This window comes from Salmo salar, chromosome ssa09 (assembly GCF_905237065.1).
Source record: "Salmo salar chromosome ssa09, Ssal_v3.1, whole genome shotgun sequence".
Lineage (NCBI taxonomy): Eukaryota > Metazoa > Chordata > Actinopteri > Salmoniformes > Salmonidae > Salmo > Salmo salar.
Window position 1 is genome coordinate 71094656 of NC_059450.1, and position 144179 is coordinate 71238834.

The window sequence follows — 144179 nt, forward strand, 5'->3', positions numbered from 1 at the left end:
AATGGATGGGAGGGGACATTACCTACCTTAAAATGGATGGGAGGGGACATTACCTATCTTAAAATGGATGGGAGGGGACATTACCTACCTTAACATGGGTGGGAGGGGACATTACCTACCTTAACATGGGTGGGAGGGGACATTACCTACCTTAAAATGGGTGGGAGGGGACATTACCTATCTTAAAATGGATGGGAGGGGACATTACCTACCTTAACATGGGTGGGAGGGGACATTACCTATCTTAAAATGGATGGGAGGGGACATTACCTATCTTAAAATGGATGGGAGGGGACATTACCTATCTTAAAATGGATGGGAGGGGACATTACCTACCTTAACATGGGTGGGAGGGGACATTACCTACCTTAAAATGGGTGGGAGGGGACATTACCTACCTTAAAATGGGTGGGAGGGGACATTACCTACCTTAAAATGGATGGGAGGGGACATTACCTATCTTAAAATGGATGGGAGGGGACATTGCCTATCTTAAAATGGATGGGAGGGGACATTGCCTATCTTAAAATGGATGGGAGGGGACATTACCTACCTTAAAATGGGTGGGAGGGGACATTACCTACCTTAAAATGGGTGGGAGGGGACATTACCTACCTTAAAATGGGTGGGAGGGGACATTACCTATCTTAAAATGGATGGGAGGGGACATTACCTATCTTAAAATGGATGGGAGGGGACTTTCCCTATCTTAAAATGGATGGGAGGGGACTTTCCCTATCTTAAAATGGATGGGAGGGGACTTTCCCTATCTTAAAATGGATGGGAGGGGACTTTCCCTATCTTATAATGGGTGGGAGGGGACTTTCCCTATCTTAAAATGGATGGGAGGGGACATTACCTACCTTAAAATGGATGGGAGGGGACATTACCTACCTTAACATGGGTGGGAGGGGACATTACCTATCTTAAAATGGATGGGAGGGGACATTACCTACCTTAAAATGAATCCTAATGAATTGTCAATGTAAGATTTTACTTTGCATATATGTTATATGCATGTACATCAAAGATCTCTCTAAGCTATATGTATACTAGATATCCTTCTTAATATGCCTAATACATTTATGATGAGGCAGCACAGCGGTAGATTTCACCCAATTGTTGAATACGGTCATGTAGTTTGATGTATTAAACATGTGGATTGGCAACATGAAGGGAATACTAATCATGATGATTTGGATATCAATGGTTTAGAAACAGAATGATGTGTGGGCTGAGGTGTTGTATAACATTGTCACACACTTCACTATTATTAAATCGTTTAGTGCTAAGTAAATATTCATGGTTACATGAAATCTTTGGATTTTGGTAATTATTTGCATTAATCCACTGAATTAAGATGAATGTAGTGATGTATGGTGAAACAATTACTATAACGTTGAATCAGTGAGGCCCCTCCAAGCCCCCCTAATGTGAGGTATTGATGTGTTGAAGGTTAAAACAGTTGGCACACAGTTTGGACACTCATCGGTACAACACAAGACATGCAACCAGAGGTCTCTTCACAGTCCCCAGGTCCAGAACAGAGGCTGGAAAATACACCGTATTAATTAGATCCATGACTAAATGGTAACTCAAGCTAGCAATAAAACCAGATTTAAAAAAACAGATAAAAGAAGACCTTACTGCACAAAGGGGACTGTGAAGAGACACAGCCATTTTACATATCTTGTATTGGAATTTGCAGTGTATTATGTATTATAAACTGGGTGGTTCGAGCCCTGAATGCTGATTGGCTGACAGCCGTATACCACTGGTATGACAAAACATGTATTTTTACTGCTCTAATTAAGTTGGTAACCTCTGGGGTTTGTGGTATATTGCCACGGCTAAGGGCTGTGTCCAGGCACTCCGCGTTGCATCGTGCATATCAATAGTCCTTAGCCGTGGTATATTGGCCATATACCATAGCCACTCGGGCCTTATTGCTTAATTAGACCAAGATATGTATGTATGTACTGATATGTAGGCTGTGTGACGTTTTAAATGTATGTAGTTCAGTCCTTGACTAATAATGTTCTGTCCTAGGTGTTATGTCATGTTTCATGTGGACCCCAGGAAGAGTAGCTGATGCTTTTGCAGCGGCTAATTGGGATCCTAATAAATACCAAAAATACCCAAATCTGATGAAATGTATCAATCTCAGCACTAGATGGCGCTATAAACCCACTCTTATGACAGTTCAAAACCAGTAGTATCACTAAATGAATGGTGCCTTCAAAACCTGTTCCTTCTTTCCAACTGTAGTAAGAGATTTCCTCACATACTACCCACTCACATGGTTGTAATGTTTGACAAGTCATTACTACACAGAACCTTTGATGACTCAGTCTTCACCTGACAGGGGGGGGGCTCTGTGACCAAACAGAGACCTTGTTCCACTCCACAGTACAGGAGAGGTGGATACATGTTTTATTCACTCACCTATTTGTTATTTACACCACCAAGTGCAGTAGCAGCTGAGCCTGGTCTGAAGTATCATGAGTGCCCAACCCACAATGCAGTCCCTCTCCCCAATACAGCTCTACCTCATCAGACCAGTTCACATGACATCTTGTTTTGATGGCTGATCAATGGGAACATTAGTTCTTCAGATCAACAGTATGCATGTTGGGGACTAAATATATGATTAATCTCCTCTCGCTCTTCTCGCTGTGGTTCCCTCTTCAAGGTTATTTTGCAACACTGTGACTTTCTCCTTTTAACTGCTTACTCACTGCCAAAGGTTATAATGAGCAGTAGTTAACAGCCTGTGTGTGAGAGAGAAATAATCTTTTGGGCCCCACAACTCAGTAGTATTGGCTGGGGGGGCTCCAGGGAGAAGGGGGCCCTTCCTACCCAGTGTGTCTCTGGCTCCTGAGGGTGTCCCTGACAGCCACAGGGTGTAATCCCACAGGCCACTGCAGGCTGCATTGGAACCAGGGGCCATGAGGAAGAAGAGAAACTTCTTCCTATTTGATTTGACTGCATTTAATATGCAGTCAAATCTAACAGGGAGTACTTACTCAGCACTTCAAAGGACCTTTTGACAACTTAGATTCTGAAGACTGGTAACAAGAGCGCTCGTTCGTTACAGATGTGGAGTATGATGTTGCTGAGGCTACAGTTTAATTGGATTGGGCAGAGGATTTTAGCAGCTTTTGTTTCTCCACGCTTTCAACTGCAAAGAATTTCAGATGATAATGTAATTAACACATTCAATCTAGGATTGTTTCAAGTCAACACAAACCTATTTCTGTTTCTGCAAGTCGATTGGTCTATTTACGAATTATTCCATAATATATTCCATACAGTACCAGTCAAAAGTTTGGACACCTGCTCATTCAAGGGTTTTTCTTTATTTTACTATTTTCTACATTGTAGAATAATAGTGAAGATGTCAAAATTATGAAATAACACATATGGAATCATGTAGTAACCAAAAAAGTGTTAAAGAAATCAAGATATATTTTATATTTGAGATTCTTAAAAGTAGCCACCCTTTGCCTTGATGACAGCTTTGCACACTCATATGTGTGAGACTGTTGGAAAAGCATTCCAGGTGAAGCTGGTTGAGAGAATGCCAAGAGTGTGCAAAGCTGTCATCAAGGCAAAGGGTGGCTACTTTGAAGAATCTAAAATCTAGTTTCATTTCTTTAACACTTTTTTGGTTACTACATGATTCCATATGTGTCATTTCATAGTTTTGATGTATTCACTATTATTCTAAAATGTAGAAAATAATCAAAAATAAAGAAAAGGAAAACCTCTTGGCATTATACAACATAGATGAAGAGAGGTCACTAGGTTGTGTCCTGCCCCCTCCTAGCCTGTTGTTATGCCATCTCCTGACATGCTATGTTGTTTACATCCCAGACCTTAAGATCCCCACTTAATTAAACCATCTGATTGGATTATTCAAACACTCAGACCATTGAGATTGGAGATTCAATACAACAAACTGGGATAGTACACATGCAACTCCACATACTGTTGTGTAGCTATAGTGCATTCGGAAAGTATTCAGACCCCTTGACTTGACTACAGCCTTATTCTAAAATGGATTAAATTGTCCCCCCCATCATTAATCTATACACAATACCCCATAATGACAAAGCAAAATCAGATTTTTAGAAATTTCTGCTAATTTATCAAAAATAAAAAACTGAAATATCACATATACATAAGTACTCAATACTTTGTTGAAGCACCTTTGGCAGCGATTACAGCCTTGAGTCTTCTTGGGTATCAGGCTACAAGCTTGGCACACCTGCATTTGGGAGTTCCTCCCATTCTTTTCTGCAGATCCTGTCAAGCTCTGTCAGGTTGGATGTGGAGCGTCACTGCATAGCTATTTTCAGGTCTCTCCAGGACAAAGGCCCTAAGCACACAGCCAAAAATACGTGTGTTGGGTCATTGTCCTGTTGAAAAACAAATGATAGTCCCACTAAGCGCATACCAGATGGGATGGCATATCGAACCCGATGTTCGATCGGGTTCAAGTCCAGGTTCTGGCTGGGACACTCAAGGACATTCAGAGACTCTTCCCGAAGCCACTCCTGCTTTTTCTTGGCTGTGTGCTTAAGGTCGTTGTACTGTTGGAAGGTGAACCTTCACCCCAGTCTGAAGCCCTGAGCACTCTGGAGCAGGTTTTCATTAAGGATCTCTCTGTACTTTGCTCCATTCATTTTTCCTTCGATCCTGACTAGTCTCCCGGCCCCTGCCAGTGAAAAACATCCCCACAGCATGATGCTGCCATCACCATGCTTCACTGTAGGGATGGTGCCAGGTTTCCTCCAGATGTTAAGCTTGGCATTCAGGCCAAAGAGTTCAATCTTGGTTTCATCAGACCAAGGAATCTTGTTTCTCATGGTCTGAGAGACCTTTAGGTGCTCCAAGCGGGCTGTCGTGCTTTTTACTGAGGAGTGGCTTCTGTCTGGCCTAATTGGTGGAGTGCTGCAGAGATGGTTGTGGAGAAGGAACTCTGAAACTCTGTCAGAGTGACCATCGGGTTCTTCGTCACCTCCAAAATATTTCTAAAAACCTGTTTTCGCTTTGTCATTATGAGGTATTGTGTGTAGATTGATGAGGAATTCATTTAATTTAGTTCATTTTAGAAGAAGGCTGTAACATAACAAAATGTGGAAAAAGGGAAGGGGTCTGAATACTTTACCGAATGCATTGTATACAGCTTTAGGATTTTACGATCAAATCATTTGACAATGATTCAACATAGATGCAAGGTTTATGAACTGATATACAAAACAATTGACACATCAATCCGTTCTTTTCTATTAAAACTATTATATAAAATTCTTGCCACAAAAAGAATGCTGAATACATGGGGCATTGAACAGTCAGCCCTGTGCAGACTCTGCCACGAGGAAACGGAATCGATAGATCTCTTTTGGCGATGTCCTTCCGTGGCACGTTTATGGAGTCAGGTCCAGGAGTGGTTGTTAAGTTATAATGTCTGTGTTCTGTTGGACCTACAAAGAGTACTGTTAGAAGATCTGAAAAACCACCATCAATCAATGGGAAATGTGATTATACTCTTAGGTAAAGTATTTATTTGAAGGGCAATCTCTGTAGAAATGGTACAAATAGAGAGGATCACGACCCTCATAAGACATCACAGTAAAATAGAAGGATGTATTACAAAAGGAAATAGTTAAATGGTAATGTACCGGGAAAGATGGACATCTGAGGGTACTTAGCAGCCGAAGAAGTGTTGTTTCCTGTTAGGTTGCTCCAATCAGGGGAGGGGTGATAGGGTTGGGAAATTTAAAAAAAAGAAATAAAAAAGTGGGAGATTAGAAATCATGCAAACAATTAGTTTGATAGAATTTGCGTTCTATCTGCAATATTGAAGCTGATCTATGCAAGATGCACCTGTGGATATTCCAGAGGGGTGAAGGTTTAGTAGCCCTTTATTCCAGAAAATTATTTTCGGTTAATTAAATTACTTTCGTAATTAAATTACTTTCGTAATCGTGGTCACAGGAAATTTACATTTCGAGTATAACGCTCAATGAAACACTGAACTACAACACCAGAGAAAAGCCTGTTCGATACGATGATCTAAATCAGGATTGCATTATAAATGTTGGTGCTCTTCCAAAATAGGCCACAGTGTAACCAAAAGACTTTGCATTTTGAACAAAGAGAAAAATTGGCATATAAATGTTGCTGATTACAGATGAGCAGCTCTCACAGCGCAGGTGTCGTTCGTTTTATGACAAAACAGTATTTCATAGTCCGTTACATAAGGAATGCTTGATTTGTCATGAAAATAAAACGGTAAAGGGCAGTGGAGCTTATTCTTGTCCAAATAATCTGCCCCGCTGAGTGATGACAAGAAGCGTATGCCGCTTGAGCCGTGGGGGGGGGGGGGCTGCTGCCATTGAAGATACAGCCTTGCCTAAAATGGGAGCGCGGCGAAGCGATGACAATCGAACGGTATCAATGTGGGAACCAGCGCTCTGGTGCTGAGGAGAACGGAGCATCATCACCGATCAAAACACCGCAGCCTTCAGCATCTCAACCGAACCCGCCCCCAAACAAAGGAAAGATGGCCATTTCAAGGTAAAACGTTTATTCTCACTGATACATTTGTTTCTGTTTTGGCAACAGTGAAGAGTAGATTGTACAAAATTCATTGATTGGGAGCATCAGTGAGCAAGGATGAACTATGGCATTTTGGAAGGGGTTGTTTGAATCCCTTTCCTTCTCAATTTCCTATGTAAAATACTATATATATATATATGTTTATTTGCAATGGCAGTGGGGTATCAAGGAATAATACTGTCGTTCATTTTGTGAGAATGTGTTTGGCGATTGGGGTTCAAATTTGCACAGGTTTCTGTTGATAGATAATGAAATGCACAGACACTCGTACTCTCTTTACTGGTCTAACGCAGCTGTTACAGAGACATTGCCATAGGTATACCATGTATGCAATGGTTTTGCAGCTACAGTGGGGTCTGAAATGATTGAAACACTTGATAAAGATGAGTAATAAGGAATGTATAAAATAAATTATTCAAATACTTAGCTATATTGTATGCACCAAAAAATTGGGAAATTATATTATACTATGTTGTTTAAAATAAGTCATAGTAAAAATAATATTTAAAAAAAATGTAAATGAATGAATTCATAGTGAAATTAAATCAGCCTCAACAATGAAGTCCTCTAGAATTAGAGTACATGCTGTTTGAAAGCAGACAAACCTCAGTTCGAGCTTGTGCTTTTGTCTCCTCTCATCCTCTCCTTCAAGAAGAAAACCGACTGACAGAAAAAAGGAGCTGTGAGACATCGGGTGGAAACGGTGAAGGGAAAACAGAGGAAAACATCGGGTGGAAACAGAGCTACAGTCACGCATGCTGTCTCCCCCACCCTGCCAGCTTCAGCATGTCCACCTCTGAGGCGCCTGGTGTGAGCAGTAACTCCAGCACCGTGCCCTGGGACCCTGGTTCCTCTGGTCCTCCTGGCCCCACAGACTGGCCGTCGGTGGCCAACAGCGTGGTGAAGATGATGCTGATCTCAGCCATTGTGTGTATGTCTCTGTTTGGTAACGTGGTGGTGTTGTTGGTGTTCCAGAGGAAGCCTCAGCTCCTCCACGTGGCCAACCGCTTCGTGCTCAACCTCCTCCTGGCAGACCTGCTCCAGACCGTGCTGGTCATGCCCTTCGCCATCGCTGCCACCGTGCCTGGTGTGTGGCCCCTGGATGCCCGCTTCTGCCAGGCCCTGGTAGTGCTCATGCACCTGTTTGCCTTCGCCGGGGTGAACACCATCATCGTGGTGTCGGTGGACCGTTATCTGGCCATCATCCACCCGCTGTCCTACCCCACCCGCATGACCCCTCATCTGGGCACCAACCTCATTGCCTGCACCTGGGTGTTGAGTCTGCTCCAGAGCACGCCGCCCCTCTACGGCTGGGGGGCCATAGACTTTGACCGCAGGCATAACGTGTGTTCTGTGGTGTGGTCCTCCAGCCTGTCCTACTCAGTCCTAGTTGCCACCTGCTCCTTCTGGCTGCCGGTGCTCATCATGCTGGGCTGTTACTGGATGGTATTCAGGGCAGCTAGGAGGCAGAATGCCCTGGTGCACCCCATCCAGACACACTCTAAGTCCCAGCCCAACCTGCCTCTGGATCCCCAGGCCCCCTGCCCAGGCAGCGCCCAGCGCCCACCCCAACAGGCACCCCCACCCCTGGACTCCTTCTCAGCCGGGGGGTACCCCATCCGGGGCAGGCACAGACGCTTCCACTACCACTGCAAGGCAGCCCGGGTGGTGTTCGTCATCATGGCCTCGTACATCCTGAGCATGGGACCTTACAGTGTTCTCAACACGGTCTCCATTCACTCCAGTGCTGCTGTGCCTCCATGGCTGGCCTCCCTAGCCCTGGTGCTCTTCTTCTTGCAGTGCTGCCTCCACCCCTACATCTACGGCTACATGCACCGCAGCGTGAGGAAGGAGTTCCTGGCCCTGCTGTGTGGTCCGCTCTGCAGGCAGGGCCGTCCCTGCCACAACTCCGCCCAGGACAGCTGCTTCACCGTGACCGACGGACGCTCCATGCACCCCAACCTGCCCAGTCTGGCCACACGTGTCTGCCCCCTCCGCACCTGGGAGGAGGGCACCACCACAGAGGCTACCTCCTCCTCCCCCACCATGGATAGGAGGTCCAGGGACACCCGCAAAGAGACCGCCAGCCTGAGCTCTGAGAGAGAGCTGACTGTCCACACCACTACCAAGTAGAACAGTCTACAGCGAAACAGCCTAGGAGATGGGTTGACTCGTCTTTCATGTGGCTGTCTTCACCTCCAATGAAGACATCATGGTTAAACTTGAGCAGATCTGCCTTCTAGTCTACAGGGTTATCCATTCTGACAGACTGTTTGTTGTGATTCGGGGTTGTTGTATTTTTGATGGCTAGATTGACCAAGTAATGCTTATTTGCCATAGACATGGTTCCAGGAAAATAATTGCAACCTGAGTTGCAGTATTTTCCTTGAAAAGCCATTGTTGGCTCTCCTATTGTTAGGTCATGGTTGACGCGGCATTGAAAAACGCGTATCTACTGTTATGTCTACGAGAGTACTAGACAGGGTCACCAAAGTGTATTTATTGATCATTTTGTGCATTCAAAAGTATGTTTCTATATGGCATTAGCCATTGAGAAATATAAAGGGAAGGGGGAGTGTTTCTAGAGGGAATCTCTGTCAAATTGCCACAAAATAGATCACATATCATATCAACTTGAAATAACATGCCACAAATGTACTTGATTTGAGTGTTGTAAATGTCGCTAAAGAACAATTTCCCCTTGGTGACAGCTTCTGTTTATCTTCTGTGGGGAGCATGATTAGAATGTGTTAACCGTTACCTCTCACCCTGCCCATAGTGGATAACACGTGATGTCAAGGAAGAGATGGCCGAGAGCGAGATCAACATGACCAGTGATTCATTAGTCTAGATCACTACTTTAGCACCAGAATCATGCTGCCTTCCCCAAACAGCATCTCATCCGGCTAATATCGCCCATTTATCTGTGCCCCATGATTCAGTCAGTCTAAGCAGCCTGCCAGTGCAGCCAATTAATTCAGGGTGTTATGGGGACTGTCCATGCCTGTCCTCAAAGCCTATTGAGCGGCTGAACCGTCTGGTTCCCTTTCAAAGCAGCTCATCAGTGAGCTGTGCAGTGTCTCATTGACTGTTCCCCTCCACTACCAAGTGGATGGCTCGACCAAGCCTTCTGAAAGCTACACTGTTCATGTTTGCCTTAGCCAATTTGTCCCTCTCATCTCAGAGTTTCAAAGGAGGCTGAGAGCTCTCAAACTCCCATTACCTGTACACTGCAATACATCTTGGTAGGGCTCCACTGACTATATCCGCTCACTTAGCCACTTCTGTAAAGCGTAGTTAGTATTAGTATACCATATAAGTATTGGTGTTACTTTATCTTTGCACTTTATCAGAGCTTAGGGCATGGAGGTCAGACTAGTAGTCGATATGAAACAGGTTAGAGTACTGTAAACCCAGTACTATAGCTAGATTCATGTTGAGACCTCTGAAAATACTGATGGTCTCAAACGTTCAATATAGTAAATGTACATACAGTGCATTGGGAAAGTATTCAGACCCCTTGACTTTTTTCACATTTTGTTTCCTTACAGCCTTATTCTAAAATTGATTAAATATTTTTTTCCCTCATCAATCTACACACAATGCCCCAAAATGACAACACAAAAACAGGTTATTATTTACATAACTATTCCGACCCTTTGCTATGAGACTCCAAATTGAGCTAAGGTGCATCCTGTTTCCATTGATCATCCTTGAGATGTTTCTACAACTTGTTTGGAGTCCACCTGTGGTAAATTCAATTGATTGGACATGATTTGGAAAGGCATAGAACTGTCTATATAAGGTCCCACAGTTGACAGTGCATGTCAGAGAAAAAAAACTGAGCCATGAGGTTGAAGGAATTGTCCGTAGAGCGCCGAGACAGAATTGTGTCGAGGCACAGATCTGGGGAAGGGTACCAAAAAATGTCTGCAGCATTGAAGGTCCCCAAGAACACAGTGGCCTCCATGAACCACCAAGACTCTTCCTAGAGCTGGCCGCCCAGACAAACTGAGCAATCAGGGGAGAAGGGCCTTCGCCAGGGAGGTGACCAAGAACCCGATGGTCACTCAAAGAACTCCAGAGTTCCTCTGTGGAGATGGGAGAAACTTCCAGACGGACATCTATCTCTGCGGCACTCCACCAATCAGGTCTTTATGGTAGAGTGGCCAGACGGAAACCACTCCTCAGTAAAAGGCAAGACAGCCCACTTGGAGTTTGCCAAAAGGCACCTAAAGACTCTCAGACCAAGAAACATGATTCTCTGGCCTGATGAAACCAAAATTGAACTATTTTGCCTGAATGCCAAGAGCCCCATCCGGAGGAAACCTGCCACCATCCCTACGGTGAAGCATGGTGGCAGCATCATGCTGTTTGGCCGTTTTTCAGCGGCATGGACCGGGAGACTAGCCAGGATCGTCGAAAGATGAACAGAGCAAAGAAGATGAACAGAGCAAAGTAGAGAGATCCTTGATGAAAACCTGCTCCGGAGTGCTCAGGACCTCAGACTGAGGCGAAGGTTCACCTTCCAACAGGACAACGACCCTAAGCACACAGCCAAGAAAACGCAGGAGTAGCTTCGGGACAAGTCTATGAATGTCCTTGAGTGGCCCAGCCAGAGCCCGGACTTGAACCCGATCAAACATCTATGGAAAGACCTGAAAATGTCTGTGCAGCGACGTTCCCCATCCAACCTGACAGAGCTCGATAGGATCTGCAGAGAAAAATGGGAGAAACTCCCCAAATACAGGTGTGCTAAGCTTGTAGCGTCATACCCAAGAAGACTCAAGGCTGTAATCGCTGCCAAAGCTGCTTCAACAAAGTACTGAGTAAAGGGTCTGATTACTTGTGTAAATGTGATATCAGTTTATGTTGTATACATTTGCAAAAAAAATCTAAAAACCTGTTTTTATTTTCTCATTATAGGGTATTGTGTGTAGATTGATGAGAAAAAAAACCATTTAAATAAATTTTAGAATAAGTCTGTAAAGTAACAAAATGTGGAAAAGGTCAAGGGGTCTGAATCCTTTCCGAATGCTCTGTAAATACAAATGTGCACATACCAATTTGGTAATGTATTCCTCAAAGCCATGGGATGAATGTACAGTCAGACCCAATAATAATTATTGGCACCCTTGATAAAGGGCTGCCTGGAGTTTAATAAACGGCGTTGGCACTTGGATTGGAACCGGTGTTATGGCCAGAGGACATGAAAATAGAGCTCTGGTTACACACACCAGTGTGACATTGAAAAACAGATGTATATGCAGAAACGTAGCTCATACCTTGGGTAAAATATGGTGGTGGATCTTTGATGTTATGGCGCTATTTTGCTTCCACTGGTCCTGGGGCCCTTAAGGTTAACGGCATCTTGAACTTGACCAAGTACCAGGACACTTGACTGCAAGTGGATCTTCCAGCAAGACAATAACCCCAATCAGTTATCAAAATCTACAAATAAATGGTTAACTGACCAAATCAACATTTTGCAATGGCCATCTGTCTTCAGACTCGAACCCCATTGAAAACCTGTGGTTTGAATTGAAGAGGGCAGTCCATAAGAGCAGATCTAAGGATATCAAGGATCTGGAAAGATTCTCTATGGAGGAATGGTCTAAGATCCCTCCCAACGTGTCCTTCCATCTCATAGAACATTTTAGAGAAAAGTATGTTGTTATCCTCGCAAGGGGAGGGTGCTAGCTTATTGAAAACAGGGGTTACAATCATTTTGATAATTGTATTAGTATAAAATATTTCCCCAATTGTTTTAGCATACAATATAGCTCAGTATTGTATTACTTATTTCATAGTCTTCCCCCCCTCCCCCTTTATCAAGGGTGCAAGTAATTATGGACATGACTGTACATGTAGAAAGAGCAGTCTCTGCCCCTGGTCTTAAGGAACCAATACCTTTTAAAAAAAGGTGTAATTGTTTAATCTAAAGCAAGTTCATCACAGAATTGTTGGCTAACAAACTGAAACATGGTGCCGATATAGTAGTTACAGCAGTGTTATTTTCAGCAGCGGTTCATCTCTGCTCTGAGTGGAAGACCTTCAGTAAGTGTGATCTGTATGCATGCTGTTGAGAGCCTGAAGTGTGGTAAGTATGAGTGAAGTAGACTTGAGTGCTGAGAATCTCAATTTTCAGCCATTTTGTTTAAAGGTAATTGACCTGGAGTGCTAGTAGACAATCAAACATCAAAAGGAAGGCAATCACCGACACCATTGTAAAGTATTGTGTGATATGCTTCCTGTTGAACATGTAAAATAGTGACACTAAAGTAAGTAACAGAATGTTTTATATGCAGTACTTCTTTAAAAACTCAAAATTTGTTAAGATTTCTATATATTTTTCCCCCCTCAACATGTTCTGAGGATGCTTGTGTACAGTTAATTTATAAAAATGAATAAAGCGTGAGTTTCAACAACGCTGATCAGAACTCCTTCCATGGAGCTGCAGTGAGATTGAAGCTTTGCCTTTAAAAAAGGGGCAATCCAAGATTTGAAAAACAAAAGCGGTCACACTGCCACTTATTTTGGTAAACAGCTGGGCATGTTATATTCTTCAATAAATCAACAGTATATGATAACAAAATCATTCAACAAAATGTAAAAAAAATAAAATAAATTGATGTACCAATCCCGGTTTGCCCCTTTAAAAAGGTGGGAAAAATTTCCATCTGAGAGAATAGAGATTTTAAGCATCTAGTTACAGTAAGTTACCGAAAAAGAAATAAACATCTAAATGTGGTAGTTGTATTCTCCTGAGCGAGACATTACAATCCAAACAACAACAAAAAAACAATGAGTCATAAGCTTTGGCTTACATTTCCACTGTTATAGCAAATTAATTGACGATAAAGATGTGTTTCTAACTACACATTCTTATTTTCATATCAACCAAAATATAGCCATAAAAATAAAACAGATTTCTTCATGGCAGTCAGTTGTAGATATTTATACAATATCCACTACTGTAAAACGATAGTACAGGTCATTAAATGGTTAGGATTCTACAGCCCGTCTTCACCTCACCAAAACATAAAACAAACAAAAGAAAATTTGTTGTAAAGGACAGATCCATATAGGTGACATTATTTAAGTATCAACACAGATCTTCTGAATACAGCAGAGTTGGTGAAAAACAAAAATATAAGTTCAGGTTTCTGAGAATATAAAAGCAAAATAAAGTACTTTTTTTCCCCTTCTTTTTTTTTTTACATTAGAAATGGGGAAAAAAACATTTTGGAGCATCCTTCACCCTCCCCTAACCAGTCACCCGCTAATTTAGATCTTTGGAACTCACCTCGTAGATCAAGGTGCAAGTCAAATCAAAATGTCAATTAATCTTAGACGTTAAAAGCCAAAATAATTACGACTGCAACATATCAAGTTGGAGGGCTTCACCTCTCTAGATCTTCTGAGACATGTGATGTTTTCAAGTCATTCAAAGGGCTTCCTTTCCTCAAAGCGGTCACTGTAATAGCGCTGCACTGGGAGAGCAGGGAGTCCGGCCCTCATTCCGTTAGTCCACCTTCACCACACTGTAGATTTTATTTACAAACCAGAAGCAGGAAAAGAATCCAATGGTGCCTGAGGAGGAAGATGGGGGGGGGGGATTATTAGACACAGTACTGCTGTATACAAAATAAACACTGTACATTACACACTCAGTATAATACAGTGCCTTCAGAAAGTATTCATACCATTTGACGTATTTCACATTTTGTTGTGTTACAGCCTGAATTCAACATGGATTAAATAACACACAGTCAAAAGTTTGGACACATACTCAATCAAGGGGTTTTATTTTTACTATTTTCAACATTGTAGAATAATAGTGAAGACACCAATACTATGAAATAAGACATGGAATCATGTAGTAACCAAAAGTGTTAAACAAATCAGAATAGATTTTAGATTCTTCAAAGTAGCCTCCCTTTGCCTTGAGAACAGCTTTGCACACTCTTGGCATTCTCTCAACCAGCTTCATGAGGTAGTCACCTGGAATGCATTTCAATTAACAGGTGTGCCTTGTTAAAAGTTAATTTGTGGAATTTCTTTCCTTCTTAATGCGCTTGAGCCAGTTGTGTTGTGACAAGGTAGGGGTGGTATACAGAAGATGGGGCTATTTGGTGAAAGACCAAGTCCATATTATGGCACGAACAGCTTAAATAAACAAAGAAAAATGACAGCCCATCATTACTTTAAGACATGAAGGTCAGTCAATATTGACAATTTCAAGAGCTTTGAAACATCCTTCAAGTGCAGTCGCAAAAACCATCAAGTGCTATGATGAAACTGGCTCTCATGAAGACCACCACAGGAAAGGAAGACCCAGAGTTACCTCTGCTGCAGAGGATAAGTTCATTAGAGGTACCAGCCTCAGAAATTGCAGCCCAAATAAATGCTTCACAGAGTTCAAGTAACAGACATCTCAAAATCAACTGTTGAGGAGACTGCGTGAATCAGGCATTCATGGTCGAATTACTGCAAAGAAACCACTACTAAATGACAACAATAGGAAGAAGACTTGCTTGGGCCAAGAACCATGAGCAATGTTAGAGCGGTGGAAATCTATCTTTTGGTCTGATGAGTCCAAATTTGAGATTTTTGGTTCCAACCGCTATGTCTAAATGAGACGCAGAATAGGTGAACGGATGATCTCCGCATGTGTGGTTCCCACCGTGAAACATGAAGAAGGTGTGATGGTGCTTTGCTGGTGACACGGTCAGTTATTTATTTAGAATTCAAGGCACATTTAACCAGCATTACTACCACAGCATTCTGCAATGATACGCCATCCCATCTGGTTTGCGCTTAGTGGGATTATCAATTGGTTTTCAACAGGACAATGACCCAACACACCTCCAGGTCTATTTGACCAAGAAGGAGAGTGATGCATCAGATGACCTGGCCTCCAAAATCACCCAACCTTAACTCAATTGAGATGGTTTGGGATGAGTTGGACTGCAGAGTGAAGGAAAAGCAGCCAACAAGTGCTCAGCATATGTGGGAACTCCTTCAAGACTGTTGGAAAAGCATTCCAGGTGAAGCTGGTTGAGAGAACGCCAAGTGTGTGAAAAGCTGTCACCAAGGCAAAGGGTGGCTACTTTGAAGAATCTAAAATACATTTTGATTTGTTTAATACTTTTTTGGTTACTACATGATTCCATATGTGGTATTTCATAGAATAATGGTGAATGCATTAAAACTATGTAGAAAACAGTAAAAAAAAAAAAAAAAAAAAAAATATTGAATGACTAGGTGTCTAAACTTGACTGGTACTGTATACAGTCATGGCCAAAAGTTGAGAATGACTGAAATATAAATCACCACAAAGTCTGCTGCCTCAGTTTGTATGATGGCAATTTGCATATACTCCAGAATGTTATGAAGAGTGATCAGATGAATTGTAATTAATTGCAAAGTCCCTCTTTGCCATGCAACTGAATCCCCCAAAAACATTTCCACTGCATTTCAGCCCTGCCACAAAGAACCAACTGACATCATGTCAGTGATTCTCTCATTAAACACAGGTGAGTGTTGACGAGGACAAGGCTGGAGATCACTCGGTCATGCTGATTGAGTTCGAATAACATACTTCAAAAAGAGGGTGGTGCTTGGAATCATTGTTCTTCCTCTGTCTACCATGGTTACCTGCAAGGAAACACGTGCCATCATCATTGCTTTGCACAAAAAGGGCTTCACAGGCAAGGATATTGCCGCCAGTAACATTGCACCTAAATCATCCATTTATCGGATCATCAAGAACTTCAAGGAGAGCAGTTCAATTGTTGTGAAGAAGGCTTCAGGGCGCCCAAGGAAGTCCAGCAAGTGCCAGGACTGTCTCCTAAAGTTGATTTAGCTGCAGGATCGGGGCACCACCAGTAGAGAGCTTGCTCAGGAATGGCAGCAGGCAGGTGTGAGTGCATCTGCACGCACAGTAAGGCGAAGACTTTTGGAGGATGGCCTGGTGTCAAGAAGGGCAGCAAAGAAGCCCCTTCTCTCCAGGAAAAACATCAGGGACAGACTGATATTCTGCAAAAGGTACAGGGATTGGACTGGTGTAAAGTTGTTTTCTCTGATGAATCCCCATTCCGATTGTTTGGGGCATCCGGAAAAAAGCTTGTCCGGAGAAGACAAGGTGAGCGCTACCATCAATCCTGTGTCATGCCAACAGTAAAGCATCCTGAGACCATTCATGTATGGGGTTGCTTCTCAGCCAAGGGAGTGGGCTGACTCACAATTTTGCCTAAGAACACAGCCATGAATAAAGAATGGTAAGAACACATCCTCCGAGAGCAACTTCTCCCAATCATCCAGGAACAGTTTGGTGACGAACAATGCCTTTTCCAGCATGATGGAGCAACTTGCCATAAGGCAAAAGTGATGAAGTGGCTCAGTGAACAAAACATCGATATTTTGGGTCCATGGCCAGGAAACTCCCCAGACCTTAATCCCATTGAGAACTTGTGGTCAATCCTCAAAAGGCAGGTGGACAAACAAAAACCCACATATTCTGACAAACTCCAAGCATTGATTATGTAAGAATGGGCTGCCATCAGTCAGGATGTGGCCCAGAAGTTAATTGACAGAATGCCAGGGCAGATTGCAGAGGTCTTGAAAAAGAAGGGTCAACACTGCAAATATTGACTCTTTGCATCAACTTCATGTAATTGTCAATAAAAGCCTTTGACACTTATGAGATGTTTGTAATTATACTTCAGTATTCCATAGTAACATCTGACAAAAATATCTAGACACTGAAGCAGCAAACTTTGTGGAAATTAATGTGTCATTCACAAAACTTTTCGCCACGACTGTATATAATTATTTTATCTTACCCATCTACACACAATGCCCCATAATGACACCTTTATTGAAAATTAAATACAGAAATCTCATTTCCATAAGTATTCATACCCCTGAGTCAATACTTTGTAGAAGCACCTTTGCCAGCGATTACAGCTGTGAGTCTTTCTGGGTAAGTTGGCTCAGCGGCCTAAGGCACTGCATCTCAGCGCTAGAGTCGTCACTGGCGCGGCAGGGTAGCCTAGTGGTAAGAGCGTTGGACTAGTAACCGAGCTGACAAGGTACAAATCTGTCGTTCTGCCCCTGAACAGGCAGTTAAACCCACTGTTCTGTTCCTAGGCCATCATTGAAAGTAAGAATTTGTTCTTAACCGACTTGCCTAGTTAAATAAAGGTAAAATAAAAATACACTACCCTGGTTCGAATCCAGGCTGAATCACAACCGGCCGTGATTGAGAGTCCCTTAGGGTGGTGCACAATTGGCCCAGCGTCGTCCGGTTTTGGCCGGTGTAGGCCGTCATTGTAAATAAGAATTTGTTATTAACAGACTTGCCTAGTTAAAAAAAAATAATAATAATTAAAGTCTCTAAAAAGCTTTCCACACCAGGATTGTGCAACATTTCTCCATTATCCTTTTCAAGTCACCTTGGCCTAGAGAGAGATTTACACAGTTATCAAAACGTCACGCCAGGGTAAGTCTACAAGAAACCCAGCCCTTATTTGAAGTGTTTCTAAAATACTCTGTGGGAAAAATGAAATGGTGAAAAACAATTGGAACCATTTCCTTGTTTGACCGCTAGATTTTATGGGTATTATGACTCATACTGTGGTACTCTAGATGGCCTTCTTTGCGAGGCATTGGAAAACCTCCCTTACAGATAATTGTATGTGTGGGTTACAGAGATGAGGTAGTCATTCAAAAAGTATATTAAACACTATTATTGCACACAGAGTGCAACTTATTAGGTGACTAGTTAAGCAAATGTTTAACTTTTTATTTAGGCTTGCCATAGCAAAGGGGTTGAATACTTATTTACTCAAGACATTTCAGCTTTTTATTTATTTGTAAAAACTGCAAATTTAAAAAAAAAAAAAAATAAAAAAAAAACTGACATTATGGGGTACATAGGCCAGTAACCAAAAACAATTCAGGCTTTAAGAGCAAGATGTGGAAAAAGTCGAAGTGTGTGAATACTTTCTGAAGGACTGTACATACACTGTATGACATGGGTGTAATGTACAAACTGTACATGTCTTTTACAGCCACATGAGAAATTACAGATACAGCAGATATAAAGCAGGTGCTTCCACACAGGTGTGGTTCCTTAATTAAGCAATTAGCATCCCATCATGCTTAGGGTCATGTCTAAAAATGCTGGGCAGGACATTATTTTGGCTACCATGGCTATGCCCCTCCATAGAATGACAATGAACCCGTCCACAGGGCACGAGTGGTCACTGAATGGTTTGATGAGCATGAAAACGATGTAAGCCATATGCCCTAGGCCGTCACCAGATCTCAACCCAATTGAACAGTTATGGGAGATTCTGGAGTGGCGCATGAGACAGCGATGTACATCAACAACAAAACACCAAATTACGCAATTTTCCAAGGAAAAATGGTGTCACATCCCACCAATAGAATTCCAGACACTTGTAGAATCTACACTACATGACCAAAGGTATGTGGACACCTGCTCGTCGAAGCTGGTTGAACATCTCATTCCAAAATCATGGCATTAATATGGAGTTGGTCCCCGTTTCGCTGCTATAACAGCCTCCACTCTTCTGGGAAGGAACATTGCTGCGGGGACTTGCATCCATTCAGCCACAAGAGCATTAGTGAGGTCAGGCACTGGTGTTGAGCGATTAGGTCTGGTTCGCAGTCTGCGTTCCAATTCATTCCAAAGGTGTTTGAGGGGGTTGAGGTCAGGGCTCTGTGCAGGCCAGTCAAGTTCTTCCACATTGATCTCGAAAAACAATTTCTGTATGGACCTCGCTTTGTGCATGGGGGCATTGTCATGCTGAAACAGGAAAGGGCTTTCCCCAAACTGTTGCCACAAAGTTGGAACCACAGAATCGTCTAGAATGTCATTGTATGCTGTAGTGTTAAGATTTTCCTTGACTGGAACTAAGGGGCCTAGCCCGAACCATGAAAAACAGCCCCAGACCATTAGTCCTCCTCCATCAAACTTTACAGTTGGCACTATGCATTGGGGCAGGTAGTGTTCTCCTGGCATCCACCAAACCCAGATTCGTCCGTCAGACTGCCAGATGGTGAAGTGTAATTCATCACCCCAGAGAACGTGTTTCCACCGCTCCAGAGTCCAATGGCGGCGAGCTTTACACAAATCCAGATGACACTTGGCATTGCGCATGGTGATCATAGGCTTGTGTGCGGCTGCTCGGCCATGGAAAACCCTTTCATGAAGCTCCCAAAGAACAATTATTGTGCTGACGTTGCTTCCAGAGGCAGATTGCAACACTCACTACCAAGTTCCAAACGAGGACAGACGATTTTTACGCGCTTCAGCACGCGGCCGGTCCCGTTCTGTGAGCTTGTGTGGCCTTCCACTTTGCGGCTGAGCCTATATTGCTCCTAGATGTTTCCACTTCCCAATAACAGCACTTACAGTTGTCCGGGACAGCTCTAGCAGGGCAGAAATCTAACAAACTGACTTGTTGGAAAGGTGGCATCCTATGACAGTGCCACGTTGAAACACACTGAGCTCTTCAGTAAGGCCATTCTACCGCCAATCTTTGTCTATGGAGAGTGCTAGCCGATACACTAATTTTAAGGGGTGTCCACATACTTTTGTATATATTGTGTATGCCAAGGTGTATTGAAGCTGTTCTGTCTCAACGCCCCATCAAGACACTTTATATTAGTGCTTAATTTATTTTGGCTGTTACCTGTACATACATACCATTCAGTTTGTCAGAGTGGAAATGAAGTGGCACTGATGTTTGAGCTCCTCTCTGGAGAGAACAATTTAATTGGGCAAAATCCTGGGAGAAAATTAATTTAAAAAGAACTTTGAACATCCGTATCTGACGGCTCAATGAGAGCCATACAAGAGACTCCTGGATTAAGTTTTGATCAAAGTTGAGACGAGGTGAAATGGGAAGGCGAAGATTGGGTAATGTCTTGTTAAAAAGAAAAGAAAATCAGAAATGGGGCAGATTAGGATTATTCCGATGAAGCCCCTTTTTCTTAGATTGATCGATCTTCTTCCAGCCCATCCCAATATCGCTTATCGCAGTCATATAGGTTACATCTGGCCCTTAAGACAGTAAATGCCTATGATTTTAACTTGATTTATTAGGATCCAGCTGATAGGTCACCATAAGATCATAGGTCTATATTATATTTCAGGAGAGAGAAACTCATTGCTTCAGGGGTAGTTTTGTATTGACTTTCCTTAAATTGTGTCCTAGGTCACGTGTGTGTGTGTGTGTGAGCAAAGGCCAGACAGGGTCGAAGAGTGTCATTACCATGTCAACGCTGTGTCCATTTCTACCCGTTCCACATCACAGTAAGGACAGAGGGCGGAAGTTAGATCTGTTCATAGCAGTATTGTTGTTGTGAGTGTGGATACCCAGTAATCGCCCACATTGCTCTCCTCTCGCCTATATATTTTGAGTGCCGGCGAAGGGAAGTTGCCATAACAGCCGTAGTCAGGGATGCTGGTGCATCTATTAGAATCCATGGCAACCGGTAAATTGGGCACTGCCTCACGTTTATTTTCTAGGAGATGAAAGCTACCCTCTCTCTAAAACCAACACATATAGGACTACTACAAGCAGCAATTCCCAAAAACGTCCGGTATTCGTTTAAAACGCATGCTCGGTTTTAATAGTGCTAATAATAGCTCAAGTACAGTCAAATGTCCCACTGAGGAGACCAGGGGAGGGTCTGTTGATCTTGAGCTTGGCTAAAATGTATTAAAAACCAGGTTTGATAAACACTATAGATGAACTTCTATAATTTAAGAGTAGGAACATGGAGAGGTGGTCAGAGAGCTTGGCTGAGTGCTGTTCCGCCACAGCTCCTATGACCAGCTCTTTTCCATGAAGTAGAGTGGGAGGAGTTCACTGTGTGGAACACAGTCTGTCTGGCCTTTCTCCCTCCTCTCAGCATAAGAATGAGCTGCTCAGTGCCAAACTTGGCACAGGAACCAGGAAGAGGGAAAGCCACTAAAAACGACCCATTTAGAAGACTGGTTTGTATTCCTCTGCAGTATAAATTACCACATTAAGACTACAAGCTGCACACCGTTCATTTACCATTATGATCAAGAAATAAATGAAAAAAATAATGTACATTTAAAAAATAATGAGTCTTTATTTGGTCTCAGTTTAAAGGATGCACTCCAGCATCTCCAAGGAGACTTATTTAAAATGTTGCCGTAAGAAGGAAATGTCTGCGGTAAAAGTCTGTAAGTGCATTTAGCAAAGTACAGCAGTACTGCCAGAAAGACTAGAGGAACCAGAGGTGTGACGCCTGTCGGGGGGGGGTGAGCAAACAATACTTGCGCAATACTAGTGCATTCCATGTCGTCACCGGAACAGGATAGGGTTCCTGCATCCTAGCAAATGTGTACAGGGCCGGGCTGAGCAGTCCCTTTGATGTTTATCAACCCGGCTTCTTCAAACACTTAGCAATTTCCATTCCAATCCCCACCTTCTCCCTCATAGTCTTTACAACACAATGCCTCTGGGACAGATCGCTACTCAAGAGGATTTGTCACCGCCATTCATAAAACTGCAAGCTGCATGTGTTGAAGGACGGGCGGGTTAACGCCTCTACACCATAGTCCATGAACAAACAATAGGACACGTCTTTGCAAATACTACAAGCTAATGGTTCATTGAGACGCACACCGGCCTGTTTCACCATCCCGTTCATAAACCTGGCTCACGCTGTGCTCCCCGTCCACTCACCTGTGAAGAGGAAGAAGATGAGCACCATGATGGAGGTGTAACCGAAGTAGAGGATGGTGCTGGCGGCTCCTACGATCTGCAGCTTGGAGAAGAAGTAGTGGACGGCGTAGACAAACAGGTAGACGGCCGTGAAGCCACTGGTCAGGAAGGAACGCCACCACCAGTGGTAGTCCTACAGGAAACACAAGGTTAGGCTACAGACATTCTGGATTTTAAAGGGTTATTACGTTTGCTATTATGGTTGAAGCAGTTACCCTGGTAAATGTTTAATGGTGTTTCCTAGTACACCATCGTCCACATTACATTAATGTATACCTACACGTTTCAGTAGACTTTTATCTTGAAAGAAGGCACTGAATAGTATGGTTTCCTCTCACCTCTGCACACAAGTGGAAGTAGCATAGCAGTATGGTAGCCTCAGAGCAGGTGATGAGGAGGATGATGAAGACCAGGAAGAGGAAACCAAACATGTAGTACATCTGGTGAGACCTGGAACAGAAGATAAAAACATTTAACTAACTATTACATCAATCAATGAAGTCAGTCAAACAAGTCTCCCAGCAGGCGAGTCGCTTCTACCAGAAAGATCACAAACAGACAGACGGTCAGACAGGTGACAGGACACACAACTGCATTACAGTTGTTTTATATAATAGAAATGGCTTCCTACCAGATGCTATTGAGGATGAAGAAGAGCTGGATGAAGATGCAGCCGAAGGGCAGGATGCCCCCCATGACGATGCCGGGGACAGGCTTGGTGAAGAACGACTGTTCTGGGATCTGTCTGGGGATCTGGTTGGTTCTAACCGGCTGCTCAATGGCCTGTAGAATGGAGCAAGAGAGAGGGGTGGCAACTCATCAAGAAATGGAAAGTTGTACACCATATTAGAAAGGGCTGGCTTTTAACGTGGACAAAATATTAGGGCCCGTATTCATAATCCATCTCAAAGTAGTTGTGCTGATCTAGGATCAGTTTTGCCATTTAAATCATAATGAATAAGATTCCATGGACAAGGGGTAGGGGATCAGATTTGACTCACAGGTTTCTTGAATCCGAAGTAGGCACCGATGAAGGTGAGGGGCACGGAGATACCAAACCACAGAGCTAAGATGGCCACCAGCGTGCCGAAGGGGATGGCAGCCGACGAGCCTTCCACCCACAGGATCAAGTTCATCAGGAAGAAGTCTGCAAACACAATCCTGGGGAAGGGAGAGACAGATGTGAAGCCTATGTACATATCTCCCTGTTAAGAAGGAGAATATCAAATGAATGCAGCTTTGGATGTTACAGTATATATAGCGAACAGCTGACCTACCCTGGACACAACAGTGCTGTCAACAGGACATTGGTCTTCCATTTCTCACCACCGAAAGCTGAGGACACATGGGGAAATAAGGGTTAAAATCATAAGCTATAAGCAGGGCATACAGAATACAGACTATTCAGGCAGAAATACATATCTAACAATGGTTGGAGGGAATATCATACGGTCCCGATCACGGTAGCCCTGAAATGACGATCTGATTTGCATTCATATCATTCTCTTCTCAAACTCAATCTTATTAAATGAATTCACGTGTGGTTCGTTGATGAGCATGTAAAAATGGGGCTTACTCTTGTAGAGGCGGGCGGACACGTATCCTGCAGGGGTGCCCAGCAGAACCCACAGCACCACAGAACAGGTCATCAGAGCCCCTCGGTTAGCTGGAGACAGGAACCCCAGGCAGGCCAGGACTAGAGGAGTCAAACCGATGTCACCATCACTACAGAGAATACTACCGCTACAGTAATTCTACCACTATTACTCTAGTAAAATGACAATAAGAAACAATAATGATTATTACTCCATTAAAAACTCTTCCCTATAGGTCATGTAGACTTGAGTTCATGTTGAATAATAATGTCCCCACCACGAGATGGTTGAGCCAACATAGGCTAATGTGATTAGCATGAGGCTGTAAGTAACAAAAAAAAATACCAGGACAGACATATCTGATATGGGCAGAAAGCTTAAATTCCTGTTAATCTAACTGCACTGTCCAATTTACAGTAGCTATTACAGTGAAAGAATACCATGCTATTGCTTGAGGAGAGTTCACAATTATGAACTTGAAAATGTATTAATAAACCAATTAGGCACATTTGGACAGTCTTGATACAACATTTTTAACAGATATGCAATGGTTCATTGGATCAGTCTAAAACTTTCCACATACACTGCTGCCATCTAGTGGCCACATTCTAAATTGAGCCTGGGCTGGAATAATACATAATGGCCCCTCTTAAATTTTCACAAACTTCAACGTGTTTCCTTTCAAATGGTATCAAGAATATGCATATCCTTGCTTCAGGTCCTGAGCTACAGGCAGTTAGATTTGGGTGTGTCATTTTAGGCGAAAATTGAAAAGAAAGGGTCAGATCCTTAAGAGGTTTTAAAGCATCTGAGGAAGAGCTACTTACATAGGGTGATGAAGGTCATGATGAAGATTTGGGTTCCCTGGCCGAGGAACACAGAAAGCAGCATGCCCTTCCTGGGAGGCCTAAACACATCCCCGTGCACCTGCTTCCATCCAGACTCCTCCTGGGCATCCTCCTGTTGGGTTAGAGTGCACCACAACCAATCAGAACCAATGGAAAGGTCAAGGTTATGCATATTCAAATTACTTCGTTACGAATCAGCCAATCACCAAGAGTGACTCATTAGCCCATCTTCCAGCTCGTCTAGCACCTGCTAGTGTAGCAAAAACCACATAACCACGTTAGCCAATGGCTGTAAAATATGGTGTAGACAAGAACTCTCAGTTTAGCCCAAAAGCAGAGGTGGTTAAGATGTTTTGTTTTATTCAAAGGACTGTTCAGCTGTAAATGGCCTGCACTACACCACATTTTAAAAAGGTTTACAAGTTATATGACACTTCAAGAGGTAGCTCCCAGAAATCATACCAACAATCCCCAGTTTGTGCTCAAATGGCTTTTGATAAGCTTACATAGAACATGGATTTTCCTTGTGGTGGTGGAGCCTTTATCCAGTCTTCCTGTGAATATGAAATGTTACAACAAAAGTTTCATGCTTGTGGTTCGGCAACATACAGAACACATGACTTTTGGCAGATGAATCCTCTGCCACGTCCATCTGCCCCATTCCCTCATGAAGGATTTCTTTGCGTACAATGGAACACAACTGAATAATTCAGTTCTGTTTGGCTGCATGTTAACTTGGTTTCATACGATCCTATAGTTTGACGGTCAGAGAAGTGAGATGGTGAGGGTCTCAAAGAGCTGCTGTGTGTGTTTCTTTACCTGGTCCACCTGGTTGTACCTGGCGATGTCCTTGTGCAGGGTCCTCAGCATTATCATAGCCACCATGCCAGACAGGAAGAGCACGATGACCAGAGAGTTCATGATGCTGGAAAGAACACAAGCCATGCACCATTAACATGACAGCAGAGGAGCACCATATTCTAATCTACTGTATAACAGCACTGGAATATTTAACATGACTAAAGTTCCTATTACATTTAGAGTGAGCAACATAATGTTTAGCATATTTGTAGTTTGTTAGACATGATTTCCAGTGTTCCATTTGTGACATTTAAGGTGCAGGTTGATGGTCACTAGACTAGATGCTGTATGTTGTGGATTAAACTCATATCTGTTGATAGTGATTGACTGGAAACAACGTCACTGCCTTTTGGTTTTGACTTCATACAAGTCTCTCAGGCTGGTGTTTACAGAACAGTTGTCTGCTGATTAGGATATAAGGAAGGGCCTTCTCAGAGGCCTGTTAGACATTCTCTACTTCTGTGCTGTAAGTCCCTTATCAGGGCTGAGTGTTGCGAGACCTAACGTACCTGAGACCTAACGTACCTGAACCACTGGATGTTGGTGTGAGGCATGGAGACCAAAATGTAGTCCCATCTAGAGGCCCACTTGATGTCATTGTTGACCTGTGAATTAAGAAATTATTATTTGTTAAAGAGAATACTTGAATGCTTCTATGAACTATGCTGTTGACCAAACACATGGTGTACTTATATGTGTAAAACAAATACTTTTTTTGTGGTTAACTGTTCTAATGTACCTTGAAGCTGACATTGTAGGTGTAGGTGATTTTCACGTCACTGTTAAACTCTACAGGAACCTCCATGGGAGGGCCTTCACATGTCGGTTTGTCAGCATCAGCATTGTTGATACTGTCAATCACAAACACACATAAGACCACTAGCTACAACACAAAACCATTTCAAAAAGTATTATGAAGTTGGGGGCTTTCCAGTGCTTCATATGAAACTCTGCTTGTCTTTACCAGATGGGCGCTGCAGTGCAAAAAAAAGTAGGAGTTTGGGCCTCCTCTGGTGAAATGTGGAAATGACACTGATCAACAATAAAATGAACCAACCGTACGTGGCAAACAGTTGTTCATTGAGTATAGAACAGTGCATATTCATGACCACCTATGGAAGCACCAGCGACAGTATGTTCAAGTGCGGCTAATGAAAATGGAATAGATCTGCTCATACATCACCTGATTTACACGGCATCTGGCCGTCTGAAATTCTTACCTCTTGGGCTCCAGTGTGGCACCCACCAGGCGAGCTCCTCTCCACCCCTCCCCCTCCCCATTGTGGTAGGTCAATTTGATGTCCACATGGTTGAAGACGTAAAATGTGTTCTTCTTGTTGAACTCGGACTGAAAAGAGATAAAAGATTCCAGTCAATTACCCCATATTACATAGTGCATACTAAACACAATCATATTCAAAGCAGGTTATCATTAGAGCTATTATAAAGCAGCATGACTCCTCACCCTGCTACGACTCACTGACTCACCCTAATACGACTCACCTCACCCCACTCATGGTCCAATCTAATGATGTTACTAGTGAATATTACCATTTCACAACACAGCCTGCCCTGGACTAAAATTGGCATAGCTACAATCTCTGGTGTTATCAGATAGATATTGGGCAACCATCCTGTGTGTGAGATAGTGTATAAGTATGGCTCACATTGATGACACAGGCATCTTTAGCGCGCCCGTCGATGGTGACGAGGCAGCCAATGGGGAATCCAGGATTGCAGTATTTCTGACTGTCTTCCACATCATAGCACCAGGTGACTGGCATGTTGTCAACAATCCTGAAAACAAACACACATTTTGTTAAACCCAATTTTTTTTTAAAAACACTCAAACTGGAAAAGCCCTGCAAGTGATTTGGTTGACACAAATGTGTCTCCCGTTCATCCACCTCTGTCCAATCAAATGCTGTGCGAAAACAGTGTTAACCTGTCGTATAGGATTAGTGTCATGCTAAGGGGCCCTACTATGCTTGGGGGTAAGCAGACCCATTTTCTGTAGAATTACCTACAAGTATCTTAACCTATTCATGAGAAGGAGAAGGATTAGCTCACCAATGGTGCTGGTAGTTCAACTGCATTCCTCTCTTGAGGAAGTCCAGCATGTTCTTATCCTCGGTTTTACCCTTCACATAGGTTTTGGTGCACAATTTCTTGCATTTCTCATCTTTTTTGAATGAGAACTGAGGGAAAGTGAAGAATAAACACTTTATGGCAGTGTCAAGAGTTTAACACATAAATGGGTATAACAGGAAGAACAGGGCAGCTTGAATAGCCGGTCTTGCATGGAGTGATGGAGCAACACAAAACAATGGAATCCAATACCTGAAAAGCTGGGCCCAGAGGACCTTTAGGGTAATTAAAGCCTGGTGGTACATGCCAGATTATCAATTAAACCTGTGATGACAGAGGTGCACTACCTTGTATGGGGACGTCTCAATTCTCTCACCAAATAGCACCTGGCCCAGGTTCTCAGACGGTCTCCTCTCGTTGTCATCTTTGCAGAAGTCAAAGCTGTGAAAAAAATTGGTTGACAATGAATGTGCAATGATCTAACAAAAGTAAGATATGGTAGAGGTATGTACCAGTCAGAGCTGCTGCCAAATTTAAAGTAAATAAAAACTGAAATTAAAATTAATCATGAAGAGACAATTTTGTAAAATGAAGTTAAATAATGAACAAATATATACTCAAACTATTATCTATGACTCCAAAACAAACTAAAATAAATACAGTCATGAATTATGTTCAGTTTTAGTTTTTCCCCCCTTCTAAACTGTGGGGGTTGTTCCACCATTTCAGGGCCTTTTAATAAGTGTAATTTGGTTCAAAAAATTTAAAAAACACATTTGATTTCAATTACATTTAACATTCTGTCAAAGAGCACATGCTCAACTCCATAAAAAAAAAATCCCATCAAGAGGTTAAACATTATAAAAATGTCATAAAAAAGGCTAGTAGCCTAAGTGACTATTAAGAACCAAATAAAGTAACAGGGTTGAAAATGTCATCTTCAAAATCAGCCATAAATCCCCTTGGAAGCTTATTGTGTGGAACAGTGAGTGGCAGTGGAATGTTAAGCTTCATAAAAATTGTTAAAACATTCTATGGGTAACAGGGGAAACTTATGCTCGACCCGCTTAGTTTTCCAACACAAAATGGCAAAAAAAAGAGTAGCACCTGTTTTCACACATTGTACTATTATCTATTATCTGTTCAATTTATTTAAAAACATTTTTTAAACCAAATTAAATTGAAAGTTCAGTTCACGTAACAGGGTTGACCTTAAAATGAGGGACAAACGTAAATGAATCAGTAATCAAATGAAATAATAATCTTTAGAAATGACTGTCAAAGCAACAAAATAACTAGGGCTTTACAATTATGGTGTAAACTTGGAGAAATGTTCGGTTTATATGGGTTACATTTTTCCGAACAATTCACAGAGTGAAGTAAAAATGCTAAATTATGGCACTTTAGCAAGTCTTTATCCATATTAAAAATGAAATGTATTACATTCTCCATGTGGTCTATATTAAAATGACACTTCATTTAATATAAACAGGCTTTTAAAAATCAATATTGGTTAACAATTTCTACTTAAAATATCAAAAAGGGACGCGCTCTTCTCGTGGAACAGCACATTTAGGGGTTAAGCTACTGAATCTAGCCGGTAAATGCTGCCAGGAGATGGTGACGTTTCAAATAGAACAAATAGTTTGTGAATCACCATCACTGGCAAACGGGAAAATGTGTCTAGGTAGCTAACTTGATTCTTTATTTCTTTAAGGGGTAGACCAGCTTTAATATTACAGATTGGAAGCTACAATCTATCTAATTGTCTGCTTCATTTCCAATCCCCCATACACTATTTTTACAAAACAATATAAAAACAGTACCAATTCAAAAGTTTGGACACACCTACTCATTCCAGGGTTTCTTTATTTTTACTATATTGTAGAATAATAGTGAAGACATCAAAACTATGAAATAACACATATGGAATCATGTAGAAACCAAATTAGTGTTAAATCAAAATGTATTTTATATTTGAGATTCTTCAAAGTAGCCACCCTTTGCCTTGACAGATTCGCACACTTTTGGATTCTATCAACCAGCTTCATGAGGTCGTCAGCTGGAATAAATTTCAATTAACAGGTGTGCCTTGTTAGAAGTTAATTTGGGGAATTTCTTTCCTCCTTCATGCGTTTGAGCCTATCAGTTGTGTTGTGACAAGATAGGGCTATCTTCTGTATACCACCCCTATTTGGTAAAAGATCAAGTCCATATTATGGCACGAACAGCTCATATAAGCAAAGAGAAACGATAGTCCACCACTCAAGGATTGTCCCGAAGCCACTCCTGTTGGAAGGTGAACCTTTGCCCCAGTCTGAGGAGCTGAGCACTCTGGAGCAGGTTTTCATCAAGGATTTCTGTACTTTGTGCCGTTCATCTTTCCCTCGATCCCTACTAGTCTCCCAGTCCCTGCCGCCAAAAAATATCCTCACAGCATGATGCTGCCACCACCGTGCTTCACCGTAGGGATGATGCCAGGTTTCCTCCAGACGTGACATTTGGCATTCAGGCCAAAGAGTTCAATCTTGGTTTCATCAGACCAGAGAATCCTGTTTCTCATTGTCAGACTCCTTTCTGCATTTTAGCAAAGTCCAAGCGGGTTGTCATGTGCCTTTTACTGAGGAGTGGCTTCCGTCTGGCCACTCTACCATAAAGGCCTGATTGGTGGAGTGCTGCAGAGATGTGAGTACCTTCAAGAAGGACAACCATCTCCACAGAGGAACTCTGGAGCTCTGTCTGAGTGACCATCAGGCCACATCTCTGTCCAAGGCCCTTCTTGCTCAGTTTGGCCGGACGGCCAGCTCTAGGAAGAGTCTTGGTGGTTCCAAACTTCTTCCATTTAAGAATGATGGAGGCCACTGTGTTTTTGGGGACCTTCAATGCTGCATTCATTTTTTGGTACTCTTCCCAAGATCTGTGCCTCGACACAACCCTGCCTCAGAGCTCTATGGACAATTCCTTCGACCTCATGGCTTGGTTTTTGCTCTGACATGCACTGTCAACTGTGGGACCTTATATAGATAGGCAAGTGCCTTTCCAAATAATGTCCAATTTAATTTACCACAGGTGGACTCCAATCAAGCTGTAGATATATCTCAAAGATGATCAATGAGAAACAGGATGCACCTGAGCTCAATTTTGAGTCTCAAAGCAAAGGGTCTGAATACTTCTGTAAATAACACATTTCTGTTTTTAAAAACCTGTTTTCATTTTTGTCATTATGGTGTATTGTGTGTAGATTGATGAGGGAAAATTTGTATTTTATCCATTTTAGAATACACCTGTAACGTAACAATATTTAGAAAACGTCAAGGGGTCTGACTACTTTCCAAATGCACTGTATGCATTAATTCCTAAAAAATGTAGACTCTTCACTTTCAATTGACACCAAATTTGACATGCTCTTATGAACTGGAAATGACCTCCCATGCATGCCTTCGGTACCTAACACTAACACAAACTAAATAATACACTGCTCAAAAAAATAAACTGAACACATCCTAGATCTGAATGAATGAAATAATCTTATTAAATACTTTTTTCTTTACATAGTTGAATGTGCTGACAACAAAATCACACAAAAATAATCAATGGAAATCCAATTTATCAACCAATGGAGGTCTGGATTTGGAGTCACACTCAAAATTAAAGTGGAAAACCACACTACAGGCTGATCCAACTTTGATGTAATGTTCTTAAAACAAGTCAAAATGAGGCTCAGTAGTGTGTGTGGCCTCCACGTGCCTGTATGACCTCCCTACAACGCCTGGGCATGCTCCTGATGAGGTGGCGGATGGTCTCCTGAGGGATCTCCTCACAGACCTGGACTAAAGCATCCGCCAACTCCTGGACAGTCTGTGGTGCAACGTGGCATTGGTGGATGGAGCGAGACATGATGTCCCAGATGTGCTCAATTGGATTCAGGTCTGGGGAACGGGGCGGGCCAGTCCATAGCATCAATGCCTTCCTCTTGCAGGAACTGCTGACACACTCCAGCCACACGAGGTCTAGCATTGTCTTGCATTAGGAGGAACCCAGGGCCAACCGCACCAGCATATGTTCTCACAAGGGGTGTAAGGATCTCATCTCGGTACCTAATGGCAGTCAGGCTACCTCTGGCGAGCACATGGAGGGCTGTGCGGCCCCCCAAAGAAATGCCACCCCACACCATGACTGACCCACCGCCAAACCGGTCATGCTGGAGGATGTTGCAGGCAGCAGAACGTTCTCCACGGCGTCTCCAGACTCTGTCACGTGCTCAGTGTGAACCTGCTTTCATCTGTGAAGAGCACAGTGCGCCAGTGGCGAATTTGCCAATCTTGGTGTTCTCTGGCAAAGGCCAAACGTCCTGCACGGTGTTGGGCTGTAAGCACAACCCCCACCTGTGGACGTCGGGCCCTCATACCACCCTCATTGAGTCTGCTCAAACGGTCAGAAACAGACACATGCACATTTGTGGCCTGCTGGAGGTCATTTTGCAGGGCTCTGGTAGTGCTTCTCCTGCTCCTCCTTGCACAAAGGCGGAGGTAGCGGTCCTGCTGCTGGGTTGTTGCCCTCCTACGGCCTCCTCCACGTCTCCTGATGTACTGGCCTGTCTCCTGGTAGCGCCTCCATGCTCTGGACACTACGCTGACAGACACAGCAAACCTTCTTGCCACAGCTCGCATTGATGTGCCATCCTGGATGAGCTGCACTACCTGAGCCACTTGTGTGGGTTGTAGACTCCGTCTCATGCTACCACTAGAGTGAAAGCACCGCCAGCATTCAAAGTGACCAAATCATCAGCCAGGAAGCATAGGAACTGAGAAGTGGTCTGTGGTCCCCACCTGCAGAACCACTCCTTTATTGGGGGTGTCTTGCTAATTGCCTATAGTTTCCACCTGTTGTCTATTCCATTTGCACAACAGCATGTGAAATTTATTGTCAATCAGTGTTGATTCCTAAGTGCACAGTTTGATTTCACAGAAGTGTGATTGACTTGGAGTTACATTGTGTTGTTTAAGTGTTCCCTTTATTTTTTTGAGCAGTGTATAAAAATGAAATATTCGTATACAACTGAACTAAATAACAACTAGCCAATCAAGTCTGAAAACTGAAACTAAACAGAATTTCAAATAAAAATCAATGATCTAATAGAAATAAAACAAATTCAAAAACACAAAACTATAATAACCTTGGCTACTACTTACACGTCATATTCATAGGGCAGAACTGATTCCACTGAGTCCAAGCGATTCACAAACAGCTGGATGAGAGTCTAAGGAAGGAGAGAGATGGTCATACAGGCATGTTGCCTAATAAATATGTGCTATACCACTTATTGGTATACAGTCAAAGCACTGCCCAAACCTGGAAGATTAAATTACAAACAAAAGTGTTGAATAAAATAATAATTTGAATTTACTCCAACGATTGTCCATAGGGTTGATCCTTAAAATGATAAAATGACCGAAATTTGACAAAACATTATTTACCCAACTGTTTTGAGCGCTGATGCAGAAATTGAGATTAGATCACCTGGCACATGCACTAAACTTTGCAAACACCTGCACGACTACGGTTAGTATGCATGCCTCGGTCATGTTGATAAACTATTATTTAATCACATTATAAGCGCAGCAATACGCACAAGGCAGCAGGTTACGCGCGAATGTTCCGTCCATAATGCAATTAGCGGGAAAACACCTTTGACAAAGGGGCTCCGCACATGCAAGCGGATGTGACATAAAATATCCGTTAGGAATGTAGAAAGAGGGGAGATCTAATATGCAACTACTAACATGGGTTGCTATTATGACAGATGCTACGAATACTGCACACACGCATGTCATGAACCCACAGAGGCCTGTGTTTTGAAGTCAGTTTAATAAAACAACCAGCACTGAATAGTGTTAGGAATCATTTTACCATCTAAATTGCTGTGAACTATATTTTCAGTAACAACAAATATAATTTTTTACAGCTGTTTGAAGTCGGTGGACGAAAACGAAAGTTACTTTTGGTTTTGGTCCACCAACTTCGAACAGTGGTTTTGGCGAATATCATGGCCAATCACAACACCGGCGGTTAAATAATACTGTGAAACACTAACGTACAACTAACAGCGCCAGATATAACATTTTCAGAAATAGCAATGCAAAAAATAAAGCAAAAATGCGTAGCACCTTTAAGTACATTAGTGTGATTGTTTTTAAACAAAATGGTCAAAAATAGCTTCTTAGAGCAATTTCTCAAGCAAGAATTTTGCTAGGACTATCTGGGAGTGGTCTGAGTGGTGGGGCGAAAAGTGATAATTAGCTGTTATTGCCAGAGGTTTAGGAACAGCTCTTACTCACACTAAAAGGGCATTATCATTTTCACAATATTAGTCCAACCTCAGTGTGGAGATAAACACAGGGAAATCACGTTTCTGACTGCACTGGGCCTTTAAAACGCATATTTTGCTCTCCGGTTTTGGAAATAAAATGAACTTACCTTTCATATCGGCCAGAAATAATTTTATGAAAACTGAAGGTTAAATTACTACACACCCTTTATAGGGATTAGGGTTCCCACATGGTCATACCTCCATGTTACAGTTCTTGTTTAAGGAAGACAGAGGCTACCGCCTGTGTTAATTAGCCATCTAGCATGTCCACCTGTTCCCTTAGAATAACTGGGGAGGAAGTGTAGTTCGTCGGCTGGACGTACAGAGCCGTATTGATCTGTTCAAACCTGCTACAGTAAGTGTATTTTTATTTATTTTTTAATTTTATTCTCAGAAAATATAAGTTCCATGTGTTTCGAAAACGGTATCGCAAGTGGTGATTGGCGTTTCTAAACGTTAAAGTATCGGGATTGTAGTTAACATGGCCATACCAGTAAGCAGTGTTTATAACAGAACCTTGCTTGAGATAAGGCAGAATGCCTTGGGTTCTCAAGAGCAAATGTTTTGTAGTTATCTTACTAGCCAGCCGTGACGCATAAGTTGCAGACTAGGTAATGTAAACCGCTTCAAATCAAGACTAGTCAGATAACAAACTAGCAACAACTGGTAACGTTACGTTAAGGTTTGATAGTTTAGTTAGTGAATAGCTTTGGTAGCTAGTGCAGCAGTATGTCACTTGACTAGCATGCAGCTAGCTAAATAACGTTAAACTAACCCCGTGACTAGCTAGCCAGTCGTTAGGAAATACACTAAAAACAAATGTAACATGAAACGTCAATTTGGTGCACAAACTAGTTAGTTTAGAGCGAAATAACCACGTGGGACCATGTCAGTCCGTAAAAAAAGACAATTGTTAAATTTACCTGACAATCATCGCCTCCTTTAACATCTTCACAAAAACTCACTGGGGCTAAACCCGGAAGGTAGAATCCTGAACAAGTACTGAAGGCAACTAACGTGAACACAAGTACAAATTCGGTGTCTATCCGCGTCTTCATTGTCCCGGTTTTGTTTCTAATTTCAATTCACTCGGTATGTAGCTAGTTCCGTTTTTGTTTCTGCGAGGAGAAATAACGTTAGCTAGCCAGCTTGTCAGCCAGTTGAGCTTGGATAATTAGCTAGCGTCCAACGCTTCTTCTTCTGATGTAATGGTGGTCCGCAAACCAACGTTAAATGTGCATGCCGCCACCTACTGTGCTGAAGTGTGTGGTCGATTACGGTTTACAACATTTCTAAATCCTCCTACCTAACTCGGTACTTCTGAGAAAATAAAAAAGATCCCTACTAAGTTCTAATAGACCCTCCCCCATCGCCAAAATCCCTTCCAAACCCCGTCCTTCCTCAATGACCCTACACTTCAATCTTTCCCTCTCTTCAACATACTTACAACAATATAACAACACATGCTCCATCGTTTCATCGACCATACACTCCAGATGCAAACCATTCACTTGCTTGGCAACCAGATGTAATGACAAGTTCAATGTGCAAATTCGAGCAAACACCACCTCTCTCTTCCCGAATCTGACCTTTGAATCTTGGTCCACCAACCTTTCTTTGGAGGGCACATAAATGTGCTCAGTCCCATCTCTTCTGCCACACATCTATCAAAATGCCTCTGATCTTACATTTGGCCTAACTTCTACCCAATATCAATTATATCTTGTTTCAAATCTCTTTTGGCTAACTGGTATAAAATGTCATTCCCTTCCACAACCGCATGTGCTGGGACCCAGCAGAATCACCCATTCTCTTAATTTCTCCATAATAACATTAATACAGTACCCGTCAAAGGTTTGGACACACCTACTCATTCAAGGGTTTTAATTTATTTTTACTATTTTCTACATTGTAGAATAATAGCAAAGACATCAAAACTATGAAATAATATATATGGAATCTTGTAGAAACCAAAAAAGTGTTAAACAAATCAAAATATATTTGAGATTCTTCAAAGTAGCCACCCTTTGCCTTGATGACAGCTTTGCACACTCTTGGCATTCTCTCAACCAGCTTCATGAGGTAGTCACCTGGAATGCATTTCAATTAACAGGTATGCTTTGTTAAACATTAATTTGTGGAATATCTTTCCTTAATGCGTTTGAGCCAATCAGTTGTGTTGTGACAAGGTAGGGTAGGTATACAGAGGATTGCCCTATTTGGTAAAAGACCAATTCCATATTTTGGCAAGAACAGCTGAAATAAGCAAAGAGAAATGACAGTCCATCAAAAATATGAAATAACACTTTTTTTGTTGTTGAAGTAACCAAAACGGTTTTAAACAAATCATAATATATTTGAGATTCTTCAAAGGAGACAACCCTTGATGACAGCTTTACACACTCTTGGCATTCTCTCAACCAGCTTCACGAGGAATGCTTTTCCAACAGTCTTTAATGAGTTCCCACATTTGCTGAGCACTTGTTGTCTATTTTTCCTTCACCCTGCGGTCCAACTCATTCCAAACCATCTCAACTGGGTTGCGGTCGAGTGATTGTGGAGGCCAGGTCATCTAATGCAGCACTCCATCACTCTCCTTGATCAAATAGCTCTTTCACTGCTTGGAGGTGTGTTTTGGGTCATTATCCTGTTAAAAAACAAATGATAGTCCCACTAAGCACAAACCAGATGGGATGGTGTATCGCTGCAGAATGCTGTGGTAGCCATGCTGGTTTAGTGTGCCTTGAATTCTAAATGAATCAGTGTCACCAGCAAAGCACCATCACACCTCCTCCTTCATGCGTCACGGTGGGACCCACACATGCGGAGATCATCCGTTCACCTACTCTGCGTCTCAAAGACAGCAGTTGGAACCAAAAATCTTAAACTTGGACTCATCAGACCAAAGGACAGATTTCCACCGGTCTAATGTCCATGGCTCATGTTTCTTGGCCCAAGCAATTCTCTTCTTCTTATTGGTGTCCTTTAGTAGTGGTTTCTTTGCAGCAATTCAAATATGAAGGCCTGATAGTCACTTTAACTATACCTACATGTACATATTACCTCAATTAGCCCGACTAACTGGTGCCCCCGCACATTGACTCTGTACCGGTACCACCTGTATATAACCTAGCTAATGTTATTTTTACTGTCATTTTACTGTTTAAAAAAAAATAGTTAATTATCTTTTGTTTACCCAATACCTATTTTTTCCTTACAAGCAGTAACCAACAGCACAATTTGTAAATAAGCATTTCACTGTAAGGTCTACACCTGTACCGGAGCACGTGACAAATAAACTTTGATTTGATGTTGAGATGTCTGTTACTTGAACTCTGAAGCATTTATTTGGGCTGCAATTTCTGAGGCTGGTAACTTTAATGAACTTATCATCTGCAGCAGAGGTAACTCTGGGTCTTCCTTTCCTGTGGTGGTCCTCATGAGAGCCAGTTTCATCATAGCGCTTGATGGTTTTTGCGACTGCAATTGAAGACATTTTCAAAATTCTTGAAATGTTTCGTATTGACTGACCTTCATGTCTTAAAGTAATGATAGACTGTCATTTCTCTTTGCTTATTTGAGCTGTTTCGTCATAATATGTACTTGGTCTTCCACCAAATAGGGCTATCTTCTGTATACCACCCCTACCTTGTCACAACACAACTGATTGTCTCAAATGCAGTAAGAAGGAAATTCCACAAATTAACTTTTAACGAGGCACACTTGATCATTGAAATGTATTCCAGGTGACTATCTTATGAAGTTGGTTGATAGAATCCAAGAGTGTGCAAAGCTGTCAAGGCAAAGAGTGGCTACTTTGAAGAATCTCAAATATATTTTGATTTAACACTAGTTTGGTTACTACATGATTCCATTATGTGTTATTTCATAGTTCTGATATCTTCACTATTATTCTACAATGTAGAAAATAGTAAAGAAAAAGCCTTTAATGAGTAGGTGTGTCCAAACTTTTGACACGTACTGTACTTCCTATAGTAGGTCACTCCTATTAGATTTACCAGCTGATAAACTATTCAATACAGAGAGTACTATAATTCTAACAGGTTGTACGTCCTCCACCCACTAGAGAGAAACAATTATCTTACAGTTCAACTGAGTATACTGACAGTTCATCTGTTAGCCTTCTACATATCTGCACATCAAATTCAGGACCGTAAACACCTGCCCCTGTGCGCCCACTATCGATCTGTGAAAAGCGGTAAAAAAAAAAAAAAAAAGCATAACTTCTACCAATGTAACTGTCAACCTTTCCCTATATCACTGACTTCTAACCAGTTTTTACTTTTCTCTACCAAGGTTAGACCAACAACAGGATCTGACAGTAACCATGGAGGAACATCCCCTATCACCACAGAAGGGCCAACCTCCAACTCCCTCAAACCACTCATCAGCAAGCTTTCCAACTGTCCAACCAAAACCACTGCCTTGTCTACAAGCACACATCCAACCCGTCGTTCGTTTGGTTGTCATTAAGAAGTGGGACGGACGATACGTTTGATTGGTTCGTCTGCGACTCTTGGCAAATATATTTACAACTAACCCTCCTTGTTCTATCTGTGCTCTTGGTCTTCTAAAGTCGTGTCAGTTGAAATGGTGCAAGCGACCTACCTATAACATTATTACTAGTTCAACGCTGTCAATGTTCTATATTTGTATTCCCATTAGAATAAAACAAAAATAGAAGAAAATAGAATATGAAAAAATATATCAGACACGCACATAAAAAAAGAGTCTGTGGTATTACTCTTTGCTGTGCAGGTTTTTCAGATAGACTATGCATAAATTGCCAGCTCCTTCCGGATGCGTGATAGCACGTGATCATTATAAATTTACATCCATCGTTTCGCAGTTTTCTTGAGGCGCCAGCGCGTTGTGGAAATCGTAGAGGTAGGTGTCAAGCACCGTTCAAATGTATTTTGTGCACAATGTTTTGCAGATGGTAAACACCCAACTCACGTTAATATCAGATAAAACCCCAAACATTTATGCATGCACCTATGTTTTAACATCCGACTAACGGCTAGCCAGTCACAAATGAACTAGTCGCCATTTTGAGTTTTGTTGAATGAATCCACAGTTTCGTCCGGTTGTTATTTATTGTTAAATGCACGTTTATTGTTGAGTTACTAATAATGCACTTGGACTGACATGGTCCCACGTGGTAATTCTGCTGTAAACTAACTAGTTTGTAAATCAGCTTACTTGCCAGGTAACTTGAGCTAGTATAATTGATGTCCTGGCTGGAGGGAATTGGCAGAGATACGTTTGGTTTGGAAATGTTAGCTAGCCATTCATTCCACTTTCGACGCCATTTTGTCCTGCATGTTAAAGCTTAACAAAGATACAATAGCATTGCACATTAGAAAGTTTATCGTAATTAAGTAGTTAACGTTAACTACACCCTTGTTAGGCACCACGTAGGCCCGAATCAAATATTAAGCTAACCAAAATGGCTAACGTTAGCTAGTTAACGGCATGTTTCGAAACCGAGGTCAGGCGGGAGGACTAATTGTTTTCCCCAACATGCCATTAGTCCAAGCATGCTCGTTTTTTGCACAAACAGTCGATCTGGTGGCTTAAAACTATTTTCTCCTGTTAGGTTAAACCGACGCAAATATGGCAGAGGCTGACCGACCAGGGAAGCTTTTCATCGGAGGCCTGGACACTGAAACTGACGAAAAAGCCCTTGAGAAGTATTTCAGCAAATATGGCAGAATAGTAGAAGGTACATTTTTTTGGGGGGGGTTGATTTTGGTTATCAAGAATAGACCTAAATGGATTGATGTTACATTGCAATAGTTATGTCCCAATAAAGACATTACTCTTGCTATAGTATGAGGACAGTTGGATTCTAAAGTGCATAACTTATGCATATTGGAACTGCTTGGATCTCAAGTATGAGCATTTACGTGAATAACAATGGTTTTGATGAGCTGGGGGGAAAACACATACCTCAATTCTGAGCATCAGTTCAGATTAATATTTTGTAACCTATTAGTCTTGTGTCGGCACTAAATATCTATTTTTTTTCTTTCCAGTTCTGTTGATGAAAGACCGGGAAACAAACAAATCAAGAGGTTTTGCTTTTGTGACCTTTGAGAGTCCTGCAGATGCAAAGGATGCTGCACGTGAAATGAATGGGAAGGTAAAGATGTGCATTTTTTCATCTACTTAAATGACCCTCGCGTCTGTAGCTTGTGTACATTTCTAATGTTCACTTCAATCTCTTTTTAAAAGTCGCTTGATGGTAAGCCAATCAAGGTTGAACAAGCTACGAAACCTACTTTTGGACGCGGCCCACCACCCATGCATCCACGCAGCCGTGGTCCCCCTAGAGGCTTTCGAGGATCTAGAGGAGCACCACCATCCAGAGGTAACTTTGATGAAGTACTCACAGGATTTGTTGTATTGGGCATTTATGAATAGTATTATTTAAAAAAAAAAAAACACTTACATTGGGATACGCATGTAGTCTATGAAACTGGCGTTTGTCTTGTGGAATTATTTTTTTCACATACATTGTTTTGTGAGTGCTGAGTTTTCCATTAATATTTACATTTCTTGTCTGCCGAAAGACTACTATGATAACATAGGAATTGTAGAACCCTTTTTCAAAGGGATTTCATCCAGAGGCCCCCCACCACTGAAGAGAGGACCTCCGATTCGTAATGGAGGCCCCCCACCCAAGAGACATGCTCCCTCTCCTATGGGTAGAAGTAAGTGTGAATACCGCTCTTGGAACTTATTGCTGTAAGGACTGACTAACCACGTAGTGCCACACAGACTTCTGTTCTCATGATAATTACTACAGGATCTTGTTTTCTTTAGCTCCCATGTCCAGGGACAGGGACCCCTATGGTCCACCCCCTCCCCGCAGAGAGTCGATGTCCAGAAGGGATGATTACCCATCACCAAGGGATGACTATTACAGCACAAAGGACAGGTGGGTTTGCCCATTCAACAAATATCTTACTACTCTGTTTGTGGTTGGTTACATGTTCTTAATATTAACATTTGTCACACTGCTTATTTACACAAGTGGCATGTTTTCCCATTTTGACAGCTATTCTAGCCGGGACTATACGAGTTCCAGGGATACAAGGGACTACGCACCACCACCAAGGGATTATCCCCAATCCAGTTCCCGTGATGACTATGGGTCAATGTCCAGGGGCTACAGGTATGTTTGACTTGTGACTCTAAAGATTGGTTGAGATTTCCGTTGACATAAGTAACGTTACATAATTTCTTTCACTAGTGAGCGTGATGGTTATGGTGGAGGCCGGGAACCCAAAAGCTATATGGATCGCCCAAGTGCAGCCGCCTATCGAGAGCCCTACGGTGGTTACGGTAAGATTGACCACTTAAGTATAATGGACAAAAGTTGCTCTAGTCTCCCACAAACTGCTCAATGTCCCCCTGGGAGCTGGAGACCTTACATGCACCACAAGAGGCGAGGGAAACATCCAAAAAGCCTCTTAACCATTCAATGTTCATTCTACAGTGTCACAAAATACTCCCTCAAGGAGTCATGCTCAAATCTGTTTTTGTAGGGTGAAACGACCCTCACAAAACCATCAAGACCTCACTGAAAAACTGACCAATGTGAGATTCTAACAACTGGAATTCTAAAAGGAAAAAGCAGCTCAACAAAACCATGGCATGCTCAAAGGGCTTTCATTGCCTAAATTATGATCCCCCAAGCTTGGATAAATAATCGCTGAAAGCAACTAAATGTTAAGTTTTGTTCAGATCCCTAGCATATTGGAGATTTAAACGTATATTTGCAATTGATAGTCTTTAAGAAATACTCACAGAAAACATTGGCTCATAATTCAGCAAAGTGTGTGAAGTGAAACTTGCCAATTACCTGACCCATTGACCCTGCAGGTAACTCACGCAGCGCCCCACCCTCAAGGGCCCCCCAACCATCCTACAATGGCAGTGGCGGAAGCAGTCGCTATGACGACTATGGCAGCAGTTCCCGGGATGGCTATGGCGGTCGTGAAAGTTACCCCAGCAGTCGAAGTGACCCATACCCCCCTAGCCGTGGTGAGCGAATGGGCAGGCAGGAGCGGGGGCCAGCGCCCCCAATCGAGAGAGGCTACCCTCCTCGTGAAGCGTACAGTGGCTCAAGTCGTGGGGCACCCCGTGGTGGCCGCGGCGGCACCAGAGTCGATAGAGGAATTGCCCGCAGCAGATACTGAGATGGACTTGGACATGATATCAAAGCGACCGCTACGTAATGCGTGTTCATTCACTACCTGTATAAGTGGGTGGAAAGTTGGAGAGGGCAAAAAAACTAGGATGTCAAATTCCATGGACAAGCATAGGTTTTGAGATGTTTATCTTCAGGCTGTCAATTTCTTTTTGTTTTAAGTGTTAAAATTACTTTTATTTCCCCAGCCCATGTGATGATATCATTGCCAAGTGATGCGTGTTTAGTTTTTGTAAATTTAGTGCTGTTAAGTCCTGCTATGCCCTTGGATATGGCTTTCGTATACTAATAAAGTTTTTAACCAAAGTTCTTTACGCAACACTAATGGATGTTCTGAAAGTGACAAACTATTACATAAATGTACACCAATTGCCCAGCGCACATCAACAAGTAGAGATCATTTGAGATGCAGACTGTGACGCTTGTAGATGACACTTAGCAGTTCTGTACTTTGCATTGTCCAACCGGTTGTCGGAGGACAACGCAAATGTCAATCAGTGTAGTTTTCCCTCAGTGGAAATGGAGTCATCACCATAAAGCCAAACAATGCTGGCTTGCAACGACCTAACCAAAGACCAACAACCAAACGCCAGAGTCTTTTCAACCCGACTGATAGTGTCAACAGCTGGTAAGCAAAGCAAAACTTTTTGTTTCTCGTCTGTTAACTGAATTTCTCATTACCGTGAATTGCAGTCTGCTCAAAAGGTATAGTTTGCAAGAGACTGGATGCCCCAGGGAATGAAACGAATCAATGTAGTTCAATTGAAGTAGCTTTTTTTTTTGTAGTCTTGTCTACTAAAGTTTAATTGCACCAACTTAAGAAATTGTATTTTTTTTTTTTTTTTTTGATAAACAATGAATTAGCCACTAAACCTACGTTACAGGTCAACATCTAACTTGTCAACAATGCGCAGAATCACAAAAGGAGATCACCTTTGCTGGGCACTTGTTTTTCTCAACTCATCCCAAAAAATGTTTGGCTGGTTTTTTTTTTTTACTGAGGGGCAATGTTCATAATAAGGAATCTTTTTTTTTTTGTGTACAGTGGATTTCATTTTATTTTTCTGTGCTATAGTCAAAGATCAAGCTTGTCTCAAGCATGCCAATTCTCAAATGGAGACCACTCGGAAGAGCAGCCATGTCCTAACAACCAAGCTGGAAAGTGAATGGGAGCGAGAATCAAATCGGACCATTGCGTTATTTGAAGGGGATACTAGAGGATTGGGTTATCAATTTTATGTAATCCAAAAGAAATGGCGGGATGTTAATTTATATTCTTGTTTCAGGATGAGCAATCTTCTGGAACTATTGCTGATTTAAAGCCATCCTGTTGGATCCAAGTGGATGTTGGACCACCGCACAGAGAACCGAACGTGTATGACCACCACCAATTCTGTAATCAAGAGTTTAATAGCTACATGTAACATTTTCAGACTTAATAGACTATTTGCTTCCTTGTTCCAGATACCTGTGCTGATCATGTGATGGAACCAAGAGTGGCGGGCAGATCCATGGACAGAACTCTGGCTGAGAAATAAGCCTTGAAGTCAATGTCTTTTTTTGCCAATAAAACATTTTTTTTACTTAGAATTGTTTGGTGTAGTTTATATTTTTGTTTGTCATTTGCAGACCATCCTGAACAGCGATGGATAGCCACTAAGTGGTTGACTATATGGTGCCCAAAAGCAAAATAACTTGATTCCTGGAGTTTTGGGAGTCCATGAAGATGTTGGACTAGAATGTAATGCAGATTAAGTTCTGTTTGCTGAGTCAAAATTGTGGTCACCACTTTCTACAGCATTCTGTTGAATATGGAATGTGTCCCTTCAGATTAAATGATTTCTGTTTCCTGGTGGAATTGGAGACACAACGCAGTCAACCATAGCTCAGAATTCACCTACAGTGTCTCAGGTGTGGACGGGCGAAAAGTTATTGCATAGGATGGAAACCACCAATATAGGTATTGCTACAGTGCTTGTTATTAACCAGTAGGGGAACCCAGTACTAGTACAAACGGCGTTTTTACAAGCAGAAGTGTGACACGGATGTGGGTAACATTTTGATACGGAGTGTGGAGTTGTGTAATTTGGCGCCTTCGGTGGGGATGCTTAATAAGGAGGGTTAATTGGAACCATGAACCCAGAGGAGCAGACAGTAACGTGGCTGATATCATTAGGGGTGCTTAATTCACCCAAGAAGAACATAGCTGACCCAGAAGATTTTCTGAAAACATCTCTGAAAGATGGGGTCGTCTTGTGCAAACTCATGGAGCGGCTCGTTCCCGGCACTGTTCCAAAGGTAAGCAGAACATTACAGTGCAATCAGTACACTGTTATCAGTGCAACATTCTAACGGTGATAACAGAGAAAGGTAATATTTACAAAGTCAACAACTTGAACCGTGAGAAGCTGGCAACGCCAGTGTAGGGGTTGTTTGAAGCGCAAGGGAGGGGTTGTTTGAATAAATGACCAATCCCCGTTGGCGTAATGTAACTTCAGTAGTCTAATTAAACCAGCGTGGAATACATTAATATGCAACTATACTATGATAAATGTATCAATAATGTAAAAGAGTGCTGAACTCCTATGGGTTTGCATGCATTGCTGACTTCCTGTCAAGTGAAAAGTGTTTCCGCATTCTGAAAATGACGAAACATGTTCCAAAACACATATAATTATGTAACCACAGTTGCTTATATATTCAGGTTAATGCACATTATACTATGCAAAACCTGTGCCTTTTTAGCAGGTATATTTTTTTTATACTTCGGGTACCAGACAGGAATGTATTTTGTACAGATCAGCTGAATCACAGATGTAGAACAAGGAACACAGCCTACTTGGTTAATTTAACAGGCTACATTAGGCGGAAGGCATTCAAAACTGATGATTGTCACTAACTAGAATTTTTTTTTTGCACTGCATTTTCGATTATGCTGAGCAGAGGGGGGGGACTGGTCTATGGCCCGTGACGTGAACAGGGAAAAACGGTGGAGGAGGAGCGCCTTTCTCAAATCGAACTGCAATCAAATCAAATCAATCTGCGCCGCTCGGTCATATTGTCAATAAGGCAGTGTGGTGAATGGTCCAGAAACGTAACATAAAGCGATCAGTTTTTGATGCGAAAAAAAATCCTACTCATTACACCACGTGCTTAATAAGGTCACTTTTGTTTAGTGCCGACGTTTGCCGTGGGATTTGCCGGGGCACCTGGCTCACGCCCGGGACGCAGCCCGGTTCCAAAACCAATGCAATCAACTTTCACACAGTGAATTATATTTTTTTTTACCCTTATTTAACTAGGCAAGTCAGTTAAGAACTAATTCTTATTTTCAATGCCTGTTCAGGGGCAGCACGACAGATTTGTACCTTGTCAGCCTGGGGATTTGAACTTGCAACCTTTCAGTTACTAGTCCAACGCTCTAACCACTAGGCTACACTGCCAAGAGAACACCCCTGCCCGGGCCAGATTGGTAATGTACTTTTATAATCCCCCGGCACAGCCAGAAGAGGACTGGCCACCCCTCAGAGCCTGGTTCCTCTCAAATAAAATGTTATTGGTCACGTACACGTGTTTCGCAGATGGTGTAGCGAAATGCTTGTGTTTCTAGTCCCAACAGTGCAGTAATATACACTGCTCAAAAAAATAAAGGGAACACTTAAACAACACAATGTAACTCCAAGTCAATCACACTTCTGTGAAATCAAACTGTCCGCTTAGGAAGCAACACTGATTGACAATAAATTGCACATGCTGCTGTGCAAATGGAATAGACAACAGGTGGAAATTATAGGCAATTAGCAAGACACCCCCAATAAAGGAGTGGTTCTGCAGGTGGGGACCACAGACCACTTCTCAGTTCCTATGCTTTCTGGCTGATGTTTTGGTCACTTTTGAATGCTGGCGGTGCTTTCACTCTAGTGGTAGCATGAGACGGAGTCTACAACCCACACAAGTGGCTCAGGTAGTGCAGCTCATCGAGGATGGCACATCAATGCGAGCTGTGGCAAGAAGGTTTGCTGTGTCTGTCAGCGTAGTGTCCAGAGCATGGAGGCGCTACCAGGAGACAGGCCAGTACATCAAGAGACGTGGAGGAGGCCGTAGGAGGGCAACAACCCAGCAGCAGGACCGCTACCTCCGCCTTTGTGCAAGGAGGAGCAGGAGAAGCACTGCCAGAGCCCTGCAAAATGACCTCCAGCAGGCCACAAATGTGCATGTGTCTGCTCAAACGGTCAGAAACAGACTCCATGAGGGTGGTATGAGGGCCCGACGTCCACAGGTGGGGGTTGTGCTTACAGCCCAACACCGTGCAGGACGTTTGGCATTTGCCAGAGAACACCAAGATTGGCAAATTCGCCACTGGCGCCCTATGCTCTTCACAGATGAAAGCAGGTTCACACTGAGCACGTGGCAGACGTGACAGTCTGGAGACGCCGTGGAGAACGTTCTGCTGCCTGCAACATCCTCCAGCATGACTGGTTTGGCGGTGGGTCAGTCATGGTGTGGGGTGGCATTTCTTTGGGGGGCCGCCAGCCCTCCATGTGCTCACCAGAGTTAGCCTGACTGCCATTAGGTACCGAGATGAGATCCTCAGACCCCTTGTGAGACCATATGCTGGTGCGGTTGGCCCTGGGTTCCTCCTAATGCAAGACAATGCTAGACCTCATGTGGCTGGAGTGTGTCAGCAGTTCCTGCAAGAGGAAGGCATTGATGCTATGGACTGGCCCGCCCGTTCCCCAGACCTGAATCCAATTGAGCACATCTGGGACATCATGTCTCGCTCCATCCACCAACGCCACGTTGCACCACAGACTGTCCAGGAGTTGGCGGATGCTTTAGTCCAGGTCTGGGAGGAGATCCCTCAGGAGACCATCCGCCACCTCATCAGGAGCATGCCCAGGCGTTGTAGGGAGGTCATACAGGCATGTGGAGGCCACACACACTACTGAGCCTCATTTTGACTTGTTTTAAGGACATTACATCAAAGTTGGATCAGCCTGTAGTGTGGTTTTCCACTTTAATTTTGAGTGTGACTCCAAATCCAGACCTCCATGGGTTGATAAATTGGATTTCCATTGATTATTTTTGTGTGATTTTGTTGTCAGCACATTCAACTATGTAAAGAAAAAAGTATTTAATAAGATTATTTCTTTCATTCAGATCTAGGATGTGTTGTTTAAGTGTTCCCTTTATTTTTTTTAGCAGTATATAACAAGTAATATGTACCAATTTCACAACAATACACACAAATCTAAAGGAATGGAATTAAGAATATATACATATTTGGACGAGCAATGTCAGTGTTGCATAGACTAAGACAATAGAATAGATTACAGTATATACATATGAGATGAGTAATGCAGAATATGTAAACATTATTCAAGTTACTAGTGTTCCATTATTAAAGTGGCCAGTGATTTCAAGTCTATGTATATAGGGCAGCAGCCTCTAATGTGCTAGTGGTGGCTATTTAACAGTCTGATGGCCTTGAGATAAAAGCTGTTTTTCAGTCTCTTGGTCCCAGCATTGATGCACCTGTACTGTCCTTGATGATTTTTTTGGCCTTCCTGTGACATCGGGTGCTGTAGGTGTCCTGGAGGGCAGGTAGTTTGCCCCCGGCGATGTTTTGGGCAGACCGCACCACCCTCTGGAGAGCTCTGTGGTTGTGGGCGGTGCAGTTGTCGTACCAGGCGGTGATACAACCCGACAGGATGCTCTCAATTGTGCATCTATAAAGGTTTGAGGGTTTTAGGTGCCAAGCCAAATTTCTTCAGCCTCCTGAGGTTGAAGAGGCACTGTTGCTGTGTGGGTCGACCATTTCAATTTGTCAGTGGTATGTACGCCGAGGAACTTGAAGCTTTCCACTTCTCCAATGTGGTCCCGTCGATATGGATAGGACCACATTGGAGGCGTGCATGGCCACGCAGTCATGGGTGAACTGTTTTCTGAAGTCCACAATCCTTTGTTTTGTTGACATTGGGTGAGAGGTTAATTTCCTGGCACCACACTCACAGGGCCCTCACCTCCTCCCTGTAGGCTGTCTCCTCATTGTTGGTAATCAGACCCGTTGTGTTGTCTGCAAACTTGATGATTGAATTGGAGGCGTGCATGGCCACGTAGTCATGGGTGAACAGGGATTACAGGAGGGGGCTGAGCACACACCCTTGTGTGGTCCCAGTGTTGAGGATCAGTGAAGTGGAGGTGTTGTTTCCTACCTTTACCATTTCGGGGCGGCCCGTCAGGAAGTCCAGGACCCAGTTGCACAGGGCGGAGTTCAGACTCAGGACTTCTATGTTTCTTCCTAGGTTCATGCCTTTCTAGGGAGTTTTTCCTAGCCACCGTGCTCCTACATCTGCATTGCTTGCTGATTGGGGTTTTAGGCTGGGTTTCTGTATAGCACTCTGTGACATCAGTTGATGTAAAAAAGGGCTTTATACATACATTTGATTTGATTGATGGTTTCCACTATTTACCATCAACCACAAAGTCAAAATCTTTTTTAAAAAATCATAAAAAACATAAATATGCTTTTTGGTCTTTATTTAATGTCAGGGTTAGGCATAAGGTTATCTGTGTGGTTAAGGTTAGGTTTAAAATCACATTTTAAGAAAATCAATTGTAGAAATAGGCGGGGTTTATGACATTGTGTTTGTGGTAACTAGGGACGGCCCAGATTAATCGAATCCCCTCATTTGAGGAATATCACATTTTAAGAAAATCAATTGTAGAAATAGGCGGGGTTTATGACATTGTGTCTGTGGTAACTAGGGACAGCCCAAATTAATCGAATCCCCTCATTTGAGGAATAATCCGAGGGGAAGAGGCGAAGCAGGTATGATGGGCCCAAAATCTGTCTTCCCCAGCAGGTGTTTTTTTTCTCTTTACTCATCAAGTGAGGAGTTTTTGTATGGAGGTCAATGAGTGTCGAAGTTGGTCAATAAAGAAAATGAATGGTTTATTTGCTACGTGCGGCTTATTTGATCGAATATAAATTTCGAAGAAAAATTTGTTACGAGTGTACATCCCGGCCACTGAGACAAAAACACTTTATATTGGATTGTGCCTGTTGTTCACGCACGTATCTGCCCTCTCATTGGCTAGAATGGTCCCGCTTGAACTTGCACCTTCCCACTGCCTTCCATTTTTTAAGAAACGTATTTTCATCGTTAGAGCGACCACCTCAGTATCTGGTCAATGTAATGGCTAATCTGTGGGTATTTATGAAACGCAGCGAGAGGTCATCGTCACTTCCTCCTCAAAGGCTTGCTTCCTGGTGCAACCACCCCGTTGAGCGAGTGGTGGTTATATTTCTGCGTTCAAGACAACTGGGAACTCGGGGGAATAGTAAAATCGTGACGTCAGAGATATTTATGTCGAAAAGTCAGAACTCTAGGAAGATGCCTGAATTTCCGTTTTGGAATTCCGACTTTTGTAAATGTTTAACTGTTCTTTTTCTATAGTTTATTTCCCGTTTGTTTATTATCTATTTCACTTGCTTTGGCAATGTAAACATATGTTTCCCATGCCGATGAAGCCCCGGACATTGAAATTGAAGTTGACCGTTCTAAACAACTTTTTCCCAATCAGAGCTCGTTTTTCCGACTTCCCAGTTGTCTAGAACGCACGGAAGTTCGATTTAAAGATTTCCGAGTTCCCAGTTGTCTTGAAACCGACACAATATGCCTGAAAGAGAGACGTAGGAAGAGTCCACCGTTACTTTGTTAAACTGTAAAATATCAACATTCGAAAGGATACAGTGGATTGTGACTTTGTTTATTTCCCCCACCTTGAGTTGTCATTTGCGTCAACGCTTATAATTGGTTATATTAAACCAAAAAAAAACCCGTTATATATTTATCTCCAAAATAGGCTATGTTTTTATACATTTATTTTTATGTCTGTTTTAGTACTGTCAGGAACCGAGGAACGAAGCCGACTGCATCGCCAATATCAAGGAGTTTTTGAGAGGATGCACATCCTTGAAAGTAGAGGTAAGTTATTTCAAAGGGCTTGGTTGGTGGTGGTTGTTTCATCTCTTCTATATTGACATGTTTTATGATAATGTGTTTGTTGTTGTTGGACATTTTGATTTGAGTTCCTTGCCTGAATTCTTGTTTCTAGCTTTAGTAAACATTTTCATACACGCAACAATACTACATTGCCGTAAGGGTTTGCTTATTTGAGGACTGGTCTCTCCACGATGTACATATGTCAGCTGAGAAGTTCGAAGCGGTGATTAGAAAATAATACTGCATATTTGTGGCAATAGAGTCAACTCAGTTTTCAGTCAACAAAAGCTTAACTCTCCTACAATTGTTTTGCTGTGACTAAAGCATAGATTTGTTTTCCTCTGCAGGCAGTATTTTTGTGACATGTCTCTTGATTGCCATGTGGAGTGGGTTGCCCTCTTAAGCAAGCACGCTGTCAGTCACTCCCACAGAACACACAGATGGGTTTGTTGATGGGTCTCACCTAAGACTGCTTGTCTTAAATAATGCCGCGTTCAAGTGCTATTCGGAACTAGTAAACTCAAACTTCTGACTGGTTGAACGTGGCACATGTTAAATACAAACCGTTAGCAAGACGGACATTTCTGAGTTTCCTAGTTCTGACTAGCACTTAAACACGGCATAAGGCTCCACTGTCTACTACTGATTGAGCAGTATGCATCCCATTGCTTGGTTAAACAGCAATAGGAAATCTAGCTGTACTCCCTACCTTTTCTACAAGTGAAAATTATCCCCCTTCAGCCATGTGACATTGATATTTACAGTGCATTCGGAAAGTATTCAGACCCCTTGACTTTTTCCACATTTTGATATGTTATAGCCTTTAAAATGGATTTTAAAAAAAGCATCAATCTACACACAATACCCCATAATGACCAAGCAAATACAGGTTTTTACATTTATCTAATTTATAACATTTAAAAAAAACGATACCTTATTTACAGTTGAAGTCGGAAGGTTACATACACCTTAGCCAAATACATTTAAACTCAGTTTCACAATTCCTGACATTTAATCCTAGTAAAAATGCCCTGTCTTAGGTCAGTTAGGATCACCATTTTATTTTAAGAATGTGAAATGTCAGAATAATTGAGAGAATTATTTATTTCAGCTTTTATTTCTTTCATCACATTCCCAGTGAGTCGAAGCTTTCATACACTCAATTAGTATTTGGTAGCATTACCTTTAAATTGTTTAACTTGGGTCAAATGTTTCGGGTAGCCTTCCACAAGCTTCCCACAATAAGTTGGGTGAATTTTGGCCCATTCCTCCTGACAGAGCTGGTGTAACTGAGTCAGGTTTGTAGGCCTCCTTGCTCGCACACGCTTTTTCAGTTCTGCCCACAAATTTTCTATAGGATTGAGGTCAGGGCTTTGTGATGGCCACTCCAATACCTTGACTTTGTTGTCCTTAAGCCATTTTGCCACAACTCTGGAAGTATGCTTGGGGTCATTGTCCGTTTGGAAGACCCATTTGCGACCAAGCTTTAACTTCCTGACTGATGTCTTGAGATGTTGCTTCAATATATCCACCTAATTTTCCTCCCTCATGACGCCATCTATTTTGTGAAGTGCACCAGTCCCTCCTGCAGCAAAGCACCCCCACAACATGACGCTGCTACCCCCGTGCTTCACGGTTGGGATGGTGTTCTTCGGCTTGCAAGCCTCCCCCTTTTTCCTCCAAACATAACAATGGTCATTATGGCCAAACAGTTCTATTTTTGTTTCATCAGACCAGAGGACATTTCTCCAAAAAGTACGATCTTTGTCCTCATGTGCAGTTGCAAACCATAGTCTGGCTTTTTTATGGCGGTTTTGGAGCAGTGGCTTCCTCCTTGCTGAGCGGCCTTTCTGGTTATGTCGATATAGGACTCGTTTTACTGTGGATATAGATACTTTTGTACCTAGGAGACAGAACGCGTCTCCTTCCTGAGCAGTATGACGGCTGTGTGGTCCCATGGTGTTTATACTTGCGTACTATTGTTTGTACAGATGAACGTTGTACCTTCTGGCATTTGGAAATTGCTCCCAAGGATGAACAAGACTTGTGGAGGTCTACAGTTTTTTTTCTGAGGTCTTAGCTGATTTCTTTTGATTTTTCCCATGATGTCAAGCAAAGAGGCACTGAGTTTGAAGCTAGGCCTTGAAATACATCCACAGGTACACCTCCAATTGACTCAAATGATGTCAATTAGCCTATCAGAAGCTTCTAAAGCCATGACATCATTTTTTGCAATTTTCCAAGCTGTTTAAAGGCACAGTCAACGTAGTGTATGTAAACTTCTGACCCACTGGAATTGTGATACAGTGAAATAATCTGTCTGTAAACAATTGTTGGAAAAATGACTTGTCATGCACAAAGTAGATGTCCTAACCGACTTGCCAAAACTATGGTTTGTTAACAAGAAATTTGTGGAGTGGTTGAAAACGAATTATAATGACTCCAACCTAAGTGTATGTAAACTTCTGACTTCAACTGTATTTCCAGCACTATGAGTGATGATGCACATAATAAGAGGGTGTTGGAAGTCCTTTCCCTCCCTATGCATTACAGTGACTGCCTCACTGGACCCTCAGTCATGCCTTTTCCTCCCCAACCCTTAAACAGTCGTTTCTGGTCTTGAATCACATTAGTTGGTTTGTAAAAAAAAAAAAATATATAAAAAAAAAAAAGTAATTTAATCAGCCAGGCTCGCTACTGCAAGTCAAGTGGTTCGGGGGGAGAAATGCAGGCTGGTCTGTTGTTGGTTTGGGAGGTCCCTTCTGCTTTCTTGCAGCGATCGCACTTCTCCATAATTAGAGGCTTTGGGGCAGTTCAGGAGCTCACGACCGTAAGGATTTGGAAAGCCCCTGTACAATGTGTCTTCTTGACTTTTTCCGGACCATTGTAGTTCATACTCTGGCCAGTCACCCTCTCTCACTCAATTTTTCTTAACCACAGCCATGGGGCTGTCATGTGACTGGACAAAGACCACATTCACACAACTTTCACTTCTGTTCCGAACTGCAGAAATGGGAAGCAGCAGCGACGGCTTGAGTGACGGCTAACTTGACGAGTTATGCATCCTGAGCCTACAGTATTGTTATTTTTATAGACATATACAGTTGTAACGCCTGTGAGTCACATACTACCCTGGCCCTGCTCAAGGCTTTTTGACAGAAACAAACAAGTTTGATTCCTGTGTCATATGTTAGCTTCAGATTGTTAAACTTTTATGTCACTGTTTTAATGTTTGTATCCGTGCTTCATTTTTCTGTAGATGCTTGTTCATTTTTGACAACAACAACAGATTGATACATCTCAATATCAGACGCTGCCTCAGTCTGTCGTCTTGCCATGGTTACCAGATAGGCCAGACTTCAGCTTTGAAAAGACTATGCATGAGTCAGTCAGCCGCGTTGGCTCTGAAGGGCTAGATAGTGAACAGATGCCTCGTGTCCTACTACTATTATGTTTAAATTCAAATGTGAAACCATAGCCGCTAGAGGAAAGTGGATAACTGGCTGTCTGAGGCCCGGGAGACAGACAGACAGAGCGAGCGAGAGCTCGGCGTGCATCCAAGGACATTTTTTTTTATTTAACCTTTCTTTAACTAGGCAAGTCAGTTAAGAACAAATTCTTATTTACAATGACTGCCTACCCTGGTTAAACCCTAACCCGGACGACGCTGGGCCAATTGTGCGCCGCCCTATGGGACTCCCAATCACAGCGGGTTGTGATACAGCCTGGAATCGAACCAGGGTCTGTAGTGACGCCTTTTGCACTGAGATGCAGTGCCTTAGATGGCTGCACCACTCAGGAACGCCCGAAATGAGGAGAGAACCGTCTGTTTCATTATCAAAACCACTAGGCCACGAAAAATATGGGTCACATTCAACATGTCTGTTTTTCTCTCCGTCTTCTTGTGTGTAAGTCACATCTTATTGTGTGTTGTTGCTGGGCTGCAGTAAGGATTCTCTCTGTGTGATAATCAGCCAAGCAGGATCTCCTACATCTTTGTTGCTAATGATTTTATACCTACTTCTTTTCCCCTGCTGATTTTAGTCAGTCATATGAGCAGCCAGGTATTTTGTTTTTGAATTGAAAGTGTCTTTTTTGTGTGGGTCTCCTCTCCTGCCAGGGATTTGAACCAGAGTGCCTGTACACTGGGGAGAACTTTAACAAAGTGTTGACCACTCTGCTGGGAGTCAGCTTCGCCACCCAAGGTAAGTAGACTGATGGGCCTTATTCAGGAGGATGCAGTGCTACAAAACAGTCGGATAGAAATGCACTGGGTAAAACAGACATTCCTACTCCACACATTATTTCTATTTTTAAGGTGGTAAACGTTGTACCCCACTGAATAAGACCATAATGAGCTTAAGGTTTAGGCCCAAATAAAATGTACTCGCCTGCCTTCATTATCATGCAATATTGTAATCATTGATGTGTATGCTACGTTTGCGTGACTAACCTGTCTGCCCTCACACGCTGTAAGCTCTAGTAGAAAACGGAATCATTTTACAGCTACGCGTTAGTGTGTGAACTGTGTAGTGCTGAGACTCACAATGACCGCATTCAACGTTGTGGTTTAAAATACACTCTTGTGTAAAATGAATATGCATGTGTCATTTTTGGTCCCAGTAGGCCTGGTGAATCTTAAAAGGTGCCCTGTTCACATACAGCTGGCATGGCTGTGTGTCTGTTTCTAAGGGCCTCCTGCGGAGTACCGTATTTACTGTGATGACTACCATGGCTCTCATGTCCTACTGAACATGCCTCGCTCTTTTCTGTAACATTGCATTAGAAGACACCTGGCTCAGCTTGAATAAGACAGTTGTAGGAAGGGAATTTACATGGCAGACAGCTCATTGTCAATATGATGAAATGGTATTTCATGTCAAAGCAACAGTGCAGCTAGGCTGTAAGACATTCACGTGATAAACAGCAAGCTGGCACAGTCACTCCAATCGATACACTGTTTGACTTTCTGCTAGCGCAAAGCTTTTGCTGCTAATTCTAAAAGCCATCACTTGACTGTATCCAATAGTGTCGTTATGTGTTTGAAGTTGTCTTAGCGCCAATCCTCATCAGAGAGCATCGATGCTAAGGCCGAGCATGACGATTGGACCAGAATCTCTCGCTCCCTCAGCTTGAAATGGAATAGTCTTCAAAATCTAGCGCTGTTGATTTGGGCTGGGTTAGTCACACGCTCTTTAATGGGTTCGAGAAGAGGCATCTCTCTCTGTGTTTCTGCTTATCATGATCCTCTGACAGGCCTCAGTACTGTGTCCCTCTCCCTGTGTTCCTGTGTGGTTGTGTGCACGTTCTGACAGTGCAGCTGCGAGAAGTATCGGTGGCCAGGCCACGAGGATGGAGCTGCTGACTACAGTACAGGGCTTGTCTGGGCATCTCACTGCATGTGTAAAGGGATGTGGAATACTCACAGCTAAGAGAAACACAAGCATTCCTTCTATACCGCCGTTTGCACTCTTCTTTTTTCTTCTTTTTTCTCTCTCTGCAGTTGTAAAGGGATGGGGAATGAGGGTGATGTCCAGGTTGGCACTGACTCTTGGCGGTGCCCTAGAAATAGTTGGCTTAACCAGTATGGATATATGTATGGAGTGCCCTCCAATTGTTAAAGGAGAACTCTGAACCACCAAAGCACACCAGTTATTTATATCTGGACAGGGCTTTCCTGTAGCCTACATGACCAGATCTACCTTGGAAAATGTCTTTAAAAAAAAAATCTATTCTCAGGTCTAAAAGGTTGAATAAAAACATGATCCAGTCATTTCCAGACTGTAGCAATACCTCTGCCAATCTCTTTATCAAATTCTCATTATAATGGTCTGTGTGACTAATAGGATATATAGCTAATCCTGCCTTCCAGATGGTTGGTTCTCTATCAAAACATGTATAAATAGCTTGGTGATGATCTGCTCCTATACTAAAAGGAGATAAAAAATGAAGGTTCTACTCCAGGACACTTTCCCTCGTTGGATAGTGGACGTAGATTCGGTACCAGCCGACAAGGATGCAAATGTTTCACGTAAAGTGGTGTGTTGGTTCATTTAGAAAGTATTCCCTGTCACCTCCGGACATCGATCCAAGTATTGATCTAATAGTGTGTTGGCTCAGTTGGAATGGATGGCTAATGGGTCCACATACACTGAACAAAAATATAAATGCAGCTTGCAACAATTTCAGATTTTACTTTGTTACAGTTCATATAAGGACATCAGTCAATTGAAATGAATTCATTAGGCCCTAATCTATAGATTTCACATGACTGGGCATAGGCCCACCCACTGGGGAGCCAGGCCCAGCCAATCAGAATGAGTTTTTCCCCACAAAAGGGCTTCATTATAGACAGAAATACTCCTCAGTGTTTGAGCGAAATAAGCTTTTGGTGCGTTTGGAACTTTTATGGGATTTTTTTAAAATTACAACTCATGAAACATGGGAGCAACACTTTACATGTTGCGTTTTTATATTTTTGTTTAGTGTAGTTGTTGACTTAGGTTTTGCAGCTGGCATTGGAATCGGTTGTGGCAGAGACATGCCCAGCTCTGTTGGTACTGCTGGGGCTAGAAGCTAGTGCATCACTGTGCCTGCAAGGGAGTCCTCTCACCAGATGACTCCTGTCAGAAAATACTGAGAAGAGTTTATTAGTCAGCTCTTTGAAGATGATTTTGTCTACCTGCCAGTGTTATTGTCCAACTCAAACTACCATCCACGCCTTCTGTTTAATTGAGCACATTTGAGGTATAATGAGTCATTACGTCATTGATGTTGGTCAATGATAATATACATCAAGGTTTCTCAGCTTGTCTGTGTTCGGTGGCTGGTCTGGGATCAGTGTGTGCTAGTTAAGGTGATGTGAGGTGATTATGTCAGCTAGGCACTGCAGACATCTGTGTGCCCACTGTCCCTTGGGGACTCCGCAGAGCGAACAGCTTGCACTGAAACACATTGTCATCAACAAGCTGCTAGCACTGCACAGCCCAATGCTTCAACAGTCTGAAATCCATTTAACCTGACGACTGAAGTGTGTGTGTGTGTGTGTGTGTGCGCGAAAGACAAGTATTTCTGTCATCTCATCTGTTATGAGTAGTGTAAATGTAGAAATGAAAGTGATTTTGTACTTGATTAAAATAATGATGTAAGTTGTTGTATTCAAGGACAGACTCAAACATTTATATAACCTCTGAGTCCTTTGCAGTCAAATTGCTACATGGTGGATCATAATTAACTATTTAAGGTGTGTGTGTTTGTTTGTGTGTGTGTGTGTGTGTGTTCTCCTCCACAGACTGTGGCACTGAGAGGTCATGTCCCCAGTCCGGCACACCTGCTCCTAGCCAGTCCACCACCTCACACACACACACCTCTTCCAGGTCCAAGTCCCTGCGCAGACAATCCAAACCAGCGGTAAGACACTCAGTCACATTACTCGTTTGTATGTAATTCCGTGTTTGTAAAAGGATGACCCTGACAGTGAAACGGACCTAATTGGAACCTTTTTTGTAGCATGTGCTGTTAACCAGTAATTACAAATATATTCACACTCCTGTACGCCTGTCCTGAACGGCTTGTACACTCGGCTCACAAATTACATAAATGCATAATAAATCTAACTTTCCTGATTGGTTAGATTGTATACGAGTCAGTAACTGACAACTATTCTACGCAACCAGGAGATGTCGGAGAACGGCGGAGGCGGGCTGGTGCTGGTGAAGGCGCGCTTCCAGTTCAAGCAGAACAACGAGGATGAGCTGTCTTTCAACAAGGGAGACCTGATCAGTGTGTCGCGCCAGGAGGAGGGCGGCTGGTGGGAGGGCTCGCTCAACGGCAAGACGGGCTGGTTCCCCAGCAACTATGTCCGCGAGGTCAAGCCCTGTGGTGAGTAGGGCTGGGAAAGAGTCTATGGTACCATGCTGGACAAACACCAGACTAGATTATGATGCTTAGCAGAACACCACCACTCATTCTGTGTGCTGTTTGCTGCTCTGTAACTTCGCCCCCGACTACCTTACTTCCTGCAGATAAACCTGTGTCTCCTAAAGCATCTCAACTGACCAAGAACTACTACAGTGTGGTGAGTGGGCCCTGTCCCATTGGATCTCACTTTTCTACAGCTCCATATGCACTGGGCCACTATAGCTTTGCTTAGGGGAACAGTTTAATTAAGCTGTGTCAGCGTTTCTGTCTCGAATAGGATGTGGGTTATTTAAATGATCTTTCTCAGGTGGTGCAGGACATCCTGGAGCATGAGAGGGAGTTTGTCAAGGAGCTGCAGACAATGTTGAGCTGTTACCTACGACCTCTAAAGGCCAGCGACAAGTAAGCTCCGCGAACAAGGATGGGGGTCAATTCATTCAGATTCAAACTGTTTAGATACATCTTGAAATACCAGTTTCTAAAGAGCCTTGTGGCATTGTGAATCTCTCCGAATGACCCATGCAACATGCTGTTGTTTTTAATGGGTATATCTGTTCTACTCATTGTAATTATATGTTCTCTGCTGTGTGGTGTCCAGGCTGAGCATTACAGACAGTGGCAGTCTGAGTGGTAACCTGGAGGAGATCCTCCCCTTCCAGCAGGGTCTGGTTCTTGCTCTGGACGAGTGCACCAAGTAAGTGTACAGTGCATTCGGAAAGTATTCAGACATTTTATTACGTTACAGCCTTATTCTAAAATGGATTAAATCGTTTTTTTCCCCTCATCAATCTACACCCAATACCCCATAATGACAAAGCAAAAACTGGTTTTTATACATTTTTGCAAATGTATAAAAACTGTTTTTTTTTTTAAAGGAAATATCACATTTACATAAGTATTCAGACTCTTTACTCAGTACTTTTTTGAAGTACCTTTGGCAGCGAATACAGCCTCGAGTCTTCTTGGATATGATGCTATAAGCTTAGCACACTTGTATTTGGGGAGTTTCTTCCATTGTTCTCTGCAGATCCTCTCAAGCTCTGTCAGGTTGGATGGGGCGTGTCGCTTCTCAGCTATTTTCAGGTCTCTCCAGAGATGTTCGATCGGGTTCAGCTCCGGGCTCTGGCTGGGCCACTCAAGGACATTCATAGACTTGTCCCGAAGCCACTCCTGCATTGTCTTGGCTGTGTGCTTAGGGTTGTTGTCCTATTGGAAGGTGAATTGTCGCCCCAGTCTGAGGTCCTGAGCGCTCTGGAGCAGGTTTTCATCAAGGGTCTCTCTGTACTTTGCTCTGTTCATCTTTCCCTCGATCCTGACTAGTGTCCCGGTCTCTGCCACTGAAAAACGTCCAAACGGCATAATGCTGCCACCACCATGCTTCACCGTAGGGATGGTGCCAGGTTTCCTCCAGACTTGGCGTTTGGCATTCAGGCCAAAGAGTTCCATCTTATTTTCATGAGACCAGAGAATCTTGTTTCTCATGGTCTGTGAGACTTTAGGTGCCTTTTGGCAAACTCTAAGCGGGCTGTCATGTGCCTTTTACTGAGGAGTGGCTTCCGTCTGGTCGCTCTACCATAAAGGACTGATTAGTGGAGTGCTGCAGAGATGGTTGTCCTTCTGGAAGTTTCTTCCATCTCCACAGAGAAACTCTGGTGCTCTGTCAGAGTGACCATCGAGTTATTGGTCACCTCCCTGAACAAGGCCCATCTCACCCAATTCCTCAGTTTGCCCGGGCGGCCAGCTCTACGAAGAGTCTTAGTGGTTCCAAATTTCTTCCATTTAAGAATGATGGTTGCCACTGTGTTCTTGGGGACCTTCAATGCTGCAGACATTTTTTTGGTACCCTTCCCCAGATCTGTGCCTCGACACAATCCTGTCTCGGAGCTCTACGGACAATTCCTTCAACTTCATGGCTTGGTTTTTGCTCTGACATGCACTGTCAACTGTTGGATCTTACATAGACAGGTGTGTGCCTTTCCAAATCATGTCCAATCAATTGAATTTACCACAGGTGGATTCTAATCAAGTTGTAGAAACATCTCAAGGATGATCAATGGAAACAGGATGCACCATAAAATGTATATAGTATGTAAAAGCTGGAAATACAGGCCTAAGCGTTGTTGTTCACAAGTTTGCTACAATTGGGTGAGGGGTGGTAGGGTTGGCGGATAATAAAGGAAATATGTGTGTGTGTGTACCGTTCAAAGGTTTGAGGTCACTTAGAAATTCTCTTGCTATTCTGGTTAGAGCCAGTTTGCGCTGTTCTGTGAAGGGAGTAGTACACAGTGTTGTACGAGATCTTCAGTTTCTTGGCAATTTCTCGCATGGAATAGCCTTCTTTTCTCAGAACAAGAATAGACTGATGAGTTTCAGGAGAAAGGTCTTTGTTTCTGGCCACTTTGAGCCTGTAATCGAACCCACAAACGCTGATGCTCCAGATACTCAGCTAGTCTAAAGAAGGCCAGTTTTATTGCTTCTTTAATTAGCACAACAGTTTTCAGCTGTGCTAACATAATTGCAAAAGTGTTTTCTAATGATCAATTAGCCTTTTAAAATGATAAACTTGGATTAGCTAACACAACGTGCCATTGGAACACAGGAGTGATGGTTGCTGATAATGGGCCTCTGTACGCCTATGTAGATATTCTGTTCAAAATCAGCCGTTTCCAGCTACAATAGTCATTTACAACATTAACAATATCTACACTGTATTTCTGATCAATTTGATGTTATTGTAATGGACAAAAAAATGTGCTTTTCTTTCAAAAGCAAGGATATTTTTAAGTGACCCCAAACTTTTGAACGTTAGTGTGATCCGTTTTTTTTTACATTTGCAAAAATTTTGAAAAACCTGTTTTCGCTTTGTCATTACGGAGTATTGTGTGTAGATTGCTGAGGATTTTTATCCATTTTAGAATGAGGCTGTAGGGTAACAAAATGTGGAAAAAGTCAAGGGGTCGAATATTTTCAGAAGGAACTGTGTGAGAGCGTAATGAGGAAACAGTGGGGGCACTGCTCGTTGAGGCAGCTGAATTGGTCCAATCACATTACCCTCACCCAATGTCTAATCTGTGTCACTACACTTTCTGCCCACTCAGCTGTTTCTATCAGATATTCTGGGGATAATTGTATTTGTTGTGATGTACTCGTAACTAACAAAATAATGGAAACACTTGAGTAAATGAGGAATACAAAGTATATTGAAAGCAAGTGCTTCCACACAGGTGTGGTCCCTGAGTTAATTATGCAATTAGCATCCCATCATGCTTAGGGTAATGTCTAAAAATGCTGGGCAGGCCATTATTTAGGCTACCATGGCTATGCCCCAATAGGATGACAATGCCTCCATCCACAGGGCACGAGTGGTCTGAATGGTTTGATGAGCATGAAAACGATGTAAACCATATGCCCTAGGCCGTCACCAGATCTCAACCCAATTGAACAGTTATGGGAGATTCTGGAGTCGCGCATGAGACAGCGTTTGATCATCAACAAAGAATGGTATCGCATCATTCCAATAGAGTTCCAGACACTTTGCCAATAATCTATGCCATGGCGTATTGAACCTGTTCTGGCGGTTCGTGGTGGCCCAACGCCTTATTAAGACACTTGTTGGTGTTTTCTTTATTTTGGCAGTTACCTGAAGCTCTAGATGGTATGGCCTCTGGTTACTATGCTCCCTCTAGTGGTCAATATGTAGAATGGAATCTGAAACTAAACATACAGGAACAACCCAACTGTTATCCAAGTAACTAACACACCCACTTCGCTCTGTGTGTGTTGCAGGGTTCCAGAGAGCCAGCAGCGATTGGCTGCCTGCTACCTCAACCTGATTGGTCAGATCAGGAGGCTGTACCAGTCATACTGTTCCAGTCACCCCTCGGCTGTCTGCGTACTCACTGACCACAGGTCAGTCCTTACTGGCATCTCAGTTCTGCATGACATGCATCTGCATTTGATGGACATGTTAATTTGCAGTGAAATGTCAATCAGTTTAGTAATGCAAGTAAAATGGAATGTCTTTGTGGATAACCATAGGCTATAGAAGAGTAGTTGCAGTTTCTATTTGACCCACTAAGTGTCATACTTTCTCTGCAAATGTTGAGGTGCAACAGAGCGGTGTCTCAAATAAAGTTGTATTAGTTACATACGCCGAATACAACAGGTGTAGACCTTACAGTGAAATGCTTACTTACGAACCCCTAACCAACAGTGCAGTTTCAAAAAACATGGATAGAGATAAAAGTAACAAGTAATTAAAGAGCAGCAGTAAAAAAAATCAAATAACAATAGATACAGGGGTGTTCCGGTACAGAGTCAATGTGCGGGGGCACCGGTTAGTTGAGGTAGTATGTACATGTAGGTAGAGTTAATTAAAGTGACTATGCATAGATGACATCAGAGAGTGGCAGTGGTGTGGGGAGGGGGGGTGCAATGTGAATAGTCTGGGTAGCCATTTGACTCGATGTTCAAGAGTCTTATGGCTTGGGGGTAGAAGCTGTTTAGAAGCCTCTTGGACCTAGACTTGGTGCTCCAGTACCGCTTGCTGTGCAGTAGCAGAGAGAACAGTATGACTAGGGTGGCTGGAGTCTTTGACGATTTTTAGGGCCTTCCTCTGACATCGCCTGGTATAGAGGTCCTGGATGGCAGGAAGATTGGCCCCAGTGATGTCCTGGGCCGTTCGCACTACCCTCTGTAGTGGCTTGCAGTCGGAGGCTGAGCAGGTCTCATACCAAGCAGTGATGCAACCAGTCAGGATGCTCTCGATGGTGTCTTTCTCGTCCGTTGTGAGTGACCTTTTTTAGTTTGTAGCCTCCTCATTCATATCCCCTCACTACAATCAGCCGGGCCCTGAGGCTCTGTGAACAGTTAATCACAGCGCTGTCCATCACACGCAATGTAGTTGTAACGAGCAAACAGAGCAATGAATCAAGCGGTTGTGTAATTATTATGTTAGTAATGCAATTAATCATGTACACTATTCTGGAACTGGTGTCCCCCCCTCGGTCTCTTGCTGCGCAATTGTTAATGTGAAAACATGCACTGCAGAGACAAGAGAACACTGTCATGACACACACACACACACACACACACACACACACACACACACTCACACAGGAAGCTGCACACAGGATATCTATAGTTGTGGTTATGTTCCAGGCAGGTGAGGCACTTTTTGATTTCACACTGAACTAATTAGCATCTTTCATACTGTGGGATCCTTTTCAGCTTTTTTCTTTCACTACCAAACACATTCAACAAATCTAGATTTTTTTCCATGGTAGAATATTTTCTGTCTCTTTACATGGTCACCCAGCAGTAAAACTGTGTGTGTGTGTCTCTGTCTGTTGTAGTGAGGAGCTGGGTACGTTCATGGAGAGCCAGGGGGCTAGTACGCCAGGCATCCTGACCCTGACCACCAGCCTGAGTAAACCCTTCATGAGGCTGGACAAGTATCCCATCCTGCTGCAGGAGCTAGAGAGACATATGGAGGTACATTAGGCCTCATCTGGAGCCAACATGGAGGGCAGTTGCTTAACTCTCTATAGGCCCATCTATGGATCCATATGCAACTGAAATTTAACTCGCCTCTGCTGTTCCAGATAGCACTTCCCTACAATGCCCAAATACCATTGATATACCATGTATTGCTATCCCTCCCAAACGTCTTAATGTAGATTGATTTATGTTTTTAATTGGGTATTGTGTAAGATCTAAATGATTTAAATGTTTATAATTTGTTGACTATCTTGCAGGAGGCCCACCCGGACTATAGTGACATATTGAAGGTTACGGTGGCTTTTAAAAGCTTGGTGGTAGGTACAGAACCCCTGTGGTTCCTCATGCAATGTTTAGGTAGACATGGTCCATAGAGGTTAGCCGTGTGCACTGAGTACTGTATCAACTCACTAGTCTACAGTAGCATCATCTAGTCTATATTACCTAACACACTACCAAGAATCATCACTGTCTGTCTTGATGAAAGCACACTTAGCGATTTGAAACTACTGAAGGCTGTCCTTCTCAGAAGATTGGAGATGTTGCTTGTATATAGTTCTTATGTTTCCAAACTGAGATGGAGCATCACATAAAAGACAGTCTTCCGTGAGAGAAATTCTCAAGATGATACACCCATCTCGGTTGTTTTAATGAAGAAGAAAAAAAACGATCTTGCTTCCTGTGTAATATGTCCTCAGTGAAAGACTTTTTCCTATGGTGGGTTGTGGACTGAAATAGCAGTATGAAATACTGTTTTCTATTGGAGCAGTAGTTTGAGAGGCCGTTTCCACAGTGTGGCTGAGAGTTTGCGGGGAAGCGTTGACTCACACACACTGTAGTAGTCTCTTGAGGTGTGAAGTGTGTATTTGAGCATATTTTGGGTCCACCAGCCCTATTTACGTGAACCTGGTTGGTGTTGATTTGTCATTTTATCTTTGAGAGATGGGGAATCCCCCTTCAGGTCCCGGTAAACTGTTCTCTGTAACTCACCTTTGCACGATGCACAGTTCTTTTATACCTGTTGCAGCATTGCCATATCATGGACATTTTTACATTATAGTGTGGAAATGCTTACTAAACCAGGCTTAAAACAGCTTTTATCTTATGGTTAATCTATCCACCACACATTAAGTGTTTCAATTTCTCATATGAACTATACAGTAATGGACACCTCTACTTTCAGACCCAGTGTCAGGACCTGCGGAAACGTAAGAACCTGGAACTACAGATCCTGTCAGAGCCAGTGAGAGGCTGGGAGGGAGACGGCATGAAGTCTCTGGGTCACGTGGCCTACATGTCCCTGGTCCACATGCAGAACGGGACCAATGAGGTGAGGGCAACAGATACAGGTGTCCCCCAATATTAAGTGTTAGGCTCTGGGGAAGGTAAGCCTATCCTAGATCTGTGTGTAAGGGCAACTACCCAGAGAGAGTGCTACAGACCACCCCCGAGAAGGTCAAAGTTCAATATAACAATGTTTTGAGCAGTATGAACGGTGGTTAGGCGAATAACGAGAAAAGTGAGGTAGACCAGTTACATTCTCTGCTTGACGACCAGGAAATACAATTGTTGCCTGTTTGTTCACTATTTCCCCAGAATTGTATTATTTCAGCACCTGTGAATAGCATTTCCAAATGACTGAACGTGCCATTGCCACATTATTTGGCACAGATAAGATTGTTTCCGTCGAACACATTCTGGAGATCAAATTGTATTAGTCACATGCGCCGAATACAACCGGTTAGTTGAGGTAGTATGTACATGTAGGTAGAGTTAATTCAAGTGACAGTGCATAGATGACAACAGAGAGTGGCAGTGATGTGGAGGGAGGGGGGGGTATAGAGGTCCTGGATGGCAGGAAGATTGGCCCCAGTGATGTACTGGGCCGTTCGCACTACCCTCTGTAGTCCTATAGATGAGTCCTATATGCTGATTGCCACCCCCTCTCATACATTGTCTATGTTAATCAAATATCTAAATTCATTATGAATCAGAAACCCCAGACTGGCCATATATAGAGTGGAAAGCCAGTCCCCCTCCCCCGTAGTGTGGTTTCTGTGTAGGGGTCGACTATGAGGATCTGAAAGCTGAGAGGAACAAGTATCTGGCTGTGTTTTGGTCTGATTGAAGCACCACCTGACGTCAATCTAACATCTTTCAAACCTATTCCCTGTTTTCTTTACCTTTTAACTTAGCTGAAATATTGTGATTTTGGGATTCACATTTGATGTCAAATCAAAAGTATTCGTCACGTACACAGCAGGGATAAAAGGTGCACCGAAATGCTTATGGGCTAGCTCCCTCAACAATGCAGTACATGTGACAGTGATGTTCATGTCCCGTTGCCCGAGTTCCCAGACACTCACCTGTATCCGTGGGTGTCGTTGTGTGATTTGATTCTGTGACGCTGCATGCGTGTTCCCCATAGGAGAAGGAGGAGCGCTACCTCATGATGTTTCCTGGTGTGCTGGTCCTGCTGTCTGCTAGTCCACGCATGAGCGGCTTCATATACCAGGTAACCTAATGCGTCCCAAGTATTGCACTCAATCTGGGGAAGTGTGTCAACCCCCCCTCTCTGTCCCCCCCCCAGGGAAGGCTGCCGCTGACAGGCTCCACGGTCTCCAGGCAGACGGAGGACACGGAGAACGGCATCTACACCTTTGAGATCACAGGTACCGTAGGTTAGCGAGGGAGCCTCGAGTCATTTAGCAGACGCTCTTATCCAGAGCGACTTTCAGTAGAGGGTGCATACATTCTCATACGTTTTGGTGTGGTCTGCAGTTCCATCAAATAGATTAGTTCTAGTGATTTTGCGATCAGTGCCAAGGATTGGGTTTCCTGTGAAAGGCCTATATCTTAACACACTGGTCCTGTTGAATAGATCAGAGGTCACTGGTCCATTACACTCTTCACGTCAGTGGGTTGATGGTCAGTAATGCAGTTGCGCCTCATTTTTAGCGAATCAATGGAGTATTTCTTACTTGACACCCCTCATTCCAATCCCTTCAGTACAAACTGTGTAAAAACCTTGATTCGTCTCGGTTTTAATGATGCAGTAACTCATGACATTCGCTGAGGGAAAGGGAAACGACGCTACATCAATGAGTTACGTGAGATGCGTCATAGCGTTTATGCAATGCTATCATTAACATGCCAGGGCTGCAGGAAGAACCACTCCTCCTGGTTGTCTTATTTACTTGCCGCAGGACACAGGCATTGGCTAATAGTTTTTTTTTTTTAACCATGACACCATAATCCAGTTTTTCATCCAGTCGCGACTCGCCAGCTGTCATGGTGGACGTTTATAATTCATGCCAGGTGCCTATATGTGGGCTTTACGAAACGTCTTGCTAACAGTTTTACCCAGCCCTAACTCTCGGTAACCTAGCCTGAAACTTCCCTGCAAAGTGCAACCCACTGAAGTGTGGTGTGTGTGTGTGTGTGTGTGTTGCAGGAAGCACAATGGATCGCGTCACAGTGTTCTGCAGTAACGCCAAGGAGCTGCAGGAGTGGCTGGACCATCTCCATGCCTACAGCGAAGGAGCCAGCCCCGTGGGCACCATTATCAAGGTAAAGACACGGCACACTGTTAATGATTTCTTTTTGAAAAGATGCAGAAAGTGCTGTTGCGTAGAGAATGTTCACTAAACCAAATGGCTGTGCTGTATTTCCCTCTAGACTTAGTATCATAGTATGAAAACATCTACACCACTTCGCATGTATCCAGAACTCGCATTGCGCTGAACCATTTGAACATCCACTGTACTTCACACATGGCTGGCACTTGCATTAAACTTGCGTTGAACCTCACACATCCCATCTCTCTGACTGAAAGCCGGTCAGTATGGTGGGCACCCCCACTCACCTGCCCAGCTTCAGCACCCCCAGCCAGGCCAACCGGGGACCCCTGGAGCCCCCCAAGACCACCAAGCCCTGGTCCCTGAGCTGCTTGCGCCCCGCCCCACCCCTCAAGCCCTCCGCTGCACTGGGCTACAAGGAGGTAGGCCAACCCAGACCTACAGAATATCCATCTATCTCTTTGTTCTTCAGTCTTGATACCCGAGAGCTGCAGTGTGTGCAGGGTTTTGTTCCAGCCCAGCACTAACCCTCTAGAGTCTGGAGCTATTCAGGTTCTTGATGAATAGCTGATTACTTGAATCAGGATATAGTGCTGGGTTAGGACAAAAGCCTGCACACACTAAGTTTATTCGGAGCCTGGGGTAAAGAGCACTGCTTTGTCTTACGGTAACATGAGTTTAACGGGTCCATGGAAAACCCCTGTCAGATATAGCTGTTTGTGTGGGCAGAGCTCTTACCAGATGAGTAGGCGAACGAGGGTCCCGGAATCTATATAAAAACTGTGTATAGACAAGGTGGGGGGGTTGTGTTGGTGATAAGTAACTACATTAATTCCGGTACAGACTTGTCTTTTGAATGGCGTTTGTCTGGCTGTCAGGTTGACCTGGTGGTGGGCTGCACCAGCTGCTACTCCACAGGGTCGGGAAGTGGTCAGTGTGCGGTGAGGTCGAGCTAGGTCACTGACCGTTTATTTTGCCAGAATAGTCCTCTTAAAAATGGTTATCATTTTGCATATTCCTGAGAACCATGAAAACGTTGACAAAAAGACGTTACGTACAATGACGTAGTTTGAAAATAGGTCATTTGTGGTGAGATTTCACGATATTCTAAAGCTGGAGTGGCAGCATTACCCACTATGCCCCCAGGGTTAAAGCAGCTATTAGCTGGGGTCTCCTCTACCTCTCTGGAGAATGCATCTCCCCTTTCCCTCTCTTTTTCTCTGTGGAATCATCACTCTGTTTTCTTCATACTGCAGGATGAGGGGGGGTACTGACATTTTCACCGTTCACCCTCTTCTAATTTCTCCCACTTTTTTTTTTTTCTTCTCATGCATCTCTATCTATATCTCTCTCTCTCTCGCTCTCTATCTCCATACTGGCTGCTGTAGAGGATGTCTTCTATCTTGAAGGTGAGGCTAGATCTATTGCTCTCCTTCTGTGTGGATGTGTGCGTCCATGTGCTGAAGTGGCATGTCATTGCTCTGTTTGCCTCTTCCTCTGCTGTAAGATGTTGGTTTCCTGTGTTCTCTGCTGCCTTGTTTGTCTTTTATCCCCGTACTCACCAAGAGCCTCTGGCAGACGTTTTGTTTTCTAGGTAACACAAAGCTATTTCTAGTTAACGGATACAAGTAGAATTTGATGTAGAAACACTCATCCCCCAGCTTTTATAAAGAATCGTTGTCAGTCCCGCTTTTTAATAGGTCTGTTAGGGACACATTGTGCATAAATTAATGTGTGTGTGTGCTTTATTTTCCAACGAAGCTGCTTCTTGTTGCACCTTGACTAGCATATGATCAAATAAGAAAGAATAAATGGCAATTTACAGGTTTTAAAATGGGAGGGGTTACATAAGAGGGTTTTAAAATTGTTCATTATTTGAATCATGATCTCGTTAATGGTAAAGGTGATTCATTATAGCAGATGTGATGACATAGGCCACACAGTTAGCACCAAGTGTGTGACATGGTTGTGCTAAAAACAAAACGTGTTAGTTAATGACTCGGAGGGGACAATTTTCGTTTCTAAAAGTAAACTGTTTAAAATAATACCAGGGTCGTGTTCATTAGGCACCAAATTGAAGAAACCTGACTGAAACGGGGAGTGGCTACTTAAATTGTCCAATAAGAAATTATAATTTTATTTTCCTGTTGCGTGCCCTAATGAACATGACCCAGGTTTCTTTGGTTACTGCTGTCCCATGCTTGTGGAACTTCTAAGACTTTGTCACCGTGTATGTTTTCGTCTATGGAGGCAATGTGTGTGTGTGTGTTACTGTAGGCTTGCATTTACCGTGATGTTTTTCCCCCTGGCTTGAAGGTGTGTGTCACTGTGTTGGCTATGACTCTGTGTACCGTACCCTCCTAACAGTTCTCTGTCACTCCTACAGGACTCCAGTAAGAGCTCTGGGCCCATTAAGAATTTCTTCCCAAAACGCAGAGCAGAAAGAAAACATTCCGACGATGAGTTGCTCTTACGGAAAAGTAGGTTTGATCATTCCACTCTAGGAAATGAAACCATAAATGTGTTGCCACCAAGGAAAGCACAGATTCACACTCTGCGTGGCAAAATACAGTCGCTGCCTAACCAATGAACTCATTTCTCTCACTGTGAATTGACACTCCAGTGTAATTCACTGCACGTAACTCAAAATGCATGTCTCACGTGGTTTATGGTACCTCACACATTGTGTCATCGCTAGGTGAGACAACCAGCTCCTAGTAGCTGTCCAGTAAAATCTCACTTTTTAAAGTTCATAGTTCGTTAACTCATACCCAAGTAATGTTGTTGACTCATCCTATACTCATATTTGTGGCCAAAGTGTAAATAAAATAAAAACACTTAAAAACAAATAAATACAAGTCAAACAGACTGTTTTAAAAATGCTTGCTGTTTCCTCATTTAACTTGATGTCAAGTTGGCTGAGCTGGCCAATCAGCTTTTTACTTGCCATTTAATATTTTTTATGACGGTATACGCCCACATCATTCTGTTGTAGCCCGTACCATTCAAACACAGAAAAGCTGCTTTTAAACATACTTAGTTTCCCTTCCAATAAATGTTCATTATTTCACTCATATTGTAATTAATTCTAGGTCATATTTAATAGAAATCTGGAAAAACTAGACAGTTAATTTGAAGTAACTGGAACAATGAGAGGGAAATGGACCATCTGAAGCAGACACACAGACAGTTACCATAGAGATGAAGCAGCTAAATCAGTTGTTCCTGTCTTTCAGGTCTGTGTGTCAGTTGAATGTTGGAATTTAAAGTCAGTCTTTGTGGTTCAGAAGGCTCCTGACTCCCAGTTTCCCCTGTGTGCCTTTGATTGACAGGTACAGCTGCTCTGGAGGAGGATGCCCAGATTCTGAAGGTGATCGAGGCCTACTGCACAGGGGCCAGCCAGCATCAGGCCAGCACAGGTGAGCCGAAGAGAGTGTCTGTCTGTGTGCATGCGCACTTGTATGCATCTGTGTGTGAGTGATTATTTTCAACCTGTCATAGATGTAAGTGTGTGTGTTATACAGACAAATCATTTATTTCAACAGGTCCAAGGTGTGTGTGTGTGTGTGTGTGTGTGTGTGTGTGTGTGTGTCACACCTTTAATGGCCCATAGATAGGCATGGCAATGACTCAGACTTACATGTGTGTTATTGTGTCTTTCTGCAGCGGTGAGGAAAGTGTGTGTCCCTCAGGTCCTGCTGCCGGAGGAAGACAAGATCATGGTGGAGGAGATGAAGAACAACGGTCAGACAAGCATAGAGGAAAAGTAAGATGGCCATCACTCAGGAGAATAGACCTTTATCAAACCATTACAACACTGTGTGTTAGGTGCGGGGCGGTATACCGTCAGAATGGAGAAAGCGTCATTTGAAATCACTTATTTGTTGCCCCCTAAGATTATGAACTACTCAAAGTATATTTTATAACTTTTTTATTATTAAAAACATAAAATACCGTCAAAAATGTGAAAAATATGATATTTTGGCCAGATTGCCCAAAATTCAAAAGGCACTCGCACATCTGAGCTGTCTTTGTTGCAGGTGCATGGTAACAGTTGAATAAAATAAGAAACCCGCACACCGCTCGTGATGGCGTCGCCGCTCTTTAATAAGCTTTATGTATCGGACACACTGCCTTTATGCACCATTATGTAGACATAGCTCCACCCACATCCGTTCCACGCATCGAATGGGGTTGGAGTCAAGAGAACAAATAAGTGTTACCAAATGTAACAATGTGCATTTCATAAATATTTGAAATCAAGTGTGTACGTTAAACGTATTAAACACAATGAGGACATCGACCTACCAAGCAAGTTTTCATAAATCATCGGGTACAGCGCCAGAAAAACGTGTAATCTGAAATGGGGTCATAATTCATGTTCACATTTTACAACATAACATACATAGGCATTTCATCATTAAGACCTCTAGGAAATAATATCTGGAGGGTGAAAATCCCAAAACATTCTCTTTTACTCAGAGTATTATGTATATCACTTGGCCATATCGCCCAGCCCTACTGTGTATGCACATGGATCTGCAGTTAGTCTTGTTTAGGTAGTCGTTTCAACACATCTAATACGACATGCTTTTTCAAACCTGTGGTATTTATTGATCCAGTTAAAATTAAGAAATGTATTTCTTTACATAACGTTAAGGTATTAGCAAGTGGTGGTTTTGCCTTGAACATTGAGAAGCAAGAAATTGCCTCGTCAATATTTGTGAAATTATGTTGGACTGCCTGGAACACTCAAATTCCAAAGCCTTTGTCAAAGAACATAATGTGACATTAAAATATGCTGATAACCTTTTGTTTCTGGACTGGCAGGAGTCTGGTTGATGCAGTATATGCTTTAAAGGATGAGGTCCATGAATTAAAGAAGGTAAAACAAGAATTGTTCATCTAATGTTCACTCTGAGAAATGTAAAGGCTGACGATCCATTTTTGTTAAATAGTGGGTAATTGTGGTTTGTGTGGGTTCATACTTGTAGGTGTGTTTGCACATCTGTGCTGTGTAATATTTAACTTGTATGGGTCTTGTCAGGAGAATAAGTGGATGAAGCAATGTCTGGAGGAGGAGCAGAAGTCTCGTAAGGAGCTGGAGAGAGTGGTCAGGAAGCTGGCCAAGCAGAAGAACGACTGTGCCTGGGAGGATGGAGGGCACTGAACAACTCCGAACTACCTACCCAACTACCTACCTACCTGTGTGTGTGTGTGTGTGTGTGACTGCCTTCAATCCCTACAACACAGAAGGGTTGGATTCATGTATCTGGACAATGGTTACAGCAACTCTCTGGTCTGACGCTTGGAGGGGGGAGGGGATATAACCAGAAGCGAAAATTCTGATTGGTTGCCTCCCGTCTACTGGCACTGGTCAACTCTGATGGAACCATTTTGGACAAAGGAGAAATAACTAGTGCTCTAGTGTCACCAGCTGCATCGCCACTGGACTACTGTGTCTACATTTTCAATAGAACATCTAATGGGAACGAGAAGCCATCTTTCAGTTCAATGGAGTGTTCTCTTGCATGCACTTGTTTCAGCAGGAGAGCGACTCCCTCAGCCATAACTAGGGCTCATCTGTCCCACTCTACATCTGTTACAGCACTGTTTCTTTATTTTGGTGTTGAGGACACCCCCTGCAGCCTTGTCGGGAAAGAGCGAGGCTTGCGTCGAGCTTTAGTGAACATCATTGGCATTTTGAGAATGCACGTTCAAGACGTGAGACTCTGCGTCTCCAAGCTATTTCATAGTCCTCGACGCTTTAGCTTTTCATTTCAGATGGGTGAGTCCTATCCATGGACTAACAATCAGTCCTCTAGCTCATGGTAAGTGGATTTCAATACCGCTCATATCCAAGCTGGTGTTAACATTAGCGAATAATGTCCTTGACTGTGTTTCTTACAATCAGCATGGCTGTAAAGTATTTTTAAAATATTGTCACACATTAGATGTGACGATCAATATATAGGCCAAAGCTTTCAGGGATATAGATGTATAACAAATAGAATACCCGTATATGGTGTATTGCGTATAAAATAGACACATGTAAAGATGATGACAACGGTGTGGCCTATACATTCTTACCGACACGATATAACAATTAAATACATGTACTAATAATACATAGCTTTGCTTTATTCGGGAGTTAAAGAATATATATTGCTTATTTATTTTCCATGAAAACATTTCATTATGTAGAAACGTGTGTATTGTATGTAGGTTATATGGTACTGGGAACCCACTTGGGGCGGTCTCTGGGTTTCTGCCTTAAACCAACCCGCACCACAGAAACCACCTCTACAGAATGATAACCTAAGGAAAAAACGTTTTCAAGTGATCTTATTTATTTGGCATTGTCAATTGGGGAAGACAAAACACAACCCATTTTGATTTTAAGAATTTGGTACCACAGGAACAATGTTATTTGTACGTTGTAAACTGTGTCCCACAATGTGAGTTAGGGTTACATTCCAAGGAAGTCTCATTGCATCAGTGTCCTGCGCCCGTTTTCACAGAGCGTCTGAGTAGGACTGCTGTTCTAGGATCAGTGTCCTGCGCCTGTTTTCACAGAGCGTCTGAGTAGGACTGCTGTTCTAGGATCAGTGTCCTGCGCCTGTTTTCACAGAGCGTCTGAGTAGGACTGCTGTTCTAGGATCAGTGTCCTGCGCCCGTTTTCAGAGCGTCTGAGTAGGACTGCTGTTGTAGGATCAGGACCCTCTTAACTAATTATGGTCTATAAGGGAACAAAGATGATCCTTTTCTTGGACGGTTTATAAATACCGTCCCTGGTCTGTCGTTCTTATGCTTCTTTCTCATGAGTTAATGCAGATGGAGAGATGTCCCCACTTTGATTGTGTTGATGGCGAGTGTAAAGTATGAGTAGTGGGATCAAGGGCCTCACAGTGGATTAAGTTATGAGGTACAGAGGAAGTGGCAGGGATTTACATGCACAGGTTTTCTGTCATGTTTCACATTTCAATGGGACTGATGGCACTGTTTAGACGTTCTTGGGGACAGGTAAGGGTCGTGTAACGATTCAATGTGGAACCGGGCTTTGATGCCTTATGTCAAGGCTTTAGGTGAAGGAATATTCAGTTGAATCACAGTACTTCCTCCCAGGATGACATGCAGTGCATGCACTGTCGAATCTGATGTCAACCTCATACTGCAGAGTTCATGAAGTTCCTACTGCCAAATGCAATGTGACCACTTCAGTTTGACTGTTTTTACTTTAGTGTCACTCTGAGACAGTCAGTTTGGCAGTAGACCAGAATGTATAAAGAAACGTATCTCTGTTAATGTGCAGTGATGACTCCTTCACCCCCTTAACCAAAATGGGCCTATTGCCTTGTCCCTGTTTCTTAGCCACGGTGTTCTCTGTTGTCCTGATGTATAGGAGTATACTGTTACAAGCTGTTGTGTTCAGGTCCCACGGTCTGTCAGGTCAGCTCCACGTTTTGTCACCTGTACAAATGTCCTTCAGTATCATTTGTTTATGTTTTATTGCTGAGATTATTTTTATCAATGCATTATTTTATTTTTTTCATAAAGTGTCTTAAAGTTTTCAATGCCTAATAGCCTAAGCGAGCGCTTAGACTGTTCCATCCTGCTCATGACGACTTGTGTCGGCAGACCACTCCACGTGTATCATTTGAAAAAGTTGTTTGATGCAAAATTATAACTCCATTGTAAGGCTTTTTTTTCCTTTCTAGTGGCGGCATACTTTCATGTTTTCAGTATGGTCATTCTTTTAATAAAAATCCAACTTTGATCCGTTGTGATTCATCAGTTTTTCATTCGTGCTGGAAAAGTCCATTGGTAAACCGCGTTCTACCTGTTTTCCACTTCTGAGTGATTGCACAGGTACATAGAACACGCTACAGTGACTAGTGTATGTTGAGAGACCCATGACGGGATGGAATGACTGAGTAGAGATTACATCCTGTGAAAGCCACTTCACCTCCTGACAGGGTACGCTGCACTTCTGCTCTGTAGACTTAGTCTTTCTATGCTGCTCAACAACTTCCTCTACCTCTGGAGTGGAATGGTCTATATGACAGCAGGGCTGTGTGGAGTTTGTTGCCATACGTTCGTACTGTTTTTATAAACCCGATTTAGTCATTGAAGAAATCCCAATCGAAACCTGGAAGCTAGTTTCACTGCTCTTTTCATTCTTCCCCTCTAAATCAGGACTGATTTAGACCTGGGACAAGTTGGTGCAATTCATTATCAGGGAGAACAGAAAGACAGCAGTACTCTGGACCTCGTGGGGCAGCGTTTCCCAAACTGGGTCCTGGGGACCCCAAGGGGTGCACGTTTTGGTTAGCACTACACATCTGATTAAAATAATCAACTCATCGAGCTTTGATTCTTTTTTTATTAATCGGTTGTGTAATGCTACAGACAAAATGAAAATGTTCACCCCTTTGGGTCCCCAGGACCGAGTTTGGGAAGCGCTGTCGTAGGATAAGATTTGAATACCCCTGGAGTAGATGTTACTACACTATACAAAATGGCTTACAGTCAGTGCCCTGTGTGAAGACCTCATATTGCTGTCACAGCATCCTCATGAAACGCACAGATTTTCATTAGACCTGTCTGGTTTTGCTGCACAGATCTTTTCGCTCCGGTGCTAATTCTAGAGGTTACTGCATCGTTTGTTGTGAGGGGATGCAACATTTACTGCAGAAGGTTTGCGTGAGATTATTTTTTTTCAACTTGGTTTCATAAGTTGTGTTGGGGACCATAAGCATGAAGTACATGACATTTGTCTGTGGTGATGAGTCAAACAACAAACCATTTAGTTTGATAATTATGCTTAGCAACCCACAACTGCGGGGGGGGGCTTGTGGAAATAAAGGTTTCATGGGTTGCATCAGTTCCAAGCACTGAGACGATACTGTATGCGATAATCCAATTGGAAACTTACCACAGAGAGATGGTTATTTTTCATTTAAATAATCAAGCACATTTTTTTAAATTAAAATATAATAATTTATTAACTATACAGACACCATCCATCACAATAAATACACAGTCGTTGCCATATTCATATCTAACATTGTGGGGGCAGGGAGAGCAGGTTATCCAATCAACAGCAATAAATTCCAGTTCCAGGGATTCCTTTCACCGTGGCCTTTTTAGAAAGATGTTCAAATTGGTGTAGTCCATGAGCAGATCTGTTATCAGTCCTGTACCAAATCCAACAGCACACAGGGCCTTGATTCCACCCATCACTCCAATACAGTAATAATCCAAAGTAATACAGTCCATCCTCTCCATAGTGTAGGTAATGTCTAGCCTACAGCTTATATAATCCAAAGGTGGTAGTCCCCTCCTCATAGTTGACCAGGCTGGGGTCCGTCACCCACACAGAGATCTGGTCTTTAGGCTCCAGACTGAACACTCCTCCCTGGAAGGCCGTACACACATCTGTACGATTCTGGTCCCCCAGGCTGCAGTAGGCTGTCATCAGGTTCTTCTCCTCTCCTGTCTCCCCCTTCCTCAGCTTCACCCGGCTGGCCAGAGGGGCTTTGGGGTGCCATTTGGAGAAGGCCACCTGGGAGTAAATGTCGTAGTCTCCAGGCTGCAGAACCTTCAGCCAACTGGACTTGAAGTACTGGACGTTCCTCAGCACTGAGTGGCCTATGTTCCACTCCAGATAATTTGCTGTTCAACCAAACAATTTATATTTTAAGTATTTGCATTTATTATGGATCCCCATTAGCTTCTGCCAAAGCAGCAGCTACTCTTCCTGGGGTCCAGCAACATTAAGGACATGTACATACAGTTCAAACGTTACACTTCACAACAAATTATTACACACTACTACAACATATCTACAATACAAAATCGATGTATGTGTTAGCGTGTGTGTGTCTTCACTGTCGGCGCTGTTCCATAAGGTGTCGTTTTTTTTGTTTGAATCAGATTTTATCTGCTTGCATTAGTTAAGAGTTCCATGTAGTCATGGCTCTATGTAGTACCTCATACTGAAACTTATCTTGAATTGAGGCTACAATTCCATAGGAAAAAGACAAACCAAGGATGTCCGTGATAAGTAACATCTCTTACATGAAGGGAGTGCACCAACTACAGGTTGCTTGACTATCATGCGTGCCATGGCTCCATACGTGGGCACACCCCCAGTGAGTTTGACAGCTGAAACGGAGAACAGACAGTCAGTCAGTCTTCACCCTCTCAGAATAGGAGGTTCTCTGCTGACAGAGTGGCAAGTAAAGCAGGTGAAGTAAAGAAACGCACATAAAGAGCTCCAAAAGTATTTGGACGGTGACACACGTTGTTGTTTTGGCTCTTTACTCCAGCACGTTGGATTTGAAGTGATACATTGACTATGAGGTTAAAGTGCAGACTGTCAGCTTTAATTGGAGGGTATTTTCATCCATATCGGGTGAACTGTTTAGAAATTACAGCACTTTTTGTACATACTCCACCCATTTTAGGGGACCAAAAGTATTGGGACAAATTCACTTATGTATTAAAGTAGTCAAAAGTGAAGTATTTCTAGCATGCAATGAATTCAGTACATCAAGATTGTGACACATTTGTTGGATACATTTGCTGTTTGTTTTTTGGTTGTGTTTCAGATTATTTTGTGCCCAATAATAATGAGTGGTAAATAATGTATTGTGTCATTGTGGAGTCGCACAACTATCATACCCCCAAGACATGCTAACCTCTCACAATTACAATGGCAGTGGAGGTTAGCATTGTTTTTTGGGGGGGTATGATAATTGTGTCTAACTTTCTCACTCATCATTATCCGCGATTCATTCAGGATTATCTGTAATCATGGTAGCATCCACATTAATGCAGAAGTGTTTAGAAACATATTCTATTCTTATTTACAATAAAAGTAACACAATACATTATTTACCAGGAATTTCGATTGGGCACAGCGTAATCTGAAACACAACCAAAACAAACAGCAAATGCATCCTACAAATGTCTAGTCACAAGCTTGATGTAATCATTGCGTGATATGAATATGGGACCAAATACTTCAAATTGTACTACTTTAATTCACATAAGAGAATTTGTCCCAATACCCTTGGTCCCCTAAAATGGGCGGATTATGTACAAAAGGTCTGTCATCGATAAACGGTTCACCCGATATGGATGAAAATACCCTCAAATTAAAGATGAGTCTGTACTCCAAAGTGCTGGAGTACAGAGCCAAAACAACAACAACAGTGTCACTGTCCCAATACTTTTGGAGCTCACTGATGTAATTAAATATTTGAACATACCTTTTCCTTCAACTTGTGAGACCTTGAGAGGAGAGAGAGAGAGCATAGCATTGCTTAATTATCTGTTAATACTGCATATTTCTTCTTCTCCAAATGTACTCCTGAACCCTCTATCTTAATTTGAGTCTCAGAAACCATAGCCTACCTTTTCCATTATGTTTTTGTATTTCTCCACAAGCTTCTCACAGTCCAGCACTGACTGACTGTCTTTCTCACACTCCCCAAGTCTCCTCAGGACGATCATGTCATCCAGGTACTTGTGTTCAAAGTCCTTGTCATACTGAGACAAAACAAAGCAGGAATTAATGTTAGCACTATATTTAATATCAGCACTGATTAAGGAGGCTCACACATGTCTTTCAAGTTCACATCAGGACAAGCTCATGAAGCATGTTAGGACTAAGCAGTTGTTTTGTATGCGCTGTTTCTAAATGTTTCTGTTGGATGTTTATTCTGGTCATGGAAAATGTTCTCATGAACCTATTTTAATTGTTTTATAACGGAGGTTGTGTTTCCTGTGCTTGAAGAATAGAAGGCCTAGGTTGAAACTGAAATACTTTAGATGTTGAAAAGACGCTCTTACTCTGTAAAAACCACACTGCTCTTTGAAAATACACTATACTATGTCACATATCACCGACGGCAGTCATATTCAAACAATATCTCACTCTCTAGTAGAGTTCAGGATAGATTTCAGCAACAACAAAAAAAATATTAAACGGGTCACACTTTATTTGGGTAGTCCGGATAGTTCGTCTAGAGATGTTCTACAGGTGGTCATACTATCTGTTGATAAGCAACTGCTGGCTAAGGTTAGGGTTACGTTGAGAATAAAGGTTAGGATAAGGACTAGTGTTCATAGACAGTTAGTTAAAATGCTACTGAGAGTCTGTAGAGCATTCACGGATGGACTTATCCAATTAGTGTAACCAAAAATAGAGTTGTATCCATGATCTATGATGGTTTTGAACGTGGCACTAAGAAACAAATAAATGTATAACCATACCTAGAAAGGTGACTTATTACCTTGTTTTCCTTGTGGTACAGGTAGGCGAATCCCCCCAGTAGTAGCAGCATTTGGAGCACTATCATACCAATGAGGAACCCAAGGAGAGGTTTGTTGTGGCCCGGTCCTGGTGCTGACTTGACGGAGCCTAGCCGGGGGGGGATCGGTGGTGGAGGCAGGTTGGTCTGGTACATGTTGATCATGGTGGTGCAGAGAGATTTACGCTGGGGAGGTTTGGCTGCCTTCACACACCATTCACTTCTGAATAGCTACTGTCAGTCGCCCTGTCACGAGCAAGTGTGTTCTTCTGAGGCCACTTCCCGGAAGCTCTCAACTTTTAGGAGTGTGCCTCTGAGGGCATGTCTATGTGTGTGTGTGTGTGTGTGTGTGTGTGTGTGTGTGTACATTGTGTCTGATTCGAATGCATCAACCTCTCTAAACAATCCCATTTTTACCTGTTTGCTTCTCCAGTCAACATTTACCCAGGGACTGATTCCAAAAGGTTCCTTTCTTGAGTGTGATATGATAGAGCATAGTATAAATGCTAATGGAAATCACCTAAAGAATAGTTTGAATGTTGCACAATTAGTGCATTTGCTGACCAAGGCTTTGTGGCTGAAATTTGTCCGTCTGACAGAAAAAAATTCAACCAGAGTTACAGCACCTAGAGATGCATCTATACATTTCTGTTTAGAGTTGTGCATGTTAGATTTTTTTAATTGAATCAAATGTTTTCACAGGTTTACAGTTGAAATGATGCTAAGAGAAGAGACTGAAGTACCTGCAGCACAGAGAGTGAGAAGTGTCTCACATTAGGCAAACAACAAATGATCCCACAACTTTAGAGAACATTCCCTTAAGAGTCTCATTAGGTCGTTACCTAACGTCTTCATAGGAATGTTCCAGTGATGTGCAAGGACTGTTTCCAAGAGACCATTCCCTTAATGTCCAACACAACTTACCCAGAACGTGGTTACCATCTTCTCAGAATATTCTATATTAACGTTGTAGGCACGTTTCATTAGAACATTGCAAGAATATTCCAGTGTCCAGTTTTCTGAAGGTTAGAATATTCCATCAACATCACACCAAACATACACAGAACATGGTTGCTATGTTCTCAGAATATGATGTTCTTGACACGTTTCATGGGAATGTTGCAAGGACGTTTTATCATGGTCCCCTAGAGGATTTTGTCAAGTTCCCAGCTTGTTCCAGGGGACATCCCTAAATAAGCTTTTAGGACGTCGCCAAATATATATTTATTTTACCGTTTCAGATCCTATCAAGGCCCTGATTGGTGAACCACTGATCCATTCACAGCTCTTTGTCTGTTGTCAAGGTTAGGGACATCCACACAAACAGTGCTTTTAATATACAATGTTTTTAACTTACATATTTGACACATGATTATATTGTTCATTTATACAGTTATTATTCCACATGTCCTCACCTAAGACTCACAACTCATCTGATCTTCCTGCTATGCCACCACGTTTGTTTTAAACATCATTGGTTAGGCATGTACTTGCAACGTTCCCATGACACGTGTCTAGAACATTAATATTGGATATTCTGAAAACATGGTAACCATGTTCTGTTTGACAATTTGTTCAGAGCACTTTGAACAGGAAGTAGTACGAACACTTCTTTTTAACGAGACTGTCCTTGAAAGGGAATGTTCTCTTAAGTCTAATGCCAAAACCTGCTAAATAAGTTCTCAGGTTTTTGCTAACATACATAGGATGTTCCCATAGCTAAAGGAAAAAATGGACACATATCAGGAGAACATTACAAAAACGTTCTCTCCCTCTAGAATTGTTAGCTGGGTTGTTTATCACACACTGCACCCTGCAAAGAAAGTGGAAGTGAAAACTGGTGGCTAACCTTTCTGACCGTCTCACACAGGATATGATTCACAAATGTGTCATTTCTTTTCTACACTTCCACTGAATCAGTTGATCCAAAAGAATAGAGAAAAGCAATGGATATAAATCAAATTTTATTTGTCACATACAACAGGTGTAGACCTTACAGTGAAATGCTTACTTACAAGCCCCTAACCAACAACGCAGTTTAAAAGATATGAATAAGAAATAAAAGTAACAAGTCATTAAAGAGCAGCAGTAAAATAACAATAGTGAGACTATATACAGGGGGCTACCGATACAGAGTCAATGTGCGGGGGCACCGGTTAGTTGAGGTAGTATGTACATGTAGGTAGAGTTAAAGTGACTATGCATAGATAATAGAGTAGCAGCGGTGTAAAAGGGGGGGGGGGGGGGGGCAATGCAAATTGTCTGTGTAGTTACTTGATTAGATGTTCAGGAGTCTTAGGGCTTGGGGGTAGAAGCTGTTAAGAAGCCTCAAGGACCTAGACTTGGAGCTCCGGTACCACTCTGCGGTAGCAGAGAGAACAGTCTGACTAGGGTGGCTGGAGCCAGACAATTTTTTAGGGCCTTTCTCTGATAGCATCTGGTATAGAGGTCCTGGAGGGCAGGAAGCTTGGCCCCAGTGATGTACTGGGCCGTACGCACTATCCACTGTAGTGCCTTGCGATCGGAGGCCGAGCAGTTGCCATACCAGGCAGTGATGCAACCAGTCAGGATGCTCTTGATGGTGCAGCTGTAGAACCTTTTAAGGATCTGAGAATCCATGCCGAATCTTTTCAGTCTTCACGACTGTCTTGGTGTGCTTGCACCATGTTAGTTTGTTGGTGATGTGGACACCAAGGAACTTGAAGCTCTCAACCTGCTCCACTACAGCCTTGTCGATGAGAATGGGGGCGTGCTCGGTCCTCCTTTTCCTGTAGTCCACAATCATCTCCTTTGTCTTGATTACGTTGAGGGAGAGGTTGTTGTCCTGGCACCACATGGCCAGGTCTCTGACCTCCTCCCTATAGGCTGTCTCGTCTTTGTCGGTGATCAGGCCTACCACTTGTGTCACCGGAAAACTTAATAATGGTGTTGGAGCCGTGCCTGGCCGTGCAGTCATGAGTGAACAGGGAGTACAGGAGGGGACTGAGCACGCACCACTGAGGGGCCTCTGTGTTAAGGATCAGCGTGGCAGATGTGTTGTTACCTACCCTTACCACCTGGTGGGCACTATGATGTTGAATGCTGAGTTGTAATCAATGAATAGCATTCTCACACAGGTGTTCCTTTTGTCCAGGTGGGAAAGGGTAGTGTGGAGTGCAATAGAGATTGCCTCATCTGTGGATCTGTTAGCGAGGTATGCAAATCTGAGTGGGTCTAGGGTTTCTGGGATTCTGGGATAATGGTGTTGATGTGAGCCATTTAAAGCACTTCATGGCTACAGATGTGAGTTTTCAGGTCTCTCCAGAGATGTTCGAATGGGGTCAAGTCCGGGCTCTGGCTGGGCTTCTCAAGGACATTCAGAGACTTGTCCTGAAGCCACTCCTGTGTTGTCTTGGCTGTGTGCTTAGGGTTGTTGTCCTGTTGGAAGGTGAACCTTTTCCCGCAGTCTGAGGTCCTGAGCGTTCTGGAGCAGGTTTTCATCAAGGATCTCTCTCTACTTTGCTCCGTTCATCTTAACCTCGATCCTGACTAGGTACCCTTCCCCAGATCTGTGCCTCGGCACAATTCTGTCTCAGAGCTCTATGGACAATTCCTTCAACCTCATGGCTTGGTTTTTGCTCTGACATGCACTGTCAACTGTGGGACCTTATATAGACAGCTGTGTGCCTTTCCAAATCATGTCCAATCAATAAAATGTACCACAGTTGGACTCCAATCAAGTTGTAGAAACATCAAGGATGATCAATGGAAGCAGGATGCACCTGAGCTCAATTGAGTCTCATAGCAAGTAGTCTGAATACTTATTTAAATCATTTTTACCAAAAAGGTGAGATGAACCTTTCTTGAAGTATGCAGCATTACTAGTTATTGTTTATGGTCCACTCATGATAATTACTTTTGGGGATTACCTAGATACCACTTTAGATTATATTTAGTTACATTTAAGAGGTTAGTAACCCACTGAGAATACACCACATGATTTCAACGTGAATAGTACTTGGTTGTGACCATAGGCGGGTGGTGAAGCTTCATTGGGGAGGATGTGCTCATAGTAATGGCATAAATGTAATGGTATTGAATACAAACACGTGGTTTCCATATGTTTGATACCATTCCAGTCAAGGCATTATGAGCCTTCCTCCCATCAGCAGCCTCCTGTGGTTGAGACGTTGATCAATGAGATTACAACCTATATTCACCCACTCCAAAACGACAGCCAAAAGTTAATTGAATTTCCAGTGTTTTATCACTATGCTTTCACCCACCTCAAATCAAATGTTATTGCTCACACAGATGTTATTGCGGGTGTAGCGAAACGCTTGTGTTTCCAGCTGCGACAGTGCAGTAATATCTAACAATTTCACAACATATACCCAATACACACAAATCTAAGTAAAGGAATGTAGTTAAGAATATAAATATATGGACAAGCAATGTCAGAGCAGTATAGACCAACATACAGTAGAATACAGATGAGATGAGTAATGCAAGATATGTAAACATTAAAGTGACTAGTACTCCATTTATTAAAATGGCCAGTGATTTCAAGTATATGTATATAGGCAGCAGCCTCTTAAAGCTCAACCAAATTCCAATGGAAAAATGTCAGATTTTTGGATTAGTTGTCACCCAAATGTTTATCACTGCGCTCTCTCAACCATTTAAAAGCACAGCATAGTAAACGGGAATTCAATGTCAGATTTGTCTATTTATAGGACAGATTGTGTTGCCATTGTGTTTAATCTAATGACAGAACCAAATGACCTGCATTACAGTTGAGATTACAATAGAATAGTGGAAATGATCAATGCCATTCAACTGTCTGCGCAGATTATTACAGCCATTGGTTAGTGCAATCTGTGCCACTGAATTAGTCTAGCTTTAATTCCAGTTTGTCTACAAATTAATAATTTATGTTGAATTCATGTCTCCATCTCAACCAAAAAAGTAAATTAAAGAACAGGATCAAATCAAACTTTATATGCACTTTAAATAAAGTTATTTGATTTAGTCCTATTTTGTTTTACTTAACTGTTGAGATGGCGATGCAAATCCAACATATCAATTATATATTTGTAGACAAACTGGAATTAAAGTGACTAATTCAGTGGCACAGATTGAACTAACCCAGCAGAAGATACATCGCCTTTAAATATTGATTTTTGGTTGCGTTGACAACCAAACACAATATAACTAAATATCATTCCATTTGAAAATCAACCAGAGCTTGAAACCCTAGGCCTATTGAATTGTCTATTTTTAGTTGAATTATGGATTGAATTGAAACAATAGCTGTTGATGACTTTACAAATTATTTATAGTATTTAGTTTCTCTCAATCGATCTCATGATAGCACATCGGTAACAGTCAGTGACAAATAACATAGCTAAGCAGGGTTTGGTTGAAACCTTGGATGGGAGACCAAAGGGTAGCTGTAGTTATATTTTCCAGTAGGAGGTGCCGCACAGCCTAATGTTTGTTTTCTGCTCGTGGATCTAGATCTGATGTTTTTTTATTTTAAAAGTACAAATTCAATATACACTACATGTACAAAAGTATGTGAACACTCCTTCAAATTAGTGGATTCGGCTCCTTCAGCCACAACCGTTAATGACAGGTGTATAAAATTGAGCACACAGTCATGCAAATCTCCATAGACAAACATTGGCAATAGAATGGCCTTACTGAAGAGCTCAGTGTATTTCAACGTGGCACCGTCATAGGATGCCACCTTTCCAACAAGTCAGTTCGTCAAATTTATGCCCTGCTAGAGCTGTCCCGGTCAACTATAAGTGCTGTTGTTGTTCCTAGCAGTTTCCACTTCACAATAACGGCTCAGTGCTGGACTGCCGAGTGCTGAAGCGCATACAAAAAAAAATAAAAAATCGCCGGTCCTTGGTTGCAACACTCACTACCGAGTTATAAACTGCCTCTGGAAGCAAAGTCAGCACAATAACTGTCCATCTACAGCTTCATGAAATGGGTTTCCATGACCAAGCCTAAGATCACCATGCGCAATGCCAAGCGTCTGCTGGAGTGGTGTAAAGCTCACCGCCACTGGGCTCTGGAGCAGTGGAAATGTGTTCTCTGGAATTATGAATCCTGCTTCACCATCTGGTAGTCCAACGGACGAATATGGGTTTGGTGGATGCCAGGAGAACACTACCTGCCCCAATGCATAGTGCCAACTGTAAAGTTTGGTGGAGGAGGAATAATGGTCTGGGGCTGTTTTTCATGGTTTGGGATAGGCCCCTTTGTTCTTCACTGGAACTGTGTTATATTTATTTCTCTTGTCCCATCACTGCAACTCCCCTACGGAGAGGCGAAGGTCGAGAGCCATGCGTCCTCTGAAACACAACCCTGCCAAGCAACACTACTTCTTGACACACTGCTCGCTTAACCCGGAAGCCAGCCGCACCAATGTGGTCAGAGGAAATACAGTCCAGCTGGCGACCTGAGTCAGCTTGCAGGCACCCGTCCCACCACAAGGAGCCGCTACAGCGCGATGGGACAAGGAAATCCCAGCCGGCCAAACCCTCCCCTAATCTAGACGACGCTGGGCCAATTGTGAGCCACCTCATGGGTCTCCTGGTCACAGCCAGCTGTGACAGAGCCTGGGATCGAACCCTGGTCTATAGTGACGCCTCAAGCACTGCGATGCAGAGCCTTAGACCGCTGCGCCACTCGGGAGGCCCAGTGAAGGGAAATCTTAACCCTACAGCATAAAATGACATTCTAGACTATTCTGTGCTTCCAACTTTGTGGAAGGCCTTTTCCGGTCTCAGTGTGACAATGCCCCCGGGCACAAAGCGAGGTCCATACAGAAATGCTTTCTCGAGATCAGTGTGGAAGAACTTGACTGGCCTTCACAGAGCCCTGACCTCAACCCCATATAACACCTTTGGGAAGATTTGGAATGCCGACTGCGAGCCAGGCCAGTAGCCCAACATCAGTGCCCGAACTCACTACTGCTCGTGGCTGAATGAAAGCAAGTCCCCGCAGCAATGTTCCGATATCTAGTGGGAAAGCGTAAGAATACGTTGACAAACTACATTGAAACAATGTTGATTCAACCAGCTTGTACCCAGTGGGAAGACGTTTTTGGAAATCCGCCCCTCTTTCAAGTATAAGTGCCCAAAAACCCACACTGGTTACAGAAAGAATTAGTCAGTGTCAACCACACCAACGCTTGAGGCCAATGTTAACCAACCATCCCCGCTGTTGATTTGTGGGCTTTCATCAGAATTCTGTAAATTGCTTTAAGAGCCACCCCCAGCCTCCTCTCATAGTGAAGCATTTGCTTTGGACCACAGGACGAGCAGGAATGGAAAGACTGCTAGCTTGAAGGCATGTTAATATACGTAGGGTTTTACTGAAAGTGGAACAGTGTTCCACATTCACATGCAAAATTTCACAGGTGGGTTGTGGGCACAAAGTCATCCCCTGTGGCTTGCCTCAAAACAGACCCCAGAGTTGATGTAACCTTTTTGCTTAAAGGTGCACTATGCAGAAATCACTCTACCATTTCCTGGTTGCTAAAATGCTGACAGTTTGCCTAATTTCAGGTTGTGACAAAAGCAATTATAGTGTAGAGAATCATTGCACCATCTAAACCGCTGTTTAATATATTTTCCATTACAAAGAGTATTTTCAGCTGGTGTACAAAACCGAAAGTAAAAGATTCAAAAACAAAACTTGAGAACGGGAAGCATAGAAATAGCACACAGAACAGATCTACCGCTTCTTAAACTTGTTTTCAATGAGTGACAGATCTATAACTCACATTTCTATGTGCATTTGGTAAGGTTGCCCAAAAAGTTACATATTGCCGCCATAAGATTAACCATCAGATCCTCCTCTCCACCCTCTCCGAGTTGGGCATCTCCGGCGCGGCCCACGCTTGGATTGCGTCCTACCTGACAGGTCGCTCCTACCAGGTGGCGTGGCGAGAATCTGTCTCCGCACCATGCGCTCTCACCACTGGTGTCCCCCAGGGCTCTGTTCTAGGCCCTCTCCTATTCTCGCTATACACCAAGTCACTTGGCTCTGTCATATCCTCACATGGTCTCTCCTATCATTGCTATGCAGACGACACACAATTAATCTTCTCCTTTCCCCCTTCTGATAACCAGGCGGCGAATCGCATCTCTGCATGTCTGTCAGACATATCAGTGTGGATAACGGATCACCAGCTCAAGCTGAACCATGGCAAGACGGAGCTGCTCTTCCTCCCGGGGAAGGACTGCCCGTTCCATGATCTCGCCATCACGGTTGACAACTCCCTTGTGTCCTCCTCCCAGAGTGCTAAGAACCTTGGCGTGATCCTGGACAACACCCTGTCGTTCTCCACTAACATCAAGGCGGTGACCCGATCCTGTAGGTTCATGCTCTACAACATTCGCAGAGTACGACCCTGCCTCACACAGGAAGCGGCGCAGGTCCTAATCCAGGCACTTGTCATCTCCCGTCTGGATTACTGCAACTCGCTGTTGGCTGGGCTCCCTGCCTGTGCCATTAAACCCCTACAACTCATCCAGAACGCCGCAGCCCGTCTGGTGTTCAACCTTCCCAAGTTCTCTCACGTCACCCCGCTCCTCCGCTCTCTCCACTGGCTTCCAGTTGAAGCTCGCATCCGCTACAAGACCATGGTGATTGCCTACGGAGCTGTGAAGGGAACGGCACCTCCGTACCTTCAGGCTCTGATCAGGCCCTACACCCAAACAAGGGCACTGCGTTCATCCAACACTGGCCTGCTGGCCCCCCTACCTCTGAGGAAGCACAGTTCCCGCTCAGCCCAGTTAAAACTGTTCGCTGCTCTGGCACCCCAATGGTGGAACAAGCTCCCTCACGACGCCAGGACAGCAGAGTCAATCACCACCTTCCGGAGACACCTGAAACCCCACCTCTTTAAGGAATACCTAGGATAGGATAAAGTAATCCTTCTAACCCCCCCCCTTAAAAGATTTAGATATACTATTGTAAAGTGGTTGTTCCACTGGATATCATAAGGTGAATGCACCATTTTGTAAGTCGCTCTGGATAAGAGCGTCTGCTAAATGACTTAAATGTAAATGTTAAATGTATAAGGGACTATAGTTGTGAAGCTTTCTAACAAAATACATTTCTTGATACAAATACTCGCTCGTATCTCCATTCTGTCACTTACACACTTACCTTTTACTGTATGAATCTTGTACGCTCTGTGTATGCGGAACTAATTTCATTAATCTGCTTTTAAAATTTAATGAGCATTTTAGCACCAGTGTTTGAGCATCTTTTTCTCCATTTGTGCTAATTCAAACCTTAATTATGTAATTAAATTTGTGTGGGGGGGTGGGAATGCTCTCCTGGAGTTAAAAAGAATCAGCCATTTGTTTGGCCCAGTTGCAGTAGAGAAAATGACTTTGCTTGCACTCCAGGCACCATAAGAGGTACTTGAAGCACACGCAAGTCATAATTTCCTTCTCTAATACCCAATACAAGTAGGATGCTAACAACTGGGTTAGGATCTGACATCCCCCATGGAACCAAAGTTAAAAGCACTAACTAGTTCTCCCTGAATTTTTACCCCTGGGTGCAAAGGAGAAGTTTCTGTATGTGAGCACGTTTGAGTGGTAAGGCTACACTAACCGACTAAATGAAAGTCAAGGAGGTGCCTCTGCAACATCACACACACCAACTGAAATCCTGTGTGTACATGGTATAATCAGCCTCAAATATCACAGCAATTTGTAGCCACTGTATGAATTTCAGCAAAGTTAGTTCCTGTTTCAGTCGTCACATTTGCATCAAAATCAAACACCCTAACGATTAGGGGACAATAGAGCCTCCCACTATGCAGGTGATGAAAGGCGGTGATCAACGACTTGATGCCAGATCTTACAAGCCTGGATAGGTATTTTACATATCATCTAACCACATGTTGCAGGGCAGTCCTAGAGGGCCAAAACACTAACTGTTTTCATTCTGTCCTACTCAGACCTGGGACACCAGGTGAGTGCAATTAACTACAAGGTAGAAAGAATAAAAACAGAAGTGTTTCAGCCCTCCTGGATCAGAATTGCACAGCCCTGTAAATCTGGTGCCCGAAGGCACAGTCGATGAAGTGGCAAGTGACCATTGACGCATGCAACATGTGAGCAGGGGCGACACACACACACACACACACACACACACTGTAGAGGAATCACACGGTGGAACTCAGAGCAAGGGAAGATTATGGTCAAGTCAAGATTTCTCAGTAAATGAAAGATTCTAATTTAATCCTGTTGAGTCAAGCAGTTTCCATAGCATTTCATCTACTTCTGAAATGGCACGCTAGTCGCTTTATAGCGCACTACAATAGCCATGTTCAAAAGTAGCGCACTATCAAGACAATAGGGTGCCATTTCGGACGTAGACTACCACTACATTTCTTGGGTTAACATTCACTCTGCACTAGCAGTAAAAGAGGACTTAAGACAAACTAGGGGGAAAAAACCCTGAAACTTTCATTTTCATAAAGCACATTGCTGAACAGAGAAATGACAGTTTGAAGTGTTCCATTATTAAATGCAGCTTTGGTAAGTTTTTTTTTTTAAATACAAAAACGCACTGTTTTGGCATCCGCTTAGTTTCCTTGTATCTAAAATATATGAACAATGACATACATTGCAACAATATAGAAACTAATACAGCAGCATATTAACATGACTGGCAAGCTGTCTAGACAAAGTTCATCAATACACAACTGACAATGCACTGAATTCTACATTATAGGCATAAAAGAAATACACAATTATATTTAGTATGGTGATCAGTAACAGACCAGGGCTTCCCTTAGTGGCATACATATGAATCTCTGGTGGTGTGCCCCTTGAACTATAGTATGTGTTTAACTGATAAGGGGTTCAAATCCATGTATAGATATCAAGTTAGGATTCAGCCCTAAATGCAGTAGAAGTCTGATTTAAACTTTCTCTATATCATGCTGAAACATTCCACCCTTGGGACTGTTCAGCATGTCAACAACCATTTCAACAGTAACATCTGTTACCCCCAATATCTCTTTTGCCGTCTCCACAATAACCTCGAACCTGGCATTTCTGCTTTCCACAACCTAAGTCGTATTGATTACCTTACCAATAAAAGTTATGAAGTCAACTTTATTCATTATCAAAGTGTCCTTTGACACCGCACATTGATGAGCACCAGATTTCTGAACAGGCCTGGAAACCCTGCCAGGACCATGAGTAGCAACGACAGTAGGTCCACTAACTACAGGTACACATGAGAAGCCCTGACAGTAGGTCCACTAACTACAGGTACACATGAGAAGCCCTGACAGTAGGTCCACTAACTACAGGTACACATGAGAAGCCCTGACAGTAGGTCCACTAACTACAGGTACACATGAGAAGCCCTGACAGTAGGTCCACTAACTACAGGTACACATGAGAAGCCCTGACAGTAGGTCCACTAACTACAGGTACACATGAGAAGCCCTGACAGTAGGTCCACTAACTACAGGTACACATGAGAAGCCCTGACAGTAGGTCCACTAACTACAGGTACACATGAGAAGCCCTGACAGTAGGTCCACTAACTACAGGTACACATGAGAAGCCCTGACAGTAGGTCCACTAACTACAGGTACACATGAGAAGCCCTGACAGTAGGTCCACTAACTACAGGTACACATGAGAAGCCCTGACAGTAGGTCCACTAACTACAGGTACACATGAGAAGCCCTGACAGTAGGTCCACTAACTACAGGTACACATGAGAAGCCCTGACAGTAGGTCCACTAACTACAGGTACATCCATGTAATCTCCATCAGTCACCACTGTAGTTCCACCAATCTGTTTCACAGCCTCTGCATATGATACATCATGACTGATCCTATATCCCTGAGCTTCTCTAGCCTCTCTCTGTACCTGGCATCCACCAAATGCTACACTGTGTTATCCCCAACATGTACAGCACTTAACCTTCACATTGCTTCTACATTCAACATAATCATGTTCCCACATCTTTTCTTTACACTGAGCAACTACAGTACATGTCCCATGCTTTGACATTTAAAACATTTCAGTGCATATGGGACAAATTCTAACAGAATTCCTTAGTTTCAATCTGTACTTTGCCCAGCAAGACTCTCTCCTACCTCAGCATCACTGATAAGCTTTCACTTCTTTGACCCGCTTTCCTACTGATGAACCCTTTGGCCTCAATCACTGCCTCCCTTCATACAGTGGGGGGAAAAAAGTATTTGATCCCCTGCTGATTTTGTACGTTTGCCCACTGACAAAGAAAGGATCAGTCTATAATTTTAATGGTAGGTTTATTTGAACAGTGAGAGACAGAATAACAACAAAAAATCCACAAAAACGCATGTCAGAAATGTTATAAATTGATTTTCATTTTAATGAGGGAAATAAGTATTTGACCCCCTCTCAATCAGAAAGATTTCTGGCTCCCAGGTGTCTTTTATACAGGTAACGAGCTGAGATTAGGAGCACACTCTTAAAGGGAGTGCTCCTAACCGCAGCTTGCTACCTGTAAAAAAGACACCTGTCCACAGAAGCAATCAGATTCCAAACTCTCCATCATGGCCAAGACCAAAGAGCTCTCCAAGGATGTCAGGGACAAGATTGTAGACCTACACAAGGCTGGAATGGGCTACAAGACCATCGCCAAGCAGCTTGGTGAGAAGGTGACAACATTTGGTGCGATTATTCGCAGATGGAAGAAACACAAAAGAACTGTCAGTCTCCCTCGGCCTGGGGCTTCATGCAAGATCTCACCTCGTGGAGTTGCAATGATCATGAGAACGGTGAGGAATCAGCCCAGAACTACACGGGAGGATCTTGTCAATGATCTCAAGGCAGCTGGGACCATAGTCACCAAGAAAACAATTGGTAACACACTACGCCGTGAAGGACTGAAATCCCACAGCACCCGCATGGTCCCCCTGCTCAAGAATACATATACATGCCCGTCTGAAGTTTGCCAATGAACATCCGAATGACTCAGAGGACAACTGGTGAAAGTGTTGCGGTCAGATGAGACCAACATGGAGCTCTTTGACATCAACTCGCCGTGTTTGGAGGAGGAGGAATACTGCCTATGACCCCAAGAACACCATCTCCACCGTCAAACATGGAGATGGAAACATCCTTTGGGGGTGTTTTTCTGCTAAGGGGACAGGACAAATTTACCGCATCAAAGGGACGATGGATGGGGCCATGTACCGTCAAATCTTGGGTGAGAACATCCTTCCCTCAGCCAGGGCATTGAAAATGGGTCGTGGATGGGTATTCTAGCATGACAGTGACCCAAAACACACGGCCAAGGCAACAAAGGAGTGGCTCAAGAAGAAGCACATTAACCTCTTACATCTAGACGTTCCGCTAGCGGAACACCTGCTCCAATATCCAATGATGGGCGTGGCGCGAAATACAAACTCCTCGAAAATCCGAAAACTTAAATTTTTCAAACATATGACTATTTTACAGCATTTTAAAGACAAGACTCTCCTTTGTCTAACCACACTGTCCAATTTCAAAAAGGCTTTACAACGAAAGCAAAACATTAGATTATGTCAGCAGAGTACCCAGCCAGAAATAATCAGACACCCATTTTTCAAGCTAGCATATAATGTCACAAAAAACAAAACCACAGCTAAATGCAGCACTAACCTTTGATGATCTTCATCAGATGACACTCCTAGGACATTATGTTATACAATACATGCATGTTTTGTTCAATCAAGTTCATATTTATATCAAAAACCAGCTTTTTACATTAGCATGTGACATTCAGAACTAGCATTCCCACCGAAAACTTCCGGTGAATTTACTAAATTACTCATGATAAACGTTCACAAAAAACATAACAATTATTTTAAGAATTATAGATACAGAACTCCTTTATGCAATCGCGGTGTCCGATTTTAAAATAGCTTTTCGGTGAAAGCACATTTTGCAATATTCTGAGTAGATAGCTCGCCATCACGGGCTAGCTATTTTGACACCCACCAAGTTTGGTACTCACCAAACTCAGATTTACTATAAGAAAAATTTGATTACCTTTGCTGTTCTTCGTCAGAATGCACTCCCAGGACTTCTACTTCAACAACAAATGTTGGTTTGGTTCCAAATAATCCATAGTTATATCCAAATAACGGCGTTTTGTTCGTGCGTTCAAGACACTATCCGAAGGGTGACGCGCGGACGCGTATCGTGACAAAAAAATTCAAAATATTCCATTACCGTACTTCGAAGCATGTCAAACGCTGTTAAAAATCAATTTTTATGCAATTTTTCTCGTAAAATAGCGATAATATTCCGACCGGGAGTCGTTGTTTTCGTTCAAAGACTGATAATCTAAAATGGACTCTTCACATGCATGCGCACGCCCGTCTCATTGTTCTCAGATCGACCACTTACCAAATGCGCTATTGTTTTTCAGCCATGGGCTGCAAAGTCATCATTCAACGTTCTGGCGCCTTCTGAGAGCCTATGGGAGCCTTAGAAAATGTCACGTTACAGCAGAGATCCTTTGTTTTGGATAGAGATGACAAAGAAGGCCAAGAAATGGTCAGACAGGGTACTTCCTGTACAGAATCTTCTCAGGTTTTGGCCTGCCATTTGAGTTCTGTTATACTCACAGACACCATTCAAACAGTTTTAGAAACTTTGGAGTGTTTTCTATCCAAAGCTACTAATTGTATGCATATTCTAGTTTCTGGGCAGGAGTAATAACCAGATTAAATCGGGTATGTTTTTTTATCCGGCCCTTGAAAATACTGCCCCTTATCCATAACATGTTAAGGTCCTGGAGTGGTCTAGCCAGTCTCCAGACCTTAATCCCATAGAACATTTGTGGAGGGAGCTGAAGGTTCGAGTTGCCAAACGTCAGCCTCGAAACCATAATGACTTGGAGAAGATCTGCAAAGAGGAGTGGGACAAAATCCCTCCTGAGATGTGTGCAAACCTGGTGGTCAACTACAAGAAACGTCTGACCTCTGTGATTGCCAACAAGGGTTTTGCCACCAAGTACTAAGTCATGTTTTGCAGAGGGGTCAAATACTTATTTCCCTCATTAAAATGCAAATCATTTTATAACATTTTTGACATGCGTTTTTCTGGATTTTTTTGTTGTTATTCTGTCTCACTGTGCAAATAAACTTACTATTAAAATTATAGACTAATCATTTCTTTGTAAGTGGGCAAACGTACAAAATCAGCAGGGGATCAAATACTTTTTTTCCCCCACTGTATTTTCTTTAATCTCATCTGTGGACATAGATATTGGGATCTGCCAAGACTGTCCTGTGAGGATCCAAATGGGTCAGATCAGGTTTGCAATGAATAGATGTCGGCAAGATCATCTCTCCCCCACAGAGGGGGGAGGAGGGAGGGGGTTGGAGCCAGAGAATTTGTTTTCTATAAACTTTGCACAGTAAACAGCCTGCCGGAACCGTCCCTTTCGACCAGAGTGTATAAAAGGATTGGTAAAGAAATTCATATTTAGACCAGAGAGGCATGTAGCTGCAGCTCACATTCAAAGTGGTTTGAACTCTGACTATCAACACGAGGTAGAGGCGAGAAGCTCACCTCCTGGACAATCACTGGTACAGCTGATTGGCGGTCCTAAGTAATGTATCTAGAAAAGCGAATTTAAGTGGGACCATTCTACTACTCTTCTCAAATCACTGTAGTATGCTACTCTCAGCACAGCTGGCTAGCCTATGTTCAAATAATTATCTTCCACAGCAAGTGGAAGCAGAGTGAGCTCTAGTTCTGTTCAGGACTACACAACGGGTCACTGGATTCCGGGCAACGGCAGAGGAGAGCGACAGTAGAAGAGACCGCGTGCCATGGAAAGACCCAACCAAACCCTTTCCAAGAAAGTTTGGTTCTGACAGATACATGGCGAACGAAGACATTTACACGTAAATACATTCATGATTTCTTACTCCAAACGGGCGGCGGTTAGTGTGCAAAGTATATGATTACTGTGAGAGTAGTTCCTAAAATGTATCAACAATAAGTGTCTTTCTATCTCCTTTGTAACAAGCCGCCATATGTTGTGTCAGTCTGCTAGGGACCTTTTTCTAATGTATTAAGTGTGCATGTTTATCCTGTGTTAGCTAGTAAATAAACCGACTTGTGTAGTACTGAATCGTAAGTAAGGCTGGGGTTTTTGCAGATGCAGGAGGTTACAACTGTTCAGAATGATGATATGATACAAGGTTATGATTAATACGTTGACTGTTTTATGGATGTGATGGGTAAAGACCTTGAGTTTAATTCAGATGGTAACGCTAAAAACCGCTCTCGTGGTTCCCCAAATCCTAATGAGTTAATTGTTACATGATTCATTTCAATTGGGTAACAATTAAACATAGTTGATTATCTGATGACTTATCTAATGAAAGTAAAGTCCCGACAGACCCCAGTGATGACTCCCCTTAACCTAGCATATGCAGCAGGTACATGGCTTTTAATCTTCATCCCATTAAGTTTCCAGTTTCAAAATCTTCTCTTGCTGAGCCTGACTACCACACAATATTAACAATCTACCATTTCCAATGAACCAAGCTATTTTCACTTTACAGCATTAGTTAGTCAGATAGGGCCTCACTTACACCCTGTGGTCACAAACACCATCACCACTTCCCACTCCAACACATCATTACTCTTGCTTCCTACGTTGGCCCTCTCTATGCTTTCTTTACTAGACACTCCACTGCTCCCCCCCGATGATTGATAATTGACTGTTTCTCCATGAAACCCACATACACATTAGCATAGTTAGGAGCGATAGGGGATCCCATAGCAGTACCCCTAGTCTGGATAAAGAAGTTTTGAAACATTAAATAGTGAGTACTATTTCAGTCAACGTTATAATGCATGCACTTGAGGGTAGTTAATTTGGATCACGTTGCAAAAGAAAAAAATATGTTCCATGACTTCAATACCGCCCTCATGTGGAATATTAGCAAAGATTTTTATAACTAAACCAAGAGAACACAGCCTGTCATTTCCAATGTGAACAAATGAGTCAGAGGGCAGAACAATCAAGGAAGTGGGCAGAGCCAAGCATGAGCTAGCAAGATCCTATTGGCGCATTCTAGTCTGCATCTTTCCGTTAGGGAACGCAACCTATGTGCACGCGCAATAACTCAATTCACCTTGGCACTCTTAAACAATGGCATTTTTTACAAATTTTGCAGAGGGTAAAGTCTAAGAAACTTAGTCTACTCTGTTCATAACATTATAGTTTTGGGAACCGAAAACTATTGAGATCAAATGTTTCATTGATGAGAGAATTTGCAGTATGTCGGCAAAAATCTCTCGTTCCATCTTCTCCCACTGTCAGCCATATTTGGTAGTGAGTGGAAACGTCAAGCGGATGCTTCACATTTATACATCCGGTGAAATATCACTCATATTGTTCTTTAATAGTGTATAATGAGTCAACATCAAAAGTAACTAAAAGTATTCTCAGGGAAAGGATAACATACCAGGAAGTGATGTTGCAGGCTAGCTCAGTGCTGCCCCCTCTGAGTAACTCAAGTTGTAGGCACACTGGGCTACTGCAGGCTGTCATTAGCAACTAAACTATCCTTGTATCTTCTGTGTGCGATTTTAAAATATATATTTTTGTAAATAAATAAATCGGTTCAAAGACATACATCTGGTGTATTAAAAGCAATTACTTCCTTGGTGGCTTCAATGAGAGGGGGCAGTCATTCTCCCCTGTTCCCAGGTCACGGTGTTCTTAGTTTGGATGTGTTGCGGTTCCTGTCCATTAGTGTTTTGTGTGGATCACAGGAAGAATGGCTGCTGCTTCTTCAGTAGCAAATGAGAATCTGAAATAAAAATCCACATCAGTGTGGTTCCACAGCCCAGTAGAGGGGGGGGGGGGCTCTCAGGGGGTGTAGTGGACCACCAGACACCTGGTGTGCCACTCACTCCGCAGGCCACACAGGGGAGAATTGCTGGGGTTCCTGTAGCCTAGTGTATGTGGAGAGCCGAGCAAGTGCTGTTTTGGGGCCAGGGAGGGGTGTGAGACAGGTGTCCCGGAGGTAGTGTTCTCCTCTCTGCTGGGTGTTGAAGCCGTACACAGACTGGGGCTCCCCTCTGCACCTCACAAAGGCCACGAAACATCTGTAAAACTGACAAACACACACCACTTTGAGTATCAATCTCTTTGACACACTGAAGTAATAGCATTTGACAACTCATCCATGAAAAGAGAACACACTGAACTTCTAGTTTAGTATGTGTACTCTATTAACAGGAGTTATTTTAACACTCGACTCCTCTTCTTGGCTCAAGGGCAGCCAGAGACAGATGGGATACCAGGTAGCTTTAAATCCTGCTGCCTGAGCTCTTGTAGCTGCCAAACTAACTATGTCAGCCAGTCCGTTCTTAAGTGTCATTGGTAGCATCTGGGAGGCAGGATTGCAGAGGGTGTTGAGAGGCACAAAGTAATTACTGGGAGTGTCCTCACATTGACAGGAGCCAGGGTGTCACTAGCAGTGTCACTCCACCCAGCCCCTCTCTGCTCTTCACTGACAAGCACTTTAACCCCCATTGATCAACCGAGCGCTCACAAGAGACATGATTAGCCAGTTAAGCTAAAGTCATGTGTATGAACCTGAACTCAGGTTCAGTACAACACTGAACCTGAATTAGAGTATTTAGCAAAAACATCATGTCAGCATGGTAGGACAAACCACATAAAATGTTACCTCAATGATATCCACAGTATGGACTCTGAAAGGCTGTCTGTGCTTGTATTTCTGGCCTCACATGCCAGGATGCAATAGAAGGCTGTCTAAGCCGCTATACAAGCGGCACCCCACTGCTGTAAAGGCTACACAACAGGTGAACACCATTGTCCCTCTGGTCTGCCCTCTAGCGCCCCCTCTCACCTGGTTGTTGAACAGCACGTAGATGACAGGGTTGATGACTGTGCTGCTCTTAGCCAAGACGGTGGGCACCACGCTGGCCACAGGGGTGACCAGGCCTGACCGGCCGAAGGTGGCCACTAGGGCCATGACGCCGTAGGGCATCCAGCACAACAGGTAGCACGACACCATGGACAGCACCATGATCAGGATGTGCTGCTCTCGCCTCTGGGTCGACAGCAGGTTGATCTTAGCCACCTGGGAACAGGAGGAAGAGAAGAGTTGGACTGCCAGAAAATTGTATTATTGTTGCTATTATCGATGTGTAGCACCCACTTGTAATGCATGTTAGGGGTTCAAAGACAGTGGATCTTACGTACCGTAATTTCCGGACTATAAGTCGCAACTCTTTTCCCACACTTTGAACCTCGCGGCTTAACTTCTTTGGGATAGGGGCAGTATTTTCACGGCCGGATAAAAAACGTTACCTTATTTAATCTGGTTACTACTCCTGCCCAGAAACTAGAATATGCATATAATTAGTAGATTTGGATAGAAACCACTCTAAAGTTTCTAAAACTGTTTGAATGGTGTCTGTGAGTATAACAGAACTCATATGGCAGGCCAAAACCTGCATCTACATTTTTTTTAAAAACATTTTAGTCATGTAGCAGACACTCTTATCCAGAGCAACTTACAGTAGTGAATGCATACATTTCATACATTTTTTTTTCTTCTCCGTACTGGTCCCCCGTGGGAATCGAACCCACAACCCTGGCGTTGCAAACGCCATGCTCTACCAACTGAGCCACATGGGACATCTCTATCGAAAATACAGCATCTGTGCTGTAACGTGACATTTTCTAAGGCTTCCATTGGCTCTCTAAAGCCGCCAGAAAGTGGAATGGGGTGTCTGCTGTCTCTGGGCGAAGAACAGCAGCAGAATTTGTGAGTGGTCAGACTGGGGACAGTGACACTGGAGATGTGCGGTCACGAGACTACTCCATTTTTTTCTTTCAGCCTTTGAATGAATACAACGTTGCCCGGTTGGAATATTATCTCTATTTTACGAGAAAAAAAGCATAAAAATTGATTTTAAACAGCCTTTGACATGCTTCTAAGTACGGTAATGGAATATTTTGAAAATTTTTGTCACGAAATGCACTCGCGCGTCACCCTTCGGATAGTGACCTGAACGCACGAACAAAACGGAGCTATTTGAATATAACTATGGATTATTTGGAACCAAAACAACATTTGTTGTTGAAGTAGAAGTCCTGGGAGTGCATTCTGACGAAGAACAGCAAAGGTAATCCAATTTTTCTAATAGTAATTCTGAGTTTAGGTTGTCCCAAACTTGGTGGGTGTCAAAATAGCTAGCCGTGATGGCCGAGCTATGTACTCATAATATTGCAAAATGTGCTTTCGCCGAAAAGCTATTTTAAAATCTGACACCGCGATTGCATAAAGGAGTTCTGTATCTATAATTCTTTAAATAATTGTTATGTATTTTGTGAACGTTTATCATGAGTAATTTAGTAAATTCACCGGAAGTTTTCGGTGGGTATGCTAGTTCTGAACGTCACATGCTAATGTAAAAAGCTGTTTTTTGATATAAATATGAACTTGATTGAACAAAACATGCATGTATTGTATAACATAATGTCCTAGGAGTGTCATCTGATGAAGATCATCAAAGGTTAGTGCTGCATTTAGCTGTGGTTTGGGTTTTTGTGACATATATGCTTGCTTTGAAAATGGCTGTGTGATTATTTTTTGGCTGGGTACTCTCCTGACACAATCTAATGTTTTGCTTTCGCTGTAAAGCCTTTTTGAAATCGGACAATGTGGTTAGATTAACAAGAGTCTTATCTTTAAAATGGTGTAAAATAGTTGATTGTTTGAGAAAATTGAATTGTGTTATTTTAGTTGGTTTTGTATTTCGCGCCATGCGATGCCATTGGCTGTTGGCTAAGGGTTCCGCAGGCGGAACGGGGTTCCGCTAACGGAACGTCTGTCTTCAACAGGTTAAACAATGACGCGGCTAATATATGGATTTTTCCCGCTTTCAATTTTTTTTGAAAGGAGATGACTTCAGTGGTTTCAGTGCACAGGAGGAGGAAGATAGTGACCAATGGCTATCTTGGTAGGCTACTGTTTACTGCAATTTTTTTATTTTTTGTTACAAGCCGTGTTTCGTTAAAGCCCATTTATTTATGTTACAAGCCGTGTTTCGTTAAAGCCTGTGCAAAGTTCATTTGTTTCAATGTACCGGTAGGCACCTGCGGCTTATAGACATGTGCGGCTTATTTATGTTCAAAATAATATATATTTTTTAATTCAGTGGGTGCGGCTTATATTCAGGTGCGCTCAATAGTCCGGAAATTACGGTAATGTGTGAAAGAGCTAAATTATCAACTGTGTGTCAATTTCACTTCTCAGAACAAAATGTTCTTCTGCATCATGTCTTGGGGTTAAAAGTAGCCCAGTCCTGGCATGAGACCTCCCCAGAGTTGATTTAACATTGTGTAATGTCCACTGACACCCCGCGTCAGCAACCTAGCCAATGAGCATGGCCGACTAGGGATACCAGCCAATCAGGAGTAATAACAAAGTCAGTTCCTGTAAAATGTTTCCTCCCTGTCTGTCACGGCACTAGACACCTCTTAGATGCTCAATTAGAATAAGCCTTGTAGCCCATAACCTGTGTTATAAACACAATGTAGTGGCAAGAAAAAAAAGTTAACCCTTTGGAATGACCAATTTATGCAGAAATCCAGGTAATCAAATTTGACCTTCATCTGTCACAAGACAGTATTTCTTGTCTATATTGAATACATAATTTAAACATTCACATTGTAGGTTGTAAAAAGTATGTGAACCCCTAGACTAATGACTTCTCCTAAAGCTAATTGGAGTCAGGAGTCAGCTAACCTGGAGTCCAATCAATGAGACGAGATTGGAGATGTTGGTTAGAGCTACCCTGCCCTACAAAAAAAAAAAAAACGATGAATTTGCCATTCACAAGAAGCATTGTCTGATGTGAACCATGCCTCAAACAAAAGAGATCTCAGAAGACCTAAGAATTGTTGACTTGCATAAAGCTGGAAAGGGTTACAAATGAATCTCTAAAAGCCTTGATGTTCATCAGTCCACGGTAAGACAAATTGTCTATAAATGGAGAAAGTTCAGCACTGTTGCTACTCTCCCTTGGAGTGGCCGTCCTGCAAAGATGACAGCAAGAGCACAGCGCAGAATGCTCAATGAGGTTAAGAAGAATCCTAGAGTGTCAGCTAAAGACTTACAGAAATCTCTGGAACATGATAACCTCTGACGAGTCTACGATACGTAAAACACTAAACAAGAATGGTGTTCATGGAGGACACCACGGAAGAAGCCCCTGCTGTCCAAAAGAAACATTGCTGCAGGTCTGAAGTTCGCAAAAGAGAACCAGGATGTTCCACAGCGCTACTAGCAAAATATGTGGACAGATGAAACTACAGATGAGTTGTTTGGAAGGAACACACAATACTGTGTGGAGAAGAAAAAAAAGTGACAGCACACCAACACCTCATCCCAACTAAAGTATGGTGGAGGGAGCATCATGGTTTGGGGCTGCTTTGCTGCCTCAGGGCCTGGACAGCTTGCTATCATTGATGGAAAAATGAATTCAAGTCTATCAAGCCATTTTACAGGAAAATGTTAGGCCATCTGTCCACCAATTGAAGCTCAACAGAAGTGGTCTAGTTGCATTACCCAATGACCCAAAACAAAGTAGTAAATCAACAGAATGGCTTCAACAGAAGAAAATACACCTTCTGGAATGGCCCAGTCAGAGTCCTGACCTCAACCCGATTGAGATGCTGTTGCATGACCTCAAGAGAGCAGTTCACAGCAGACATCCCAAGAATATTGCTGAACTGAAACAGTTTTGTTAAGAGGAATGGTACAAAATTCCTCCTGATCGTTGTACAGGTCTGATCCGCAATTACAGAAAACATTTGTTTGAGGTTATTGCTGCCAGAGGAGGGTCAACCAGTTATTAAATCCAAGGGTTCACATACTTTTCCCAACCTGCACTGTGAATGTTTACACGGTGTGTTCAATAGACATTAACATATTATCTGTGTTTTATTAGTTTAAGCCTAGATGAAGATCAGTTCAAATTTTATGATACATTTTTTGCAGAAATCCAGGGTTCACATACTTTGCCACTGTAATAGGTATTCTACTGCTGCCAAGACAAAGGGGCTCAATGTTTTTTGCCTGGTACATTCTTTAATCTATCCCAGACCCACAGTGGAAGCAGGTACTGAGGAGCTTCTATCCTGGAGACGCAGGCTGATCTAGTCAGGAAATGGATAAAAGGTCATTTGTGACACCTGGGGATTTGGTCACGCAATGGAGTAACACATTCAGATGCATTAGTAACGTGTGCACTATATTTATAGTGAGGCACAGTTGTGGCATGACACATCACTGTGAGAGTTGAGACAATGGGAGAGCCTTTCACAACCAGCAGTGTGCCTGGAATTAAGATGTGCAGCGAGGCCCAACCATATAAAAAAAACTTGATCCATACGGATTCTCTTCATATGAACGTTATTTCTCTGTGGGATGTGTTATTGCATGGTAGATGATTGGAAGACACCAACACTGACAGCCGGCATCATAACACATTGACACGGTCATAACTGCCAACAACCTGCCATTATAACGCTCTCTTGCTGATGACTGGGATGAAGGCAGGAGCAGGACAAGACACCCTCTTTGTGACTGACATAAGGGCATATGATCGGCACTATATGATTGACGGTCATAACGCTTCTTGACAGTGTCATAAAGTTCATATCAGAGCAAAAACCAAGCCATGAGTTTGAAGGAACTGTCCGTAGAGCTGAGACATGATTGTGTCGAAGCATAGACATTGCAGCATCGACAGTCCAAGAAAACAGTGGCATCCATAATTTCCAAATGGAAGAAGTTTGGAGCCAACAAGATACTTTCTAGAGCTGGCCGCCCAGCCAAACTGAGCAATCGGGGGAGAATGGCTTTGGGTCAGGGAGGTGACCAAGAACCCGATGGTCACTCTGACAGAGCTCCAGATTTCCTCTGGAGATTAACCTTCTAGAAGGACAACCATCTCTGCAGCACTCCACCAATCAGGCCTTTATTGTAGAGTGGCCAGACGGAAGCCACTCCTCAGTAAAAGGCACAAGAGCCCACTTGGAGTTTGCCAAAAGGCACCTAAAGGACTCAGACCATGACAAACAAGATTATCTGGTCTGATGAAACCAAGATTGAGCTCTTTGACCTGAATGCCAAGTGCCATGTCTGGAGGAAACCTGGCAACATTCCTATGGTGAAGAGTGGTGGCAGAATCATGCTGTGGGGATGTTTTTCAGCTGCAGGGAGACTAGTCAGGATTGAGGCAAAGATGAATGGAGCAACGTACATCCCCACAGCATGATTCTGCCACCACTCTTCACAGTAGGAATGTTGCCAGGTTTCCTCCAGATCCTTGATGAAAACCTGCTCAGGACAACGACCCTAAACACACAGCCAAGACAACGCAGGAGTGGCTTCGGGCCAAGTCTCTAAATGTCCTTGAGTGGCCCAGCCAGAGCCCGGACTTGAACATCTCTGGAGAGACCTGAAAATAGCTGTGCAGAGACACTCCCCAGCCAACATGACAGAGCTGGAGAGGATCTGCAGAGAAAAATGGGAGAAACTCCCAAATACAGGTGTGCCAAGCTTGTAGTGTCATACCCAAGATGACAAAGCTGTAATCGCTGCCAAAGGTGCTTTAAAATACTGAGTCAAGTTTCTGAATACTTATGTGAACGTAATATTTCAGTATTTAATATTAGCAAAATGTTCAGAAAACCTGTTTTGCTTTGTCATTGGGGGGGGGGGGGTAGTGTGTAGATTGAGGGGGAAAAACTATTTAAACAATTTTAGAATAAGGCTATAACATAAAAGTGTAAAAATCAAGGGGTCTGAATACTTTCCGAATGCATGGTTTCCAGATAGCCTTTCTATTCCAGTCACACTGCAAAGGGATAATAAATCAACAGGCACAAAGGCTGAGCTTGGCCTACAGTACCAGTCAAGTTTGGACACATCTACTCATTCAAGGGTTTTTATTTGTACCATCTTCTACATTGTAGAATAGTGAAGAGATCAAAACAATGAAAAAACCATATGGAATCATGTAGTAACCAAAGTGTTTAATCAAAATATATTTTCTTTTCTTCAAAGTAGCAACCCATTGCATTGATGACAGCTTTGCACACTTGGCATTCTCTCAACCAGCTTCACCTGGAATGCTTTTCCAACAGTCTTGAAAGAGGTCCCACATATGCTGTTTTTCCTTCACTCTGCGGTCCAACTCATCCCAAATGGGTTGAGGTCTGGTGTATGTGGAGGCCAGGTCATCTGATGCAGCACTCCATAACTCTCCATCTTGGTCAAATAGCCCTTTCACAGCCTGGAAGTGTGTTGGGTCGTTATCCTGCTGAAAAACAAATGATCGTCCCTCTACGCGCAAAACAGATGGGACGGCGTATCACTGCAGTATGCTGTGGTGGCCATGCTGGTTAAGTGTTCCTTGCAAAGCACCCCTACACCACCGCCATGCTTCAAGGTGGGAACCACACATGTGGAGATCCGTTCACCTACTCCGCGGGCAGTTGGTACCAAAGGACAGATTTCCACCGCTCTAATGTCCATTGCTTGTGTTTCTTGACGCAATCAAGTCTCTTATTCTTATCCTTTAATAGTGGTTTCTTTGCATTAATTCGACCATGAAGGCCTGATTCATGCAGTCTCCTCTGAACAGTTGATGTTGAGATGTGTGTTACTTGAACTCTGAAGCATTTATTTGGGCTGCAATCTGAGGTGCAGTTAAGTCTAATAAACGTATCCTCTGCAGCAAAGGTAACTCTGGGTCTTCCTTTCCTGTGGCGGTCCTCATGAGAGCCAGTTTCATCATGGCGCTTGATGGTTTGCGTGACTGCAGTTGAAGAAACTGTCAAAGTTATTTACATTTTCTGCATTGACTGACCTCCATGTCTTAAAGTAATGATGGACTGTCATTTCTCTTTGCTTATTTGAGCCATTCTTACCATACTATGGACTTGGTGTTTTACCATATAGGGCTGACTTCTGTATACCACCCCTGCCTTGTCACAACACAACTGATTGGCTCAAACACATTACGAAGGAAATAAATTCCACAAATTTACTTTTAAACACCTGTTCATTGAAATGCATTCCAGGTGACTACCTCATGAAGCTGGTTGAGAGAATGCCAAGCGTGTGTAAAGCTGTCAAGGCAAATGGTGGCTACTTTGAAGAATTTGATTTGTTTAACACTTTTTTGGTTACTACATGATTCTACATGTGTTATTTCATAGTCGATCTAAATAGTCCGGGTGGCCATTTGATTAGTTTAGTTGTTCAGCAGTCCTATGGCTTAGGGGTAGAAGCTGTTAAGGTGCCTTTAAGTCCTAGACTTGGCGCCCGGTAGCAAAGAGAACAGTCTATGACTTGGGTGACTGGAGTCTTTGACAATCTTTGGGTCTTTCCTCTGACACCACCAAGTATATACACTACCAGTCAAAAGTTTTAGAACACTGACTCATTCAAGGGCTTTTGTTTATTTTTACTATTTTCTACATTGGAGAATAATAGTGAAGACATCAAAACTATGAAATAACATATGGAATCATGTAGTAGCCAAAAAAGTGTTGAACAAATCAAAATATATTTTATATTTGAGATTCTTCAAATAGCCATGCATAGCCTTGATGACAGCTTTGCACATTCTTGGGATTCTCTCAACCAGCTTCACCTGGAATGCTTTTCCAACAGTCTTGAAGTTCCCACATATACTGAGCACTTGTTGGCTGCTTTTCCTTCACTCTGCGGTCCAACACATCCCAAACCATCTCAATTTGGTGTAGGGCAGGTCATCTGATGCAGCACACCATCACTCTCCTTCTTGGTAAAATAAACCTTACACAGCCTGGAGGTGTGTTGGGTCATGGTCCTGTTGAAAAACAAATGATAGTCCCACTAAGCCCAAACCAGATGGGATGGCATATCACTGCAGAATGTTGTGGTAGCCATGCTGGTTAAGTGTGCCTTGAATTCTAAATAAATCACAGACAGTGTCACCAGCAAAGCACCCCCCACATAACTCCTCCTCCTCCATGCTTTACAGTGGAAAATACACATGCGGAGATCATCTGTTCACCCACATCATGTCTCACAAAGCGGTTGGAACCAAAAATCTCCAATTTGGAGAGGACAAATTTCCACCGGTCTAATGTCCATTGCTCGTGTTTCTTGGCTCAAGCAAGTCTTCTTCTTATTGGTGTTCTTTAGTAATGGTTTCTTTGTAGCAATTTGACCATGAAGGCCTGATTCACGTAGTCTCCTCTGAACAGTTGATGTTGAGATGTGTCTGTTACTTGAACTCTGTGAAGCATTGATTTGGGTTGTAATTTCTGAGGCTTGTAACTTTAATGAATTCTTCTCTGCAGCAGAGGTAACTCTGGGTCTTCCATTCCTGTGGCGGTCCTCATGAGAGCCAGTTTCATTATAGCGCTTGATTGTTTTTGCGACTGCACTTGAAGAAACTTTCTAAGTTCTTGAAAGGTTCGATATTGACTGACCTTCATGTCTTAAAGTAATGATGGACTGTCGTTTCTCTATGCTTATTTGAGCTGTTCTTGTCATAATATGGACATGGTGTTTTACCATATAGGGTTGACTTCTGTATACCACCCCTACCTTGTCACAACACAACTGATTGGCTCAAACACATTACGAAGGAAAGAAATTCCACAAATGTACTTTTAACAAGGCACAGCTGTTAATTTAAATCCATTCCAGGTGACTACACACTATACACACACATGGATTTAGTACTGTAGATATGTGGTAGTGGTGGAGTCAAAATTGTATGAACTTCCTTAATTTTTCTGGTCTCCAGGAAGAGTAGCTGCTGGTTTGGCAGCAGCTAATGGGGATCCATAATATATACAAATACCTCATGAAGCTGGTTGAGAGAATGCCAAGAGCGTGCAAAGCTGTCATCAAGGCAAAGGGTGGCTATTTGAAAAAAACTCAAATATAAAATATATTTTGATTTGTTTAAATATTTTTGGGTGACTACATGATTCCATATGTGTTATTTCATAGTTTTAATATCTTCACTATTATTCTACAATGTAGAAAACAGTAAAAATAAAGAAAAACCCTGAATGAGTAGGTGTTCTAAAACTTTTGAGCAGTAGTGTCGGTGCTGGATGTCAGGAAGCTTGGCCCCCGTGATGTACTGAACCGTACATACTACCCTCTGTAGCGCCTTAGATGCCGAGCAGTTGCCATACCAGGCGGTGATGCAACCGGTCAGGATGCTCTCGATGGTGCAGCTGTATAACTTTTTGAGGATCTGTGGACTCATGCCATTCCTGAGGGGAAAAGGTGTTGTCGTGCCCTCAACACAACTGTCTTGGTGTGTTTGGACCATGATAGTTTGATGGTGATGTGGACACCAGGGAACTTGAAACTCTCGACCCGCTCCACTTCAGTCCCGTCGATGTTAATGGGGGCCTGTTCGGCCCTCCTTTTCCTATTGTCCATGATCAGCTCCTTTGTCGTGCTCATATTGAGAGAGCGCTTGTTGTCATGGCACCACACCGCCAGGTCTCTGACCTCCTCCCTATAGGCTGTCTCATCGTTTTCGGTGATCAGGCCTACCACTGTTGTGTTGTCAGCAAACTTAATGATGGTGTTGGAGTCGTGCTTGGCCACACAGTCGTGAGTGAACAGGGAGTACAGGAGGGGACTAAGCACGTACCCCAGAGGGGCCGCAGTGTTGCGGATCAGCGTGGCAGATGTGTTGTTGCCTACCCTTACCACCTGGGGGAGGCCTGTCAGGAAGTCCAGGATCCAGTTGCAGAGGGAGGTGTTTAGTCCCAGGGTCCTTCGCTTAGTGATGAGCTTTGATGTTGAACACTGAGCTGTAGTCAATGAACAGCATTCTCACATAGGTGTTCCTTTTGTCCAGGTGGGAAAGGGCATCTTTGGATCTGTTGGGGCGTTATGCGAATTGGAGTCGGTCTAGGGGTTCTGGCATGATGGTGTTGATGTGAGCCATGACCAGCCTTTATAAGCACTTCATGGCTACCAACGTGAGTGCTACGGGGCGGTAATCATTTAGGCAGGCTACCTTTGCTTTCTTGGGCACAGGGACTATGGTGGTCCATTGGATGAATCCTGGAACATATTCCAGTCTGTGCTAGCAAAACAGTCCTGTAGCGTAGCATCCGCGTCATCTGACCACTTCTGTATTGAGCGAGTCACTGGTACTGCCTGCTTTAGTTTTTGCTTGTAAGCAGGAATCAAGAGGATAGAATTATGGTCAGATTTGCCAAATGGAGGGTGAGGGAGAGCTTTGTTTGCATCTCTGTGTGTGGAGTAAAGGTGGTCTAGAGTTTTTTGTTTTTTTTCTCCACTGGTTGCATGTGACATGCTGGTAGAAATGAGGTAAAACGGATTTAAGTGACTTTGGGTGTCGTGAAAAGCGCTTAAAATAAAATGTATTATTATACTTAATTACTTATCCTATGTATTCTATGATCAAAGTACATGCAACAAACAGACTACCACATCCATAATGAGATACATTTGTCAAAATCCCTTAATAATTCATGATGCAGTAGTTATATTGTTTTCCATTTTTTTGAAAGAAAACTCATTGTGCCTGCGATAATCTAGGCTATCAGGCCATCACCCACTCTACATTGCTAGAAAACATTATTCCAGTGGCATTCATTATATTCCTGATAGAGGACTTTACCATTCTTTCCAACTGTTTCAGCAGCAGCAACATGGCAACAATGCACCCATGTTAAGTTCCTGTTACTAGAAAATGGCTGGTAAGTGCGTTAGCAACTTGCGCAATGTATTCTGTTCTTCCCAGCAAAGTCCATACATCAGACACTACCGCCTGCAGTGCAAACCATCCTCAATGTGTCCGTTTTATCAATGACCACCCCACCATCAACATTGTCGTGGACACTGTAGCAGTTCTCTCCTCTCACCAGCCTCTCTCAATCTACCTGCTGTGCCACAACCCCCCCCCCCCCCCAAAAAAAAAAAAACACAATCTAACGAGACCAGGGAGAGATGTCTGCCTTTCTGAATTTCGTGACTCCATCGCTTTTGAAGAGGTGTTCTTATATATTACGAAGAAACATTTCCTAGCTACGTCTCATACTGAATCCCTGCTTGTTTATTACTCTTGGTCACTGACTTCCTGAGTATCTAAAAGCCGACAAGTGAGTGGTCTTCGTGACTTAGAATAACACATTGAAAACACACTGTTGATTGACACCTACCCCTTTAGCCACAGCTCAAGCTGCTGAAACCTGTGGTTTTGGAAGAAATGTGTATTCAGGAATGATACTCTTTATTCCCCCTCCACTGCTCTCTTCTGCCCTTCACAGATCAAATCAAATCAAATGTATTTATATAGCCCTTCTTACATCTGATATCTCAAAGTGCTGTACAGAAACCCAGCCTAAAACCCCAAACAGCAAGCAATGCAGGTGTAGAAGCACTGTGGCTAGGAAAAACTCCCTAGAAAGGCCAAAACCTAGGAAGAAACCTAGAGAGGAACCAGGCTATGAGGGGTGGCCAATTCTCTTCTGGCTGTGCCGGGTGGAGATTATAACAGAACATGGCCAAGATGTTCAAATGTTCATAAATGACCAGCATGGTCAAATAATAATAATCACATTAGTTGTTGAGGGTGCAACAAGTCAGCACCTCAAGACTAAATGTCAGATGTGACCCCATGCTTGGCTGTTTGGACACTCACAGAGAGTCATCTTACACCTGTCACCTCCCTATAGACTGGTCTATATTAGTGTCATAGGAGATGATCTGGTCTGTACATCACACCTATCCAACTGAATCCCCCTCCTAAGACTGTCACAATGATCAATATTGCTTCTCCAAGCTATTCCCTTTATTGGCACTGACTAATATGACTACTTATGTAGTTTGACAATGGATTGGGAAGGAAATTGGAATGGATTGACAATATGGTGGATCAAAAGGAGTTGGCTGAAACTGATAGTGGTGTAAAGTACTTAAGTTTGTTTGGTATCTGTACTTTACTATTCATATTTTTGCCAACTTTTACTTCACTACATTCCCTGACACCCAAAAGTACTTGTTACATTTGGAAAAGAAAATGGTCCAATTCACACATTATCAAGAGAACATCCCTGGTCATCCCTATTGACTCTGATCTGGCAGACTTATTAAACACAAATGCTTTATTTGTAATGATGTCTGAGTGTTGGAGCGTGACCCTGGCAATCCATAAAATAAAAACATAAAAGTGTGCCGCTTGGTTTGCTTAATATAAGGAATTTGAAATGATTTATACTTTTAGCAATTCCATTTACTTTTGATACTTAAGTATATTTAAAACCAAATACTCAAGTAGTATTTTACTGGGTAACTTTCACTTTTACTTGAATCATTTTCTATTAAAGTATCTTTACTTTTACTCAACTGTGACAGTTGGGTACTTTTTCCACCACTGAAAACACTCTGCAAAATGGCTCCGACGTGGCAGGGGATAGGTCAGACTCAAAGCTCATACTCCGAGGTTAAAAAAAGGTGACCTCACCACATAGCCTAGAGGTTATGTCACTTTTTTGGCCTTAATTTTTCCTACCTGTGACCTCCTTTTCCTGCCTCATTGAAATCGTTTTTCTGAGTCGTTACAGTCAGAGGTTAAAAGGTGAAGGCTGATTGAGGAGGAACTATGAAGGCACAGATCAGAATCAGAGAGGGTTTGAGTTATTTTCGGTTCTGTCATGTCAGTAAATGAAAGTCATGGTGATAGTTGGTGGAAAAAGGCTTCTGAGTTAAATGTTGGAGACATAGAAATCAAATGTATTTATAAAGCCCTTCTTACATCAGCTAATGTCACAAAGTGCTATACAGAAACCCAGCCTAAAACTGCAAGCAATGCAGGTGTAGAAGCACGGTGGCTAGAAAAAACTCCCTAGAAAGGCCGAAACCTAGGAAGAAACCTAGAGTGGAACTAGGCTATGAGGGGTGGCCAGATAATAATAACCACAGTGGTTGTGGAGGGTGCAACATGTCAGCACCTCAGGAGTAAATGTCAGTTGGCTTTTCATAGCCGATCATTCGGAGTATCTCTACCGCACCTGCTGTCTCTAGAGAGTTGAAAACAGCAGGTCTGGGACAAGGTAGCACGTCCGGTGAACAGGTCAGGGTTCCATAGCCACAGGCAGAACAGTTGAAACTGGAGCAGCAGCATGACCAGGTGGACTGGGGACAGCAAGGAGTCATCAGGCCAGGTAGTCCTGAGGCATGGTCCTAGGGCTTAGGTGCTCCGAGAGAGAAAGGGAGATAATTAGAAAGAGCATACATAAATTCACACAGGTGTTACGTTCCCCAGTTTCTGTGTTGTGGTTTGTGTATTTTCATGTATGTATTTCAGGAAATGGCTTCCTGAAATTCTTTACAAGCAGCTGATTGGTCAGCCCCATTGATGATTGGAGAGCTGACCCCGCCCCCTCGTCAGGACGCAGCTGTCTCCAATTACCAACTCCTTCTGAAGCTTTATAAGCCAGTGTTCTGTTGCTCAGAAGAAGGGGAGATATTTGCTGAGAGAGGAGGCTGTTGGCTGTTGGCTGTTGGCTGTTGGCTGTTGGCTGTTGGCTGTTGGCTGTTGGCTGTTGGCTGTTGGCTGTTGGCTGTTGGCTGTTGGCTGTTGGCTGTTGGCTGTTGGCTGTTGGCTAAGAGATTTGGTATGTACTGTGTTTGTTGTTGCTGAGGGAGCTGATTGGTTGTCTGTTGTGTGTCAATAGGACACAGTGTTTTGATTATTGAACTTGTGTTATTCTGTTTCATTTCTTCCCAGGGGGGAAGGGGAAGGCACCTAGGGAGTGCTTAGGCAAGAGGCCTGCGGGCATACATTACCTGTAGTAGTTTACTGTCTATGCACATTAGTGTCATGACTTTGCCCTCTTTGGACACTGTGAGCACCATCCCCCTACCTCTGCACCATCTCCCTCTGTCTCCTACACCCAGGCTGCTGTGGTCAGAAGAGGTCGTAAATTCCTATGAGGAGATCCTCTCCTCATGGCACAGTATAGAGAGAGTGTTTTCATAGAGACAAAGGAATTTCTTCCACCTCACAGAACTGGAGAACCGAACGACATTTATGTTCTGTAGAAGGTATAAAAGATCGGTGAAAAATCCAGCTACGAACTGGTCCATTTTGTACAATTTTGTGAAACTCGAGAGACAATACAGCCACATTACCATAATCATGTTTATAGAAGAGTCTCAGGTATGAGACTTACTTCTAAATGATTGTATAAAATGAATGAATAAGGATGGAACTGTTTGTGAAATTGTGTAATGTAATTTTGGACTGTTTAATGAAGGAAACTCCAATTCCCTTTGGAGTTTAACTAAATCAGAGGACCGCCCATGAGCACAGTTATGGTCTGGCGTCATGGGACAGGCCTTTTTCTGCTCTTCCGAAGAAAACCTAGGTGGGGGTTTTATATCACCAGACTGAGCTTACCTCAATTACGAGATGGCTAAAGGTTGGAGACCAGCTTACCTCAATAACGAGAGGTCCAAAGGAGACCATGCATTCCTCTTTCTGAACTTTTAACCATACCACGTGGTTAAACTTAGACTATCGATACCGACAGAATAAGAACAAGTCTTTGATATTAATTACTAGTCTGCAGCTAGGAATTCGGTATCATTGAACGCGAAGACCGACAACCGCCGAAACATCTGTCCTATAACGACATTAATGAATGTCACTCTGAACTACCCATTCTAACCACGAGAGAGAGAGAGGGCGGACAGACTCTCCAACAGAGATCCCGATGACACACTGAGCATATGTATGTATGTATGTATGTATGTATGTGTATATATATATATATATATATCAATTGTTCCCGAATGAGTGAGCGTTCATGTGCAAAGGGTTAGCATTTCAATTGTTATAATTATCAACTCTGTAGTGCCTTCTCAGCTGACCCCCCCCCACTCCCCTTTTGTCTAACAGGCCGCCATGCCGGCTTAGCCCACTTGGGCACATTCCTCTATCATTTCTTTGTAACGATATCTACTGTTATGCATTTCTGTGAATGACCTAGTTAGTAAATAAATTTATTTTAAGACAATTGATGTATGGATGACTCATAGCGAAGACTGGGTTCGTGCAGATAACCAACAATTTACGACGTTTGGAATGAGACTGACGTGAGGTAAATAATAATTCATTAATTTGAAGACTAATTGATCAGATATTAAAATATCTGAAAGTTATATTAGGAACATTTTATAACTTTATAATCTGAATATTTTCCTTGGTGCCCCGACTTCCTAGTTAATTAGTTACATGATTAATCAGTTTAATCGCATAATAATTAGAGTTATTTGATAAATGTCTTCAAAGACACGACACTAGCAAAGACCTGGGCGGACCATCCCCTGTATTTTGGTTAGTGCACCAGGTGGTGCTAGTTAGGTAAGTAATGGGTAGGCATGTAAGATAGGAGAGGGGGCTTTGATATTTACTGTCTTTGCTTTGGTTCCATCCAGCCCCTTTTCCCCAAAATTACCGTGCGATGGAATAAATTCCCTGTAAACGGTATTCTCTGCCTTTTGTCATCCTTACTCACACCTACAGTCCCATACCTCTTTCACACCACGGAGAGTTGAGTTGTAGCAGGGTGTTGCCTTCCCTCTTCCGAGAGGCGTGCGTAACAACAGGACACCGGATTAGACAGGAGAAATACTCCAGATATAACAGACTGACCCTAGCCCCCCGACACAAACTATTGCAGCATAAATACTGGAGTCTGAGACAGGAGGGGTCAGGAGACAATGTAGCCCTGTCCGGGGGTATCGTCGGACAAGGCCAAACAGGCAGGATATAACCCCACCTACTTTGCCAAAGCACAGTCCCCACACCACTAGAAGGATATCTTCAACCACCAACTTACTATCCTTAGACAAGACCGAGTATAGCCCACAAAGATCTCCCCCACGGCACAAACCCAAGGGGAGGTGCGAACCCGGACAGGAAGACCACATCAGTGACTCAACCCACTCAAGTGAGGCACCCCTCCTAGGGACGGCATGGAAGAGCGCCAGTAAATCAGCCCCCGTAGAAATAAAGATGGAGACCAGACAGAGCAAAAAGTAGAGTCTGTTATTTTGACCAACTGAAATATTACAGCAGTTGAACGTTTTTAGAGAGTGGAGAAAGACATCGTCAACATGGTTTGAAGTGATTTAGGTTAGCCCGCTAGAGCATGTCAAAAGCGTTCTTTCAACACACTGTTTTGGACTCAACAATGCTAACTGGCCAATGAAACAAACCCTTGGGTTACTAGCTCTCTGGGTCCATCAATTTTGAAGGTATCCGTACGAGGTCAATCTGTAACTTTGACAAACTATCAGGTTCTAAACGTCTTTGGGATACTGAAATAACACATTACCAAAGGAATTATCTAGGTGACATTAATGAATCTCAGGGCCGTTATATTTTATTGTTCCACATTGACATCCCTGTTTGTCTTTAACTAATTAGCTAAGGACGTAAGGTATTGCACCACTGCTGTGGCTCCACCACTGCTGTGGCTCCACCACTGGCTCCAACACTGCTGTGGCTCCACCACTGATGTGGCTCCACCACTGGCTCCAACACTGCTGTGGCTCCAACACTGACTCTACCACTTGCCTCTGAGTCACTGATAAACTGTTAATGAAGGAAAAGAGCGAGCCCTACAAACTGATTGGACGGCGCTTCTATGACAAAGGCAGATTGTAGTGAATCAATCAACCCTCACTGTAGTGAATCAACCCCTCCTCTCCTCTAAGAAAAACAAAGATGTGAATGGAATGCTTAGAATGTCTGGAACTTTGAGTAATTAGCCAGTGATGTTAAATCTCAACAAAATACAGCAATTCAATGATTGTCTCAGAAAGCTTTTTCCATGTAATTGAGATACAAGGTATTTTTTGTTTAGATGCCCTCAGATGTCTGTTGGTGTCGACGCTAAGGAACAAAGGCTCTTTGGTATCACCCGTGGTGACACACAGTTTAGCCCAGGACAAACACATAGGCCACCTCAGCCAAGCAGGATGCTCAAGGTGTTTCTATGCTACAGTGCGGACCTTATAGTGTTTAGCTACTACATAGATAGGATTTGTGTGTACATTGAGTTGGATGATGAGGGGATTGCCTGGTCCTGGCATTGCCCCTTTTTAATTTGGACCGGGGTTATTACAGTACCAGATGGGAAGGTGCTAAAATGAGTGCAGAGCCATCCATAATCCACAAGCAAGCATGTGGAGATACAGTATTTCTTCCTCCATCTGCAGCTTTCAATGGGGGTCGTTGTGAGGGGTGGACCTCAACATGCTTGCCAGTCTGATTATGAAAGGGGTGGGTGTGGGGGAAGGCACCAGTATATACCAAGCCCATATCTATTATCATGTGTTTCACAAGGGTAGCCACAATCTCATTACCATAGGATGCAACAAAGAATGTAGCAGAAATTGTTCCTTAAGAGCTTTGTTGTTGTGCTGTTCAGTTTCATCTTTTATTATTATACATTTTTTTGAATGGCAGGGCTGAAGAATCACACAAGAGCTCCTCCAGACATGTTGCATGATTGACTGAGGCTGACATACTTCCATTAGAATGAAGTAAACCAACATACTTGCTGTGTTTCATGTACTCTCCATGAGCCTGGAGAGGAGGGAGGTGAAAATGAAAGTAGCCTTCTTCCTATGCTACTGCCTCACCTGTCTGCTCTCTTCCTATGCTACTGCCTCACCTGTCTGTCCTCTTCCTATGCTACTGCCTCACCTGTCTGCTCTCTTCCTATGCTACTGCCTCACCTGTCTGCTCTCTTCCTATGCTACTGCCACACCTGTCTGACCCCTTCCTATGCTACTGCCTCAGCTGTCTGTCCTCTTCCTATGCTACTGACTCACCTGTCTGTCCTCTTCCTATGCTACTGCCTCACCTGTCTGTCCTCTTCCTATGCTACTGCCTCAACTGTCTGTCCTCTTCCTATGCTACTGCCTCACCTGTCTGTCCTCTTCCTATGCTACTGCCTCACCTGTCTGTCCTCTTCCTATGCTACTGCCTCACCTGTCTGCTCTCTTCCTATGCTACTGCCTCACCTGTCTGTCCTCTTCCTATGCTACTGCCTCACCTGTCTGCTCTCTTCCTATGCTACTGCCTCACCTGTCTGACCCCTTCCTATGCTACTGCCACACCTGTCTGACCCCTTCCTATGCTACTGCCTCAGCTGTCTGTCCTCTTCCTATGCTACTGCCTCACCTGTCTGTCCTCTCCTATGCTACTGCCTCACCTGTCTGTCCTCTTCCTATGCTACTGCCTCACCTGTCTGTCCTCTTCCTATGCTACTGCCTCACCTGTCTGACCCCTTCCTATGCTACTCCCTCACCTGTCTGTCCCTCTTCCTATGCTACTACTGCCTCACCTGTCTGTCCTCTTCCTATGCTACTGCCTCACATGTCTTCCCTCTTCCTATGCTACTGCCTCACCTGTCTGTCCTCTTCCTATGCTACTGTCTCACCTGTCTGTCCTCTTCCTATGCTACTGCCTCACCTGTCTGCTCTCTTCCTATGCTACTGCCTCACCTGTCTTCCCTCTTCCTATGCTACTGCCTCACCTGTCTGCTCTCTTCCTATGCTACTGCCTCACCTGTCTGTCCTTTTCCTATGCTACTGCCTCACCTGTCTGTCCTCTTCCTATGCTACTGCCTCACCTGTCTGTCCTCTTCCTATGCTACTGCCTCACCTGTCTGCTCTCTTCCTATGCTACTGTCTCACCTGTCTGTCCTTTTCCTATGCTACTGCCTCACCTGTCCGCTCTCTTCCTATGCTACTGCCTCAACTGTCTGTCCTCTTCCTATGCTACTGCCTCACATGTCTGTCCTCTTCCTATGCTACTGCCTCACCTGTCTTCCCTCTTCCTATGCTACTGCCTCACTTGTCTGTCCTCTTCCTATGCTACTGCCTCACCTGTCTGTCCTCTTCCTATGCTACTGCCTCACCTGTCTGTCCTCTTCCTATGCTACTGCCTCACCTGTCTGTCCTCTTCCTATGCTACTGCCTCACCTGTCTGTCCTCTTCCTATGCTACTGCCTCACCTGTCTGTCCTCTTCCTATGCTACTGCCTCACCTGTCTGCTCTCTTCCTATGCTACTGCCTCACCTGTCTTCCCTCTTCCTATGCTACTGCCTCACTTGTCTGTCCTCTTCCTATGCTACTGCCTCACCTGTCTGTCCTCTTCCTATGCTACTGCCTCACCTGTCTTCCCTCTTCCTATGCTACTGCCTCACCTGTCTGCTCTCTTCCTATGCTACTGCCTCACCTGTTTGTCCACTTCCTATGCTACTGCCTCACCTGTTTGTCCGCTTCCTATGCTACTGCCTCACCTGTCTTCCCTCTTCCTATGCTACTGCCTCACCTGTCTGCTCTCTTCCTATGCTACTGCCTCACCTGTCTGTCCTCTTCCTATGCTACTGCCTCACCTGTCTGTCCTTTTCCTATGCTACTGCCTCACCTGTCTGTCCTCTTCCTATGCTACTGCCTCACCTGTCTGTCCTCTTCCTATGCTACTGCCTCACCTGTCTGCTCTCTTCCTATGCTACTGCCTCACCTGTCTGTCCTCTTCCTATGCTACTGCCTCACCTGTCTGTCCTCTTCCTATGCTACTGCCTCACCTGTCTGCTCTCTTCCTATGCTACTGCCTCACCTGTCTTCCCCTTCCTATGCTACTGCCTCACCTGTCTGCTCTCTTCCTATGCTACTGTCTCACCTGTCTGTCCTTTTCCTATGCTACTGCCTCACCTGTCTGTCCTCTTCCTATGCTACTGCCTCACATGTCTGTCCTCTTCCTATGCTACTGCCTCACCTGTCTTCCCTCTTCCTATGCTACTGCCTCACTTGTCTGTCCTCTTCCTATGCTACTGCCTCACCTGTCTGTCCTCTTCCTATGCTACTGCCTCACCTGTCTGTCCTCTTCCTATGCTACTGCCTCACCTGTCTGTCCTCTTCCTATGCTACTGCCTCACCTGTCTGTCCTCTTCCTATGCTACTGCCTCACCTGTCTGTCCTCTTCCTATGCTACTGCCTCACCTGTCTGCTCTCTTCCTATGCTACTGCCTCACCTGTCTTCCCTCTTCCTATGCTACTGCCTCACTTGTCTGTCCTCTTCCTATGCTACTGCCTCACCTGTCTGTCCTCTTCCTATGCTACTGCCTCACCTGTCTTCCCTCTTCCTATGCTACTGCCTCACCTGTCTGCTCTCTTCCTATGCTACTGCCTCACCTGTCTGACCCCTTCCTATGCTACTGCCTCACCTGTCTGTCCTCTTCCTATGCTACTGCCTCACCTGTCTTCCCTCTTCCTATGCTACTGCCTCACCTGTCTGCTCTCTTCCTATGCTACTGCCTCACCTGTCTGACCCCTTCCTATGCTACTGCCTCACCTGTCTTCCCTCTTCCTATGCTACTGCCTCACTTGTCTGTCCTCTTCCTATGCTACTGCCTCACCTGTCTGTCCTCTTCCTATGCTACTGCCTCACCTGTCTTCCCTCTTCCTATGCTACTGCCTCACCTGTTTGTCCGCTTCCTATGCTACTGCCTCACCTGTTTGTCCGCTTCCTATGCTACTGCCTCACCTGTCTTCCCTCTTCCTATGCTACTGCCTCACCTGTCTGCTCTCTTCCTATGCTACTGCCTCACCTGTCTGCTCTCTTCCTATGCTACTGCCTCACCTGTCTGTCCTCTTCCTATGTTACTGCCTCACCTGTCTGCTCTCTTCCTATGTTACTGCCTCACCTGTCTGCTCTCTTCCTATGCTACTACTGAAACACAATGCAACACCCCTCTAGCTGTCGTTCCTCTCTTTTTTAGTGTCAATGGATAAAGAATTTCACAGTTATGTTTGACACATTTTAGCAAAGTACCATTCAAAAACATTTACAGGGCGGAAGATGCTTTGTCATGGCCACTTTGTTCTAACCAACATTTTAACAAAAATTCTCTGCCCAGTTCGGAGGGGAAAAAATATTTTATTTGTATTACTGAGTATAATCCACTATGCATCAATAAAATATCCACACATGAAAAATGAATGAGAAAACAAAATAACATTTTAATAGTCTAATATTCATTTCAAGTGACATTTTGTACATTTGGGACCTCTTCCCTCTATATGTTTTCAGCCATATGGTGGCAGTATGGTCACACTTGTTCTAAATGTCTCGAGGTCTGTTCCTGGGAGAGTAATGTACACTTTGCAGGCAAAAGATATTTAATCTAATCCAGATCAATCCAGATGTCCAGATATTTTTGCACTTCATTAAGATGTAACAGATACATTTTTTTATGTTTAATCCAAAGTCTTACAACTCATTTATTACAGTAAAAGAGGTTTGTGTCAATGCCTACAGTGCAATGTAGATTGCTGTTGAGCATACAAAATAGACAATCTCTGAATAACCTTTTTCATAAAACTCTCCATAAAACCCTTTCATTTCATGGCAATCATTTATAAGGATATCAACTGCATTTCATTAATTTGCTTTGAGCTAAACCTTATTAGCTGGTTCCATAACACAAATGAAAATCACATCAAAACCCCCTCCTTCCGAAGTCCACACATTGAAGGAAGCAACAGCTATTCATAACACCAGTATTTCAATAAATGTTTGAAATTGTTAAATTGTAAAAAAAAATATTACGTAGGAACTTGATGTAAGTATGTAATGTAAACTTTCTCCACAATCGAAACAGGCTATTTTTTATTTAACCCCCCCCCTTCGACTCGTTGAATTATAATCCGGTTTGCAAACAGGTTAGTCAGAAAGTGTTTTGTTTCTGAGAGGCCGTTCCAGCTGTTGCATTTCAAGGAACTGATATCCTTCCGAGAGTGGCTGTGGAGGAGGCCGGTTTGGCAGGAAATTGTCTGATTACTGGAGTGTTGCAGACTCTTCTCTCTCTTCCCTGCGCACTGACACTTAATTTAATACCAATACAGGTCCTTTTTCTCCAGAACTATTCCTGAAAGAGGGAAGAATAGGTGATGAATAACTCAAAACAGACCTTTTGAAAACCAACCAAACAATCAAATGATATGAAGTTGACAAAAAGCACTGAAGCACAGGTACTGTGAAACCTCCCTAATCTTCACAACACCAATGAATTTTGGATGGTAGATTTATCTGACAGTGATATAGGCTACAGTTCACTATCTAATCTATGTGTAAGAGAGAAGTCTTCCTCTTCCTACACATGAATAGTGATAAGGGATCTGTGTTGAGGCAGCCATACCTGAGTCAGGGTTTATGGGTTCTCTGAAGACCGGGTGACCCGTCCAGCTAGGGAAAAGCTCTGGTTTGGAGCCCGAGACCATGTCTGCAGCCACCTCTGACCGGTCACTGTGGAGGAGATTGAGCAGGGAGTTGGTGTAATGCTGTCCAGTGGCCCCCAGGCCCTCAGGGGACATAGCATGGGGATAGGCCATGGCGGGCAGGCCCAGACCACCATGTTGCCTGGAGGCGAAGGCCCAGGGGCTGGGGTTCTCGTCTGGGGAGTCGAGGGCAAGGGGGTGGCTGGAGCTGGACTCCTTGGTGTTGCTCAGCTGAAGGGAACCAGAGACAGGGGCAAAGTGGCCTTCAGACCAGGACGGGGTTGAGACACCCCACCGACAAGACGTTAAGTCAGACTCTGAAACAGATTGAGAAAAAGTATCTCGAATTTTATTTAATTGTGTACATTTTACATGTCAGTGAACACCTGTTTTCTTGTTCGGTGCACACAGCATCAGGATGATAAACTTAATTGCACAGTATGAGATATGAGTCTACTCACCAGATTTGACAGCTTTGCGGCTCTTTTTGCCCTTCCCGCCGTGGGCCTTGTTCTTGCCAGCCTTGCCGAGGGCACGGGTGAAGTGTTGGTCCACCATGCTACCAATGTCACCCTGGAAGTAGGTGAAGATGACTCTATCGGACTGCACCTCTGTCTTTACAACTTCCTGGGGGCTACCTGAACGAACTGCCATCGCTGACTCAACTCAGATCCTGGTGGAACATAGTAGAGTACAGTGGAGGCTGCTGAGGGGAGGATGGCTCATAATAATGGCCGTAACGGAGCATATGGAATGGCATCAAACGCATGGAAACCATTTGTTTGATGTATTTGATACCATTTCGCTCCAGCCTTTACCAACGAGCCCGTCCTACCCAATTAAGGTGTCACCAACCTCCTGTGGTAGAGTACAATAGTTGGAAGGTAGAGAACATTGATATTGTGAATAGCAAATCCATCTGTAGGCTAGGCTACTCATACAGCATGTGATTGTTTCATTCATTGGAATTATGCCGTTTGTAAGTCTATCATTTAGGATATGGATTTAATTTGCTTTGCTTTATCTTGGCCAGGTCGCAGTTGTAAATGAGAACTTGTTCTCAACTAGCTTACCTGGTTAAATAAAGTTGAAATATTTTTGTTATTTTTTTATAACTCTCTTGGTTTGGATTGGATTTCCTGACTTGGATGGATACTGTAGCATCCAGAGGAATTAACAGATCATCTCGCCATGAAGTAGTCAAATAGTTATTTTTTATTTTGTTTTAATCAAAAAAAGGAAAGTTCTGGTGAGCTTATTTGATTCAGCAACATTTTGAAAAATCCCCATCACCCGTGTATGTAGGACCATAATAGAATGGGCAGGATAAGCTTTCCAAAACGTGACTGAAATGACATCTTTTAAATGCAGATATCTGTTATTTGAAAACAATGTCTGCTTGTCAATACACACATTATAGGTACAAAGTAAATCAATGCTTATTGCTGTCCACATGTCACAAGCTACATACCTTTTATCACAACTTTGTGATAAAAATCTGTCTAACTTTGATTCAGTTAAATTGTATCAACAACCATATAATATTGAATGAAAAAGTTCCTAAGTGACATTAATCAGAGAATAATAATTACACCATAAATGGTTATGGTGAATTATAATAATCAGACTTGTATCTGCAAATATTGTTAAAACCATATATTACATTGACAGTATTCTTAGATTATATCAGAAGAAAGGAATACATGACATGTACTCTTACCTGAGCAGGTGAGCTCCTCTGACCAAGGACCAAGTTCCTGGTTTGATTGGTTGAAGGAACCTTTGCTGTTGTTGCCTACATGCAATTGACAAAAATGAGTCAAAATATCATTCCTTTGACAACAGCACTGGCATTCTTCAAATGCTGCTGATATAACACAACCTTTGAAGATCGTCGTGCTCTCTCAAGTTCCCAGATTGACGGAGTAAACATCAAACTCTCCACTTATTGGAGTCAGACAACCTGCCTCCATTCAACACATCCAGCGCTCCAGCTGCCTGCTGTGCAGTAGACGTCGGGAGGGCGGGTGTGACGCGCTATAAACTTGGTATGATGAGAATGTAACTCAACAAGTTCCTCCACACACTTGCAGCACCTTAGAAAAGCATTCCTTAGTGAACTGCACTGCCAAAAACTTATGTTCACGTTTAGAAAATAGTTTATGGGAACACATTCTATATGGGAAGGGTTTGTCGGTTAGAAAGTTTGGAAATATCTACAGTTTGATATGGGAAGGGTTAAAATAAGTAATAGCATGGTTATAGAATAGCTATTGCTTTGTGATATTTACATTATCATACTTTCTGTGCACTGTGCAAGTAATAATCCTAATGTCAATCTAAAACAAGCATTGTATGCTCAGTATAGATGTTTTCCTATGGGCAGAATGCAGACAGCTGAGCATTTTCAGACAGTAACGTAATTGCAATAATGCAATAAATAAATATTTTATATTAGACTTGAAATTCTTATTTGAAACAGCTCTCTTTAGAAAACGAGAGCAGTATTCCATATTTGTACAGAGAACCACAATGAAAATCACAGCCACCCATGAAGATGTGATGCAGACATCTTTTCACTAGTCAACACAAGGACAAATCAAATCAAATGTATTTATATAGCCCTTCTTACATCAGCTGATATCTCAAAGTGCTGTACAGAAACCCAGCCTAAAACCCCAAACAGCAAGCAATGCAGGTGTAGAACACATTGTAGACACATTGCCTTGTAACCATACAGCTAAAACAACATGAGATGTTATGCTGTCATATGCTTGACACAGACCCTCATTGTCAGATGTGTTGAACATTCCATTGAAATGTCCCCAAGTTTACATTCGGCACCTTTTGAATGAACCACATAGCCTTATCTTTCTGTCAAAATACAAGGGTGGGAAGAGCGCTATTCATAAGGTGTATTTGAGACGGAGAAATGGAGAAAAGACTGAAAGTGAAAGATTCTCCCCTATGCTAAACAAACCACATTCATCGACCTTCAAGTCTTTTAGAGATGGCGGTAAACATAATGTGTTTCATTAAATGTCATGGGTTGTTTCCTGTTAAAATGGTCAGAGACAAAGCCCAACGGAATGCCTACATTACGAGGCTTTGAAAATATATGTTTCTATGAAGTCAAGAAAGGTTTTGAAGTGTCGTTGACTCTTGAAACTTCAAGGTTTTCATTCCTCTTCTTTATTTGCAAACCTTTTTAATTTAACATTATGAAAAGATAAACAGAAACACATTATGGAGAAGAGAAATGCAATTTACCAAACAGAATGCACAAGGTACCAACATATTGATCATTTACTACAACAATAGTCCACTTACAATACACATCATTCATAGAGTTTGTGTCCTTTAATGCACAGAACAGGCTAACACTTACACCTAGATTCTGTTTATCTCCTGGGGAAGTTGAGACCCGCACTGCAGAGAGACATACGACAGTACAATTCAGAATGGACTGAACTCGGGTGTCTGCTATGATGTCCTGAGCTCAATCTTTTCCCATTGTTTCAGGTGAAGGATGTTATAGCACATGTTGTGTAAATGTCAGTGTCCCTGTGCTGTGAGCCATGCTAGTCCACCTAGTGGAGCTAGGCTAGGTCCCCTGGTGGAGCTAGACTAGGCATCCTGGTGGAGCTAGGCTAGGCCCCCTGGTGGAGCTAGGCTCCCTGGTGGAGCTAGACTAGGCCCCATGGTTGAGCTACAGTAGACTCGGCCCCCTGTTGGTAGGGTGTGCCAGAGCTACAGCTAGCTGTAGTGGAGTCATCAGAGATCTTCCTAGAGGAGGTGTTGACAGACTTGACAGATGGAGAGCGGTGCACCAGCTGGTTCTGCTTGGCCTTGCTGCCCATCGTCATGGAGCGGCTCCAATCTAAACCGGGTCAAAGGTAAAAATGAAGTAACTTCAGGAACACTCTATGAACCATATTTACATTTGAGTCATTTAGCAGACAAACTGCTTGGAGGTCCCTGGACTGTACCTGAGTAGTCATTGAGCCTGAATCGGCCACAGCACAAATGGATCCTCCACTGCTTCCTCACATTCTCTTTCATCAGGCAGTAGAAGACAAAGATAAAGAACCCTGAAACATAGCCAGAGAGGAGATAATGGGGCTTCTCTCTCTCTCTCTCTCTCTCTCTCTCTCTCTCTCTCTCTCTCTCTCTCATACCTTCTTGTACAATAGACACAATTATATTGGTCCCCTTACCTTGCAGACTGTTGAGGACAGAGAAGAGGTAGAGCATAGGGACCCTGGCTGGTCCCCAGGTAAAGAAGGCTATTGGCCAGGTGAGACCCAACAGGATGGTGAGACTGGCCACCGCTCTCAAATCATGCATGGCACAGCGCTTGTTTCCTGTTGCTGCAGGCTTATTGGTCTGCATGTGGCGGATTTGGACCAGAACCACAATGAACACGACCACGTTAAAAACCAGGACCAGCAGCACGAACGACACGACCGTGATGTAGAAGAAAACATAACTCTGTATCCAACAGCTGAGAAAGGGAGTGGGAGAGAGAGAGAGATGATTAATAACATGGATGTGATGAACTGCCACACACCCCTATCAATAACCTGTATCAGTAACACTGGTCAACTGGCCGTGCAGCACACTCACAATGGCTCAGGGCCCTGTAGAGAGTCAAGGGAGGCCTCAGATAGAACACTGCCATAGGCATCCTTCTCTATGGCCAGGACCAGGCTGACAATCACCAGAGGAATGCCTGTGTGGAGACAGAGAACTTTACCTCTTCATTCTATTCCCTCATCAAACATGGTCAGCTAATCCGTTAGATCAGGGCCTGTGTAAACGTTTCAAACACTGACTACAATACAAAAGCGTCGAAAAGGAAAGTAAATCACTGTCGTTTACCTTGAATTGATTGATCTTTTTTATTTTCTCGACTCAAGGCTCTCAACACATATTTCAATGTTATTCCGATACAAGCAAATAAAAAAAGATAATTGTAGTCATACAATTCTTACTCTAAAAGATTTTAATACAAGTGTCCTTATTTTGCTTCAGACTGCCTTACCCCAGCCGAGGGCGCAGAACTTGTGGATGTAGAGGGGGACATAGACGTTGAAGACCTTGACCAGAGCGAAGTACATGTGGACGGCCTCCAGGCCCATCCAGGTGAATGAGGCTAACAGGAAGTAGTGCAGCGTGGCTGCCGTGCTGATGCAGAGACCGTAGCTGCCGAAGGAGGACAGCCAGGAGTCCAGCAGGAAGACTAGGTTCAGGCCCAGCAGAGCCACAGAAAGGTTGATGAGGATCTTAGATGGGTAGTCGCTACGCAGCTTCCTGTGACGGAGTGGAAGAGAGAGAGAGAGAGAGAGAGAGAGAGAGAGAGAGAGAGAGAGAGACAGAGAGAAAAAAATATATTGGGAGATGAATGGAAAGAGGGTGAGAATGAGAAGAATAGTGTGAGTGGCAGATGAAGCACAGGAGGAAATAAGCCAATGGCACAGAGAGAAAGGAGGAGAGATGGAGAATGTGATGTGAAAGGCTACAGAAAAGTAGAGAACATAGTGTGAAGTAATATCACCAAATAGTCTGCCCTGTCTGTCCCATCCATGAATCTGCCTCCTTGACTATCTGTCCTGGTGCTGACTTACTCAAAGACCACGTAGGTGAGCAGGCTGATGCCCAGGAAAATGGAGGACACACCACAGCCCAGGTAAGAGATGACCGTCAGGATCTCCTGGTCAGCCTCATTGATAGGAGTCCTGGACACATCCTGTAGGACACCACAGAGGTCAAAGGTCAATAGGAGCCTCATTTCAGTCCAGATGCAGTGCACTAATGTCTTTTGTTTCCCTCAGTCGACAACAAAGGTGACTCACCAGGAGCACGCCGAAATGGGTCAGGTGGTAGCATTGGCAGGTGGTCTGATAAGCGGAGATACTTGGAAGTGTCTCACACCCGTTGCTGTCCCATCCACCGCTCCCATTGTTCTTCTGGAAGTCCCAGTACACACACTCCACCTTGTCGTTTTTCTGTTGGGGAAGCAAAGGGTGCAGCTAGTCAGGCTCTAAAGCAGAAACATCACTACGTTCAGTGGTAAGATGAAGCTATTTTTCATTCCTCACCTCTTTAGGCTTGAGGTGACGAAGTGTCACCACCACGGGATCCCTAAGGTTGCTGACATTGCTGTTGTTGACACTGGCAGACACCACATAACTATTCAGCGTCCAGTTGGTTGCTGGGTCCTGTGAATGATCATAAAACTTTAACACTGAACTACTGTACATTTGCTGCAAACTTTCCTTTGAAATAAGTAAACCATCCTTCCATAGTTTCCTGCAGTGAAGTGACCACATCGCCCTCTAGTGGACTCATGGGTGGAACGTTATTAATATTGTTCATCATTTCCAAAATGGCTTTACAAAACCTGCTGTTTCTACATCAAACGTTTTTTTAAATATATATTTCAGTTTTCTGTTATATGTATATTAAGTGTAATATTGGGATGCAAACTCAAAATGTAATACATTTCAACTCTATATCTGACACGGTACAGGTGTCTTCTTTGTTTAAGCCATAACCATGTGTGTGAGGTGGATACTTTTGTTTCAAAGTAGATTTATTTAAGACTACCAAGAAACACTGATTTAGCCCACTGAAGTAAAAGGTTATTAATGAATAATTAACCAAAATTCATGATGCACCTCATACGTTGTTTACGACATCAAGCCATTCTTAACCAGGTACCTTGAAAAGCTCCTGTATGCCATAGAAGTGGAACTGAACTCTCTTGTTTTTGTTTCCCTGGGAGAAGAAGTTGTGAAGGGACTGCGGAAGGGAGATGGACGCGACTGTGCCATCACAAGGCCGACTCAAGAATGCCTGGTTGACAAAGATCTATAAAAGAAAGTGGTGTACAAATAATCAAAACGCATGTACAATGATTTCTTCAATTGGACAAATATAACTACATTTCATCATGGAACTAAAGATCCTTGTTCATTGCACCACAATGAAAACAATGGACACGTGTTGGAATAAACAATGTTCTTGTAAAGCAATGTCCTTGTTTCTGTAAAATGTAATAATTTCATTACTATTTGCTGTTTCAGCACAGTTGAAAGTAATGCTACAGATGTAGGATCTTAATTTGATCACCCTGTTGCAGGAGAGCTTTTCTGCAATGCAGAAAATGTAAAACTTGTAATGTCTACATAATAATTCACATTTGCTGTTAAGCAGGATTATTTATATTTTTCATTTTCCATATAACATCTACATGTGTCATACATTTCTCTGTTCACTTAAGGACATGTCCTCTTTTAGATGGAATGAAAACAGTCCAGTTAATCATGTCATTTATTTTTGGTAAGGAAGGGCTCAGCATATCACAGGGAGCAAAAAAGAACAGGACATTTATATTGACATATTGACAGAACAGTTATTTGGTTGCACTGCTGGAGCATGGACACTGTAACTCTGAGTTGTGATAATCACTGTTTGCCAGTCAAATCCAGAATGTGCTTGACCAGACAATAGGGTCATATTACAATTTTACCTCTGGAACAAGGCCCGTCAAAAACGAGGAGACACCAAACGTGAGGCCCTGAAACTGTTCGGGATCTACGTTGATCATGGAAAGGGCCAGGGAAGGGACGGTCACATTTAGTGACTCCTCAGGGAAATACATCTGGTCCCCAATGCTGTCTGTGATACCCAGTATTCTGTTGGGAACATGTTGGAAAATGTGAGTGACAGATTTGTCATAAAGAACAGCAGGGGAGGAGGAAAATACACAGGTGACACCAGAAAATTAGGAGAAATTACATGAAATCTTGCAACCATATTCCCTCTCCCCGTTGCCCCTTCCCCTTACTCGTTGGCGACTGCTGACAGGTCAGAATTGGACACCAGGATTTTAGCGATGATGTTGACAATATCCCCGCCGAGCTGAGTGGTCACCGTGCTGACCCACAGAACCTCATCCAGCTTCTGGACCACGGTGGCCAGCTGGGAGTCACTCAGGTCCCCCTCGTCACCCAGGAGGTTCTCAATCATGTCCACCACATCTGCTGAGTTGTCTGGGAGGAAAGGACACAAAGTCCAATGTTATGTAACACACTGCACTTTGGAATATTTCAATATAATACTACTGAAAAACACAGGGGAAGAGGCTAGGGAAGAGCATGCATGCCATAGCTACAGTACAATACATTACAAATGACTGTTATTTCACCAAAACCTAGTGACTGGTATTTAGAGTGCACAAGGCACTTACTTGCTGTGACGGTGACTTTATCCAGATCAGAGATGGTGATTACCGGCTTGCATGCCTTCAGGTTTGGCTTAGCCCATTTGGCTTTCTCAGTCACTCCATCTAACTCACTAAAGGGAAGAAGGGGGAAAGGAGAAAAAAGAGATGAAGGTGAAATGAGCAGAAGACGAGAGGACCAGTCTCGGCTTGTTCTGATCTGTAGTCAATAACCAATTTGTTACTATTTTGCATAATTGCACACCTCTTTTTACGATGATCAAAATCAAAGATCTTGTATATTGACATTTCAGGGAGGTAGGGTGGACTACGGAGGCATCATGGGAAACGTAAGTCAAAGGGATTTCTTTCAATTATAGGTGAGGATCCTTTTCTTTCCCTTCAATGTTTACTTCCTGCAGTAAACCTTCCCCTGGTAGGCTTAATAAACATTGACATAATGTATCACTGCTTGCATAATACACGCTAGGACAATGTTTCACTCTGACACCAGAGGCGTTCTGTCCACCCAATTCCATTGAAGGAAATGGATTCTTGCTTGATTGCTCGCCCTGAGAGATCCACCAGTGTCATCTCTGTGACTGAGTGATTGTGTGCACATAGGTAAGCGCGTGTGTGACAGGGTTGCACTGTGTCTAGAAGACATTTGAAGGATCTCTTCGCTGAGCCGTCTCTATGGCAACAGGTGATTTTACCCATAGAAATATGATTTTTCCCTCTGACCGTAGTCACAGCTCTGGTATTGAACAGGTTAAAAGACATATTCTGAATCCTCAGAAAGACGTATAGTGCTAAGATGATTCAGCAAGAAACTGTTTGTTTGAATAAAGCTAACAAGATCTACCGTACCATGGAATATAAAGCACATCATTTTACTTCACAGTATCTACTATATAAACCACCATTTATGGTACTCCCACCATCATCACTACAGCCATGAGATTTTCCGACCCCAATTAACAAGCATTATTGCAAATGTAATGTTAGCTGGGCCTTTCACCATTTCCTGGAAGCCCTTGATCCACGGTTCTTCTCACAGATCATAGTTTTTGTCATCTGGACCTCTGTGATTGGCCATTTATACACGCCCCAGAAACTCTCGTGGGTGTCCTTAGGACAGCTCCCAGGATCTGGAGAGGGGAAAATAGGTTAATAAGTCAGGCACGTTCTGTCCTCCTTTCTCTCTTTCTTTCTTTCTTTCTTTCTTTCTTTCTTTCTTTCTTTCTTTCTTTCTTTCTTTCTTTCTTTCTTTCTTTCTTTCTTTCTTTCTTCCATGCCTCCCTCCTGAAAGTATGATCTGAGAAAGTATGATTGGTGACAGAAGTTGGGTGGACACCATTCATTCACTCTAATATAGATCAGAAAATCGAATACAGATGGAGGAAAGGTCAAAGGTCAGCCATACTGTACCTATATGTGAAACGTGGACATCTCTGCGGTCAACCTGGATCTCTTCATCAACATGGTTCCCGGACAGAAGGTCAGTGATGAGTGTTTGAGTGGTCGTGACGTTACGTGCATCAGCATCCTCAACCTGGAAGGTACATCTAAACCTACAGACAAAATGTAGGATGAAAACCCAAAACCAACCTGACAACCAACCTGGGGCAGCAGGTAGCCTAGTGGTTAGAGTGTTGGGCCAGTAACCGAAAGTTTGCTGGATCGAATCCTGAGCTGACAAGATAAACATCTGTCGTTCAGCCTCTGAACAAGGCAGTTAGCCCACTGTTCCCTGGTAGACTGTCATTATAAATAAGAGTTTGTACTTATCTGACTTGCCAGGTTAAATAAAAGGTACATTTAAAAAAACAGATTCAGTAAAAAAAATGGTTACTGAAATGTCGAAAGTATACTAAAACAAGTTGGGGAAAAAACAAAACATGTTGGTATCAAGTCTACATAACAAAATGGCAACTGTTTTTTGCCTTTAAAAAAAAATCTCTTTCCTTTAAAAATAAATCTCTTACCTTTTTTATCATCTCTTACCTTCTTTATCATCTCTTACCTTCTTTATCATCTCTTACCTTTTCTCATGTCTCAGCTCAGCAGTCTAACAGAGAAGACACCACAATGAAATATGCACTATACATCTTACTTAACCAAACACAATTCATGGCTAGTGGGCAGTAAATTGTTTCCTCATATTGAAAGCCATATACTTACAGTGTGGTAATAAAGATTATGCTCATTAATTTTCGCAATAGTATAACTGGTTCCTTACTGCTGCGATTATGATTAAATGCAGTTACACCCTAAATCAATTTCCATTGTTGATACAATATATTTTTTTAAAACAGCCTCACCATCTCCAGTTCTTGAATCTTTTTATGATCGTTGACTCTACAACAAAAACACATGGAACAAGCCCCCGTTAAAAGGCACACCTCAGGGTCTTGTTCTTCTTATGCTACACAACATGTCATAATGTAGGTAATGCCAGGACTTACTTATAAGTCGAGGTTAAAATATTGATGTTAAATACGTTCATCTTGACTTGCCCAAGCTTTCTCTGAACCTGTAACCCAGAGACGCCATGTCGACTGTTAGGCTGAAGAGAATGTTATTATACGTTTATCATCCTCCAGTGCCGATGCTGTTGTTGTAGTGTATCTTACCCACTGCTGAATGGTCTCCCCTGGGTCGTTGGCAGTTACAGTAGTTGTCATATTCAGTTTCATATTAACTCTGTAGAAGGTGGATGTAATGCCTAATAACAGCATAACAGTGGAAATGATTGTACATTTGAACAGCCTTCATCTCTCAACCTAGGTCTTACACCTATGGAAAATAAACTTATTTCAGAGCCACTGATATTTTTCTATGAAAATGAAGCTTATTTGTAGCGTTAGCAGACAGGTAATCAAATGTGTCATATTGGCTGACCTGGTTTTATTGAGCTGAAGTCTAAAGATTCTCTGGTTGTAGACAGGCCCGTGGGATTTGCAGGCACTCCAATGGATGGTTGCTGTGTCTCTGTAAGAGTGCCAGGGTCGACAGACAAGAAAGGAACCAGCTTCTTTAGAATAGATTGGTGAAAATGTAATGGAAGCCAATTTCAGGTCCTCCTTAGTGCATAGCAGTTCAGCATTTCTATTTTATGAAAGAATTGTGTCACCTGATGCAGTGGTTCTGGTTGGTGAGCCAGTAGTAGTTCTGGTTGGTGAGCCAGCAGTGGTGCTGGTTGGTGCGCCAGCAGTGGTGCTGGTTGGTGAGCCAGCAGTGGTGCTAGTTGGTGAGCCAGCAGTGGTTCTGGTTGGTGAGCCAGTAGTGGTTCTGGTTGGTGAGCCAGCAGTGGTTCTGGTTGGTGAACCAGCAGTGGTTCTGGTTGGTGAGCCAGCAGTGGTGCTGGTTGGTGAGCCAGCAGTGGTTCTGGTTGGTGAGCCAGTAGTAGTTCTGGTTGGTGAACCAGCAGTGGTTCTATTTGGTGAGCCAGCAGTGGTGCTGGTTGGTGAGCCAGCAGTGGTGCTGGTTGGTGAGCCAGCAGTGGTTCTGGTTGGTGGGCCAGCAGTGGTTCTGGTTGGTGAGCCAGCAGTGGTTCTGGTTGGTGAACCAGCAGTGGTGCTGGTTGGTGAGCCAGTAGTAGTTCTAGTTGATGAGCCAGTAGTAGTTCTGGTTGATGAGCCAGCAGTGGCTCTGGTTGGTGAGCCAGCAGTGGTGCTGGTTGGTGAGCCAGCAGTGGTGCTGGTTGGTGAGCCAGTAGTAGTTCTGGTTGATGAGCCAGCAGTGGTTCTGGTTGGTGAGCCAGCAGTGGTGCTGGTTGGTGCGTCAGCAGTGGTGCTGGTTGGTGCGCCAGCAGTGGTGCTGGTTGGTGAGCCAGCAGTGGTTCTGGTTGGTGAGCCAGCAGTGGTGTTGGTGTCAGTGGGAGGAGAAGCTGTTACGTTGGGGAAAGCCCCTGTGAGGAATGAGCAAGATATTACACAATGGTGTGCATAACAGCGTGCAAAAATGTGAATGTGCAATCCATTTGCATCCATGTGCATGTGTGGGCATGCTATTTGTATGTGTATATGTGAATATGTACAGTACCAGTAAAAGGTTTGGACACACCTACTCATTCAAGGGTTTTTCTTCTTTTTTTGTACTATTTTCTACATTGTAGAATAACAGTGAATACATCAAAACTATGACATAACACATATGGAATCATAGAGTAACCAAAAAAGTGTTAAACAAATCAAAATATATTTTAGATTCTTCAAAGTAGCCCCCCTTTGCCTTGATGACAGCTTTGCACACTCTTGAGCTTTCTCTCAACAAGCTTCATGAGGTAGTCACCTGGAATGCATTTCAATTAACAGGTGTGCCTTGTTAAAAGTGAATTTGTGGAATTTCTTTCCTTATTAATGCATTTGAGCCAATCAGTTGCATTGTGACAAGGTAAGGGTGGTATACAGAAGATAGCCCTATTTGGTAAAATACCAAATCCATATTATGCCAAGAACAGCTCAAATAAGCAAAGAGAAACGATAGTCCATCATTACTTTAAGACATGAAGGTCAGTCAATACAGAGCATTTCAAGAACTTTGAAAGTTTCTTCAAGTGCAGTCTCAAAAGCCATCAAGCTCTATGATGAAACTGGATCTCATGAGGACCGCCACAGGACAGGAAGACCCATAGTTACCTCTGTTGCAGAGGATACGTTCATTACAGTTACCAGCCTCAGAAATTCCAGCCCAAAGAAATACTTCACAGAGTTCAAGTAACAGACACATCTCAACATCAACTGTTCAGAGGGGACTGCTTGAATCAAAAATTTCAAAGAAACCACTATTAAAGGACACCAATAAGCAGAAGAGACTTGCTTGAGCCAAGAAGCATGAACAATGGACATTAGACTGGTGGAAATCTGTCTTTTGGTCTGATGAGTTCAAATGTGAGATTTTTGGTTCCAACCGCCATGTTTTTGTGAGACACAGAGTAGGTGAACGGATGATCTCCGCATGTGTGGTTCCCACCGTGAAGCATGGAGGAGGAGGTGTGTTGGAGCGGGGGTGCTTTGCTTTATTTAGAATTCAAGGCACACTTAACCAGCATGGCTACCACAGCATTCTGAAGCGACACAACATCCCATCTGGTTTGCGCTTAGTGGGACTATCATTTGTTTTTCAACAGGACAATGACCCAACACACCTCCAGGCTATGTAGGGGCTATTTGACCAAGAAGGAGAGTGATGGAGTGCTGTATCAGATGACCTGGCCTCCACAATCACCCAACCTCAACCCAATTGATATGGTTTGGGATGAGTTAGACCGCAGAGTGAAGGATAAGCAGCCAACAATTGCTCAGCATATGTGGGAACTGCTTCAAGACTGTTGGAAAAGCATTGCAGGTGAAGCTGGTTTAGAGAATGCCAAGAGTGTGCAAAGCTGTCATCAAGGCAAAGGGTGGCTACTTTGAAGAATCTCAAATATAAAATATATTTTGATTTGTTCAACACTTTTTTGGTTACTACATCATTCCATGTGTGTTTTTCATAGTTTTGATGTCATCACTACTATTCTACATGTATAAAATATAAAATAGTAAAAATAAATTGAATGGCTAGGTGTGTCCAAACTTTTGACTGGTACTGTATGTGTGTATGTGTATGTGTGTGTGTGTGTGTGTGTGTGTGTGTGTGTGTGTGTGTGTGTGTGTGTGTGTGTGTGTGTGTGTGTGTGTGTGTGTGTGTGTGTGTGTGTGTACCCACCTATGGGGCGTACACTGAGTCTGCTGGGGTCTGCAATTATGGTGACTTGACCAGAGGTGAAGGCTAGACTCAGCTTTCCAAAGATCTCATTCTGGGCAACTCCAACATCAGTCTCAGGACTAACACTCACATAGACCAGACAGCTGACACTACGGAGAGAGACACTACAGTGAAGCAACAACATCAGACTAGAAACTATAATGTCCATTATACATCCTCATGCTGGCATACTATTGACTTTTTAGATGACTTATGCATTCTCCTCGTACCACTTGTCAGAAGTTGAGTTGAACTCCATTTTTCTTGATTCCTGGAAACAAACACATATTTATGATTTTAGTTCTAACTTGTAAGGTCTCTTAATTACAATTCTCCTACTTGTTCATGAGTTTACCTTTCCCCTCGTCTGTGACCTGACAAAAGGGTTTACAATGAAAGCCTGTCTGCTAGTTTCCTGCCTGTCCTGTTGAATAACAACGTTATCTGGAGTCCTTCAGCGCTGTCCCTATCAGCACGGTGCGTCTCTGAGGATATTGCAATCCTCATTATAGAAAATCAAAATGAGGCACTGGATAGTGACGTACCTGAGCTTTCTCTGTGTCTCGCACACTAGGATTATAGCCCACTTGACAGATCTGGCTGTGTGGGAACACAGATAACACTAGAGATTAGGCTAAGGGACATGTATCCACACAGTGTTCATTTCAATGTTCTAGGTTGCTTCAACACACACAAACACACATCATCTATACTCACGCAAGATGTGATGTATGTTAAAATAACAATTGCATCCAACCGACTGTTGAAAGTCTAGACAGTGTTCTTCTTCATGTTGGTTTCTCATATAGATATGGCTTCGCTATAGTACACGCACATACAAGCACCCACAAACATACACGCACACTTGCACACACATACGCACATACACACGCACACACATACAAAAACACCCCCCATTCAAGCAATGCTGTACATTATATTCCAATGGACAATTCCGTTCAATTGACACATGAAACTACCTTGGAGATGACACAAAGATGTCACGCACAGAAATGTTCCCAGGAAATATGGTCCCCAGCTGATGGAAAATGACAAAAGAGACAAATAGGGTTCATATTCAACTGGGATTGAATATCATGGCACCTTCATGTAATGGAAAAAGCAATCCTTTATCACATCCTTCTTACCCATTTGTGTATGATGTCCTCTGGGGAATTGACAGGCTTGTCAAGAGGGTGCCGTTGTGCTATGACGGCCCTCATTTTAATTTTGAACATTGACCATGCTGAGAAAGGTGACCGAGACAATCCAACCGGAGAAGACAGGGTATTAACCAGATATTCCATTATAGAAATCACATACAGATTTTCCTCACATTACCTACAGATGTTCCCTCAAACATTATATCAAGAGGATGAAATCTCCCTACTTACTCAAAGAATACATATTTTGTCACAATCCTTTTTACCCCTTTACTGTACATTTGTTCAGTGGGGCCCTTTGAATAGAATAGAATGGTGCCCAGGGCTGCCTTTCTCAATAGGACTCAAAATAGAATACAGTAGAAGACAATAAGTACGGAAGCTAACCACACTGGAGGCTAGTGTCATCTTCAGGTAGGCATCTCTGGTAGTCCCAGTCGCGGGTGTCCCAGCTCACCACGTTCCCATCAGCACAGCTATGGGCCCTCACCTCCTCAGCCATCTGCTCCCGCCCCCACATCCTGAACAGGCTGATGTCCCCCAGAAAGTTCTTCCCATCCTCAAACTCCATCACCCCATCTACTATGTTATGGGACACCCCCAGGGTCAGGGTGCCATTGTGGGCCAGTCGCCGGGACAGGCTGGCGTTAACGTGGGCGTCCAGGCGACTGCTCCCATTGATGTAGAGCCTGAGCCTCTCTGAGTTGCTGGACCAGGTGAGGCAGACGTTTTGCCAGTGTTCCAGGGGCAGGTCCTCTGGTACCGACCACTCCTGCCCAAACAGCCATGCCACCAGGAGCCCTCCCCGGCCTGCAAGACCCAGCTCTACCTGCCTTGCGCCAGGCGCCTTGTACACAAAGCCGGTCCACTCAGGCGTTGCGATCTTCCGGCACAGGTGCACACACACACTGAGCTCTTCCAGGGGGGGCATTACACACTCCTTACCCAGCTGCCACATACATGGACGGCCCAAGAACACCGCCTTCTTTCCCCACAGGCTGGGGCTCGGGGAGCCTGGCACAAACACAGAACCAACGTCACACACTGACATTGGACAAAACCTCCTCTAGTGGAGTTCAGTCTTCAGCCATAATGCATTCTATTGACACTACTTTTACACTATTGTTTATACAATTGCTTCATAATCACTTCATTAAATATTTGTATGTGACCAATACAATTTGATTTGATTTATTTATGGCCATACCAGAACATGGAAGACAGGTGGTTGCCAGTACCCACAAACACACGGTTATGAAACAGGGCCTCCTGGCAGAATCCATCACCAGTCTAAAACAAAAGAGGAATATCTCTCCATGTAAATATCATGTCAGAAAAGAGGAACAGTGAAGTCTATCTGCAAATAGAACCGTTATCAGACAAGAGTACAATATACAGTACCAGTCAAAAGTTTGGACACACCTACTCATTCAAGGGTTTTTCTTTATTTTACTATTTTCTACATTGTAGAATAATTGTGAAGACATCAAAACTATTAAATGGAATCATGTAGTAACCAAAAAAGTGTTAAACACATCAAAATATATTTTTGATTTTAGATTCTTCAATGTAGCCACCCTTTGCCTTGATGACAGCTTTGCACACTCTTGGCGTTCTCTCAACCAGCTTCACCTGGAACGCTTTTCCAACAGGCTGGCAACAGGCAAGGCAATCAAACAAGCTAAGCGTCAGTACAGAGACAAAGTGGAGTCGCAATTCAACAGCTCAGACACGAGAGGTATGTGGCAGGGTCTACAGTCAATCACGGACTACAAAAGAAAAACCAGCCCCGTCGCGGATCACGATGCCTTGCTCCCAGACAGACTAAACAAGTATTTTGCTCGCTTTGAGGACAATACAGTGCCACTAACACGGCCCGCTACCAAAACCTGCGGGATCTCCTTCACTGCAGCCAACGTGAGTAAAACATTTAAACGTGTTAACCCTCGCAAGGCTGCAGGCCCAGACGGCATCCCTAGCCGCGTCCTCAGAGCATGCTCAGACCAGCTGGCTGGTGTGTTTATGGACATATTCAATCAATCCTTATCCCAGTCTGCTGTCCCCACATGCTTCAAGAGAGCCACCATTGTTCCTGTTCCCAAGAAAGCTAAGGTAACTGAGCTAAATGACTACCACCCTGTAGCACTCACTTCCGTCATCATGAAGTGCTTTGAGAGACTAGTCAAGGACCATATCACCTCCACCCTACCTGACACCCTAGACCCACTCCAATTTGCTTACCGACCTAATAGGTCCACAGATGACGCAATCGCCATCACACTGCACACTGCCCTAACCCATCTGGACAAGAGGAATACCTATGTAAGAATGCTGTTCATCGATTACAGCTCAGCATTCAACACCATAGTACCCTCCAAACTCGTCATTAAGCTCGAGACCCTGGGTCTCAACCCCGCCCTGTGCAACTGGGTCCTGGACTTCCTGACGGGCCGCCCCCAGATGGTGAGGGTAGGAAACAACATCTCCATCCCGCTGATCCTCAACACTGGGGCCTCACAAGGGTGCGTTCTCAGCCCTCTTCTGTACTCCCTGTTCACCCACGACTGCGTGGCCATGCACACCTTCAACTCAATCATCAAGTTTGCAGACGACACTACAGTGGTGGCTTGATTACCAACAACGACGAGACGGCCTACAGGGAGGAGGTGAGGGTCCTCGGAGTGTGGTGTCAGGAAAATAACCTCGCACTCAATGTCAACAAAACAAAAGAGATGATCCTGGACTTCAGGAAACAGCAGAGGGAGCAGCCCCCTATCTACATTGACGGGACAGTAGTGGAGAGGGTGGAGAGTTTTAAGTTCATTGGCGTACACATCATGGACAAACTGAAATGTCCAGCCACACAGACAGCATGGTGAAGAAGGCGCAGCAGGGCCTCTTCAACCTCAGGAGGCTGAAGAAATTCGGCTCGTCACCAAAACCACTCACAAACTTTTACAGATGCACAATCGAGAGCATCCTGTCGGGCTGTATCACCACCTGGTACGGCAGCTGCTCCGCCCATAACAGGAAGGCTCTCCAGAGGGTAGTGAGGTCTGCACAACGCATCACCGGGTGCAGTGTACACCGGGTACACTACCTGCCCTCCAGAACACCTACACCACCCGATGTCACAGGAAGGCCAAAAAGATCATCAAGGACAGCAACCACCCGAGCCACTGCCTGTTCACCCCGCTAACATCCAGAAGGCGAGGTCAGTACAGGTGCATCAAACCTGGAACTGAGAGACTGAAAAACAGCTTCTATCTCAAGGCCATCAGACTGTTAAACAGCCATCACTAACATTGAGTGGCTGCTGCCAACATACTGACTCAACTCCACCCACTTTAATAATGGGAAAATTGATGTAATCAATTTATCACTTGCCACTTTATATTATTTATATTAGATAATGTTTACATAACCTACATTATTCATCTCATATGTATATACTGTATGCCATACCATCTACTGCATCTTGCCATCTTGATGTAATTAGATGTATCACTGGCCACTTCAAACAATGCCACTTTATGTAATGTTTTCATAACCTACATTATTCATCTCATATGTATATACTGTACTCTATACCATCTACTGCATCTTGCCATCCTGATGTAATGTATCACTAGCCACTTTAAACAATGCCGCTTTATATGTTTTCATACCCTACAATACTCATCTCACATGTATATACTGTACTCCATACCATCGACTACATCTTGCCTATGCCGTTCGGCCATCACTCATTTATATATTTTTATGTACATATTCGTATTCATTCCTTTACACTTGTGTGTACAAGGTAGTTGTTGTGGAATTGGTAGATTACTTGTTAGATATTACTGCATGGTCGGAACTAGAAGCACAAGCATTTCGCTACACTTGCATTAACACCTGCTATCCATGTGTATGTGACAAATACATTTGATTTGATTTGAACAGTCTTGAAGGAGTTCCCACATATGCTGAGCACTTGTTGGCTGCTTTTCCTTCACTCTACGGTCCAACTCATCCCAAACCATCTCAATTGGGTTGAGGTTGGGTGATTGTGGAGGCCAGGTCATCTGATGCAGCACTCCATCACTCTCCTTCTTGGTCAAATAGCCCTTACACAACCTGGAGGTGTGTTGGGTCATTGTCCTGTTGAAAAACAAATTATAGCCTCACTAAGCGCAAACCAGATGGGATGGCGTATTGCTGCAGAATGTTGTGGTAGCCATGCTGGTTTAGTGTGCCTTGAAATCTAAATAAATCACAGACAGTGTCACCAGCAAAGCACTATCACACCACCCCCTCCATGATTCATGGTGGGAACCACAAATGCAGAGATCATCCGTTCACCTATTCTGTGTCTCACAAAGACATGGCGGTTGGAACCAAAATCTGAAAGTTGGACTCATCAGACCAAAGGACAGATTTCCACCGGTCTAATGTCCATTGGTTGTTTTTCTTGGCCCAAGCAAGTCTCTTCTTCTTATTGGTGTCCTTTAGTAGTGGTTTCTTTGTAGCAATTCGACCATGAAGGCCTGATTCATGCAGTCTCCTCTGAACAGTTGATGTTGAGATGTGTCTGTTACTTGAACTCTGTGAAGCATTTATTTGGGCTGCAATCTGAAGTGCAGTTAACTTTAATGAATGTATCCTCTGCAGCGGAGGTAACTCTGGGTCTTCCTTTCCTGTGGTGGTCCCCATGAGAACCAGTTCCATCATAGCACTTGATGGTTTTTGCGACTGCACTTGAAGAAACTTTTAAAGTTCTTGAAATGTTCCAGATTGACTGACCTTCATGTGTTTCTTCTTCTTCTATTATTCTTTATTCATTTTTTATTAACCCCTCCACCACCCCCCCTCTTCGGAGGACAAATATCTTTTAGTTTTTTTACAGCTTTTTTGCAACATATATGTATACAGTATATAGGTCAGTAATGATGGATTGTAGTTTCTCTTTGCTTATTTGAGATGTTCTTACCATGCTATGGACTTGGTCTTTTACCAAATAGGGCTATCTTCTGTATACCACCCTTACCTTGTGATTGGTTGAAACGCATTAAGAAGGAAAGAAATTCCACAAATGTACTTTTAACGAGGCACACCTGTTAATTGAAATGCATTCCAGGTGACTATCTTTTTTGGTTACTACATAATTCCATATGTGTTATTTCACAGTTTTGATGTCTTTACTGTTAATCTACAATGTAGAAAAATGGTAAATGGTAAAAATGGTAAAAAATAAAGAAAAACCCTGGAATGAGTAGGTGTGTCCAAACTTGACAGGTACTGTACATGCAAACAAAACTATGACTTACCTGTGTCATCCCCCAGTGCAAAAAGCAATGTCCTTCACCAGATAAAACAAGCAAATGAGAGTTGAATAAACTGTCTCTTACATGTCTATAACACCAAATGGAAGCTTAAGAGAAAAGGTTGACCTCCTGGGATAATAGTCTTTGTTGAATGAGGGAGACTATAATGTCTTTCTCTATGAGAAGAGCTCCACGCCCTCTCCTTTTGTGTCCTGGCTTACTTATTAATCAGACACAGAGCAGTAAACATAACTAAGGCAACGGAGGGCAGATTGACCATGATATCTACAACTTTAGTTCGTCAAATATGGAAATATGTATATACAATATCTACCCAACTTATAATTCTACTCAATGTATGTGAAAGGCTTTGGGTGAGTGGTTTTGGGTGATTTACTTGGTCTTGTCACTATATTCTGACTATAACACATGTTCCTGTTGATTGGTATGGAGCTAACTGACAGACATGTCCAAAGAATCAGTAAGGAGTGTTGGGAAACTGACTGGTGCCTTGACATCTTAAACAATGTGTGTTTCTAATCCTGGGTGCTGATTGGTTAAAACCGCATTCCAGACGGTGTCTATTCCACAAGTTACCACCTGCTAAATCTATGACCTTAAAATGCCTATTTACTCTGTTCCATCTGACTGCGCAATCCACTGTCTCATCAACTCAGCCAGGCAATTTATATACTAGATCTACATTGTAAAAAGCATCTAGGCATTATCTACCATTTCTTTTAGACTAGCATTTGGTTTTCAACAGCGGAGATTTGTAATAACCTTGCTCTCTGTCTCTCTGAAATTTGCAGCATTGCTTCAGTATTGAAATGTGATCTCCACTAGCGTGTCGTGGGACACACCTTCCACGTCCATCATTATTCTCCATAGAACGCAAAGCCTCTTGTTGATCATCGCTTATGTAATGTACAGAACATCTGCGTGTATCCCTTACTTATCTAGTCACTTTGCCCTACTATAAGTACATACAGTGCCTTCGGGAAGTTTTCAGACCCCTTGACTTTTTCCACATTTTGTTACGTTACAGCCTTATTCTAAAATGGATCAAATAAAAACAAATCTTCAGCAATCTACACACAATACCATAATGACAAAGTGAAAAACTGTTTTTAGTTATGTTTGCAAATGTATTAAAAATACCTTATTTAAATAAGTATTCAGTCCCTTTGCTATGAGACTCAAAATCAAAGTCAGGTGCATCCTGTTTCCATTGATCTGTCACATCCTGACCAGCAGAGGGAGCAATTGGATTAGTTTTGGTCAGGATGTGGCAGGGTTTTTGTGTGTGTGTGAATGGTTGTTGGTGATTAGGACTCCCAATTGAAGGCAGGTGTGTTGAGTTGCCTTTGATTGGGAGTCCTATATAGGAGTGTGTGTTTTTCTTTGGGGTTGTGGGTAATTGTTTCTTGTTTAGTGTGGTTGCACCTGATAGGACTGTTGGCTGTCAGTTTTCTCAGTTTGTTTTTGTTATAGTGTTCATTTTATTAAATTCAAGATGACGAACACTAACTCTGCTGCATTTTGGTCTTTTTCTGAAGACAGCTGTGACATGATCATCCTTGAGATGTTTCTACAACTTGATTGGAGTCCACCTGTGGTAAATGCAATTGATTGGACATGATTTGGAATGGCCCACACCTGTCTATGTAAGAACCCACAGTTGACATTGCATGTCAGAGCAAAAACTAAACCATGAGGTCGAAGGAATTGTCCGTAGAGCTTCGAGATAGATAGGATTGTGTCGAGGCACAGATTTGGGGAAGGGTACCAAAACATTTCTGCAGCATTGAAGGTCCCCTCGAACACAGAGGCCTCCATCATTCTTAAATGGAAGAAGTTTGGAATCACCAAGACTCTAACTAGAGCTGGCTGCCCGGCCAAACTGAGTATTTGTGGGAGAAGGACCTTGGTTAGGGTGGTGACCAAGAACCCGATGGTCACTGTGACAGAGCTCCAGAGGTCCTCTGTGGAGATGGGAGATCCTTCCAGACGAACAACCATCTCAGCAGCACTCCACCAATCAGGCCTTTATGGTAGAGTGGCCAGACGGAAGCCAATCCTCAGTAAAAGGCACATGACAGCCTGCTTAGTGTTAACCAAAAGGCACCTAAAGGACTCTCAGACCATAAGAACAAGATTCTCTGATCTGATGCAACCTGAATGCCAAGCGTTACGTGTGGAGGAAACCTGGCACCATCCCTACGGTGAAGCATGGTGGTGGCAGAATCATGCTGTGGGGATGTTTTTCAGCGGCAGGGACTGGGAGACTAGTCAATATCGACGCAAGGGTGAACGGAGCAAAGTACAGAGAGATCCTTGATGGAAACCTGCTCCAGAGCTCTCAGGACCTCAGACTGGGGCAAAGGTTCACCTTCCAACAGGACAACAACCCTAAGCATACAGCCAAGACAACACAGGAGTCAAATTTTATTTGTCACATGCGCCGAATACAACAGGTGAAATGCTTACTTACAAGCCCTTAACCAACAATGCAGTTT

The 144179-nt window shown here is 43.1% G+C and overlaps 7 protein-coding genes across 12 annotated transcripts; 3 read left to right on the forward strand and 4 right to left on the reverse strand.

Annotated features, from left to right (window-relative positions):
- The first annotated feature begins 6402 nt into the window (after positions 1–6402).
- LOC106611725 (probable G-protein coupled receptor 101) lies at positions 6403–8760 on the forward strand. Its single transcript, XM_014212237.2, has 2 exons — positions 6403–6585; positions 7280–8760. The coding sequence occupies exon 2, from the start codon at positions 7414–7416 to the stop codon at positions 8758–8760; it is 1347 nt and encodes a 448-aa protein (XP_014067712.1). The 5' UTR covers positions 6403–6585; positions 7280–7413.
- Positions 8761–12909: 4149 nt separating this feature from the next.
- LOC106611723 (transmembrane 9 superfamily member 2) lies at positions 12910–35415 on the reverse strand. Of its 2 annotated transcripts, XM_014212230.2 has the most exons (18): positions 35110–35415; positions 33009–33076; positions 28164–28257; positions 27799–27926; positions 27396–27525; positions 26949–27076; positions 26468–26579; positions 26254–26333; positions 25687–25792; positions 25374–25421; positions 24847–24979; positions 24001–24120; positions 23702–23759; positions 23426–23585; positions 23056–23207; positions 22763–22874; positions 22386–22557; positions 12910–14220 (listed from the first exon to the last, which is right to left on the reverse strand). In XM_014212230.2, the coding sequence occupies exons 1-18, from the start codon at positions 35242–35244 to the stop codon at positions 14153–14155; spliced, it is 2004 nt and encodes a 667-aa protein (XP_014067705.1). In that variant the 5' UTR covers positions 35245–35415; the 3' UTR covers positions 12910–14152. The 2 variants fall into 2 exon arrangements, with proteins under 2 accessions (XP_014067705.1, XP_014067706.1); XM_014212231.2 differs by lacking the exon at positions 25374–25421.
- Positions 35416–38789: 3374 nt separating this feature from the next.
- Positions 38790–44015, forward strand: LOC106611724 (RNA-binding motif protein, X chromosome). 3 transcript variants are annotated; one of them, XR_001330147.2, is made up of 10 exons: positions 38790–39094; positions 39807–39932; positions 40246–40352; positions 40445–40580; positions 40783–40923; positions 41036–41150; positions 41271–41387; positions 41466–41557; positions 43712–43800; positions 43890–44015. XR_001330147.2 is itself a non-coding variant. In XM_014212232.2 (9 exons), exons 2-9 carry the CDS (start codon positions 39824–39826, stop codon positions 42412–42414), a joined length of 1134 nt encoding a protein of 377 aa, XP_014067707.1. In that variant the 5' UTR covers positions 38790–39094; positions 39807–39823; the 3' UTR covers positions 42415–42731. The 3 variants fall into 3 exon arrangements, 2 of the variants coding, with proteins under 2 accessions (XP_014067707.1, XP_014067711.1); XM_014212232.2 differs by lacking the exons at positions 43712–43800; positions 43890–44015 and adding an exon at positions 42098–42731; XM_014212236.2 differs by lacking the exons at positions 43712–43800; positions 43890–44015 and adding an exon at positions 42098–42731 and having other exon boundaries at positions 40810–40923.
- A 401-nt stretch (positions 44016–44416) lies between these two features.
- On the forward strand, positions 44417–75208 carry LOC106611722 (rho guanine nucleotide exchange factor 6). 3 transcript variants are annotated; one of them, XM_014212226.2, is made up of 22 exons: positions 44417–44723; positions 50333–50416; positions 54555–54639; positions 57726–57844; positions 58111–58315; positions 58459–58511; positions 58662–58756; positions 58953–59048; positions 62141–62263; positions 63709–63847; positions 64111–64170; positions 65037–65183; positions 66282–66368; positions 66444–66525; positions 67308–67423; positions 67689–67853; positions 68820–68840; positions 69818–69911; positions 70764–70850; positions 71098–71197; positions 72262–72316; positions 72479–75208. In XM_014212226.2, the coding sequence occupies exons 1-22, from the start codon at positions 44559–44561 to the stop codon at positions 72599–72601; spliced, it is 2301 nt and encodes a 766-aa protein (XP_014067701.2). In that variant the 5' UTR covers positions 44417–44558; the 3' UTR covers positions 72602–75208. The 3 variants fall into 3 exon arrangements, with proteins under 3 accessions (XP_014067701.2, XP_014067702.2, XP_014067704.2); XM_014212229.2 differs by lacking the exon at positions 44417–44723 and adding an exon at positions 49757–50121; XM_014212227.2 differs by lacking the exon at positions 68820–68840.
- Positions 75209–76415: 1207 nt separating this feature from the next.
- On the reverse strand, positions 76416–79962 carry cd40l (CD40 ligand). The gene is made up of 5 exons (NM_001146535.1): positions 79734–79962; positions 78853–78987; positions 78708–78729; positions 77512–77598; positions 76416–77106 (listed from the first exon to the last, which is right to left on the reverse strand). Exons 1-5 carry the CDS (start codon positions 79914–79916, stop codon positions 76739–76741), a joined length of 795 nt encoding a protein of 264 aa, NP_001140007.1. The 5' UTR covers positions 79917–79962; the 3' UTR covers positions 76416–76738.
- A 40233-nt stretch (positions 79963–120195) lies between these two features.
- Positions 120196–123205, reverse strand: LOC100286619 (Transcription cofactor vestigial-like protein 1). Its single transcript, NM_001146558.1, is given in 5 exon segments — positions 120196–120864; positions 121135–121183; positions 121447–121530; positions 121675–121886; positions 122934–123205. Coding segments are annotated over 3 exon segments (321 nt in total). The 5' UTR covers positions 121868–121886; positions 122934–123205; the 3' UTR covers positions 120196–120864; positions 121135–121139.
- A 1184-nt stretch (positions 123206–124389) lies between these two features.
- Positions 124390–141813, reverse strand: LOC106611721 (adhesion G-protein coupled receptor G4). The gene is made up of 28 exons (XM_045723918.1): positions 141664–141813; positions 137562–137644; positions 136742–137368; positions 136340–136437; positions 136172–136230; positions 135737–135791; positions 135422–135462; positions 135153–135301; positions 132577–133353; positions 132345–132434; positions 132077–132168; positions 131909–131976; positions 131765–131801; positions 131486–131511; positions 130872–131014; positions 130462–130591; positions 129468–129574; positions 129066–129270; positions 128748–128913; positions 127937–128086; positions 127315–127434; positions 127069–127221; positions 126841–126962; positions 126258–126526; positions 125840–125945; positions 125431–125717; positions 125203–125304; positions 124390–125093 (listed from the first exon to the last, which is right to left on the reverse strand). The coding sequence occupies exons 2-28, from the start codon at positions 137635–137637 to the stop codon at positions 124900–124902; spliced, it is 4449 nt and encodes a 1482-aa protein (XP_045579874.1). The 5' UTR covers positions 137638–137644; positions 141664–141813; the 3' UTR covers positions 124390–124899.
- Positions 141814–144179: the final 2366 nt, after the last annotated feature.

Coding starts and splice junctions, on each gene's coding strand:
- LOC106611725 (XM_014212237.2), top strand. CDS start 7,414: ATGTCCACCTCTGAGGCGCCTGGTGTGAGCAGTAACTCCAGCACCGTG.
- LOC106611723 (XM_014212230.2), bottom strand. CDS start 35,244: ATGAAGACGCGGATAGACACCGAATTTGTACTTGTGTTCACGTTAGTT. Junction 28,258..33,008: donor CTGCCCTATGAATATGACGT/GTAAGTAGTAGC, acceptor TTTTTTTCACAG/CTTTGACTTCTGCAAAGATG. Junction 24,980..25,373: donor AAGGAAAATCCATGTTCTAT/GTAAGCTTATCA, acceptor CTAACCCAACAG/GAGGATGCCCAGGAGGAGTC.
- LOC106611724 (XM_014212232.2), top strand. CDS start 39,824: ATGGCAGAGGCTGACCGACCAGGGAAGCTTTTCATCGGAGGCCTGGAC. Junction 40,581..40,782: donor AGGAGCACCACCATCCAGAG/GTAACTTTGATG, acceptor GTCTGCCGAAAG/ACTACTATGATAACATAGGA. Junction 40,924..41,035: donor TCCCTCTCCTATGGGTAGAA/GTAAGTGTGAAT, acceptor TGTTTTCTTTAG/CTCCCATGTCCAGGGACAGG.
- LOC106611722 (XM_014212226.2), top strand. CDS start 44,559: ATGAACCCAGAGGAGCAGACAGTAACGTGGCTGATATCATTAGGGGTG. Junction 58,757..58,952: donor CCTCTAAAGGCCAGCGACAA/GTAAGCTCCGCG, acceptor TGTGGTGTCCAG/GCTGAGCATTACAGACAGTG. Junction 68,841..69,817: donor GGATGTCTTCTATCTTGAAG/GTGAGGCTAGAT, acceptor TCACTCCTACAG/GACTCCAGTAAGAGCTCTGG.
- cd40l (NM_001146535.1), bottom strand. CDS start 79,916: ATGATCAACATGTACCAGACCAACCTGCCTCCACCACCGATCCCCCCC. Junction 78,730..78,852: donor ACAAAAACATAATGGAAAAG/GTAGGCTATGGT, acceptor TCTCCTCTCAAG/GTCTCACAAGTTGAAGGAAA. Junction 77,599..78,707: donor CTCACAAGTTGAAGGAAAAG/GTATGTTCAAAT, acceptor TCTCCGTTTCAG/CTGTCAAACTCACTGGGGGT.
- LOC106611721 (XM_045723918.1), bottom strand. CDS start 137,637: ATGGATTCTGCCAGGAGGCCCTGTTTCATAACCGTGTGTTTGTGGGTA. Junction 135,463..135,736: donor GAGACACAGAGAAAGCTCAG/GTACGTCACTAT, acceptor GTTTGTTTCCAG/GAATCAAGAAAAATGGAGTT. Junction 127,435..127,936: donor GCATACAGGAGCTTTTCAAG/GTACCTGGTTAA, acceptor GATCATTCACAG/GACCCAGCAACCAACTGGAC.